Source organism: Erythrolamprus reginae, chromosome 1, assembly GCF_031021105.1.
Source record: "Erythrolamprus reginae isolate rEryReg1 chromosome 1, rEryReg1.hap1, whole genome shotgun sequence".
Classification (NCBI taxonomy): Eukaryota; Metazoa; Chordata; class Lepidosauria; order Squamata; family Dipsadidae; genus Erythrolamprus; species Erythrolamprus reginae.
In genome coordinates, this window is record NC_091950.1 from 295959540 (window position 1) to 296084977 (window position 125438).

General features: G+C 39.8%; 1 protein-coding gene across 4 annotated transcripts; it reads left to right on the forward strand.

Moving 5' to 3' along the window:
- The first annotated feature begins 15292 nt into the window (after positions 1–15292).
- LIN28B (lin-28 homolog B) lies at positions 15293–112940 on the forward strand. 4 transcript variants are annotated; one of them, XM_070733277.1, is made up of 5 exons: positions 15293–15413; positions 22982–23030; positions 37952–38163; positions 77626–77810; positions 105496–112940. In XM_070733277.1, exons 2-5 carry the CDS (start codon positions 22997–22999, stop codon positions 105860–105862), a joined length of 798 nt encoding a protein of 265 aa, XP_070589378.1. In that variant the 5' UTR covers positions 15293–15413; positions 22982–22996; the 3' UTR covers positions 105863–112940. The 4 variants fall into 4 exon arrangements, with proteins under 4 accessions (XP_070589378.1, XP_070589380.1, XP_070589379.1 ...); XM_070733279.1 differs by lacking the exons at positions 15293–15413; positions 22982–23030 and adding an exon at positions 36156–36208; XM_070733278.1 differs by lacking the exons at positions 15293–15413; positions 22982–23030 and adding an exon at positions 37335–37377.
- The last annotated feature ends 12498 nt before the right edge of the window (positions 112941–125438 follow it).

The window sequence follows — 125438 nt, forward strand, 5'->3', positions numbered from 1 at the left end:
ATAAAGTCATAGCCGAGGCGGCGCAGCAGGTAGAGTGCAGTATTGCAGTTCACTAAAGCTGACTGTAGATCTGAAGGTCAGCAATTCAAATCTCATCACCGGCTCAAGGTTGACTCAGCCTTCCATCCTTCCGAGGTGGGTAAAGTGAGGGCCCAGATTGTGGGGGCAATATGCTGGCTCTGTTAAAACGTGCTATTGCTAACATGTTGTAAGGCGCCCTGAGTCTAAGGAGAAGGGCGGCATAAAAAATTGAATACATAAATAAATAAATAGCATGATTAATTTAGGCAATACCGTACAAGTCATTTAGGGCACTAAAAAACAAACAACTTGTTCAACTGGGTTAAAGGCATAATATAAGGATAGGCATAATATGAGTCACATTTAGATTTAAGATTTAGATTCCGCTTCGCAGTGCTTTACAGCATATTGCTCTCAACAATTTGGGTCCTCATTTTACTGAGCTTGGAGGGATGGAAGGCTGAGTCAACTTTGAGCTACTGAGATTTGATCTGCCAAACTGTTGGGAGCTGGTGATCAGCAAAAGTAGCTTGCAGTACTGCACTCTAACCACTGTGCCACTGAGACTCTTGGCTTTAGGCAAGATCTAGATCTAGAAGATTCTGCAGCATCACCAGAACAAGGGAGATGTCTAGCATTTGATTACTGTTTTTTTATGTCAACAATTTCACTTGCCAAAGAAGAGAATGTTGGAGTTCTTATTGCTAAGATAGACATTGCAGTTTTTCTTTTGGGAATACAGTAGTTCATTATAAGGAATAGGCTAACAGCCCTTTTTGCATGAAGCATCGCCCAAGAAGTGTTACTACAGAAAAGGCACTGTTGAAAGACCTTGTTAGGGTCAGACGGTCATAGAAAAAGTAAATGTATGTTTTTGTTACGAATCAACACCAACTTGATGATACATAATCAAGCATTTTCTCCCACAATATTAGAATAGAATAGGTTAGGATAGGATAGGATATAGGATAGGACAGGACAGAGCAGGATAGGATTGGATAGGATGCAACTCTTTATTGGCCAACTGTGATTGGACACACAAGGAATTTGTCTTTGGTGCCTAAGCTCCCAGTGTAAATAAAAGAAAAGATACATTTGACAAGAATCATGAGGTACAACACTTAATGATTGTCATAGGGTACAAATAAGCAATCAGGAAACAACATTAATATAAATCATAAGGATACAAGCAACAAGTTACAGCCCTGCAGTCATAAGTGGGAGGAGATGGGTGATAGGAAAGATGAGAAGATTAACAGTAATAGTAATGCAGCCTTGGTGAATAGTTTGACAGTGGTGATGGAATTATTTGTTTAGCAGAGTGATGGCATTTGGGGGGGGGAAACCTGTTCTTGTGTCTAGTTGTCTTGGTGTGCAATGCTCTATAGCGTCGTTTTAAAGGTGGGAATTGAAACAATTTATGTCCAGGATGCAAAAGGTCAGTAAATTTTTTCATAGCCCTCTTTTTGACTTGTGCATTATACAGATCCTCAATAGAAGGAAGGTTAGCAGTAACTTTCTTTGTTTGTTTGTTTGTTTGTTTGTTTGTTTGTTTGTTTGTTTGTTTGTTTGTTTTGCAGTTCTAATTATCCCCTGAAGTCTGTGTCTGTCTTGTTGGGTTGCAGAACTGAACCAGACAGTTATAGAGGTGCAGATGATAGACTCCATAATCAGTGATAATCCAACCTTACCATTCTGTATGAACTTAACCATGTCTTAGCACCATGTGTGAACCCAATCAATATATTTTACTAGTAACATCAAATGCTGGGAAACCTGAAGAAAACAGTATCTTTGTAGCCTCGTTTTGTTCCTGATGAGTTTCTAATAGTCATCTGTGGCCACTTTGGGGACAAAATGGACTAGAGCTGCTTTTGATCTGATCTAGTAGATTTTTTATTTTCTTATCTGTAAAACAAGTTCAAGCATTATTTCTTTCTTGACATTATTTTCCTCATCATTTTAAGCAAACTGTACAGTAGGATTACTTGTTGAATTCAATCACTGATGCTTTTTTTAAAGGTTATTTAATTATCTGCATTGTGACATATACATATGAGAATCCACATACCTATACAAATGCTATCCTTTTATTACTAAACATTCAATACATATAACTGAAGACAAATTCATTAAAGGTTGTATACACATTACTTTTATATATACATATATATATATTTAAAAATTCTCAGAAAATGTGAAATGCCATACTAATTAATTCTTAGGATAAAACAGTAAATATGGCAGCATGAACTACAGTACATGAAAAGAGAAGTGGCAATTCTCACTGTAATTGAGTCCATCCATTTTGCTGCTGGTCGTCCGTTGTTGTTTTTTCCTTCCAATTTTCCAGCATTAGAGTCTTCTTCAAAGACCTAGATCATCACAAAATGTGCCTGAAGAAAAATACTGTGAATTAAGAACCATGGATTGGTTTATTTGATGATCCATTTATTTATCTATTTACTTACTTATTTTTGACTATTTGTTGTGTTCTCCAACGCCAAAGTTCAAGTAGCAATTCTCTTTCTGTCCTCTTCTTAAAGGCCAAATTTCAGTTCCATAGGAAAAAGTCATCGCTTGTGCAATCTGGTCTTTTATCTGTAGACATCACAGGATCTCATATTTTCCAAGGTCTTTGTTGCTTTCCTACCTACATTAGAAGTAGAAGCTATCCATCATTTCAGTATCTACATTTTAAACATGTCCTCTAATTCCTTTTTTATATAATCCCCAAATACTGTACAACATATTTTATCTAAAAGTTTCTATTTCTATTTTGGCATATTTTCATTCTATACAATATCAAAATTACTTGCAAATTAATTCTAAAATATTATTTCCTTTTGTTGTTTAGCGCTATCTCATCTGGGAGTCAGAAAATACCCTCTTGTTCTGTAACAAAATCACGAACTCTGGTACATTTATTACATAGGTATAATGACAAATTGTAATGTAGCGTTATAGTTTTCTACACAGTGTGTTTAATAGCAGGTAATTTTTCTAGGTACAGTAGAGGCTTATTTCCAAGCACTCAAGGGAATAATGAATCCACTTAATAGCAGACTTTAAGATTAGTCCTAGTTAATAAAAATTAAATATTTCTACTTTCAGCTCATTGCAATTTAATTTTAAAAATCAATGTTTCAAATGCAATGAATAAGTATCTTTCCTATAAGCCTGTTTGGAATCCACACTTCATTAATTGAAAGCCATGTTATTATTCAGTTTTCAGAAGAGCAATTTACCAATACTTAAATGAGATTTCTCTCTTTTTTTATAAAGCACTTGGTTTAAAAAGAATCAGAAGTATACAAACAAAAAAACCTCTCATTTTGTTGAGCAGAAGTATTAAAGGGGTATTAAAATACATTAGAAATGCATATCAGTTTGAAATAAAGAACATATTGGTATGGAATAAAGAAACTTGAGAACTGCACTGCATGTGTTAAGAAGAAGAAAAACACGTTTAAAGGATTAAGATTTTAAAATGTGAGCAGAAGACATCAAAGGAACCATATTGAGAGGACTTGAACTACTGGAGAGATATCAGAATGCGTTGAAACTGTATTAGTGATTCATTTGTGGGGGGGGGGGTTAAAAAAAGGAAAATATATTACTTTTAAAGTCTAAGAGCCTTAAGAGCTTTGGAGAGAAAGACAATCCATGGCTAGGAAATAAGGGCAGTTTGTAAGTATATAGCAAGTGATTAATATTTTCACATTGCCACCAGGTACTAGCATGCTATACATTCAATTGTAAATGGGCATCATATATTCTTTGTGTTATGTACTGGTAGTAATTTTCTAATGCTTAGGAATAGAGTTCTACCTATCTCTCTCTCTCTCTCTCTCTCTCTCTCTCTCTCTCTCTCTCTCTCTCTCTCTCTCTCTCTCTCTCTCTCTTTACCAATTCATTTGCTACCTATCTTGATGCAAACGCTGAGTGGTTTGCATCAAGATAAAACAACATGTAATAACAATTATTTATTTATTTTTATTTATTTATTAGATTTGTATGCCGCCCCTCTCCGTAGACTCGGGGCGGCTAACAACAATAATAAAACAACATATAACAAATCTAATATTTAAAATAACTAAAAACCCTTATTAAAAAACCAAACATACACACAGACATACCATGCATAAATTGTATAGGCCTGGGGGGAAGGACTATCTCAATTCCCCCATGCCTGACGACACAGGTGGGTTTTAAGGAACTTACGAAAGGCAAGGATGGTGGGGGCAATTATGATCTCTGGGGGGAGCTGGTTCCAGAGGATCAGGGCCGCCACAGAGAAGGCTCTTCCCCTGTGTCCCACCAAACAACATTGTTTAGTTGATGGGACCCGGAGAAGGCCTACTCTGTGGTACCTAACTGGTCGCTGGGATTCGTGCGGCAGAAGGCGGTCCCGTAGATATTCTGATCCGATGCCATGAAGGGCTTTATAGGTCATAACCTACATGGAAAAATCCAATACATTCATAGTAGTATTGAACACCTGATATAACCATCACAACACAGATTTCATAAACAGGACAGGTTTTAGTCTTGGCTGGAAAATTTTATATTATAAATATAAAATAGATTAAAATTACAAAAAAATAAATTTAAAACAAGGGTTTGGGAATAGAGGCGGGATACTTTTTCTGTTATTTTACCAACCACATCCAGCCAGCAGCTTCTCCTTCAGGACGCGATGCCAGCCAACATAACCAGGTAGAGCTTTCCTGAAGACAGGAAGGGGTGGTTCTCCCTTCCGGAGGTAAGATGTTTCAAAGCCATCAGCCAAAATTCCTTGAGTGATGAAATCCACAGTAGGCTCCTTCTACCAGCAGAAGTGGGGCAAGCCCAATCCCATTGGGAAAAACGCTTCCACAGATATCCTAAGCCCATGATGGAGAACCTATGGCACACGTGCCATAGCTCAACTCCAGCATGCATGTGCGCACCGGCCAACTGATTTTTGGCTCACATGAAGGCTCTGGGGGAGCATTTTTGGCCTCTGGAGTGAAGGGAAACAGCCCTTCCCTAGTGGGCCGACCTCTAGGAAGGCACAGGATGCCATAATTGCCACATCAAAGGAAGCAACGGAGAAAGTTTTCTCAGTGAGACAACCCCAATTGAATTGAGATCGCTCCTTTTATTGTATTTTACTTTTCTTGACATGTGGTACAGAATAACCAATCCGCGAACGCCACATACATTAAGCCATCCCCCAACTACCATTCAGTCATGCAGTGTATAAGGCAACCTCCTCGTGGGTTATCTATAGATGATTAACGGAAGCTCCATTCATTGCCTTTTCCTGGATTATGTGTTTACTGGCATTTGGCAAAGGAATGAGAATAAGGCATATGTTTCCTTATATGGAAGTTAGCTCTACGTTATCTTCATGCTGTATATCAAGTTAATTATTTTCCACGTGATCATGGATTTTGCAACTTGCCATCCAGCCTGGATTTTTGCTCCCTTTCTATAGAGGAAGAATAAGGTTATATACAGCTCCCATTAGGCTAAAACATCACCCTTCGTTGATATCCTATCCCAGTGTTCAGTGCCTAAGAACCTATGATTACAACACTGGAGGGCCTCAGGGGAAGTGGGGAAGATTCTATATTAATAGACAGTGATACCTTGTCTTACAAACTTAATTGGTTCCAGGACGAGGTTCGTAAGGTGAAACGTTCGTAAGACGAAACAATGTTTCCTATAGGAATCAATGGGAAAGCGATTAATGCGTGCAAGCCCAAAATTCACTCCTTTTGCCAGCCAAAGCACCCGTTTTCGCGCTAGTGGGATTATTATTATTATTATTATTATTATTATTATTACTATTATTATTATTATTATTATTTATTAGATTTGTATGCCACCCCTCTCCAAAGACTCCGAAGGATTCCCCTGAGATTCCCCTCCATTGGAAACCCCACCTCCGGACTTCCACGTTTTTGCGATGCTGCAGGGGAATCCCAGCAGGGGAATCCCGGCATCGCAAAAACGGGCACTTCGCTGGCAATGGAAGTCTGGAGGTGGGGTTTCCCAGCAAGGGAAGCCTCAGCGAAATTGCAGCATCGATTGATTCTTATCTAGAAAAGTTCTTAAGTAGAGGCGTTCTTAAGTAGAGGTACCACTATATATTATTTGTGTCATTAAATAAGCTAAATAAATTATGAACTAGGCAATAACAAGGATTAAGAAAAAAAGAAAGGATTACTGTTACCTTCCACAGTATTCTGCAGTGTTTCTCAAAATCCTCCTAGCTGGAAAATAAAAATCAGATATTCCTAGCAGAAACTTTATATTTGTGGCTAAACTTGATTGTCACAATGACAGTGGGGCAAATGTTCAGATTATCGCTTCTTTCCCCAATAACTACCTAACCCTCCAAAAGAAATTCTTGCATTGATCAGAAATTTAAAAAGAAAGAAAAAAATCTTTCTTATAGCATGTTTTATATTTTATAAAATATTTATAAATATTTCATATATTTATTTATTCATTCATTCATTCATTCAAGTATGTATTTGATAATATACATAAGTATAATGTTATTTGAATACATAGGATGGGTACAAATACAAGATGGGTACAAATACATTTATAGAGAAATATATTTTATATCTTTCTATTCTGGAATCAATTCCCCCTGGAGATTCGCACCGCCCCCACCTTCCCAATCTTTCGCAAAGCCCTGAACAGACATCTCCGTGGACAAGCTTGGGGACACTAAGAACTTTTAATACTCCTGGCTCATGAATGAAGAATAATTAGGATGAATACGGATGTCTGTTTCTTAATGTGTAGGGGTTTTTAGAATTAACTTAAATTAGATTTTTATGTTTTTAGTAGCAAGATGTTTAGTATACAGTGGTACCTCGAGATACGAGTTTAATTCGTTCCGGACCTGGGCTCTTAAGTCGAGCAGCTCTTATCTCGAACGACTTTTCCCCATAGGAATTAATGTAAATAATTTTAATTGGTTCCAGCCCTCAAAAAACTCACAAAGTTAGTCTAAATTATGCAGAAAGACATGTTTTTAATGAAGAAATGTACATGTACATATAAATGAATAATGAAGTTTCTTTCACTTAACTTGTAAACTTTCTTAAACTTTTAAATTTACATATGTTCAACTTCTCTGCCACCCAATCCTGTAGGACAGAGGTCCCCAACCCTTTTTGCACCAGGGACCGGCTTTAAGCGATCAAGAGAGGAATGGGTGAATGAATGGACGGAGGGTGGGAAGGAAGGAAGGAAAGAGGGAAGGGACAGGAACAGAGGAAGGAAGCAAGGAAACTTATGAAAGGGGAGAGTAAGAGAGGAATGAGTGAAGGGAGGGAGGGAGGGAGGGAAGAAGGTGGGAAGGAGAAAGAAAAGAAGAAATAGAAGGGAAGGTAAAAGAGAGAAAGAAAAAGAGCAAGAAAGAAAGCTGCAAGCACCCCCCCGAGCCCCCCAGGCCGGCTGCAACCTTTTAAAACACGCGCGCCGCTTCGCAGCTGTCTCCTGAAGCCGAACGCGGAAGTTAGCGTTTGGCTTCAGGAGACAGCTCCTTGGCGCTTGTATCTCGAATTTGGGCTTGTAAGTAGAACAAAAATATCTCTCCCCTCCCAGCTCTTATCTCGAGTTGCTCTTAAGTAGAGCAGCTCTTATGTCGGGGTTCCACTGTATTTAAATATTTAAATATTAGATTTATTTATGTTGTGAGCCACACTGAGTCCAGGAGAAGAGCGGGATAGAAATCTGATCAAACAAACAAACAAACAAACAAACAAATAAATAAATAAATATTCTTCATTGCCACATTGGGAAGATGTTTTATAAAGGAATATTGCCTAAAAATTGAAAAAGTGAGGAGAGAAACATAAAGGACTCAGAATATATGAAGAGAGAAAGATTACTTTTTCACTCCTCAGCTGTGTCCTTCTTTGTAGAACTATGTACCTTATAGGGAAAATGCTTCACTTAATATCAGTAGAGCCCCTTTTCGTTGCTAGGTCCTATTTCATAGAAATGAGAGAAAAGGTATGTGGGAAAAGGGGTTATTTTAAGGAGTTTTTTTTTTCCTGGAGGGGGAAAAAAAGTAATCTTGGGAAGAAAGTCCTTTTCCAAAAATTGTGCTTTTTGCTTGTTTTAGTTCATGTGCTGGGCTAAGCTCAAATAGGAAGTCATTGTTGATGTGTTAATGTGTCAATGTGCAAGATGAATCACTATGACATGATGGAGTTTTAGATACAAACATTTAGTTGTTTCGACGTTGTGACTAAACCGTAGCCTTCTTTAGCCCCCCTCCCCCCATTTTCCAGCCAAGCCTAAAGTCTGTCCTGTTTATGAAATCTGTGTTGTGATGGCTACATCAGGTGTTCAATACTACTATGAATGTATTGGATTTATCCACGTCTGGAGAGTAGATGAACTGGAGATTGTGGAAATAATTCCTTGAGACTATTATTTGCCAGCAGTGTTGCCATGGACACAAGGAGAATGTCTATCAGGGTTGCTTGATTGTTCCTTTGTTGTTTGAAGCAATCATTTTCATTTTCTGCTGGAAAACTCATACTTATGTTTGCACTGATTTAAGATGACTGTCATAAAGTGCTTTCTGTATAAGCTTCCTGATTACATTAGTTCTTGACAAGTACATAATTTGCATTTTGTTCATAATTAAGTTTTTTTCCCCTAAAGACAAATAAAGCAAATACTTCAGACTCCATGAAGGCAAGCATTCTCCTGGTACCTATTTGCAAAAATGAAGATGTAGTCTTTATAGTAGAAATTAATTTCAGATTATATAGAGGAGAGGGAATATCACTGAGGCTTTTTCCACCCACTTACCACCAGAGGTCAGTCGTGCTACGGTTTCCATTTAAAAAAAAATCTATACAGATTAATTTTAGAAATTAGGTTTCTTGTTTTGTATTAGTATTCTAGAAGTGCTGGATGATGATGATGATGATGATGCCAATAGAGTATTTTTTTAACTTCAGTTTGAAATGAATAATAAGCAGGAGAACCAAATTCAACCCCATTAAGTTATAAAGGTAGTCCTGTTACTAACTTAACAACTGCAGTAATTCACTTAACAACTGTGGCAAGAAAAGTCATAAAATGGGCCAAAATTCAATTAACAATTGTCTCACTTAGCCACAGAAATAATGGGCTCAATTATGGTCATAAGTTGAGGACTACCTTTGTCTGGGTAAATACACTTACATTTCTTCTTATGGATTCCATAATTTATTGTTTAGACATGTATACCTTTAAAGTTTAGATGTTCGTAACAGAATTCTGTCAATTCTGCCCTTCCTGATGATCCAAAATTTTGTTAATGCTGGAAATTGGTTCTTCCGATAAGATTCCCAAAAATTGTACTGCCTAGCTGGAATATAGAAACACATATAATTGTAGAATTAAATGCTGTGTTCTCTGAGTATCTCTATGGACCTCATCCAATCTTTCTCGGCTCAGAAGAGGATGAGACCTTGTTATAGATCTAAGATATTGTATATTATTTATTATATGTTGTAAGCCGCCCTGAGTCCTCAAAGAGGGGCGGCATAAAAGTCCAATAAATAAATAAATAAATATAGATCATTTCTTAATTGTTAGAATGAGAGCTGGAATGCTGCTGCAAACTAGACCAGTAAAAACCATGTAAAAGGGGAACATTTAAACAAGTGTTTCCCAACCTTGGCAACTTGAAGATATCTGGACTTCAACTCCCAGAATTCCCCAGCCAGCATTTGCACCGGCACATCACTTCCACTGCTTCGCTGACTGGACATGGGGTGGAAATGTATAACTGGGTATCATCAGCATACTGATGATACCTCGCCCCATACCCTTGGATGATCTCACCCAGCGGTTTCATGTAGATATTAAATAGCAGGGCGAGAGGACCGACTCCTGAGGCACCCACAAGGGAGAGACCTAGAGGTCAACCTCTGCCCCCCCACTAACACTGACTGCAACCGACCGGAGAGGTAGGAGGAGAACCACTGTAGAACAGTGCCTCCCACTCCCAACCCTTCCAGCCAGCGCAGAAGGATACCATGGTCAATGGTATCAAAAGCCACTGAGAAGTCAAGAAGCATCAGGACAGAGGACAAGTCCCTGTCCCGGGCCTACCAGAGATCATCCATCAGCGTGACCAAAGCAGTTTCCGTGCTGTAGCCGGGCCTGAATCCTGACTGTTGAGGCCTAGACATGTGCACTAGAAGGTTGGGAAACACTGATTTAAACGAGTAAAAATGTAACTAGTAACAATTCAAAAGGAGGCACTGGCAAACTCTTTTCATGTTGCTAACAAAGGCTGCACATCACCAGGAATCAAATAATATTAGATTGACTTCATGCAATTCCTCCTGAGGTGGCACATACAACATTATCCTCTCCAATTTTTCTCTACAACAGACCTGGTGGGTAGGCTTGCTCAAAGTGACCTGGCTAAAGATGGGCTTAAACTTGGATCTCTACAGGTTCTAATCCAACTTCATTTTATTAATTCCTCACATTTATGTGGCAACTCACCTCTTAAAAGTGACTCTGGGTGGTGTAAAACAATCAAACCATGAACCGCTAGTCATCACTAACTTGAAAAAGAATTTATGCTTCACGCCTCATTATTAGTTATCCTACCTTCTCCTACCAAGGTATATTTATTTTATTTATTTATTTATTTGATTTTTATGCCGCCCTTCTCCTTAAACTCAGGGGGCTTACAACATGTTAGCAATAGCACTTTTTAACAGAGCCAGCCCATTGCCCCCACAATCCAGGTCTTCATTTTACCCACCTTGGAAGGATGGAAGGCTGAGTCAACCTTGAGCCGGTGATGAGATTTGAACCGCTGACCTTCAGATCTACAGACAGCTTCAGTGGCCTGCAGTACAGCACTCTACCTGCTGCGCCACCCCGGCTCATTGGATTTCATTCTTATCATTTTCAGATAGAATAGCAACTATTACAACAGGATGGGTGGAAATTGGCTGAATTATATTTTAACACATTAGAGCAGGGTTTCTCTCCTTGGCAGTTTTCAGATGGGTGGACTTCAACCTCCAGAGTTCCCCAGCCAGTTAACTGGGGAATTCTGGGAGTTGAAGTCCATCCATCTGAAAGCTTCCAAGAGTGGCAAATACTACGTTAGAGGGAACAAAGCTAAGAGTCAAAGATACTGTAAAAATATCGGCGAACAGGGCAATGCTATCTTAGGGTATGCAACTGGATTCTTTTGCTGTCTATTTGGTTCTTAAGTTTCTCCTTTTCCCCCCAATATTTTTTATTTATTTGTTTGTTTGTTTGTTTGTTTTGTCCAATACACAATAATACACAATGAGGGTTATAGAGGATATAATCAGGTAGAATGTATTAAAGGGGGAATAGAGGAGAAAATAAAGGAGTGAAATATAACTGAGAGAATAGCAGAAAAATATATAGGTATAGAAAAGAAGATACAGTATATGATATATAGGAGAGACAATAGAACAACAGACAGAAGGCACTCTGGTGCACTTAGTATGCCCCTTACTGACCTCTTAGGAACTTGGTGAGGTCAACTGCGGATAGTCTAAGGGTAACGTGTTGGGGGTTAGGGGATGATACTACAGAGTCCGGTAGTGAATTCCATTCTTCGACAACTTTTATTCTTTCTTTTTTGCAGGGGAAGTGGATGAGCAATTATTTCACAGGAGCAATACATGAATTGGTCAGCAGTAAGAGAAAAAATTCTGCATGCGAATATAGCTACTGACTTTAATTTCTCTTTACACAAGAAGAAAGTGCTTTATGACTGCACTCCTAAGCATGAGCAGTGAAGTTTATGTACAAAGGAGCAAGTAATAATTATTCAATTATACGGTGAAATGATATAGACCAGTGATGGCGAACCTTTTTTGGTTCACGTGCCCAAAGTGGGTGTGGGTGTGGGTATCCAGGCACACATGCACATGTCCACACCCATTCCTTCACCCCCATGCATACACACACACATACCTGCGCTACCCCTGCGCATGTGCGCAAACCACCCATCTCTGAACATGCACACAGGCCTCACTAAAGCCTGGGACAGTTTTAAAAATGGGCAAACCAAAGGTTTGGAAAAAATGGACTTCTGGCTTGCTCATTGTTCGGTTTTTCACACTGGAGGCTTCAGGGAAGCTTTCTGAAGCCCCAGAGTGCAAAAAACAGCACAATGGGCAAACTGGAAGTCCGTTTTCCAAATATCCAGTTTGCCTATTGGGTGGTTTTTTGCACTGAAGTCTCCAAAGAGAGAAACAGCCTTCCCCGAAGGCCAAAAATCAGCTGGCTATTGCACACATGCGCCCTGGAGCTGCTGACATAGGGCAATGCCTCGTGTGCCCTCTGATATTTATTCATTCAATTCAATGCCATAGGTTCGGCATCACGTATAAACTCTATACAGGTTTATGACCTGAATAAGGACAAACTATTTCTGACTGTGGAAAATATGTACTGTCATAGATTTTTCTCCTTATCTGACTGTACCTATACATTCTGTTAGAAGCGTAGCATGAATATTCCAGTGTATTAGCAACAGAAGCATTTATGCATGAATAGCTTTAGTGCTTCAAATTAAGGAAAGATACCATAGATGCATCAGTTGGTGGGGCTGGATTAAAACTGTACAGTCCACAAAAGTGTTGATTGCTTTGGACACATCCTGAGAACCAGTTTAATCTGCTTTCTTCCTGTCTGGGAGGTGATCCAAAAGTTTGTCAGCATTATTTTCTCTGTCTGCATAGCCAGCCTCTACTGTACTCTGCCTCATTAATGAGGGCAGTGAGTGATGCTGCTCTAGCAGTTTATTGCAGGACAAACCAAGGCACAATGCTTGGTGGATTTCCTGCTAGTAGGAATTCTTCAATAAAAGTGTTGGTTATGACCTATAAAGCCCTTCATGGCATTGGGCCAGAATATCTCCGAGACCGCCTTCTGCCGCACGAATCCCAGTGACCGGTTAGGTCCCACAGAGTTGGCCTTCTCTGGGTCTCGTCGACTAAACAATGTCGTCTGGCGGGACCCAGGGGAAGAGTCTTCTCTGTGGCGGCCCTGACCCTCTGGAACCCAGCTCCCCCCACAGATTAGAACTGCCCCCCACCCTCCTTGCCTTTCGTAAACTTCTTAAAACCCACCTCTGCCGCCAGGCGTGGGGGAACTGAGACATCTCCCCCCGGGCCTATACAGTTTATGCATGGTATGTTTTCTTTTTAATAAGGGGTTTTTAGTGACTTTTAATTATTAGAATTGTTATATATTGTACCATTACTGTTGTGAGCCGCCCCGAGTCTACGGAGAGAGGCGGCATACAAATCTAATAAATAATAATAATAATAATAATAATAATAATAATAATAATAATAATAAATCTTTCACAAATCTGGAGGAAAAAGCAAATTTCAACTGAAAGCCTCATTCCATGATACACTTCTATTTTCTGCCATAGCTGTACTGTAGAGGTCAAAGCTCATATAGGTATCCTCCAGTTACAACCACAATTGAGCCCAAAATTTCTGTCCTAAACAAAATGGTTGTTGAATGAGTTTTGTCTCTTTTTATGACTTTCCTCCACTCGGTCTTGCCAGGGTTGACCTTGAGCCTGTTTACTCCCATCCAGACCCTTATAGCTTCCAGGCACTGGCACGTTGCATCAAGCGCTTCACTGAATTGGCATGCAGTGGAGATGTATAATTGGGGTATCATCAGCATTATTATTTATTAGATTTGTATGCCACTTCTCTCCGAAGACTCGGAGCAGTTCAGCATACTGATGATACCAGCGCCTTTGGATGATCTCACCTAGCAGTTTCATGTAAATGTTAAAAAGAGAGGAGAGGACAGACCCCTGGATGTGGATGGCAAAAATGGACCCAATGGCCCAACCAGAACTTCGGAAACTAACTTCCCGTTGGGCCATTGGCCTGTTTTTTTGCCCTTCCTAAGCTTCAGGAAAGCCTCCTGGAACCCTGGGAAGGATGAAAAACTGTCCAATGGCCCAACCAGAATTTTGTTCCAGAACTTCCAGTCAGCTTTTTGCCATCCACAGGCTCTGAAACCTTTCCTGAAGCCTGGGGAGGGCGAAAATGGCCTCCCCACCTAACAGACCCAACGTAAGTCTGGAGGCTTCATTGAGGTCTGCACACCTACATGGGGGAGGGCATTGCATTATGGGTGTAGACACATGCATACATCCTATCACATGCATAAATGCCCTTTTGGCAACTGAGCAAAAAAAGGTTTGCCATCGATGTCCTACAGCAGTAGGCAAAGTTGGCTCTTGTATGACCTGGTGGACTTCAACTCCCAGAATTCCTGAGCTAGCATGATTGGCTCAGGACTTCTGGGAGTTGAAGTCCACAAGTCATACGTGAAAGACCGACGCCAACTTTGCCTACCACTGTGACCTACCCCATTTCTGATAAATGGCAGCACAGTCTCTTTTTGAAAGTTTCCAGTGATGAAATTCAACACAACAACGTCTGAAGGCAAACTGTTCCACTGGTGGGACTGTTCTCACATATCGTTGTACAATTTTCTCCCTGAAGCATGGTTTTAAAGGATGGAAGATTTCAAGCTAAGAATCATCACCTTTAACGTAGGGAGTATATAAGTGCCTTCCCTCCCCTGTCCTATAGTCTCTCCTATATCTCATATATCTTCTCTACTATATCCTCTATAAAGTTCATTGTATATTAATGTGTATTGGTCTGACTGACTGACTGACTGACTGACTGAATAAATAAATAAATACCCATCCCTAGTCTAAAGATAATTCTCAACGGATGCGAATTGGCGGGTCCAACCGCAACAGGCTCAACAGTGTTGCCGCAACCAGAAAGAGGGGCGAAGGCGGCGACGGGTGGTGGGGTGCGCGTGAATATCCAAACTCCACTGGCGTTCATTCCATCCCATTCACCCTTCCTGGCTTCCCGCCTGTCAGACCGACGTGGGTTTGCGCCCCGCGCTATCGAGAGCTCGCGCCTTCGGTTACCCGCCGGGCGAAACCCAAGCCCGGCGGCAGGGGTTAAAAAAAAAGCAGCCTTCGAGGGAAGGCGTGGTCTGGGAGAAGAAGACGAGAAGATGCGCGGAGAATCCTGGCCAAGCAGCCGGCATAGGAGGAGGTCTCTTCGCCCGCCGGGGCTAATGAGGCAAGAGAGACGACCTTTATTAAGCAGGTGTTAAACTGACCCGGGTTGGCTGGGTTGCGGCTAGAGCGCGCCCGCCTCACCCCCCCCCCCCCCCCCACCCGGCTCTACTCAAGCCAGAAAAGCCTTCTCCCCCTCCCCCTTCTATCCGCCCCCTTTCTCTCGTCTACAGTATTTATTCCCTTTCTGCCAAGCCCGGCCCTTCGGAGGGACCATGGCACGCGCGAGGTAAGCAAAAAAAAAAGCCCTTTCCTGCGGCCAAAGGGAGGGGCGCGCGGCGGCGGGAGGGAGGGTGTTTATGAGTGGGTGGGTCAAAGCGTGCTGCAGAGGGGCCGAAAGGCGTGTGCGCTGTTTTTCTATCAAAAGGAGGAGAGAGAGAGAGAGGGAAAAAAATTGCCGGTGGTCTACTTCCGGCTGTGCACCTTTATTTCCCTCCCTCCCGCCACCCTTCCAGTGGTCGTTCTCTCTGTGTGTGTGCTCCTTTTTGACAGCGGGCGCAATTTTCCTTCCCCTGCTTTTTTTTAAAAAAACCGAGCTAATTAGGGGTGTTTAAAAAAAAAAAAAGACGTTCCGCCAAGGTTTGGAACCCGATCAGCCCTGCCTTCGTTTCGCAGTGCTGCCGCCAGGGGGCGCCGCGCGGCCCCCTGGTTCCTTTCTCCCCGCCCCCCTTCGCCGGCTTTTGATCCGCGTGTGCGGTTTCTGCTGACCGCGTGAAGAAAGCCGGCGAAGGAATAAAGGCTACGGGGATGGAAAGAAGGGGGGGGCACGGGAGACGGAGGGTGGGAAGGGTGTTCAGGAAAAGGCCCACCTGAAACTTTGAGGAGAAGAATGCGAGGAGCTGAAAGGGGGAAGCCCGAGGCGAGAAGTGAAGGGACGCCTAGTTTTTACAGTATGGGCTATGCCAGTGTTTCCCAACCTTGGCAACTTGATATCTGGACTTCAACTCCCAGAATTCCCCAGCCAGCATTCGCTGGCTGGGGAATTCTGGGAGTTGAAGTCCAGATATCTTCAAGTTGCCAAGGTTGGGAAACACTGGGCTATGCGATGGCGAGTGCAAAGTATGGAGTCAGTCTTTCGTTAAAGAGACTGTTATTATTATTTTTTTAAATGCACCCCCTTTGGGTTTCTTGAGGGGGGGAGAATTGGGGAGGAGAAGCCTACGATCGTTTATGATCTTGTGTATAAATCGGGGTCCTCTGAATGGGATTTTAAAACGGGACGCCATCTTGGACTATTTCATGGATTTAGAAAATGAATTCCGAGCTCTTGCTTGCTTTTTTTAAAAAAAAATTGCTCTTCCCCTCGCCGACACGTTATTATTATTTTTTAAATTGCTCCAAAAGTTGCTGTGCATACCGTTTCATGCAGGTTATTTTATAAGAATACGTATGTAGCGGGGAGTAAATTCTTTGTGAAACAATGTATCCCGGATGTTTTGGAAAGAAAGGGAAAAATAAAAGTACCTTAAAGCATATATTGTAAACTCTGTCGTCCCTTTTGTAATAGTGGCGGAAATCTAGTTAGATTGATTTGAACGAAGGTTCTAAACATAAGACTACGGTGGGATTCTGTGTATGATTTTCCCAGTTTAATTAGAGAAAAAAAATCCTAGTTTAATTCAAATTTATCCTGGAACACATTGTAGTGCATTAAGTTGGCTTGGTGTCTTTCTCAGTTGTGAACTTCCCAAAAAGATTACTATTTTTTATTTAGAATAATAAATTATTCTAGGCAACAACTATATTATATAACATCAGAAAACCGAATGAAAGAAGATGTGAATTATTATCTTAAAGATAGTTTGGCAAGATATTTGTCATAGAACATCCAGTATAGAGATATATTCCAAGGATCAATATACTGTATTCAGTTAAAATAATGGGCACATGAGGGCACATGCTGCCTTCCAACAATTTTAACTATAGCTGAAAGGCAAAAAAGAAATACAGTACTGTATTGGCACTCTGATAACTATCAAATATCATTTTCGCCAAACATATTATTTACTATAAATACTATTAGAAAAATTGTACATACATGAAAATAAGTTCCATTGTCTAATCATCCTAAATGCTTTAAAAAATTTCTTACCTCTAGAATATCAAATTATGGCTTTAACATAGGGCAGAATTTATTTAATAAAATATTTAATAAAAAGGAAGTTTTTTCCTACAAAATTTAATTAATAAATATAATAAAAATTGTCATAATTCAACCAAGGCTATATACAAAAACTTTATCTGGTCATTTATAAACTCAATGTTCATAATCCTTTTTTATAAAAATGATATTTTGAAATATATCTAAGTATAAACTGGAGGAATATGGAACAGTGATAATCCTTGTCAAAATCTAAATTTCATTCTTTAGATACTAATAAAAATTACAATGCTGCCTCCCAATTTCTTGAACAGAAAAATGATTTGTAAATATTAACAGCAATATTTTTCCTGTTATTTTATTCTAAATAATGTTATATTCCTTACTTTTAATATTGCCCTAAAATAAATTATTTTGATGGCTTGGGTGTATACCAGAGGAACTTGTTGCTTACATTATTTATTTAAGATTAGAATACAGCTTCTGATTTATAATACTCATTTCAAAGCTCACTGTCACAAACACTTGATGGAAGAAGTGACAGCTATTTTATAAGTTATCAAATAAATTCGGAGTTATAGTTTAGCTTTGCTTTATTTATAATACAGAGATATAGAAGCATATATATTTGCATAATTACACCTCATGACAGGATGCTGTATCTATGAAGTCGCTGGCCAAAGTGCTGAAGCAAGACAGCCATCTTGATCATTATGTCCAATTGAAAGCATTCTAAACTTCAGAAATGTTATTTTCCACTTAATTCCCTTTTTTATTTTTCAACATTGTTTCAGTTTTGTAAAAGGCAGATTTAGTATTATGCCACATCATATCTTGTACCTTGATGCTGAACAAAATGCTCCAATCTCTTCTGATTTTATATTAACTAGTTGAAATGGAAAGATTTAATTTATTTTGATACATCCAACCTAAATCCTCCTGTGAACACCTTTAGGCATGAACGATAACTTTTTGGATGCTGAGGTTTTGAAAGGCATCATGAAAGTTGATGTTGAGACTTCTAACCAAGGATAAAAGAGTTTGCATAACACCTATATTAAAGTTTCAGGCAAATACCATATTAAATAATATTGAAGAAGATAAAATACAGATGAGTAATTTTGTTTATCTGCTAATTAAATTTTAATAGTTTTAACAAAAATGTTATTTGGAAGCAGCTCTGTGCTAGTTCACTTTAATTTCCTACTTTGAACATAGGATGGCTTGACATCTGTTTCTAAAAATAGAATAAATTGGATTTTTGGATTTTCAGTTTAAAAGCAAAATGTGACAAACTGGGATGTAATCATACAGTTTATCAAAGAGCAATTTTATTTTTTGCCAAAACAAATTTGCAAAACAGTAATCTATAAGTTTTAATGAAGTAGTATGTTATATAATTTATAAAGTAGCTCAATAAATGTATGTATATTTTTCTAATAATTAATATGTGATATAAAATTCAATTTATCATTTAAAGGAAATAATACTCAGATATATACTTTTTTTAAAAAAAAGGTTATTAGCTATTTTTACAATTTTTTTATATTATTAACATGGAATCTCCTAATTTATAAAACCAAAGGTGGGAATTCAATTCACTGAAAATGATCTAGATTCAAAATCACACAAATGTAAGCTGCATATTTTGTTTTGCTATAGTAGATCAAAACTTGCATGCTTCTGAAAGCTGATATTTTTCTTCAGTCTCCCCCTCCCCCCAAAAAATATGTTGCAAACATTAATGGTTTTTAATCTGTCATTCTGTGTCATACATTAGTTTTTAAGTTAATTACATCTTAAAAAGTGCTAACATTTAATTTCCAGAGAGGAACATTTTACCAACAATTTCTTTATAGATTTCTGTGAACACATTTTTAATTCTGCAACTGCTTCATTAACTCAGAAAAAAAATCATTATATGAGATATGATCTTTTAAACTAACATTTTGGGAAGTCCATTGATTAAAACCCATAAATTTTAGCTTTCTAAAAGCAAAATTTTACTTGCTTGCAGAAAATGAATAATTTAACATTGTGGACTTAATTTTAATCTTTCATTTTATATGAGAGTAGATAGAATGAAAGCTAAGAATCCTGTATTTATATACAGTATTACCTTTACATAAGTGTCATCACTATAACTAAAATAATACTAATTTATGACTAATTTTTTCTTCAATAAAATATTAATGCTTGAAACACTAATTGAATACAATATACTGTGGGATCCTACAGTGAAAATGTAGGTTAAATAAACTTCATATAATTTAACAACTTTGTGTTTAAAGTCTTTATTTTATACTTTTATTTACTTTATATTTCATATCTGTCAGAGAGGTGCTTAGTAAGAAATGGTATAACAAGTGGGAATGAATCATTTACTTTAAAATATAATTCGTATCAAAAATGAAATGTACTCTTTCTGATAAAATATTATTTTAATTTTTACATCATGTAATTAACCTTTTTGTGATTCTACTATGATTTATATATTCAGATTAGTGCCTCTGAACTCAGTAGGGCTTACTATAAATATTTCAGCATTGCTTTAGGTTCTTTTAGGAGGCAAATTGAAAAGTCTATCTGCAGTTTAAAAAAATTTAATGTTCATACATATTGCATTTTGGTAGAAAATAGAAAGTCTCAAAGACATTAATATTTTAGACATGGGTAATGAAGGACAATGTTTTAGATGTTAGTATAAAATATACTAATATTAAAATCTAGTCTTAAACTTGGTCATTTTTTCTCTGAATTAAAAGAAAATTACATTTCTTTTAGAAGCAATGAGATAAAAATTTAAATTCAATTAATAGAACATGTTATGGTAAACAATCTATTCTAAACAATAAACAATGTGTGTGTGTTTGTGTATTATGTTACATTACATTTAATTATGAGGAATTGTAGATAGTGGAATTAAATTTTTCCCGTTTAAATAATGGGAAAATTGGAAATAAAGTTTTTTATTATTATATGTTCAGGTTAAAAGTATGAACTGCATTTTTAACATTGGAAATAAAGCCTCTCAACTGAACAGTAGTACTTTGTTAAGGGAATATTCAATGCTTACATTAACTGAAAATAGAACTATACATAGAATAACAAATATGAATGTTTTTAGAAAAACAGTATCAATATCTGACAGTTGAGTATAATTTTAGATTACCGGTAGTTCAGTTAGTTTAGGTTTTTGTTTTGTTTAAAATATATAGAAAATATTAGACTGGATTTACTTGCTTGGGAAATATATTTCAAACACTCTTAATATTTCACTATCTTATAAGAATTATATTAATTCTAACAAAAATAATTTCTATAATGAAATGTTTTTAAGAAGGTGATCATTTTACAAAGAAGTGGGGGGAGAACTAGACAAACAGAACATTGCTACAATATTTTATTTATACAAAGTTTTTATACAAAGTTTTCAAATATTAGTGAACTTATATTTCTTATATGTCTTATATTTTCCCACAATTCTGTTATTTATGTATCATCTCAGTTTAATCTGTATGTGGTGTATGGCAATTTCACCATGTAATTTCAGTAAAGTTGATTTTTATTTAATTGAACAGCAATTTTCCATTTGTAATTGATATTTCAGGTAGCTAACAAATTTAAAATAATTAAGACAGATTAAGAAAATTATAATTGGAAATGTAATAGTATTTAAAATATCATATATTTTATATTGCTGAATGAAATGTTAGGACTGGACCCTACAAACACCTTCAAAACAACTCAAGAATCTTCTAATTTTACAACTGATCCTGATTTATAATCAGGATCATTATTTACATTACATATGCCAGCCAGTGCAATTTGAATTAGCAAAGTCTTTAAACATAACCCCTCTGCCTGACTGTTTGATATTATTCTTTGATGAAATAACCAATTGAATAATGCTGTGCTAAACACAGTGTACACTTAATAGTGGAATAAAGCAGGTCATATACAGCGGCAGCTACATATGACAACTGCTTTACTTTGTGGAGCAGATAGACAAACATGCACATAGCAATGAAGTACATAGAGAAAAAGAGGGACAAAATGCAAAGAATATTTAATAAATGCCTTCTGAAAACTTTCTTATTTTACTCCCTTTGCTATTTACATTCTGCCATAGTTCAGCAAAATGATTAATATGTAGGCAGAACATGCTACATAGTTTGCATTGCCCAATAATGCAATCAGACTTTTGACTTCATTTATTCTTCCTAGCCTGATCATGCCTATGAGAAAGGGTCAGTGGATTGTGTTGCAGTTCATGTTCTCACAAGTCCTGCAGACTCATCTTTTTCTTCTTCCCCTTCTTTTGCTAGCAATGGTATCAAGGCAGGCTAGTGTAATGCCACTTAAACACCAAATAAAACAAAATGCTAGAAAGTTTCAAATGTTGTTTTTTAATCTTTTTTTTCTAGAAACCTTGGTAGTATCTGATCTAGGCCAAATGTTATAAATATCTGCTACTATTTGGGCAGTTTTGCCTCTTGATGTTTGGCTTCCTTTTATGTATCAAAAGGTGAACTTTAACCTGCCAAATGAAACTGAGCTGTTTTGTGGGAAATAGGACCTAGTTTTGAATTATTCAGAACAGACTCCGAGTACTGCATATTTGCATTGTCAATCATATACAGGGAAGAGCTACTGACCCTTTCAACTGCAATTTAATTATATTTTTCTTTGTATGTTCTTTCTTTAAAAACAAAGGAAATACTGATGCCTTGAAGAAATTCATTTTGTAACATTTTCCTTATTGAAATAAAGGAATTCTGTTTCCCTATAACTATTACACACTTGAAACATAGCCCAGTATCATTGCCTGTCTTCCTAATGATTATTTTTTTCTCTTTTGTTTGTACTATTCAAGTTCAGTTTTGTTAAGTTTGGATGAAAAAAATATGTAGCTTTAATTCAAGACAGAAGTGTTGATTTACAAATTCAATCTATAATTTATAGAATGTAAAGTCTAGTGAAAATATTTACAAAATAAATAATTTAATTTCAACACCATCTTCCATTTGCAAAGTAACTGAAATGGAAGCAGGTAACTGGGAGACGCTTACCAGTATCTCTACTTAGTGGTTTATGTATGTCAAAATGTATTTGCTCCATTATTGATATATTGACATTTCTTAAATATGCAGGGCACAATAGGCAAATAATCACCATTAAGTAATGGAATAATAGAACTAGCACATTAACGTCACCCAACTTCTTATAAATTTAAAAACACAGTTTGAATAAAGATATGTGGAAAAATTTATTTATTACCTATGTCACCTGTCTAAAAATCCTGTTGCATTTTTGACCAAAGTGAATGCCACCCATTTCATGTGCTGTATTTGTTGATCTGATTGAAATATTTGTTGCATGGTATGATTAGTAAATGATAAATTCAACAATCCAAAAAAGACTTTCAGGTACCTCTGCAGTTATTCAGTTATTTTCATTAAAGGCAAATGCCTTCTCTGATGTTGCTTTGATGAGAGCCTCACCTATTATTAAATTTGTTGGTTGTAATGCGTTATGTAAGCCTCAGCCTGTTAAAATGTTTATAGGTCACTTCATAGACTCAAGGGCTGGCATTTTACAGCTCTCTAATGAGTTGTTAAACTAGAGAAGGGGGAATTAAACAGAGTGCTCTGCTCGAATTAACATGGTAGTGACTGCAGCTCTCTGATTCCTAGGTCCTTCAGAAGACTATGAAATCCTTCTGGAAAGTTTCTACAGATCCAGGTTAGTTCTTATTTCAACCCACCCCTTATCCATTCTGACCGTGTGCTTGTCTTAACTGTTCGTTACGAAGTTGAAATAGATACAGTAGATCAGGGGTCAGCAACCTTAAACATACAAAGAGCCACAAAGGTCCTAACCGGAAGCCCACCATTCAGTTCTGGAGCCAACCAGAAGTCTAGTTCCCCCACCATAGAGTCTCCTCCTAGAATGACATCCTTTTTCCTCTACCAGTCCAAACCAAAAGCCCTATCAATTGTGGAGCTGCCCCTTGCCATAGAGTCTCCTCCTGCCATGCCCTGCTCCCCCACCGTCCAAACCAGAAGCTCCTCTCAAAATTGTGGTCCCAAAAGGAGCCACAGCAGAGGGATGAAAGTGGGATGAAAAAGCCACATGAACAATAGCTTCCCTAAGGAAGAAAGAATGCAAAAATACGATGCCTTAAGATTATATTGTATCCTTGAATTCTGAAGATCTAGGAAGCTGAAGAACCTTTCTGTATAAGTGAAGGCTGTAAATTATGTAGCCTGGAATAATAATGATCTGGAAGCTAATCATTTTTCCTGTTTGAGATGATTCCCATTTCTGCAAATCTCACTTTCCCCATCATCATTGATGGACTCCTACAGGTATGGTCAAGTACGCATAACCACTAGAAAAACTTTAGTCAGGCACGCATAACCGGTAGGGGGGGGAAATGATTTTTTTTCTTTTTTTCCCCTTCTGGGCTCTGCGTATGTTTCTCCTATCGCAGTAAATGAGGTTGAATGTGTATAATTTTAGAAGAGCTCTGTCTCTGTGTGTGTGCATATACATACAGTTTATATAGTAGATAGTGTATATTTTTGTGTGCCTGTGTGTAATATGTATGTACACATATGGTATATGTACATATTAATTAAATATTTTGGATGTTCAGTAATAGTAAATAGATAGGGAAATTGTATCTCTTTGAGGCGAGAAGAGGCCAGGCACCCTAACCCTAACCCGTGATGTGAGTCACATCAAGTTGGCCACCTTTAAGCCAGTCACATGACCTTTAAGCCACCCCCTCCTGGTCACATGATCATTAAGCCACTGCCACCTGGTTACATGGCCAGCAAGTCACACCCTCAAAATAAGGCATGACCACAGTGTGGTAGTAAAGATTTTTGTGGCTCTTCACTGCCCATCATGCACATTAATTCTCTTCTAGGGCACTAGAGATCTTGCTAGAACACCAGAGCAGTTGATTTTCCAAACAAGTCAAATGTTATGAGCACTTTATTTTTCTATTTTGAGACAGGAACTTTGACAGATTTCCCTGTTAAGACATTTGACATATGTAATGCAACATTAAATGAAACCTCCAGGGTTTTGTTGATCTAAATACCTAAAAGGAATAGGTTTTTTTTTTTTAAAAAAAAAATCTAGATAGTGTGCCCTATTCTTTTAAACTATTTAAATGTATTTGGAATAGCCATTAAGAGCCAGGGTGGCACAGTGTTTAGAGTGCAGCACTGCAGGCTACTCCAGCTAGCTGTAGTTCAGCAGTTCAAATCTCACCACTGGCTCAAGGTTGACTCAGCCTTCCATCCTTTCGTGGTGGGTAAAATGAGGACCCAGATTGTTGGAGGCAATACACTGATTTTGTAAACCGCTTAGAGAGGATTGTAAAAGCATTATGAAACTGTATATAAGTCTAAATGCTATTGTTATTGCTAAATGCTATACCCAAATTCCTATATTTACTCAGAAGGATGTTTATGTCCAACAGACTATCTCCCTTATTGGTCTTCTCTCCCCTGCCCCCACCATTGATCTGAGCATTTTGATCCAAAGTTGAGCTATCAACTCTGTTGATGGTCTTGGCTGAAAAAGAACCCATCTTTAGAGTTTGAATTCATTCTATTCTCTCTTCTCAGCTGACTTGCCAGCTTCAGGCTCCTCCTTGGTTTAACAATGGCTGCAGATGGACTTTCCTGCTCCCCTGAAAGATGCCCCCTCCCGGACATGGGAGGAGGGCGGGCGAAGTTTCAGTAGCGCATGCGCCCTGAATCTCTGCGGATGTTATAAGGCAGGGGTAGGCAACGTTGGCACTTCTATGACCTGTGGGTTTCAACTCCCAGAATTTCTGAGCTAGCATGATTGGCTCAAGAATTCTGGGAGTCCACAAGTCATAGAAGAGCCAACTTTACCTACCGCGTTATAAGAAAAAATGAGCCACAATTAACAAGACGCGTTCAGGTAGCGCGAAATTTAAACACCGTAAAGCTAGCTCCTTCCTTTCCATCAATCTGGCTGCTTTTCCAGGCAAAGAAGTTTCCGATTCTTTTTGCTCCTTTTTCCTGTTTTCGCACGGAAAGGAACCGGAGCAACGGGGGGGGGGGGAAGACTCACAGCACAGAGCTTGGAGCAAGAATTAAAGGTAGAAAGAGTTGTAAGCCCCATCTTCTTACCCGAGGCAACTCCGCCTGCTGCTGCCTCTATGGGGAGGCGCCAGTTACTGTGCCCAGATCTTTTTCGGTCCTTTTATTGCCGTCGCCTGCATATCGGTTCGCAGAATCCGACTTGGGTCTCGCACGCCTCTCCGTTCGCTACCGATCGGCTACTAATAGCTGAGCCTTTCTACGCCTGGGCTGCCAATTCTTTTCAAGGAGACGGTGCCCGAGGAGAACCTTCGGAGGGGTTTCCAAGGTGTCTCTCCCCCCCCCCCCACGCCCTCCTCGGAAAGGACTATGAAACGAGGCTCCAACATTTCGCTGAGCAAGCGCCCCACCAAATCGGTCTGGGACTGCAAGCCGCTCCCGAAGCAGCTTTTTGCCCTCTTTGTCGCAAAGCCACCGGTAGGAAGTGGCCGCGGGACACGAGCCCTCTCCAATCGCCTTCCCTCTTAGGCTCCCCAGGGTCCAAACGCCCAGGAGTTTCTCGCCCACTCACCCACCCACCCACACCCCGCAGCCTTTGGGAAGCCTCTTCGCAAAACACTCCTCGAACTGGGCCAATTTTCTGGACAATGGAAGGTTTTATGATTGTGTTTTTTTTTAAAGAAAAAATAAATTTAAAAACTTAACGTTTGCATGAAATATAGGGTTGGGCAGCACGATCTTTAATTCGCTCTCTATACCCCTTTAAAACTACGAGATCCCGGATACATTATATTGCATCTTTATTTTGCCGCCCCGAGTCCATTGGAGAAGGGCGGTCTAGAAATTCAAATCATAAATAAATAATAAATAAATATTTGCTGGGAAGCGAGTTGCAGGGAATTCGGAGCGAAGCAGTTGTGTCCGACTGAAGATTTCTGTTTGCAGAATCCATTGATTGTCTTTTTTTTCCATTGAAGGTTACAAGGCTTCTAAAATGAAGCGTTTTTTCCAGATCCTCTCCTTAGAGAATGAATGAAAATATGGTTTCCATTGAAAATTTGCACGATGACCGTACTCTATGGGTTTTTTTTCTTTCTCTTTAAATTGTCTAGCGAGTAAACATGATTCGTAAATGAATCCTGTTTTCTTACCTGGATACATACATTTAGGCAGTTTTGCACCTTTCTTTAGCAACAATAACAAAAGAACGTCAGTGGGCGGGGGTGAAAGCATCAGCTGATTTTACAAAGCGGCCTCTCTCCCCCGCCCTTTCCTGTTCCTTCTCCGTCTCCTCCTCCCGATGCTGAAATTCGTCTTGGACGCGCGAAGGTTCCCAGGCTCGAAGGACGGCGGTGGATTCTTGCATAATTGGGAGTTCCAAGTTTCCATACCGCTGGAACATTCTTTTCACTTACATTCATCCGTGGGCTCTTGCCTACCCAAAATGTTTTTGCCTGCCCTTCAGTTTGCCCCGCACCAACCGATTAGGGCTTCTTATTTCGATTCCCTCCCTCCCCACCCCACTCCTCTCCCCCGTAATCACAACTAGGGTATCGCAAAAAAAAAAATTCGAGATAAGGTATTAATACCGGCAGTAGCGAAAGAAAAGAGCAAGAGTCCACGCGTGTCATTTTTCAATCTTGGCTGAAAAGGTCTCGCGGTTTAAATGAACAGAAATAGGAGTTGCGGGGAACATAATAGGAATAGAATAGAGTGGGATGGAATGGAATGGAATGGAATTCTTTATTGGCCAAGTGTGATTGGACACACAAGGAATTTGTCTTTGGTGCACATGCTCTCAGCGTACATAAAAGAAAAAGATACATTTGTCAAGAAACATGTGGTACAACACTTAATGATTGTCATAGGGGTCAAGTAAGCAGTCATGAAACAATATTAATAAAAGTCTTAAAGATGCAAGCAACAAGTTACAGTCATACAGGCATAAGTGGGAGGAGATGGGTGATAGGAATGATGGGAAAAAACTAGTATTAACAGTAATAGTAGTGCAGACTTAGTAAATAGTTTGACTGTTGAGGGAATTATTTGTTTAGCAGAGCCTCGTGTCTTTAGAACAGTGTTTCCCAACCTTGGCCACTTGAAGATATCTGGACTTCAACTCCCAGAATTCCACAGCCAGTATTCGCTGGCTGGGGAATTATGGGAGTTGAAGTCCAAATACCTTCAAGTCGCCAAGGTTGGGAAACACTGCTTTAGAAGACTGGTCCTGGAGGTCTTAACTGGTTATTATCTAACCGCACGAAATTCGGTGCTACTTGCTCTCTTCTTTGGATTGTGTGAAGGGACCAGTTGCACCCAACATTTCAGCGCAGTTCCTCGCTATTTGATTCCGAAGTGGGTGGGAGGAGAACATGGTTAGAGGGAGAGAAGAAATGTTTTCGTATCTGCCACATCCGATCCAACAAACGGGGTGGTTTATATTTGCGGTATAAGAAGTTGTTGCAAACTATGGAAGAGTTATATAGTGCTTTAGTTTAAAAACAACAACAACGAATGAGCCCTGCCTCTCAATTCACTTCGGTAAGGTTTCAAGCAACTTAGAGCTAAGGAGAAATTTCCTGACAGTTTAAACAATTAATCCGTGGAACAATTTGCCTCCAGAAGTTGTGAATGCTCCAACACCGGAAGTTTTAAAGAAGATGTTGGGTAACCATTTGCCTGAAGTAGTGTAGGGTTTCCTGCCTAAGCAGGAGGTTGGACTAGAAGACCTCCAAGATCCCTTCCCACTCTGTTATTCTCTTCTGTTCTGCTCTATTCTAGGTGGGTAGGTAGGTAGGTAGGTAAAAGATGGGTGGATGGGTAGATGTGAGAGAGAGAGGAAGGGAGAGGGAGGGGGCAGAGAGAGAGTGAGATGGTGGATGGATGGATGGAAAGAGATGGAATATTGGAAGCCGCCGGCCCCCCGCTATGTGATTGGTGCCCAAAATAAAGACTCCACACGGAAGCTGCAGAAGATTCCAACGAGGGGTGGGGGTGGGGGATCAGAGTAGAGAAGATAGTTAAGACTATTAACAAATAGTGGAAAGGGTTATTTATCTAGGTGAAAAAAATGCAGACCCGAAGCAGGAATGGAAGGTTTCTCTGAGAGTCTAAGATTCTCTAACGATCCCCAGCCCCAGCCAATAGTTTGCAGCTTTCTGTATTTCTTCGCGTCACTTTTAAATGTCCTTCCATCTACCGACTTATGTATTCCTACTTTCCCCAAAAGTAGTCCCCCACCCCCCTGACTTTTTCGTAACAGCAGGTGCGGCCGTCGCCGTCGGGTTAAAAAAATATCACAATAGCTCGAGAGGCATGAGTTGCAGCTAGAGATCTTGAATCGTAGGGGTGGCTTCTCCCATCCCCGACTTTTCCCTGCTCATCTTTTGCGCCCTCGCGGTCGCAACCACAAGACCCGGGTTTTTTGGGGGGCAAGTCGCGTTTCTCGGGCGTTCGGAGTGTGCGCTTTGCCTAGGAAGCAGAACGCGGGGGTCATCGGAAACCTAAACCTTCATGCCTGGATCACCGACTTTTTGCAGGAAGAGAGAACTTCCCTCCTCGCGTCGTTCGTTCAGGATCCGCAAGTCGGGGCAGCGCTTTTGAGGTATTTATTGATATAGCCGCCGCTTTCCTGCACCCACGTGCTGAATTTGCGGCGAGGCGAAGGGACGCGATGCGCGGAAAGCATAACGCATCTAATTGCATCTCGGAACGCAATTCAAGGCGTTGGTTATGACCTATAAAGCCCTATATGGCTTAGGACCAGATTAGCTACAGGACTGTCTTCTGCCTCATATGTCCCAGTGATCGGGACATCAGACACTAAGACCTGCGGGACTGTTTGGGAGAGCCTTTCCTGTCGCGCCCCCCTCCTCTGGAATCAACGCCCCTAGGGATTCATACTGCCCCCACTCTCCTCGCCTTCAGAAAAGCACTTAAAACACATCTATGTCGGCAGGCCTGGGGTCGTTTAAGCCGGCTGGGGAATTCTGGGAGTTGAAGTCCAGATATCTTCAAGTTGCCAAGGTTGGGAAACACTGGTTTAAACTACGGTCCTCCGCCCCGGCCACCGGTATGTATGAGTGATGACTGTGTGTGGCTTTACTGGGTTCAACTTTTTGTTGTTATTATGTATTGGAGTATTTTTACATTTTTACTATGTTTTGTTGTAAGCCGCCCTGAGTCCGCAAGGAGAAATTGAATGAATGAGTGAATGAGTGAGTGAGTGAGTGAATGAATGAATGAATGAATGCATGCATGCTCTGGATCGGACCGTTGGCCCGACTTTAAATTCCTGCTAATACTGGAAGGCTTTCAAGTTTCAAGGCTGGTGGGCGGTCATTTTTAAAACCCACCTTTAAAAAGAAAATACTGTACAACCGCCTGCAGCTTGTTCTTTCCTGAGACTTTCAAAAAAAGAAACGCCTTCAGTACTGTAATTGCTTTATGGCACTCCTCCACTTCAAAAACAAAACAAAAAGGGGGGGGGAGAGAACGGTCATTTAAGTCAATGAGCCTCTGCAAAACCCAATAATGTGCTCTGAACCAAAGGTCACGTGCCTTTGGAACCGGAGGGAGTAGGTAACAGGTCCTTTATGCTTTCTTAAGACTTTCCACCTACCCCGTTTGACGGAGCCTTTGCGTTTCTAATTTCCTCCCCTCCGTATAAATCCTTATGGACGGGAGTGTTCTTTGAGACTTGTGCCAGCAACACTAGGCGAAATGCAAATTGACATTTTATAAACTTCAGTGGGTAAGGAATATTGTACTTTGTGTTATAAAAAGGATACTTTTCATCACGTTGTCTCTCGGAAAAAAACGCACGAAGTCGCTTGCAGAACATTACCGCAACTAGGTGACTAGGATAGGGCAGAACTTCAAAGAGGGACCCAGGCATGCAGCCTCCCCCAATGAGAGGTGTCAAACTTTACAGGGGAGTGGAGGAGCTTTAAGACAAAATGTCTCTTCGTTCTGAAAAGATGGAAGCCAAAGTACTGTACTTTCTTCTGTTGCGGAAAGTTAGGCAGCCATGGTTTCTTAAACCGAAAAGAAGCCAAATCTGTCCGAACTGCAGCGAAAAACAGTCCTGCAAAGTTATGTTCCATCAGACAGTTATTTTTCTTTAGTTCTCCCAAATCCTTTGAAGGCTCTTTAATGTCATTGGCGAAGAAAAATACAAACGTTCTTCTTATCTAGTTTCACCCATCCAGCCCCTGGTAATAGGAAGACTATCTATCTATCTATCTATCTATCTATCTATCTATCTATCTATCTATCTATCTATCTATCTATCTACCTATCTACCTATCTATCTACCTACCTAGTTTATATATCGCTGAACTTCTCAAGGACTCTGGGAGGCTTACAACAAATGAACAATATTTAAAAGAACAATTTAAAAAATAATTTAAAAACCTTATTAAAAGCCATACGTATGTCTCCACATCTCTCAAGGCTGGATCTAGACAGTATTTCATTCAGTCAGCTGTCCCAGGCCTGTCAGAAAAGCCAGGTCTTTACAGCTTTGCGGAAGGCCAGGAGGGTGGGGAGGGATCTCCGGGGGCAGCTGGTTCCAGATAGTCAGAGCCGCCACAGAGAAGGCCCTTCCCCATCTCGGTCCTCTGTTTCTGGATAAGGAAAAGCGTTGTAGGTTTTGGGTCTCTCCGTCTCGTCTTTTTTTAAGGAAAATCTCTTGCTGCCCTCCAGCCTCAATAAACCTTGAAACTCTCGGAAGAGCCGCTCTCTTTCTTCCTTCGAACGAAAGATTCAACAGGACGGACTGATTTGGATGGAAGTCGGGTTGAATCCCGAGAGCATTTATTTCTAAGCAAACGTTCCCGAAGGCGGGCTGAGACCCGAGTCCCAATCCTCGGTAGGAGGCGCCGGGGATTCTGCGACGTTTAGCTCTTTCCGCTCCCACTTTCCTGCGCGCTACTTGGTTGCGTGAAAAGCTGCGCCAGAGGAAGCGAGGTAGGCGGGAGGAGGAGGAGGGACGAGAATTGAGCAAGGCGACCTCCGGCACCGATGGTTTGAAGCTGCCGGAGGAATGCCCCCTTAAAGGACTCCAGCCCTCTTTCCGCACCTGGCGTCGCTACGGATTAACGCGTAGGGATGTTTTCGTGGCAGGAAGGTACCCTCGTCCGCTTAAAACGGGACCTTTGGAAAAGACTTCGCACCTTTCCTCCTCCCTTCAACAAACTCTTACGCAGTAACAACCCGCGAGTAAATAGGCCCCTTTGGTTAGTCTGTAGGGCCTTTCACTGTTTGTTCAGACTGTCTGTCGCCTGGTTTAAACCGACAACCTTGTGATTTCATTAGTGGGGGGGGGAAGCCCCCAGACCCCGAGCATTCAGGGCAAATTCAGAGCACGGCGGGAGGCGGGTGGCGGAACTCGACTAGACCTTGCAAATGTCGATCTGGCTTGAGAAATGGTGCAGTGGGTATTTTTAAGGAACTGGTATTTCGGGATGAATCCTATTCGTTATCTTACTCCAACGGAATACCGTGTGTGTGCTTTAATAAGTGCACATGCAGCTGGGCTATTGTTTTTTTAACTGTTGGTTTTAAATTGTTCATTAAATTGGTTTTTTTTAAAGAGATTTTAATATTACGCTGTATGTTTACTTTTGGTTGTGAGCCGCCTAGAGTCCTTAGGGAGTTGGGCGGCATACAAATTTAAGCAGAGAGAGAGAGAAAGAAAAAAGTAAGAAAGAAAGAGAAAGAAAGAAAGAAAGAAAAGACGGGAGCGAACCCGCAACAATCAACTGAAGGAAGCTGTCTTCAAAGGAGTGGGGGTGTCTTCAAAGGATCGGGGTGGGGAGTTGGACATTTCAGTGCAGCGGCAGAGAAAACTCGTCTAGAAAAGTAAAGACTCGCTGGGCTGCTTTGGACGCAAACACGCACCCAAAGACTGGGTTTGCTAAGCATTCCCGGGAGCGCCCGACCGTCAGAGTGCCATTCATTCATTCATTCATTCATTCATTCATTCATTCATTCATTCATTCATTCATTCATTCATTCTGCTTATATGTCGCCCAACTCCCGAAGGACTTTGGACGGCTTCCAATACAGGTATATTATCCCGATCCCTCCACCCTTTCTTTGCCCGCGTGTTATCCTGAGGATCCCTTGGATGAATTTGTGGCAAGAGAAGACGGTTACTCGCCATTGAATGCGTGCACCGGGTCTATTAAAATGTCAGTTCCACCGTAGGGAGACGGGGGAACTCGCAGGTAAAACCTTCCATCCTTCCGAGGTGGGTAAAATGAGGACCCGGATTGTGGGGGCAATATGCTGGCTCTGTTAAAAAGTGCCATTGCTAACATGTTGCAAGCCATAAAAAACTGAATGAATGAATGAATGAACGAACGAACAAAACACTCCGAACGGCTTTCTAGGAGTCCGTTTCAAACAGCGATTTCTGACTCAGCTTCGGCCCTTCAAGGCTTTTCGTTTTCCACCACTCCGGCGTTTCCTCTTTCCTTGGCAAAAATTCTCCTTTCGCCTTTTCAGTCTTCCCCCCCTCTCTCTCTCCAGTCTCTTGGAGAACGATCGGTTGCCGAGGGAGGTTCGTTGGACGCTGAGCTTGCAAAAAACTGACCTCTTTAGTTAGGAAGTCGTTAATCACATCCCCCCCCCCCACGAGACGGCGACGGAACCTGCGAAGCGCCACCCCGCTCCCTCCACCACCGCTTCCCTAAAATGCTTTGAAACGCTTGACTGCCTCGCATCCTGAACCGAATTGAGATGACACCGCGTTTCCGGTGGGGCTTTCCCTTAAGGCAGCGTTTCCCAGCCTTGGCAACTTGAAGATATCTGGACTTCAACTCCTAGAATTCCCCAGCCTAATTGAAGTCTTCAATGAAAAACAGGGCAGCGGGCTTTCTTGTAAAAATATATTTTACTTTTCTTCTTAGCAAACTGCTTCTCTAAATAAACTATCACTTTTGCATTTAACCACTATAACAAACTATCCACAATACTTTTTATATAACTCTTACTATATCCAACACTGCAACCACTAGGCACTAACCACTAACTACAAACCACCCAGCACAAGCCACTTTATAACAAATCACATCCATGCAAGCCTATTACTCCTTATATCGGTTACAGCCAATCCGGTTGCAGCATAATTAGCAAACCCAGGATTACCGGTACATACTGAATATGGCTTACATCAGCCTTCCCTATGGTTACAAACCATTTACTTGCATTGTAATATTACCTCCAGAAATAAACTTATTTCTGACAGAAGGGAAGAAAATGGTAACACTTGCAATGGGAAGTGAAAGCGGGACCCCAAATAATTGATCTATATTTCTCAGGAAAGCAAATTCCGAATTAAAGTGGAAGGGAGGAGGGAATCCTAATAATTAACTGAGAGCGTGCGCACCAAGGCAGATTCCTTGTGTATCCAATCACACTTGACCAATAAAATTCTATTCTAAATAGTGTTCTTAATCACGGGATGTATCGCCAACAAGCCTCGCCAATCGTTCGTCTAAGATTATTTAATTTGGATTCCTGCACCGAGCAAGTGGACTTGATGTTAGTGGTGGGTTCATTACTACTTCTGTTTAAGATCACAGTTACACGGTATATACACTTACATGGCAGTAAGATCCATGAAGTTCAGGTGGGTTTATTTGGAGCGGTGTGGGGTGAGCGCAGGCCTCCGCAGCCCAAATTCTGCGGGTGGTCAGTGGATAGGAAAGCTGCTTGCTTTCAGGTAAGCGCAAGGAAGAAGCCAGACTGCGCCCCCTATTTCTCCCCGTCATCAGATTCCAACGGGAACCCAAAGATCCAAAGCCCCACCTCCCAAGCCAATCAATTTAAACGCAGAAACGATCGATCCCCAAATTAAAACAAAACCACCCATTGACATTTAGGTGGTGGCGTGGGGTGGAGGGAAGTTTTTATCGCCCGATTTGTAGATCAGTTTCGGCAGCGCTTCCCATCTTCCTTGGTTCCGCAGCCGTTACGAAAAGTGCGCGGAGCGAAGGGCGATTTCTTTGCACGCGTGTCCTCAAAAACACACAGAGACAGAGAGAAAGAGAGGTTTCGCTAAGGAGAGCGCGCTACGCGATTTCTTTGCACGCGTATTCTCAAAACACACATATATACACAGAAAAAGAGAGAGAGAGATTTCGCTTCGGAGAGCGCCTACGCGATTTCTTTGCACGGGTGACCTTAAATACACACACACACAGAGAGAGAGAACTTTCGCTGAGAGAGAGAACTTTCGCTGTGGAGAGCGCCTACGCGATTTCTTTGCCCGCGTGTCCTTAAACACACATACACAGAGAGTGCTTTTGCTCCAGAGAGCCCGCTATGCTAATTCTTTGCACGCGTGTCCTCAAAAACACACACGTACACACAGAGAGAGCTATCACTCCGGAGAGCGCCTATGCGATTTCATTCCACCCGTGTCTTTAAAAACACACAGAGAGATAGAGAGCTTTCGCTCCGGTAGAGCGCCTACGCGATTTCTTTGCACGCGTGTCCTCAAAAACACACGTACACACAGAGAGAACTATCACTCCGGAGAGCGCCTACGCGATTTCTTTGCACGCGTGTCCTCAAAAACACACGTACACAGAGAGAGAACTATCACTGCGGAGAGCGCCTACGCGATTTCTTTGCACGCGTGTCCTCAAAAACACACACGTACACACAGAGAGAACTATCACTCCGGAGAGCGCCTACGCGATTTCTTTGCACGCGTGTCCTTAAATGCACACACAGAGAGCTTTCGCTCCAGAGAGCGCCTACGCGATTTCTTTGCACGCGTGTCCTCAAAAACACACACGTACACACACGCATAGAGAGAGAGCTATCACTGGAGAGAGCCCTACGCGATTTCTTTGCCCGCGTACCCTCACACACACACACAGAGAGAGACCTATCACTCCAGAAAGCGCGCTACGCGATTTTTTTTTTTTTTTTTGCACGCATGTCCTCAAAAACACACACATACACAGAGAGAGAAAGAGAGAGAGCTTTCGTTGCGGAGGGCACGCGAGGCTCGTGCGAGGCAGGCCGGCGGCCTTGGCGTCCCGACAAAGAATTCCCCACCCTCCGCAAGCGTCAGACGGATCTACGTAGAGAAACGTGCCAACTCGTGGCGCGGGGAGCGGATTTTCAAATCTCGTTGTCGGCTTTCATCAATTATTCCGGCCTGTCAGGGCCGTTGGAAGCGCCGATTGGGCTATTATGCCTTCTCTTCCCCCCCTTTTTTTTTGCCGACTCCTCTCCCCCTCCCCTCTCCAAATCTCCTCAAACTCGGAAGAGCCGAGGTGAAATTAGCAGTAAAGAAGGCATGTAATTGAGCGAGTCACGTGCGACCGGAGGGGCCCCTCAGAATCCCCGCTAGAGCGTGAAGGGGCGCTTGGTCCGGGCGGTGGGGGCGGGGCGCCCCCTCCCCCAAAATCCACTCAAGAGAGCCGGGAACCTAAGAGAGCCGAAGCGGGAGAAACCGCTCCAAAATCAAGACGTTAAAAAGCTGGTTCCAGAGAGCGCTTCTCCCGACCAGTGGGGGTGGAGGGAGGGGATACGTTTCCGCCTCGCTACTTTGGAACAGAAGGCCTGTAAAAAGCAACATGGCCGAAGGTTATTTCCCTCACCCCCTTCTTTTCCCGGGTTGCTTTTTTTCCCCTTCTCCTTTGAAAAGTCGCCTCGCTTTCCTTCTCTCTCCCGGCCTCCTTTTTTTTTTTTTTTTTTTAAGAAGAGCCCTTTAACTTTCGTTTTGAAAGGAAAGGGCGATTTAAAGGAGAGGCTAGTTTTGAGAGGAAGAGCACCAGCGCGACAAAAACAACGGCCGCGAAATGGGAGGTTTGTTGCGTAGAGGGGGGAGGGAAGAAACCCGCCCACCGCCGATTTCACCCCGAGTTGAAAAGCCTTTTCGGAGGGACCATTGTTCCGCTGTGGGGTTGAGCAAGCAAGCCGCTGAAGGCAGAAGGGGAAAGTTGTATACACCTGCCCCCCCCCCAATACATACACAGAGAGCGAGCCCCCATACACATATACAGATGGCCCATGCACACACATACACACACAACCCCCATATACATATACACACACAACCCCCATATACATATACACACACAGCCCCATACACATAGACACACAAACATACATTTATTTTATTTATTTATTGGATTTGTATGGCGCCCCTCTCCGTGGACTCAGTTGTATGCACACAGCCCCCATACACACAGAGCCCCCAGACACATATACGTATACACACAGCCCCTACACACACACAACCCCCTACACATATATACACACAGCCCCTATACACACACAACCCCCATACACACATATACACACACAGCCCAATACACAGAGCCCCCATACACACATACACAGCCCCTATACACACAACCCCCATACACATATACACACAGCCCCTATACACACACAACCCCCATATACATACATACACAGAGCCCCCATACACATACACACGCGCACCCATACACACACAAACTCCCCCACACAGAGCCCCATACACACACACACAGGGAAAGTTTTATACACCTGCCCCCCATAGAGAGAGCCGCCACACAACCAGAGCCCCCGTACACATATACACAGACAGCTTACACACACACCCATACACACAGGGCCCGTACACACAAACACACAGAGAGATACAAGTAAAGTTTTATACACCTGCCCCCCCCCCCCCTTCACACACACAGAGCCGCTCTGACTAACGGCTGTAGTAAGAGCCGTTCCAGCGTACAAGCCAGGGGCGGGGGAGGTTGCCGGAGGAAGAGCGCGAGAGGAACGAGCCCAGTTGGAAAATCACACCCGGCGCTCGCGGCCGCTTTGGATGGGCTGTTCCAAAGCGGTTGCGCAATCGCCTTCTCCCTCGGCTCGGTCGCCCCCCTCCCTCCCCGCCCCTCCTCCCTCCCTCCCTCGCTCAGCCGAGACTCATTCGCCCTGCGAATTCCTCTGGGGAGGGATGGGATCGGTGCTCAACCAGCAGTATCCAAGTAAAGTATCGTTTTCTGGGGTGGTTTATGTGGCTGAAAGATGGAGTTAAAGGGCAGGATCGCACGTATGTACAGAACAACGTGGGGTGGGCTGGACTGCCGCTGCCGCCGCCGCCGCTGCTAGTTGCTACTACTGTGTGTGCGAGTGGCGGGGAGTGTATGAAAAATAAGAGCCTGAGTCACAGCAGATGCTGCTTGTTCCTTCCGAGATGCCCTTCAGCGTTGAATTATTATCATTTTTCTTGCGAAACCCAGTTGATTTTCCTTCCTACCAGATCCCGGGCGTGGGTAGTGCTTTGAGATGTTGGTGCGCTTTAAAAACAAAAAACAAAATTGTGAGTGAGAAAAGGGAAGAGGGGGGGAAATAGCTCGATTTCGTAACGTGGAACGTGCGTGTATGTGTGCTTTCCGTCCCTTTTCTGTAGCAATCGCTCTTGTGCGGCCGCCAAGGAGATGTTATTAGAAATTAAAATTCTCTCTGCCTGTGTGTGTAAGGGAGAGGGTGTGTGTATGCGCGCGCGCGTATATTTACGTAGTTTTCTCGGTGTGTTTTTTTTTCCGCCATCCAAATCAGCGGGGGCGCGTAAAAGTGGAGATGAACCCGGGAAATTGCCGGAACAAGAAGAGGAAGAAGAAGAGGAGGAGGAGGAAGAGGAGGAATCCCAGGTTTTGCACGGAACAGGCCATTGCAAGTGGTTTAATGTGAGAATGGGATTCGGATTTATTTCCATGCTCAGCCGCGAGGGAAGCCCTTTGGAGTCTCCGGTTGATGTCTTTGTACACCAAGTAAGCATTTTTTGTTACTTCAATTATCATCTCGATCCCAGGTCCCTTTTAAGATCGCTTCTGTTTCATATGACCTGAACAGTGTGTGTGTGTGTTTTTGTTTGTGTATTGTGCCTGTTCTGTTAGGAACTAATTTCAGATGGCAACAGCAACACTGAAATCAGTATATTTAGAATAATAATAATAATTTATTAGATTTGTATGCCGCCCCTCTCCAGAGACTCAGGGCAGCTCACAACAATAATAATAACAATATGACAATGTAACAAATCTAATATTTAAAAAAAAGCATCTAAAAACCTAATTAGAAAATACCTCATTAGTTAATAAAAGCTAATAAAGTACTTTCTGAATGCAAAATTGAGAAGTACAATGCAAAATTGAGAAAGTATTGTTCTGTTAGGAACTAATTTCAGATGGCAATAGCAACATTGAAATCAGTGTATTGAGAAAATACCTCATTAGTTAATAAAAGCTAATAAAGTACCTTCTCAATGCAAAATTGAGAAAATACAATGCAAAACTGAGAAAATACTGTTCTGTTAGCAACTAATTTCAGATGGTGGATTTTTTTGTTTGTGTAAATGTTTCCTGTGTAATTCTAGAATAATTTTTTAATCTATTAGTCATTACTCTTTACTAAAATTGGAACAAGAAAAAATCAGGTGTAAACCCTGCAATTTTGTACATGTTGATTTGAACTTAAAAAAGAATCCTCACCAAATTACTTAGAAAGAAAATACTAAAACAGTTATTTTTTATTATAATACAGTGAAGTATAAATAGTACTTGTGTTAGTCTGCTATTTGGAAACAAATGGATCTCATTGTAAATTATGACATATCAAAGCCTAATTTATGTTCAGGTATGTGATAACCTGTGAGAGGAAAATATATTTTATAGAGCAACAAGACTGCTCAGTCTTTAAGACCTCAATGTTTAGAAGTGCAAATGTAAAAGGTGATATTATACATATTTATGCACAAATAAAGGCATGATTCCTTTAGCATGTTAAAGTCCATTATGACTGTAAAAACAAATAACAGCAGACAACCGTTAATTTCGTTAACTATATGTGACACATGTGTGCCTTTCACTTTGTCTTCTGTCCTTGCCCTAAATTCTACAAATCAGGAATTAAATTTTGAATTGTACTATCTCATAGTTAGCTCAGGAGTGGAATGAAATGCATTCAAATTCCTGAAATTCCTGTGCACTGTGTTAAATTCCTTTTTAAAAAAAATCCTTCATTGAGTGTAGGAAGACCAGGGGTTTTATATTGGTTATATCTGCAAAACTTCAATAATGTTTCATTTGAATACTTATGTTATAACAACAAGTAATAACATGTGGGGATCTCCTAGCAAACTGAGATTATGTATGTATGTATGTATGTATGTATGTATGTATGTATGTATGTATGTATGTATATTTCTGTGTCAAGTTTGCTTTCTTTTTATTTTTCTGATTTGAGCAAAATTTTACAATGATCTGTTGTGTGGGATATTTTATCATTAAGTTGGGTGATGGGGATGGAATTTGTTTGTAATAGAACAAGGTAATAAAAACAGTAATTTCAGATTTAAAAGTATCTTCTGGGGTAATACTTTCACTGAATTGAGTGGAAATGTTCTGGAAAAACTGGTGAAAGAATTGCTGTTGCGGCTTCTCAGAATATTTATTTTGATTTTCCCATCTTGTAAACAAAATTAATATCACTTTAATGAATTGTAAGCATGTCACCTTGAAACAAAATTAATATTTATTTAGCCATAAATAGAATAACTGTGAAATGAAATATCTTATTTTCCATCTACATAAATTTGTTTTTTTGATTCAATCTACAATCCTCATAGATTTTTCAGTGCTGATTTCCAGTGGCACCTGGCTCTTCCAAATTTTTCTCCCCTCTCTTTTTAAGTCCTCCATATACATTTGTATATAGAGAGGAGCTGAATGTGGAGTCATATTATATCTGGAAATCAAATCCCCCAAATCTGTTAAAATACAATTTATGTAACAGACACCTGTAATTTGATTACTCAGACATTGTCATGTTGTATGGTACTGTGTATCTTGCTGGGATTTTGGCTTCTGTGTTTATATATTCACAGATTTTTAAAAAGTAAAACCTAAATATTGGGGATGGGGTAAATTGCAGTGGTAAAGTCTGGAGAACAAACTTTCTCAGTCTGTTCTGTACCACTTGCAGCGATCAGTGTGGTTATTGATAGACATAGATTTTATTTTTTTTACAAAAAGCTTGAGTTCTATATTTTCCTTTCATCTACAAGTCTCGGAGCAATTACCATATTTTAATCCGAAATAAATATGAAGCCATGATCAAACCCATTTCACAGATTTGGACTGTAGAACTGTAGCAGGCTAGATAGGTTCCTGTAATGTATTTTTGCCACTTTCAAGTCTTGACTTTATAGGCAAAAGATAACTGGGCTTTTTAAACATTCTAGTCAGAATTCTTCAGAGAAGGTAATTTGGATTTACACTTACACACACACACACACACACACACACACACTGCTGCATATCAATAGTAGATTCTCAAATATTGTTAAGTGCATAGCTGAACCATTTCATATGGTACAATTTCTAACAATTCCTTGGGAAAAGAGGTGTATTTGTTGTACCTCCATATGTCAGATTGAAATTTAATGTTCTGTCTACTAAATTGTTGTAGCTAGGTATAAAGAGTAAAGAAAGTGAATAATTCTGTAAGACACAAAATTAATGACTTTAACACATGTTTCTAGAATTCAGTAAGCAAGAAAAATAATCTATATAGAAGAAAATTGAAATGTGTATGGATGTTACCAAAATACTGTATTTACATACTGTAATTTGAAAAAAGTATTCCAGGAATATATATGCATTTGTGAATAAGCATAATGAATTTTTTTTCTAGTAAAACATTCAGTGAAAGGGTTTTTTATGATAAAATATGGAGTTTTTTCATTATTGGGTTTTAAATAACTTGAAAGATTTATGATCTTATAATAATGTAGGTGAACTTAGAGGCTTTTGTCCCATGGGGCAAAATTATTGGTTAAACTTTTTATCCCATGGGGCAAAATTTTTCCTCCAGCATTTATAGTAACATTGATTAAATCTTGACTTGTGGAAAGAGTGTAACTTATATTGTAGTCCAGTGATGACAACCTTTTTTGGTTCGGGTGCCAAAAGGGTGTGCATGTGCCTCCCCTATGCATGCAGTCAACACCTGTGCTGCCCCCCCCCACATAACCACAACCCCTCACGTTGCCACACACACATGCATGTGCATAGGCATCACTGAAGCTTCTGATAGGCCTGTTTTTCACCATCTCCAGGCTTCAGGAGGATTTCTTGAAGCCTGGGGACAGCAGAAAAGAGCCCAAAGGCCCAACCAGAAGTTCGTTTCCAAACGTCTGATTTGGCTATTCCACCCCCACCCACCCCAGGTTTCAGGAGGCTTTCCTAAAGCTTGGAAAGAGTTAAAACAGCCAAAAGGAGGCCAAAAATCAATTGGCCAGCACGCACATGCCTGCTGTAACTGACATAGGGCAACACCTTGCATGCGCTCAGATATGGCTCCGCGTGTCTGCCATAGGTTCGCTATCACTATTGTCAGTTCCAGCTAGCCCACAATTTAACTGCATTGCAGAAATTCCTCTGAAAGAGTAATATTATTGTTTTTAGCAATACAGGCTGATTTCACTTCCATTGCTGCAGTGGCCCCCAACTTTTTGGCTACTGGTTCCGTGAAGAGGTCTTTCTACAGATCAGAGGAGGCACATTTTCTCACGGTGCCTATATCCCACGGATTGGTCTTTGCTTGTTTGCATGGACTGGTTGCTGGCATGCTCCATGGACCTCGGGTCGGGGACCCCTTCATTACTACACAAATGATAGAGGAAAAGGGGGATCCTAAAGCATCAGAGGGGCGAGAGAAGAGCACAAAGAACTTAGGAAGAAGCCACAAGCAGCCTGTAGACATCTGTAGGAGTAAAGGAAGGCCATTATCTGCCTACAGAGAAACTGAAACTCTATAAGCAAGTAAACTTGCCCCTTGTCTGCTTAGGTCACTATTTGAGGCCCCCTTTTTCCTGAAACAGACTACAGCTATCCTTGTTGCAAACTTTTTGGCATCTCTGCCTGGCTCCCTGTTCCCTCTGTGTATTACTGGTGTGGAGTTTTGATGGCAAACTGCATTCAGTGCTGCATGTCATCAAAGAGGAAACCTCAAGAGTTAAGGGCGCCACACTGCAGTCTGTATGTGTGCAGGGAAAGGCTGCCTTTTTACTGACAAACTGCTTGTGTGGCTGATTTTACTGGAGCCACTGTTGAGGAATGTGTCTGAGTTGAGCAGGACAGAAAATGGTTCAGCAGCAAATATTAGAAGAGCAAAACAAAAAAATTGGACATATGGGAGTGTTTTCAACATGGCCATTGCAGGAAAATAAAGGCAGGCTGCTGGTTGGCCTCCTTTCCTAAAAATCTAACCAAGGAAGTAACATTCTTTTGAAAGTTGAACATCTAGGTTATATAGATCTCTCCTTTGAATGCCAAGACAATTGCTGCTAATTATTTACCAATCACCATTTAATGGTAACTCCATCGCTTGATATGGGAACTGGGAATTGATTGACTGACCTCAGATCTATCAAGAATTATCTCAGGAGATCTGGACTTATTTCAGTATGTTTCCGGCTGAGTTTTTGTCATCTTAGTAAATGATCTCTGCCTGAAAATGGATGGAGAGAAATCGGCATTAATTGACATAAAGGTTATAGTGGATTTCATTAGCACTGCATATGATTTACCGGTAAGAACTTACTGTTTTCAATGATTGCAGTGCAGGGGTCCTCAAACGTTTTAAACAGAGGAGTGGCTGGGTGGTCATGTGACTGGGTGGTCAATTTAGCAGTTAAACAATAAACCTTCCCAGGGCCTCCCTGTGACAGCCTCCACTAGGAAAAATGCTGGCCTTATCTTCCAGTTCCAACCTTCCGGGCTTGCAAAGGTAATTCCTGTGCTTGGCCAAAGGGTGGGAGCCCATTGGTGGGCAGGTCGATGTAGGCAGGGCAGCCTTATGGCCCTGTAGGCCCAGATTGATGGCTTCAGCAGTCCAAACTATAGTTTGAGGGCCCCTCCTAGTTCTTTTTATTGGATATGTTTAGGGGGTACTGCCAGGAACTACTGTTTACATATGAGGTGTTGATCTGTGCTATCTCATGGAATTATGCCTTGTTGTCTTAGTTGCCGGACATCTGTAAATAACCTCTGGAAATAGTGAAGTGTATGCCATTGATGTGCTGATGACGGACAGTTTTATGTTGTTGTCTTCCAGCTCCAGAAAACAATTGACATCTTTTGATTCCTTCCTGAGTTCAGTTGTAGAGTGAACAAACTGCAGTTAAAGCCAGATAAGGCAGAGGTGCTATTGGTCAGCTAATCTTAGGAATTTGGGTTCAGATTTTTCTGGAATCATGTACTATATGGATCTTGGATTTTCTATTATTTTTTCCCATTGTAAATGCTGAGACTATTTTAATCTTTAATTGACAAGGACTAAAAAGTAGAAAGGTCAGAGGCTGAAATCTGTCTATTCCAGACAGTTTAAGTAGAAATCAAATTGAGTACTACTTATTTTAGGGTTGTTTTTTTTTAAAAAAATTATGAATGTATAAACTGCCACAGTGAGGGTGATACTTAAGTAGCATAGGAAAGCAACACCTAATGCTACAATAACAATAAAAAACCAATATAGGAAACAAAAGCAATACAAAATTCAGTTCCAGTTAAAAGTAACAATTCATGCTATAACATTCCTGGAACCAAGCTTTAGAATAATTTCAGTTATTCCAAATAGCTGGTGAAAAACAGAAAAGACAAGAAACACATGAAGAGGAACCTGTGGAAGGAACTTACATCTACCGTTTGTGGTGTTTTTCTTTCATTGTCTTTTAAAATAATATACTGGGTGTGAGGCAAGAGACGAAGGCAATTTATCTGAGCTTCTTGTTTCTCAACTGTTTGTAATAGGTAAATGTTCCCAATATAATTTCACACATAAATTAAATCTCAAAATTAATGATCAAAATTCTAATTTATTTCCTCTTGATAAGGAGGAAAGGTAAGTCCTATGTTGTACCAACCGAGTTGGTTGAGAAGGGCGACATAGGAGTCAGATAGACAGACAGACAGACAGACAGACAGACAGACAGGAGTCTATCCCAGACGCCTAAAACTAGGTGCCTGCCTGCCTGCCTGCCTGCCTGCCTCTCTCTCTCTCTCTCTTCCTCTCTCTCTCTCCCCGTGTGTGTGTGTGTGTGTGTGTGTGTGTGTGTGTGTGCGTGTGTGTACACATCTCCTTCCACTTATGACTATAATCTTGTTGCCTGTATCTATACAGGCAACAGGATTTATACAGGGATATACAGGATTTATATTGCTTTATTTACTTTCCTAGTATGATTTGATTGCTTATTTAGTATCCTATGACTATCACTATTTATTTATTTATTTATTTATTTATTGGATTTGTATGCCGCCCCTCTCCGTAGACTCCTTGTAAGTATTGTATCTTATGATTCTTGATGAATGTATCTTTTCTTTTATGTATACTGAGAGCATATGCACCAAAGACAAATTCCTTGTGTGTCCAATTACACTTGGGAAGTGTGGCCAATAAATATTTTTTTGCCACACACATAAATATAGTGTGTGTGTGTCTATATTTACTCTGTGTGTGTGTGTGCATGAGCACGTGTGTGTGTGTGTGTGTGTGTGTGGTGTTTTTCTAATTGATTTTAATTTTATGTTAGCTGCCCAGAATTGCCATTGTGAGATGGGTGGTCATATAAATTAATATAAACAAATTCAATAATCAAAACCCACTTTACACAAACCTATAACACTGTACAATTTAGACTCAATTGCAGCATTCTCTCTTTAATTTTACTTTCTGGGCCTGCAGGGTGGGGTGGGGTGGGGGCCCAGCTATTGTTTTTCAGTTTAGTTCAGTAAATTATGGGTTATGTAATGTATTAACAAATTGCTATGTCAAGATGTGGTTTGCTTTGCAAAGTTATGCATTTCCATTTCTCAGAAATTCATCCCGTGGCAATTGTCTTTCCATAGGTCCATGCTTTCCATCTGCAGTTTTGCTATGACTCTTTATTAAACGCATGTACAAAAGACCAGTTTATTCAGTAACCTCCTGGAATCAAACAAAACTCAGGGCAACTTTCTAATAACGTTTAATAGGTCATCTCTTTTTACAGTTTCCTTTTGTTGCAACTCTTTCCAATTTGCTAACACTATAATCATTGCATGTTCTTTATATCCCACAAAGTTATGTTTTAGGCAGTGTTCCTAACTAAGCTGAGGTGATAAATATTAATGTGATCAAAACATAAAATTTTCTCAGACTGAAATTCTAAACTTCACTCTTGTATGTTGCAATAAAAGCAATTTGCTTACCCCTTAATTAGATGATCAAATAACAGAAGTCTCTCTAGAGAAACAAATTCCCTCTAATAATCTGGTGTGGTGTTCTTAAAACAAGCGGTTGTATACAGTTGGCCATCCTGAATCTAATGATGGAGTGGGCCATTTACAGCCCACACATTTTATTTTTGTGACCTACAAGCCACCTACAATCATGATATCTAAAAACAGATCAGAGATTCCTGCTTATCTGAGATGGAAAGCAGATTAAAAACTGTACTGTAAATTTCTAGCGTTTTTAAGTTTTCAAATTTCCAACAATAAGCAGCCTTGCTGACATTTATGATGTGGCCCTTTCTTTAGCATCAGGATCTGCCCTCTGAAAAGTTAAGTGTGACTTTTGTTCCTCAAAGCATAAAGTAAAATTGGAGAAAATTCAAAACCAGACTTGTTTGTTTTGCTCTAGTTTATTGTATTAATGTTTTTCTAAGTTTTAATGCAGTTTCAAATAGTAACACTGGTATTTTGGTTACATATTGAATGATTGGTTACAAGTTTTGATGTTCAAAATTTAGGAAATGTGTGTTAAGTAAAGGATAAAGTTTTGTTTAAATTATTTGTTTTGTAAAAAGGAAGTTGCATATTGATGTTTATTGCTTCACCAATGATGTCTATAGGAAGGGCAATGAGGTTTCATTGCAACAACTTGTCTTACCACAATAAGAGAATTGTGGTTGCCTTAATTATTCACAAATAATAATTGTTTTTGGTTATTTAAGTGGTTTTATGATATGTATTAATTGTTTATTATATGATGTCCACAGTCATTTTATGTGAGATGGACAACCATATAAATTTAATTAATAAATAAAACGTGTATCCAGATTGTTGTGGGATATTTAACTTCATATTTAAATACAATAAGTTACGAAGGAGAGAAATATTTCTTGCTTGCAGCGTGCATGGTTTGCAACCAAAAGGTTCCTTGTTGTGGTCCTGTGTTTTACATGCACTCTTCCACCCCCACACACCCAAAAGGTTTGCTCGCTGGCTACTGCTTGGTGGGGATGGCAGAAGCCCTGTGGGTGTTGCTGCTGCCTTTGCCCCTACCCAGGTCCCGGCCAGTTCCCTGCAGGCCAAGCTCAGCTGCAGGCAGGGAGCACTGGTTGTGGCTGGCTGGCTGAACTGCATCTGTTGGGGCTGCCCTTGGTATGGCTGCCTGGTGTCTCACTGCTGGGTGTCTAGAAAGAGTAATTGGACCTGCAGGAGGAAGGGAGTGCAAGCAAGGCTTCTGCAAGACTCTCCTCCCCAGGACCCATTAAGGACTATTCGTTGAGTACAGTTTGTCAGCCCATTGTAGATCCATCTGGTGGTGAGGTTGTCTATCCCACTTTTCTCTAGCTTACAAAGAAGTAGGTTATAGTCTATTTTGTCGAATGCCTTGCTGAAGACTAAGTATATTATGTCCACAGTATTTTGCTGGTCATTTAGTCATAGTTTTGAAGAATGAAATGAGACTGGTTTGGCATCATCTGTTTTTAACAAACCTGTGCTGGCTGCTAGTTATTACTTTACTCATTTCCAGGTGTTGACAGATCTGTTTTTTATTATCTTTTCCAGTGTGTTTCCAGGTATTGATATTAGGCTGATTGGTCTGTAGTTTCCTGGGTCTGTTTCCCTCTCCCTCTTTTTTTGAAGTTGGGAACCACATCAGTTCTTTTCCAGTCCTCTCGTAGTTCCCTGGTGTCCCGTGATTTTTGAAAGATGTGGTGCAGTGGTTCTGAAATGACATCTGCCAGCTCCTTTAGTACCCTGAGATGTAGTCTGTCCGATCCTGGTGATTTGTATTCATCAAGTTCAGACAGGTGTTCTCTTATCGTTTACTGGACATAGAACATATCTCCTATGTTCACCTTCCTCTTCCTATTTTCCCACAATAACAACCCTTTGAGGTGGGTTGGGGGTGAGGAAGTGAGTCAGCTGGCAGGACTTGAACTCAGAGGCCATTGCTTTCAAGTGCCTTAATCACTAGACCAAACTTCTCCCTCTTTCCCTCCCCCCTCCTTTCATTTTTAGTCCTTTCTTCTCAACATATTTTGGAAAGGGACCATAGATATATCTTACATTTATCTACAAGTTCATTTATGCTTACAAGTGGGTTATCTGCCCACAAGTTCTCCCAATTATTGAAAAAACAAGTATGGAAAGCAAATCCTTGTCTTATGCTTCTGGGATTTGTTTGTTTTATTTTGTTTCATTTGTCTTCCTTTATATATTGTGTTGGGTTTTGTTGCCTTAGTATTAATGTTGGCTCCTGGTGGTTATCTGGATGAGTCCTTGCAGTTATGTTGACAAGATTTTGCAGAAGTGGTTTGCCACTGCCTCTTTCTTAGGGCTGAGAGAGAGTGACTTCTCTATGGTCACTTGGCTGGCTTCATGCTTAAGATGGGGACTAGAACTCAGTTTCCTGGTTTCTGTGATGGATGGATGGATGGATAGATGATAGAGATAGATATATAGGTAGGTAGGTAGACAGACAGACAGACAGACAGACAGACAGACAGATAGACAGACAGACAGCTCCATCCATCTATTCATCCATTTATCTATCCATCATCTATCCATTTATCAATTATCTATCCATCCATCCATCCATCCATCCATCCATCTATCTATCTATCTATCTATCCATCATCTATCTATCCATCTATTCATTTATCCATCTATCAATCATCTATCCATCCATCCATCCATCCATCTATCTATCTAAAGGGGACGGAGCTACGGTGGCGGCATGTCGGCTTTGGGGTTTCTGAGGGGAGGCTCAGAGAAGCAGGGAGCCGCTGACTCGGCTTGGGGGCACCAAAGGGAGGCGATTCCAGACCCTGAGCCAGACATCCCCCAAGTGCTTTGTCACCCACCGGGCAAGAGGAGGGGGAGGCAGGTGCAGCCAGGCCGGCTTCGGAGGGTCCTGGCGGGCAGCAGTTGCAGTTCAACGGGCCAATGGACAGGAGGAGCGAGGCGGACTCAGAGCGATTTCTCCCATATGGAGAAGCCACGCAGGCTCACCGGAGAGAGGGAGGCGAAGCGGCAGCTGGATTAGGACTCCGGGCCGCAACTTCAACTGGCCACCGCTTCTTTGGCTGGGGAGACAAAGAGGAGTGTATGGCTGTCCCCGTGGACTCTGGAGGAGGGGGAGGGGGAGGAAGGGGGCATCTTACCCAGCCTCTCCATCCTCGCTTTGGCGTCTTCCGCCAGCTGGCATATGACCGGATTCCCAACTCTCCTTGGCCGAAAGTGGGTGGACAAGCCGGGCTCTCCCTGCTCACTCAGAGGGATCTGCGGACGAGCGACATGGCTTCCCAAAATACAGGTGAGCGAGAGCCAAAGGGGTCCCAGACATCTTTTGCCCACCCTTAACAGAAGGGGCTGCCTTGGCTTCCCTAGTGAGAAAGCAGCTGAGATGCTGCCAAAAGTTTAAAAGAAAGGTTTCGTGGACTTTTAGGAACTGGTATGGATGGATACTGACACCCATCATTCCCAACCGGGAGGAGGAGGCTCTGCCTTCCCGCTTAGCATCCCGAGCCCCCTCCTCAAATACCCCCACCGCTTTCCAGCTGCTAGAAAGCAAAGGGAAAATACCAGGCGCTTTGGCCGGCAACAGTCAATGTTGGCAGTCTGGAGGCAGGGAATCCTGGCGGGGGCAGCAAGCAAATGGGAAATCCTGGCGGGGGCAGTCACAAGGCAGGGGAATCTCTGCAGCAGTAAGAGAGCGCATGCACCCAGGCTCGGGTTTGTAAGGTGAAAATGGTTCTTAAGAAAGGCAAACAAATCTTAAACACCGGGTTCGTATCTCGAAAAGTTCGTTAGTAGAGGCATTTGTAAGTAGAGGTACCACTGTATCCTCTGAAGTCTGTGTCTACCTTGTGTTGCAGAACAAGATTGAGTAATTTGATCAATCTTTAAAATCCATTATAATTGGTGGAAATTATATTAAATTATTTAGGGTGAAAAATGGTGTACTTCATGTTATGTCTTTGGTTATTGCTGTCATTTGTTTTATCTGCAATCCTAACTGATTCGTATTGAATTTGTGGATAAAGTTTTTGTTTGAATATAGATTAAAGAATTTGTTTGGGAATGTGATAGGTTGGTTTGTGTAAAACTCTTTTCCAAGTTTGTTTGGACCTGCACTTTTGATCCAGGTCAAATATTGTGCTATGCCATGGAATCTATTAAATAAGCCATATTAAGCAGGGTTTACATGACATTTATATTCAGATAATAGTGGCTAGTTTAACTTGCCCTCTTTTTGTTGTTTTCATTGCAAATGTGCAATAAGGCTCCTTGCCATGTTTACTACTTATCCATTTACAGGAACAGTAATGGAAAACAACAATTTAGGCTGGTTGAAGTGGTTTCCCCATTTACATAAAACCTTTGGTGCCAAAGGCACTTCCTCATAGTTCTTTTTCCACTCCCTGCCCCCTTCAAAGCAATTTGAAATGAATCTGCTGATTGGCTTATTGTATTTTCCACATTCTAAGCAACCTTCAACTGACCAACCAGAGGCTGCAAAAAACCAACCAGAGGCTGCAGCTTAACCCGTGCCCTACCCAAGCAGTTGCAAGCTACTGCAGATCCTGCGGCAATAAAAATTCCCCCATGTCCATCCTAGACAAAAAAAAATTTGAAACAAAATAATAATGTGTCCTGACCACTGCTTTTTGCACAAGAAGCAGTTCCACGCCATTTCCACCTATGCTCTACTAAATTAATCATGCTTCCCCACTCCCTGAAAAAGTCTTCACTTGCATACAAAAGAGCAAGACATGACATAAAGCCAGGCTAGCATAGCAATTTATCTGTCCCCTTGTTTATCCCCTGCCCGACAAGGAGAAGGAAGAAACAGGCAGAACACCTCTCAATTTCACACTTAAGACCCACCAACATTTGGCAAGGCAATTGAAACTTGGGAACCAGGAAGAGGGCTGAGGCAAAAAATGTGTTCTGTGAGGAAATGAGCAATTCCTCACCTCTGCTAAGCTTCAGTACAAAAAATGGGGGGGGGGATTAGCTGGGGAGGAATAGGCAATTTTAGTTACACCTCAGCTGAGTCAGACATAAATTAGCTCATCTGCCAAACTGTCATCCTACAGATGCTGCCAAAGAAAGGTGGAGTCCTTTTCCCGAACACATCCTGAGGTTTTCCTTCAGCTAATATCTTTTTCCCCCTTGTTGCAATGAATTGCAGTTCTCTGTACTGCTTCTAAGAGTGTATCCTCTCTGGTTGCACAGAGAGATTTATGCAGAACTGAAGCTACCATGTGTCCAGTGGAAGTACACATTTAAAAAATAGTAAAGAGGGTCCATTATAAAACCTGTTCTTCTGTAGTTTTTCATTTATCTTTATTGATTTGCTGCAAAAACTTCAAATCTGGAGGGGGAAAACCCCAATCAAACATTCCTAAATAAGGGTTTCGAGCACTAAAATGAACTTTGTCCATTTATCATTTTTGTTTCATTCACATTTTGGGCTCCAACTGCAAATTTTCTTGATCAAAACCAGGGAAGTGATATTTTATAACTCATTGCTTGCCTACATATTAAAACTCTGCTGGCAATTACTGTTTGTGAAAAAATAATGTGATTATTTTTTATGAAGCCACAATTTATTAAGTTATTTTTGTGAAGCCCTAATTTATTATGTGATTTCTTCTAAAATAAGTAGTATACTTTAAAAAAAAAATAGTTCAGCTTAATGTGTCTTAATGCAGGTAATTATGAAAAAATTATTTTTAAGTTTTTTGTTGGGTCATAATGAATAGCATTTGAAACAGCCTTTTCCCATCAGCTCTTGAAAAAATTAATTCCAAGATAGAGTATCTTGTGAGGCACTGTCTTTGCAGTGAATGTATTTTGCCTGGAATTTATTTATTTTTATTTATTTGTTTGTTTGTTTGTTTATTTGTTTATTTATTTATTAGATTTGTATGCTGCCCCTCTCCGGAAACTCAGAACGGCTTACAGCAAGAAAACAATACAAATCCAAAAATTAAAACAGATTTAAGATCCTTAATATAAAAAACAATCATACATCACATACAGACCATACATAAAGCGGAAACGGCCCAGGGGAATCAATTTCCCCATGCCTGATGACAGAAGTGGGTTTTGAGAAGTTTGCGAAAGGCAAGGAGGGTGGGAGCAGTCCTAATCTTCAGGGGGAGTTGATTCCAGAGGATCGGGGCCACCACAGAGAAGGCTCTTCCCCTGGGTCCCGCCAGACGACATTGTTTCGTCGAAGGGACCTGGAGAAGGCCAACTCTGTGGGACCTAACCAGTTGTGGGATTTGTGTGGCAGAAGGCGATCTCGGAGATATTCTGGCACAATGCCATGAAGGGCACTTTGAATTGTGACCGGAAACTGATCGGCAACCAATGCAGTCTGCAGAGTGTTGGTATAACATGGGCATACCTAGGGAAGCCCATGATTGCTCTCACAGCTGTATTCTGCATGATCTGAAGTTTCCGAACACTCTTCAAAGGTAGCCCCATGTAGAGAGCATTACAGTAGTCAAACCTCGAGGTGATGAGGGCATGAGTGACTGTGAGCATTGACTCCCGGTCCAGGTAGGGCCGCAACTGGTGCACCAGGCAAATCTGGGCAAACGCCCCCCTTGCCACAGCTGAAAGATGTTCTCTAATGTAAGCTGTGGATCGAGGAGGACGCCCAAGTTGCGGCCCCTCTCTGAGGGGGGTCAATAATTCCCCCCCCCCCAGGATAATGGATGGACAGATGGAATTGTCCTTGGGAGGCAAGACCCACAGCCACTCCATCTTATCAGGGTTGCGTTTGAGTCTGTTGACACCCATCCAGACCCTAACAGCCTCCAGGCACCGGCACATCACTTCCACTGCTTCGTTGACTGGACTATGAATTTGATTTACTATGAATAATGTGGGAATAATTGTCTATCAAGTAACTGTATAGTATGGCCGGAAGTTTATATAACGCTGGGATGGTGAAGCACAGAGCTATTGTTAGCTATTTCTGCCAACTACTGTAAAAGATTTTGCAAATTAAAGGGTTGAATCCAATACTGTCATGCTTAGAATAAATGCACTGGAATTAGTGGGATTTACGTTAATCACGAGTCTGCTCTGTGTTTGTTTAAATCTAAATTCAACTTATATTGTATGAAGTGTAAGTAATCACAGAAATTTAGGATTGCCCTTTATTTAGGGATTATTAAATTTATCAGCACCAGCATAATACAGCAAAGTTAAATTATCTTTTGAAATCCCTTTTAGTTTCAGCATAAATGTTTTTAATTGTATTGAAATCAAAAGATATTTGACAGGAAGACTTTGTTGGTGAACATTAATGCTGCCTCTCTCCTTCTCAATATTTATTTTGTCACATAACTTCAAATAAAACATGCTCTGCGAAACCCACAAAACAGTTTTAACCAAACCGCTGATGAAAACAAATGCTTATCTCTGCATCCCGAAAACACAGCCTTGGAGAAAAGTCTTTTGGGTCACATGTCCTTCTGGTTATCTGAACTATCAGATACTACTATTTATTCAAAAAGCCTTTGAAGCATACACGAGCTGAGAGGGGGAAGAGAGGTGGTTGTGGTGTATATGTCTCTCTCTCTCTCTCTGTATGTGTTCTCTCTTTTTTTAATAACAACACAAGTTGAGGTTATTCAAAAGCAAAGAAGCTGTTTTGTTTGGAAATGATGAATTGATGTTCCAACTGAAGTCTGTAGTGACTGTAGTGCTGGGGTTAGATAAAATGCCTGAATAATTACTCTGGCGATGGCCTGGAGAAGATGTAGTTTCATATGTTTAAAAGATGGATGCATTTGAAAGATTGAAGGGGGCCTCTTGCTCAGATTAATTTGCAGCCCTATTATACCAGCCCAAGTCACAAATAGCCCAGAGCTGTGCTAATACCAGGCCTTTGTTTCTTTTTCTGGCCAGAAGTTTATGAAATGCCCTCTCCCTTCTCTCCCCTACTCCACCCCCACCCCAAAAAGAAGGAAAGAAAACCTGCTCTTTTCAGGACTTTGGATCACATGACTTCCCCCCTTCCCCCCCCCCAAGTCATGGTGAAGGGTTGAATCAGAGGCTGATTCAGGGATCAGAAATCCTATTTTGACATTCCGAACAAATCTGGCTGAAATGGCTGGTAATTGAATTCATAACACAGGATGCAAGACACTCGCCTACCTTAATGGATGTTTATCTTGAAATCCTACCACATTCTCTCCGAGGCGGAGAAGAAAAGAATATCTTGCCTTCTTTTTCAGGCAAGGCTTAAGCTGCAGAACTCAATAAGATAGTTCAAAGGAGGGGGAAGGGCAGGGGGGAGAGTGAAACTCCGGCCAAATCACTGCCCTTCTTTCAAGTATGTGCATTTAGGGTGGGGGATGGTGGAGGGAGGCAGATGGAGAAATGTTTCCTGCTCTGGTACCTTTGTGATTAGTGAATTTTGTTCAGAATGTGCCTGACTGTGCTTGCATGGAGAAGGGGGGGGAGGGGGAGTGACATTCCCACTCAGATGTCGCTTTTGTGCAGAAAATTGACATTGCCTTTTCTATCAGACCGAAATCTGATGATACAGGTAAACACATTTGAACAATAACCTTTTGGGTCCCGTCATTTGCATTTTTTTAATGAAACCCAAACATTGGCTGGTGTATTTTTTTTTTAAGATCAATCCTCAAACCTAGTTATTTGCCTGCATAATTAGAAACATAGAAGACTGACGGCAGAAAAAGACCTCATGGTCCATCTAGTCTGCCCTTATACTATTTTTTGTATTTTATTTTAGGATGGATATATGTTTATCCCAGGCATGTTTAAATTCAGTTACTGTGGATTTACCAACCACATCTGCTGGAAGTTTGTTCCAAAGATCTACTACTCTTTCAGTAAAATAATATTTTCTCATGTTGCTTTTGATCTTCCCCCCAACTAACTTCAGATTGTGTCCCCTTGTTCTTGTGTTCACTTTCCTATTAAAAACACTTCCCTCCTGAACCTTATTTAACCCTTTAACATATTTAAATGTTTGATCATGTCCCCTCTTTCTCTTCTGTCCTCCAGACTATACAGATTGAGTTCATTGTCTTTCCTGATACGTTTTATACTTAAGACCTTCCACCATTCTTGTAGCCCGTCTTTGGACCCATTCAATTTTGTCAATATCTTTTTGTAGGTGAGGTCTCCAGAACTGAACACAGTATTCCAAATGTGGTCTCACCAGCGCTCTATATAAGGGGATCGCAATCTCCCTCTTCCTGCTTGTTATACCTCTAGCTATGCAGCCAAGCATCCTACTTGCTTTTCCTACTGCCTGACCACACTGCTCACCCATTTTGAGACTGTCAGAAATCATTATACTTTTTTTAAAAAGATGCTTTGTAACCATTTGCAACCCTAGTTAGTCTTTTGCCTTCAGTGATTTGGCTCATATTTCGCTCAGAAAGGTCTTTGACAATGTCCTGTTATTTTTGTTTGTCCTTTCTGTTGATGTTTGTTTTCTGAAGGTCATAGATAGTAAAGTTAATTAGGTTGCTAAATGATTTGGCAGCACATTTCATTCGCTTTGATTTAGGGTTTTGGCATAGAATACATTTTGAGGAAAGTCTGCTATAGGTTATCTAGCAAAGATTAATTATCCATATAACACATGTTTCATCTCTGGATTTTGTGTGCATCGCAGCACACAGGTGGTTGGTGCTATCAGTTCATATTTGAGATAGGTTAGAGCCAAAGACCATTAGTAGCAGGTACTATAGATCTAGTGTTGCTTTTCTAGCTGCTGAGAATAAAGATCTTTGCATGCTCTCTTCTGACTGGGTTCTGCATTCAAGAGAGTATGAAGCAAAGCAACTTAGCTCACTACAATAACAATAATTGTGGTCTTTGTAATTAATTCCAAATAATAGTTGCTTTTTTATTTATGGTTATTTATCTAAGTGGTTTTACAATATGCTGTTGTTTGTTTTATTCTATACCACCCAAAGCCTGTGAGTTAATCGGCCATATAAGTTTAATTTTTTTTTTTTAAACCCACTTTGTTTGGAACAAACTAACCCCATTTTGAATGTTCTGCCAGCTGTTTAACATTCGGATGAGAGAAAACAGAAAGCAACTTATACATTTTTTAAAAATGCTTCAATTATTTTGTCATCGTGGAGTCGTGGACAGTGGGAAGTTGAAAGACTCTCACTAATTTATCACCACCACAAAAGAATGTGGGGTGGCAACCTGAACAAAATACTATCTTCTTCTTAGCCTACAGACAAAGTGGTGAAGGAGATGGGTTGTTGTTGTTTTTTAAAGGATTAAACCATGTCTAAACTAGCCTCAGCAAACAATGGTAGAAGCTGTTATGCATGTTTTTTTGTATCCTGATTTGCCTAAATAAACAACAAGCCTGACAATGAAACAATCAGTCGCAATGAATGAACACATGCCAAACCCATGAACAATATAACAACAACAACAGAGAGATACATTACTCTGGCAGAAATGTATTTTGCAGAGCAAGCAAAACATCATCTTTTTAAAAATTTGCAGACTTACACTATACTGTAGTGGCACACCAGTATTCCTAATGTATATTCCAAATGTACATTTGAATTGGCAGAATTCCACAATGCAACATAGTTTTTGTATTTGCAATCCTAATACACAGCTCATACTGGACCCATCAGAACACGGTACTTATAATCCATTTATAAACCCACCATTTGATTTAAACAAAAAACAAAAAAATTAAATCAGTAAATTTTCTTATTAGCCAGGCAGAAATATTTTCTTGTTCTCAGTCTCTGAACATTTGCTTACCTCTCTGACTCCTCTGTAATTTCCATCTTCCCCCAACTAGTTCCAGCCAGGAATTAGACGTTCGCCTTTTAAAAAAATTAGCTAATGTGTGATTAGAGAATCTGAAGGATTTTTGAAAGAAAACATACCAATTTCAGAATATCAGGTCAAAACAATGTAGAATGAAAGGGTACCATTTTATCCTGAACTTGGGATGGGTGTTAAAAATCTTAAGTACAATATTTTATTATTTTAGTAACAGTGTAAAAGCACTGTCAGTATCATTTTTGGATTTGGTGTTTATGCTAGCCTATCTACATGGAAGATTAGAAGCTTTAGGTTTACAATAATGGTTTCTATATTTTATAATAATTACAATATATAGGAGCATTTTTTTAATGTATTAATTGGATTGCTATTATTGTTTCTTGTTTTTCTATACATGCTGTGAGCTGCCCCGAGTCCTCAGAGAGGGGCGTCATACAAATCCAATTAAATATAAATATAAAATAAAATAAATAAATATAATAGTGAATGATTCAAGCCTACACTTTCTAAAATTGAAGCTGTCTTTTAGGGAGATAAAATGTTTTCTCAGTTTATAAATCAGGCATTTGTTTGTTTGTTTGTTTGTTTGTTTGTTTATTAGATTTGTATGCCGCCCCTCTCCGAGGACTCAGAGCGGCTCACGGCATAGAAATCAAATAAACAAACAAATAAATAAATAATACAAATGAAAATAAAGATAGTAAGGAAAGAGGAAAGGAATAGAAAGGGATGGAGAAAGGTAGTTCTCTGTTTTAATCAGAGAAAATAATACATTTGTTTCTACTTTGAAACAGCTTCTTCACTTTGCTTGAGAAAAAGAAATACTAAGGGGGATTTGCTGATTAAATCAGTTTATTGTTACAGAAATGGTTAGTATTTATATTTAAAAATAAAAAGTTGAGGTTGTAATTTTACTTTGCATTCTACTGTGCTAAAAGTAGTTGTAAGTCATAGCTGCCTTAAGCTGTTTATGGAAAGGAAACATTTGAATCTGTTTCCCCAAAAATAAGACATCCCCTGATAATAAGCCCAATCAGGATTTTGAGCGCATGGCAATAAGGCCAAGCGCTTATTTCAGGGTTCAAAAAAATATATAAGATGGGGTCTTATTTTTCCAGAAAACACAGTAATACACTGACAAAGACATCTCAAGATGATAAATAGATGTGATAAATAAATAAATGAGTGCCATTTAGATATTAATGCCAGACCAAGGAACCATAAACAAGATAATCAAATTAATGGTAATATTCATCTGGCTACAAGATAAGATAAATGTTTATATTAAAGTAAGGAAGAAATGGTAGTTATTCACAGAGTTCAAGTGATATCAGTAGAAAAGTTTGAGTTTTTTAATTAAGACGGGGAAAAGCTAAACTATTTTCTTGATTTTAGAAAAGAATAAAGATATGATCTAAGGTTTGCAAAGTCATTCTTACCTTATATTTTTTTTTTATTCCAAGCTGGGGAGGACATTAATGGGATTTAAAAAAACACTTATAACTAGTTATTTAATAATATTTTCAGAAAATACTGAATATTTTTTTGTTTTAAGAGCAAACAGGAGTTTTTAAAATCAGGGTAGAAACCCCAGTGAACTCATCAGAATGTCTTTTCAATTCTGTCTGAATTGGTCTGCACTGGTGTTTGATGAAACATTGATTAAACATGTTCATTACTGTTTGACATCAATTTGTGTTGTGGAAATTGCCAGTATGAGCTCTGGCAGTATGGCAGAAATGAGCTGTATAGTACTGCTTTCCAGCCCTCTCTAAGCAGTGAAAGAGTCAGCATATTACCCTGAACAATCTGGCTCCTCATTTTACCAACCTCGGAATGATGAAAGGCTCAGTCAACACCTTGAGCTTGGTGAGATTACAGGCAGCCGGTAGGCAGCAGAAGTAACCTGCAGTACTGCATTTTAACCACTGCACCACCATGGCTCTTGGTGGAAAGGAAGATGAGATTCATCTTCCACTTTTGTTTTTTCTTGTTGACTAGTTGATCTGCTGACCAGCATAAAGTGGCTAGAAAAGTAATTAAAGTTTTAGGTCTCAATGACGAATGTAAACAACAGTCCTGAAGATCAGAAACCCATGAATTACTGCATTTTTTATTTTTTAGAATAGCCTTTTTATTTACCTTTCTGACTTAGTAAAGGTTTTGTTTCAGATGATTTTTCTCCCATTTATGGTCAATGTCAGGGTTTTCATTGAGATGGAAATTTTAGAGCATTGTTTTGAGATGTAAACAATTTCAAGTCAGGTTGAAGAACTTGCTCTATTTACTGTGTTGATAAACTATTTAAAAATCAGATTGAAAATAAGGTTTTGTTTTGGTTTTGCATAGTCTGAATCTGGGTTTTTTTAAAGAGAATAACTTTTTTTCCTTTTTGTATGAGTATTTGCAAACCTAAGATATGAAAAGTTTCACCAATCTGTAAAACTCTACTGCTAATATCTGCTTGAGAGGAAAGCATAATAACATTAAACCTAGTTTTAAAATGGCAACCTCAGTTCTTCATTTGCTACCATGTTGCTTCTCTGGTACAGCAAAGCAACAAATGTCTGCTTAATTCAATCAACAATTTATGGAGTCCTTTGCTAGTGAGTAACTTAGAAAGTAACCAACCATTGCTCCTTCTAGTCTTTACGAAAGAGGTTTGAAGGTCAGTGGTTCAAATCTGGTTTATGTCAGGAAATGTATACATGTGTTATTCATTCTTTCAACTTTGCCTGTGGAAGAAAAAATCCTGGATTTTTCGAAGTTCGGCTGTGATAGGTTTTTTTTTTAATGCATATTGATTGCGTGTGTGCATGTGCAACTGAAATATGTAATCTTTGATTTTCACATGAGTTGTGAAATATGTTGACATGTCAGTAGTGTGTTAAATGTACAGTTATGAATGTGAGGATTGAGGCCCCTATAGAAAAATCAGGGAAGTATCTGGAATCGGTTCCTCATATGCAATTAAAATACATATAAGTTGAAAATGGGATGTACTGAAAACCTTTTGCTGAGTATATACACATTTTGTTTATTTGTGGGGGGTTTTGTTAATAATTTTACTGACAGTTTATAAAACTGATTATTTTTACTGTTTAGTTGGAATATTGCAGGTGGGATGAAATGAGGGAGGCTGAGATTGTGGTATACATTTACTAAAATGTTTTAGGAAATTACGTATGGATTCTATTTTTTTCTGATTGTATTTATCTTTTTGTTTTATTGCATTCTTGGTTTACTTGGTTAAATATACTGATAATAGTCATCCCAAAACATTTGAGGATTGATCAGGATAACATCACTTAATAATAATAGTGTTCCTAGTGGCCGCATGTACAGGTACAATCTAGATATTATAAAGATGCTAAAATGTGGTTTTTATAAAGAACTACGGTAATAGAATTGGATAAAATCTTAACAGGACCAGAGGAGAAATTAATTTTAAAATTCTATAATTATCTAGTGACTATTAGAATGGAAGAGGAGCAAGTAAAATAAACCAAGATAGCATGGGCAAAAAAATTTGGGTCTTCTATAGAATTGGACAAATGGCAGAAGTTGTGATAGAAACTATAAATTGACAACATCCACTGCATATAAACAAAACCTATATAAAATGTTTTATAGATGGCACTTTCTTCCAGCAAGATTAGCTAGGATGTTTAAGAATATGTCTGCCAAGTGTTAGAAGTGCAACCAAACCCCAGGCTCATACTGCCACATGTGGTGGACATGCTGGAAATATTCATGTAGGGCATTATATCAGAAAAATACAATAAAAGGAATGTACCATAGTATTCAAAGTATAAGACATACCGGAGTGTAATATAGTTTTTGGGGATGAAAACAAGGCCTCTGCCTCCCAGCAATTTGCCAAACAGCACAGATTATAGCAAATTGCATCAGATGGGAAATAAACACTCGGACACTGAGCTGGGAATAACGGGTCACTTTATTAAATATTAAAAGAAAGACCTGCAGGGGTCGCTAAATTTCCTGAACACAACATACTTGGGCAACCAATGGGCGTACCTCCATGCCTGGTCAGGGTGAGGCATGCCCCGCCTACACCCAGCCCGTAAAGCCACGCCCTGCGTGTGGGAGGGCTCACCCTGCATGACCCGGAACCGGAAATGACATAGGTGAGCCCCAAGGGCACCCCTTCACACCGCTCCGTCCAGTGAGGAAGCATGAGTTGTGCAGCGGGGGTGCCAATCATCTTACAAAAAATGCCCAAAGGAGAACACACAGTTGCTACTGATACTCTTTCCGCCCCGTTTCTGCCATATAGTGACCAATATAAGCATCAAATTGTTAAATCAAAACCTATTTACCAACAGATGCACCCCCTAACCACGATTCCATCTCGTTCGCCCAGAATGGAGTAGGCGAAAAAAACAATCTGAATAAATGTTCAGAGATTGCCAAAAATTCCTACTCGGCCCCCAATTGGGCGACCCATTAAACACCCTGGATTGAGCGGAGGGTGGGTGGGTGTCTGCAGGGCAGCACGCTGGCAAGGAGGCATGGGTGGCGCAACAGACCCTGAAATAGGGCGATAGCCACGCCCACGCCTCCCGACAGTCCATGCGGCCCACAAAGGATGCTGGGAGCTCTTGCGCTATTGCGCGAGAGCTCCCCTGCAGCGATTGATGCCGAGCTAATTCCCACCTATGCAGATGTGGAGGCCAGGTGTTTAATCACCCGGCCTTTCAAGACTTGGAGAAATGTACATTATGGCCGTACAGTGGGGGTAGTATTTAATCAGACACCAATTTTGTAAGTTCCCTTAAAAAGATGAGAAACGCCTGTAATTGACATCATAGGTAGACCTCAACTATGAGAGACAACATGAGAAAACACATTCAGAAAATCACATTGTCTGATTTTTAATGGATTTATTTGCAAATAAGGTGGGAAATAAGTATTTGGTCAATAACAAAAGTTCATCTCAAATTTTGTTATATATTCTTTGTTGGCAATGACAGAGGTCAAACATTTTCTGTAAGTCATTGCAAGGTTGGCACGCACTGTTGCTGGTATGTTGGCCCATTCCTCCATGCAGATCTCCTCAAGAGCAGTGATGTTTTTGGGCTGTCACTGTGCAACACGGACTTTCAACTCCCTCCAAAGGTTTTCAATAGGGTTGAGATCTGGAGATAGGCTAGGCCACTCCAAGACCTTGAAATGCTTCTTACGAAGCCACTCCTTTGTTGCCCTGGCGATGTGCTTGGGATCATTGTCAACCTGAAAGACCCAGCCACATTTCATCTTCAGTGCCCTTGCTGATGGAAGGAGGTTTGCACTCAAAATCTCATGATACATGGGCCCATTTATTTTTTCATGTACACGGAGCAGTCATCCTGGTCCCTTTGCAGAGAAACAATCACAAAGCATGATGTTGCCACCCCCATGTTTCACAGTAGGGATGGGGTTCTTTAGATGCAACTCAGCATTCTTTCTCCTCCAAACACAACGAGTTGTGTTTCTACCAAACAGTTCTACTTTGGTTTCATCTGACCATATGACTTTTTCCCAATACTCTTCTGGATCATCCAAATTCTCTCTAGAAAACTTCAGACGGGCCCAGACATGTACTGGCTTAAGCAGGGGGACACGTCTGGCACTGCAGGATCTGGTCCTTGGTGGCGTAGTGTGTTACTGATGGTAACCTTTGTTACGTTGGTCCCAGCTCTCTGCAGTTCATTCACTGGGTCCGCACGTATGGTTCTGTGATTTTTGCTCACTGTTCTTGTGATCATTTTGACCTCATGGGATGAAATCTTGCATGGAGCCCCAGATTGAGGGAGATCAGTGGTCTTGTATGTCTTCCATTTTCTAATTATTGCTCCCACAATTGATTTCTTCACACCAAGCTACTTGCCTATTGCAGGTTCAGTCTTGGTGTCCTTTGACAGCTTTTTGGTCTTCACCATAGTGGTGTTTGGAGTGTGACTGTTTGAGGTTTTGGACAGGTGTCTTTTATACTGATCATAAGTTCAAACAGGTGCAATTACTACAGGTAATGAGTGGAGGACAGATGAGCCTCTTAAAGAAGAAGTTACGGGTCTATGGGACCCAGAAATCTTGGTTGTTTGTAGGTGACCAAATACTTATTTTCTACCATAATTTGCAAATAAATTTGTTAAAACTCAGACAATGTGATTTTCTGTATGTGTTTTATCATGTTGTCTCTCGTAGTTGAGGTCTACCTTGTATGTCAATTACAGGACTCTCTCATCTTTTTAAGTGGGAGAATTTGCACAATTGATGTCTGACTAAATACTATCTCCCCCCCCCCCGCCCCCACTGTATATTAATGCCAGAAAGTTTTCTTAAATGTAAGAAATTATTACATAGCTCCCAATGGTTTAAATAGATGTACTCCAAACATGACTAAGTGTGGGACCTGTCTGGATATACGTGCCCACTCTTTGGAACATCATCCACCACCACCTCATTCCAGGAGACCCCAGCTCTTTCTTTGACATTCTTCAACCCTTAAAATTTAGTAATAACAACAGGCTTGGGGATCTTGTGTAAATAGGGATTTAATGAGTTGGGCTGCCTTGTGTGCAACATCTATGCTGCCCCTACCCATGTGATAAGAATGGAGCATGAGATGAGCCAAGCAACTCCTTTCATCACCAACTCCTTGAGGTGCACGCAGGTGTAGAAGGATGCTAAATTCAAAAATGGCATGTAAAATCAGGTTCAGTACGTTGTGCAGATGATATAAAAGAGTAGATGTTTATTCTTTTATAATGGCAAGGGTCCAGGTTGATCTATGTATTGGTGCCATTTCACTATAAAATATTTATGCATTATGCAAAAAATATATATAAAGCAAGAAGCAAATGGCAAATTTGGTAGAGCATAGTTTTGTGAGACCAAATAAATGCCTTACAAAATGAGAAAGAGCAAAGCACGGTAATTCCCAACAAAGTAAACAGTCTTAATTGAAATGAGTCAGATGATGTCTCAATGGAAATAGTTCTCTGTTGACCTGCAACTGCCCCCCCCCCTTCCCAAAAAGCATGAAGGTCCACCTTGGAACATTTTCATAACACTCTATATGTAATAGGATATTACTAAAGCTGGAAAGGAAGAACTATAATTCTGCCCATACGTCTCTCCCTTGTACTGTGTGGTCTTTTGGCATGGGAAAAAGAACAGTCACTTCTCCAGAATTTCCTAGAAATTATGTTACAAGCTGTACCATCTAACCTCATGCCCTATAGCCTTTCCTCCCTCTTCATTTCCTGACTATGCTTTGTGCTGCCTGAACTGACCCTTCTAACTACGGTAGTTCTGCATCCCCTTTGCCATTAAGCACACTTATTTTACCATGCTGCAACAAATATGGGACTTTTTTTAAAGTCATGGTTTAGTTTTGTTCATGCTTCTGACTAGATATTTTAGAGAAGAGTATTTAAGGGGATTTCCGTGCAAAATATTGATTTTGCTTATGGAACATTCATAGCTCCATAGCAGTATTTTTAATTCTGGCTGCTACACATTCTCTCCAGATAGCCGGGGGAGGTGGGGGGGGGGTCATGGGTGTCAGGCTCCTAGCTAATGTTTTCCACTCCCCTGTTTTCATTGCTGTGTATTACCATATTTTGGGGTATAAGACACACATTTTTACTCCCCAAAAGAGGGTGAAAACCTGGGTGCATCTTATACACCAAATGTAGCCCCATCCAGCCACCTCCACTCTTTTGTCTCTGGCTACCAGCAATTTACCTCCTTGCAGCAAACAAGCGCAGAGACTGATCAGTGCAAACTCCTGATTATCTGCCTCCCGAAATTCAGCTGATTGTTTGAAGCTGACGGCAAGCCCATGTGCTAAAAGAAAGTGAAACTAAAGCTGCACAGAGGCAAATTTCTGCAAGGACAGGCAAAGGCTGAAACTGGCTGTTTGTTTTTTTATTGCAAGGAGATAAGTCAATAACTACAAATGTCTGTAGAATGCTCAAATTATTAAACTTATTTTTTAAAGACTGCTTTATTATTGTTCTAGACAACTTAACAAAACGAAGAAGCTTTTTAAAATAAATGATTGATCTGAAAAAGCCTAGTGCTATTTATCTTCTTTTAAATAGCAGAGAATACTTCCAGAAAGCCACATCAATTTATCTATAAAAGTATAATCTGAAATATCTTCTTTTAGTATTAAGTACAGTGGTACCTCAAGATACGAACCCCTCGTCTTACGAACAACTCAAGATACGAACCCGGGGTTCAGAAAAAATTTGCCTCTTCTTACGAACTTTTTTCGTGTTACGAACGCCAAACCCGAACTTCCGGGTTTGGCATTCGGAGGCTGCTGGGAAGCCGCGCGGCTGTTTTAAAAGGTGACAGCTGGGCTGGGGGGCTTCCCAGCAGCCTCCGAACACCGAGCGTGGAAGTTTGGGTTTGGCGTTCGGCTTCGGGAGACGGTTGGGAAGCCGCGCGGCTGTTTTAAAAGGTCACAGCCAGGCTGGGGGGGTTGCTGGGAAGCCCCCCAGCCCATCTGTCACCTTTTAAAACAGCCGCACGGCTTCCCAGCTGTCTCCCGAAGCCGAACGCCAAACCCAAACTTCCACGTTTGGCGTTCGGAGGCTGCTGGGAAGCCGCGCGGCTGTTTGAAAAGGTGACAGCCGGGCTGGGGGGCTTCCCAGCAACCCCCCCAGCTCGGCTGTGACCTTTTAAAACAGCCGCGCGGCTTCCCAGCCGTCTCCCGAAGCCGAACGCCAAACTTCCGCGTTCGGCGTTCGGAGGCTGCTGGGAAGCCCCGCCGCCCGGCTGTCACCTTTTAAAACAGCCTGGGGACTTCTCGGCAGCCTCCCGAACGCCGAACCCGGAAGTTCGGGTTTGGCGTTCGGGAGGTTGCTGAGAAGCCCCCAGGCTGTTTTAAAAGGTGACAGCCGGGCGGCAGCGTTTTTTTTGCGGGGGTTTTTTTTGGTTGCACGGATTAATTGAGTTTACATTGTTTCCTATGGAAAACAATGTTTCGTCTTACGAACCTTTCGTCTTACGAACCTCCCCCTGGAACCAATTAGGTTCGTAAGACGAGGTATGACTGTATTAGTATTAAGTACCATATTTTTCGGAGGATAAGATGCACCAGAGTATAAGACACACCTTAGTTTTTGGGAAGGAAAATAGGGAAAGGAATCTGTTTACCAGGTTTTCATCTGGCTAGCATCCTTAGTGTAGCCAGCTTCAGCACATTATTTTATCCCCTGGTTAGAGCTTTAAAAAAACCTTATTCAGAGAGAGTAACAATGAAAGAGCTTGCAAACCAGTAGGAGCTGGGAAAATCATTAGCACCTTGTTAGGGCTGGAAAGAAACATTCAGAGCAAGTAGAGCAATGAAAAAAAAACCTGCAAAGACTTAGGGCTTGGAAAACATTCTTTGCAAAGAGCAACAACAAAAGAACCTGAAAGCTAACAGCTGGGAAGATCATTAGCACTTATTTAGGACTGGGGGGGAGGCTTGAAAAAAATCTACATTCAGAATATAAGACGCACCTGAATTTTCAGCCTCTTTTAGGGAGGAAAAATATGGCATTAGTATTAAGATAAGAAAGCTGAGTTAAACCTTGACTCAGTCATGAGTGGAGTAAATCTATTTAAATAATTGGGATGCATATAATGATTTATTTATTTATTTCATTCAATCAAATTTCTAGGCTGCCTTTCTCCAGGGCAGCTTACAAGATAAAAGTCAATACAAAAATATAAACATTACCCCAAATCCTAAAAAACCCATATTAAATACATTCATCGTAAATCGTCCAGTCACAATCATACTATTGGCTGGAGCAGAATGTTCACGCTCAATGGTCCCAAGCCCCCACGGCAAAGGTATGTTTTTAAAACCTTTTGAAAAGCCAGAACCATGGGGGCAGTGTGAATCTCCAGAGGGAGTTGGTTCCAAAGGACCGAAGCTGCCACAGAAGAAGAAGGCACTTCTCCTAGGCCCCACCAGGCAACATTGCTTGGCTGACAGGACACAGAGAAGGCTGTCTCTGTGGGATCTAACCAGTCGCTGGGATACGTGTGGCAAGAGACGGTTCTGTAAGTAATCTGGTCCTAAACTGTTAGTACAGGAGTACATGTTCTACGTGTTGTGAGCCGCCCCGAGTCTTCGGAGAGGGGCGGCATACAAATCTAATAAATAAATAAAATAATAAACATGTGTGTTAGGGTTTGCCACTGTAAACTTGTACTGTCACTTTAAATGTTACAGTTGCTACTGTAAAACTGTACTGTCACTTAAACAGTTAAATATTTCTAAGCTGGTACGTCATTAGAGGGCGCCAGTAATCCATCCCTCAAATGAGGCTGTGAGGCACATTTCTGCTCAGTCATTCTCTTACTTTGCCTGAGAAGGGGGAGTTGTGTTTATGCTTCGTGCGTATCTTCTTGTATAAGCTTTGTGCTTATTATCTATATTGTATTTTGCTTTGTGCTTCTAATCTTGTAATTGCTCAGTGCTTATTATCCTGTATTTGCTTCGTGCTTATTCTGGATTGTTTCTATATTTTGTTTATATGTAAATAATACTTATTTAACTAAGTCTGTGTCTTGGCTTTATCACACATCCACGCTCTGTTTAAATTCTCTGCTCAGTGATTTCGAAGGTTTCATAGCCTAGCTATACCGAGACAAACCAACATAAACCATGTAGGGCTTTATAGGTGATAACCAACACTTTAACTTGCATTCAGAGACCTATCGGTAGCCAATGCAGCTCACTGAGTGATGGTGATATATGGGTATACCTTTCTTAAATTTAAGAAAACTTTCTGAGATAATATACTGCCATAATGTACATTTCTCCAATTCTTTGCTATTTCTATGGGTCAGGCACACATGAACAGAAAGACACAGCAAGCAATGTATATCATCTGTGCTTTTTGCTGTTTGCTATTTGGCAAATTGCTGGGAGGCAGAAGCCTTTTTTCCTTGTTTTCCTCCCCAAAAACTAAGGGGCATCCTATACTTTGGAAAATATAGTATATTGAATTAAGCTGAGGCTTTGTGGTGTATTCTGTGAAAGGTACATGAGGTCTAAGGTCTAAGGAGAAAGGCGGCATAAAAATTGAATGAATGAATGAATGAATGAATGAATGAATGAATGAATGAATGAATGAATGATGGTCTTCAGAAAAAAAGCAAGGTGACTGAAATGTTAATATATGAACGCAGGCCATTTCCCTGCATAAGTTAATTGAAAGTGAATAGCTTCACCATGCAAATGTAATCTAACTACTAAAATAGTAGTTGAGTCACTGGCTGAGTCATTACAAAAAAATGCACACTGCCACTCAGATTTCTTACGTTACAATTTTCATAACATTTTTATTAATTCCAGTTCAACTATTCATGTCCTGTTATGTAGAATTACTCTTTACGGTAATCACTATTGTGAGTTCTCTTTGTTCAGGTATCTGTTATATGTTTAAGCAATGTCATTTTAAAGAAGCCAAAATACAAATTAGATTATTCCTATTACCTCTGGCAAACTTTCAAAGGAATAATTTTGGCATTTTTTGTCATGACACTGCTTGTAATCAGTTTCTGAAATTTTGTTGTGACCATTGATCAAATGGTCAATGTTTTCCTCCTTTTCACTACAACTGAGGCAACACTTAACTATTGTTTATTGATATGATGAATTTTCACTTATCACACAGTTAGTCTGTGAAACCTATTTCTTGAACCTATTTCTTTCTTTAATTTCTTTCTTCCTTTTGTTAACCAGATCCATGTGGGGTTTTATTTATTTATTTATTTATTATTTAGATTTGTATGCCGCCCCTCTCCGAGGACTCGGGGCGGCTCACAGCAGAGAAAAACAAATCATAAATAATCTGAATACATTTAAAACATTTAAGATTTAAAAAGAAAACCCCATATAGTACATACACGCTCACAAGCATACCATACACAATTTAAACATGCCCAGGGGGACATGTCTTAGTTTCCCCATGCCTGACGGCAAAGGTGGGTTTTAAGGAGTTTACGGAAGGCAGGTAGAGTAGGGGCAGTTCTAATCTCCGGGGGGAGTTGGTTCCAGAGAACTGGTGCCGCCACAGAGAAGGCTCTTTCCCTGGGGCCCGCCAACCGACACTGTTTAGTTGACGGGACCCGGAGAAGGCCCACTTTGTGGGACCTAATCGGTCGCTGGGATTCGTGCGGCAGGAGGCGGTCTCGGAGGTATTCTGGTCCGATGCCATGAAGGGCTTTAAAGGTCATAACCAACACTTTGAATTGTGACCTGAAATTGATCGGCAGCCAATGCAGACTGCGGAGTGATGGTGAAACATGGGTATACCTAGGTAAGCCCATGACTGCTCTCGCAGCTGCATTCTGCACGATCTGAAGTTTCCGAACACTTTTCAGAGGTAGCCCCACATAGAGAGCATTACAGTAGTCGAACCTCGAGGTGATGAGGGCATGAGTGACTGTGAGCAATGAGTCCCGGTCCAGATAGGGCCGCAACTGGTGCACCAGGCGGACCTGGGCAAATGCCCCCCTCGCCACAGCTGAGAGATGGTTTTCTAATGTGAGCTGTGGATCGAGGAGGACGCCCAAGTTGTGGACCCTCTCTTAGGGGGGCAATGATTCCCCCCCAGGGTGATGGACGGACAGATGGGATTGTCCTTGGGGGGCAGAACCCACAGCCACTCCGTCTTATCCGGGTTGAGTTTGAGTCTGTTGACACCTATCCAGGCCCCAACAGCCTCCAGGCACCGGCACATCACTTCCACCGCTTCGTTGACTGGGCATGCGGTGGAGATGTAAAGCTGGGTATCATTGGCATATTGATGATACCTCACCCCATGTCCTTGGATGATCTCACCCAGTGGTTTCATGTAGATGTTGAATAGCAGGGGGGAGAGGACCGACCCCTGAGGTACCCCACAAGGGAGCGACCTCGGAGCCGACCTCTGACCCCCCACTAACACCGACTGCGACTGGCCAGAGAGGTAGGAGGAGAACCACTGAAGAACAGTGCCTCCCACTCCCAACCCCTCCAGCCGGTGCAGAAGGATACCATGGTCGATGGTATCGAAAGCCGCTGAGAGGTCAAGAAGCACCAGGACAGAGGATAAACCCCTGTCCCGGGCCCGCCAGAGATCATCCATCAACGCGACCAAAGCGGTTTCCGTGCTGTAACCGGGCCTGAAGCCTGACTGCTGGGGACCTAGATAATCGGCTTCTTCCAAGGACCGCTGGAGCTGGAGTGCCACCACCTTCTCGACAACCTTCCCCATAAAGGGAAGGTTGGAGACTGGATGATAGTTATTAAGTACGGCTGGGTCCAGGGAGGGCTTCTTGAGGAGGGGGTGCACAAGCGCTTCTTTATAGAGAGTTGGAAAGACTCCCCTCCCCAAGGAAGCGTTGGTAATCTCCTGGGCCCAGCTCCGTGTCACCTCCCTGCTGGCCGAGACCAACCAGGAGGGACACGGATCCAGTAAACAGGTGGCGGAACTCACAGCTCCAATGGCCTTGTCCACTTCATCAGGTGTCACCAGATCAAACTCTTCCCAGACAGGTGGACAAGTACGTGCCCCAGTCACCTCGACTGACTCGTTGTCAGTCGACTCTGTATTACAATTGGAGTCGAGATCAGCCCGGATCTGAGCGACTTTATCAACGAAAAACGTGTTAAAATCCTTTTATTGCCCTTTCCTTCTGTATTGTCCAATTATTAACCAGACATTGGTTTGTTCTTCCAATTAACAAACTAGTTTTCAGCTTTATTTCTATGCTTCTGTTCTTTTACTTTTGTTTCCCAAAGCTTTCCTTGATAGATTTCCTTCAATAAAGATACTTTACTTCTGTTAATGAAGTCATTCAAACCCGTCCCGAGTCTACGGAGAGGGGCGGCATACAAATCTAATAAATAAATAAATAAATGTCCCAAAAGTCTTCCCCCCTCCCACCCACCCACCCACCCCTTTCAGGACCCAACTGGATTTTCTTGTTTTTTCCTTTGAAGATGTTTTGCTTCTCACCCAAGAAACGTCTTAAGCTCTGACAGAATAGTGGGGAATGGAAGGATTTACACTGGCATCTGTTCGTTTGCATCCTTTTAGACTTTTAGAGGATCATTGAAGCATTTGGAGGTTTATCTTGTCTTCAGGGTCACCTGAGTAGTGCTCCTGGTTCCTGTAGTCTGCAATTCCCCCCCCTCTTTGGGAAATCCATTTCTACTCCCACAACATTCAAAGGGTGTTCATCCCCAATTGTTTAGCTAAAAGTCTGTAAAGATTCTCAGTCATTGAGGTCATGGTTGACTCAAAGGTGCTTTATTTATTTTTTTCCTTTCAGGAGGCAACTGGACTTTCTTGAGTGGGGAATGGAAGAATAAATCCTTCCATTCCCCATCATCCAGTCAGAGCTGAAGAAACCTCTTGGATGAGAGCCAAAACATCTTTTTAAAAAAACTCCCAAGAAAGTCCAGTTGTCTCCTTGCCCACAGCTTGCGCGGCCTGGTTCCCAACAGGCTGCAGCCCAGTACCGGTCCATGGCCTGGGGATTGGGGACCTCTGGTATACAGAATACAGATGATGATGAGTCACATTGGAAAAATTCCATGTTTAATTTTGATTTCTTCTAATTCTTCCCAATTAGCCATCAGCTTTGTTTGCCAAAGTGCCATTGAAATACTGTATTCATAAACTGTCAAATGTTTCTGCTGATTCCAAAAGTTTTGAATCATTTCCCAATCTAGCTACGTAGAATAGAATCAAATGCCTATCCAAGCTATAAACAAATGTGCTATCTTTAAAAAAAATATTTTAAAAAACAACCTTAACTAATCAATAAATGGTCTTCCATTCCCTTCCAATCTTTGTAGCATCCTTTTTTGTTCTACTATTGTTATTTGCCAATACTTCCTTTGAGTTGCAGTTGCAAGCTTTGCATGTTCCTTTAATAGTTGAGTTTAATGAGTTGAGTTGAGTTTATTTATTTTATTTATTGGATTTGTATGCCGTCCCTCTCCGAAGACTCGGAGCGGCTAACAGCAATAATAAGACAGCATATAATAATAATAAAGTTGTAAGCTTTGTAGGTTTCTTTAATATTAATAAAGTGTAAGATAGACAATGATAATAATCAGACATCCTAAATGAATGCAGTGCAAATGATGCTTGATTCACTGTATTATACTCCAGTATTTATTATGATAATTTCACTCTCTTTAAAGCAGCACTAACTGAAGCACATCCCAGTTACCAATTACCTTTATTTACACTTAAAAAAAAAAAAACCGAGGAGAATTTCATTCAACAGTATCATTTGGTAACCCTGTCAACAATTTTTTTGGGCTTTATGCAAATCTGGACTAAGAGGGCTTTAATTACAAGAATCTTGTCAAGGGGATTTTAAAGCCGAATGGCAGCTGCTGCATGGAAGCCGGCAGATGTGGCCATATGCAGAAGTGCTTTCTCTTGTTAAGGTCATGAAAAGACTTGGACTACAGAAGAAAGCAAAGGAGAGTTTGCAACAGAAGCATTTCTTCCCACCCCAGCTCCAGACTTTATTCCACACAACGTTTGCCATTCTTTTCATATAACAGTTCAGATCTGAAGCCTCGGCTGTATTATGGTCAAAGTGACTGACATGTTGCTTTCAAACACAACCCAGAATGCTTCCGTAAGTTGTGTGTGGTAAATTGAGCTGTACTCTTAGGAGCTTGATTCAGAAATGTAATCTATGCCTTGTGATGCAAATGGTTTGGTGGTTCATTATGTTTGTATTAAGAGGGTTCTCATATGTTGGCTGGAGAAACATTTCCACAGTTAAGCTTTGTGGAATCATAAGTTCACTCACCCGGCTGTCGACTACAGTATTTGCTTTCTTGTTTGAAAACACTAAATCCTCGGGGATGTGTGTGGCAACAGGCAGGCCATGCTAATCTGCATCCATCCAAGTATTGAGTTAGTAAACAGGAACCTGGCAGACTAAGACTATTAACAAGTCCATACCATCTGAAGATGGTGGATTGCTTGCGGCGACAGAAAAGGTCTCCTTAGATTTAAATCATGGAACAGCATAAATCAGAATATATTTTTGCAGAGCTTGTATATTCAAAATGTGCATTAACAATATTGTGAAATTAACAAGCAGGCTTACTTAATAATATGATTTAGCTTAAGGTCAGTGGAATAAGAAACTGAGAGACCTGTACAAAGACATTTCACATAAAAAAAACCCACTTTCCTTTCCATGATAAACTAGCAGGTGCTTAGGTTTTGACTGTAAGCCCACAAAAGAAAGGAAAGTCCGAATTAAGCCTCATTATTGGAGCCTTTTCTCTCTTCTGTGGGCACCTGCTAATAAGAGTGAAACACAAATACCAAGTGGAGAATAGACTACAAGTGTGAGCCCCAATGTGGTGTTTCTATGAATTTCAGTCAGATTCTGAAGAATCCCCTGACAGAAATTCTCCTAAGCAAACATTCAAGATTCTTTTGATAGAAGATGCTAGATAGATTTGCAGGAAAGAAGGAGATTTGGAGAGAGTTAGAGCTGAAGAAGCTTTGACGTTGTTGAGACACAAAATGTTTTCAAAGGAAAAAAAGCCAAAATAGTCCAGTTGCCTTTAAGAAAAAATAACTTGGGGACATCCATTTTAAATCATGGCTGGCTGGCAAATGTTGATAATGAAAGAAAGTGAGTGTTACCACCACATTGTGAACTCTTTATATAAAACCCCTCTTGGAACTACAATCAGACATCTTGTCCGTTTAAGAAGAGCTTAATCATCATTGTGCTTTTATACAAATACAATGTTCCCTCGGTTTTCGCGGGTTCAAACTTTGCGAAAAGTCTATACCACGTTTTTTCAAAAATATTAATTAAAAAATGTTTCTTGGTTTTTTCCCCTATACCACGTTTTTCCCCGCCCAATAACGTCATATATCATCACCAAACTTTCATCCACCTTTAATAAATATTTTTTTTAAAATAAACTTTAATAAATAAACATGGTGAGTAATAATCTAAATGGTTGCTAAGGGAATGGGAAATTGTAATTTAGGGGTTTAAAGTGTTAAGGGAAGGCTTGTGATACTGTTCATAGCCAAAAATAGTGTATTTACTTCTGCATCTCTACTTCGCGGAAATTCGACTTTCGCAGGCGGTCTCGGAACACATCCCCCGTGAAAATCAAGGGAACACTGTAGTGCTTTTTTGTTTGATCATCCTTGCATATAATGATGTATTGTATGTATGATTTTGTAATCACTCAAGTCAATTTTTGAATTCCACAGAGATAAATGTAAAGTAAATTTAGTCCTTTTGCAGAAGAAAAAGTTTTCTCTGACTCCGATAGCATGTGCAGAAATTAAATTCAGGTGACCCTCAATTTCTGCCCAAATTTTAAATCCAGAGAAATAAGAAATGTAAACACACATTGAACTTTTTTTATAGGAAGCAAGTGTCAATAGTCAATAGTCTCGCCATACTGCATTGTCCCATTCTTTACTCTGTAACCTGCTAGTTTTCATCACTAGCAAATCTAATATCAGAAATTATATCTAATGTTTTTGGCTTGCTGCAATCAAGCTATTTTAATTCTTTCTAGTTCACCTATTTATAACTTTCTCTTTCCTCATTTCAATAGTTTACCTTCTCAGAAAGCTATTCTGCCGAATGTGACTATTTCAATAATTTTGCTTCATTTTTTTCACATGTTCATTTGTCAAAATGACTTTATCCTACTTCTAAGACCACCGTTCACCTCATAATAAGGGAAGGCAGTTTGTGAGAGTGTCTGCTTCTTTACCTGATATTTTAGGGTTCAAAGTTTGCAAAGGGGAAGGATATGATTTTTCAAATCTAAGGAGCTAAGGAACTATGTTATAGGTTCCTGAAATGTCTGAATTCAAATTGAAAGTAAATCCTAGAATTTCATTGCTGATTCTCTTTGAATATCATAATTCTAGTAAGAATATTCACTGTGAAAGTAATTCTCGATTTACAACATTGAGTGACAGCTCAAAGTTACAAAGTTGCACTGAAAAAAGTGACATGACTTTTTCAGTTATGATCATTTCAGCCTCCTCACAGTCACATGAGAAATAAGAAATTTAAACACACATTGAACTTTTTTTATATAGGAAGCAAGTGAGTGAGTTTTCTGAAGTCTCTTTGTACTGTATTGTCCAATTTTTTACCCTGTTTGGAAACTGAGGGTTGTAGTGTCCTCGGATCATGTGAACATCTTTTGTGACCTTCTGACTAAGTCAATCAGGAAGCCAGATTTAACAATAGCAAACTTAAGCACCGGGTTATTTACTTAACAGTTGTGATGATTCACTTAAGAACTATGGCATGAAAGGTTATAAAATGGGACAAAACTCATTTAACAAATGTCTCATTTAACAACTTACATTTTGGGCTCAATTGTGGTCATAAATTGAGGATTATCTGTATAGCTCCAATGCGGGGACAGGAATGTAGAAACAAAAAATGTTACATGAAATGATTTTATTTTATTTTCTGTCTTTATTTTTTTTAATTATCACTTTTTTTGGCCTTCATTCAAACATAGATATTCTGCAAGATTTTTGATGATAGTGGAGATATTAATTACCTTCTTGTATGATTTCCCCTCCCCCCCAAATTTACAGATTGGCCCAGATTTCTGGAATGCCCAGGTGTTTTGCCCTACAGGTCCACCCCATAGCTGAACCTGTTTAACTTCTGAGATCAGTCAGATGGAGAGGTGCCACCAACTGTGAAGGGGAAAAAGGAAGGACATTCAGGGAGAAGATTCTTGATCTCTTTCATTTTTGAAAGCCTCTTGAATAAATGTATCCCACTTAACAGATTAACAGAGTTGGAAGGGACCTTGCAGGTCATCTAATCCAGTGATTTTCAACCTTTTTTGAGCCACGGCACATTTTTTACATTTACGAAACCCTGGGGCACATTGATCGGGGGGAGGGTGGGGGCTAAAAAAAGTTTGGACAAAAAAATTATATATCTCTCTTCCTCCCTTTCGCTCTATTTCTCTCTTTCTCTGCCTTCCTTCTTTCTCTCTCCATCCCTCTTTCTTTCTCTTCCGTCCTTCCTCTCTTTTTTGTCTCTCCTTCACTACTTCCCTCTATGTCTTTCTCTCTCTCTCCTTCCCTCCCTCTCTTTCTCTCTCTAAATTGCTTTCTTTCTCTCTCTCTCTCTCTCTTGCTTTCTCTCTCTTGTTCTCTTTCTCTCTCTCGCTCTTTCTCTCTCTTGGTTTCTTTCTCTCTCTGAGCTTCGCGGCACACCTGACCATGTCTCATGGCACACTAGTGTACCGCGGCACACTGGTTGAAAAACACTGATCTAATCAACCCCTTTCCCCCAAGCAAGAGACCCTACATCTGCCTCTACCTAGGATCGAACTCACAAGCTCCTGATTGTGACACAAGAGCATTTACATGAAGAAGAAAAACAAAAAACCCACCTCTGTCGTCAGGCATGGGGGAATTGAAATTTTCCCTTCCCCCTAGGCTTATAGAAGTTATACATGGTATGTTTGTATGTATGATTGGTTCTTTAAATTGGGGTTTTTTAGAGTATTTTTAATATTAGATTTGTTTACATTGTCTTTTTTATTGTTGTTAGCCGCCCTGAGTCTGCAGAGAGAGGTGGCATACAAATTTAATAAATAAATAAATAAACAAACAAACAAACAAATAAATAAATAAATAAATAAATAATAGGCACCTGAATATATTTACAAAAAAGGCATTTTTTTACTCAGAATAATGAGAACTGGTGTGATACTATGTTTAGAGGGTAGGGCAAAAATCAGGGAGACCAAACTGTAAAAGTTTGGGTGATTTAGTGTCAGTTAAGTATCCCTCCACCAAATCTTTTTATAGTTGTTCAAAAGATTAGGCATAGTGATGACAGAATGACGGCAAAAAATCATCCTTGTGCTTTTCTTCCTGGAAAGGGAGAAGGAAAAATAAGTAATGTATGTCAGTTGTGTGAATGGGAGTGATTGATTTGTAATAAGTTTGGGTTTTAGCTTAATTAATTTTATAGTTAATTGGATTGAAGATGTTTTCATTGTTTTTTACATGTTGCAAGCCACCCTGAGTCCTCGGAGAGGGGCAGCATATAAACCAATCAATCAAACAAACAAATAATGCTTTCACCTTAGTATCTAATCAGTTATTTGATATCTGGTATCATCTAGATATACTGGATGATACCAAATATCAAATAATTGGATTACATAATGGGAGGAATAGTCACATACTGAGAGCATTCCTCCCAGAGTTTTTCAGTTGACACAAGCATCAGTTTTGGAAGTGATAATCCCGGATTTTTAGATTGTGGAAGACTGCCCTAATCTGAGGCTTTGGAGGTTTTCTTCTCCCTTTGGCTCTCTTATTTATTTATTTGTTTGTTTGTTTGTTTATTTATTTACTTACTTACTTACTTACTTACTTACTTACTTACTTACTTACTTACTTACTTACTTACTTATTTGATTTGTATGCCGCCCCTCTCCGTAGACTCGGGGCGGCTCACAACACGATAAAACAATATCTAATAATTCACAATTTAAAAATTTTTTAAAAAACCATTTTTAAGCAGACATACATACAAACATACCATACATAAATTGTATAGGCCCGGGGGAGATATCTCAATTCCCCCATGCCTGACGACAAAGGTGGGTTTTGAGGAGTTTACGAAAGGCAAGGAGGGTAGGGGCAGTTCTAATCTCTGGGGGGAGCTGGTTCCAGAGAGTCGGGGCCGCCACAGAGAAGGCTCTTCCCCTGGGGCCTGCCAACCGACATTGTTTAGTTGACAGGACCCGGAGAAGGCCCACTCTGTGGGACCTAATCGGTCGCTGGGATTCGTGCAGCAGAAGGCGGTCTCGGAGATATTTGAGGAGAAAGAAACTTGATGTTGCATAGCTGCAGAGATTTAGAATGCCTATGCAAGATTTAAATTACAATTGTATAACAGGGCTTTATTTAGGAAGTCTCACATTCAAAGTATAACAGGTTTGGTAATATAATCCTGTTTTGATTTTGACAGCCTTTAGTGTTTTGTTCTTCTAAGTCTATTGGTAACTAAGAATATTTTTCCTATTCACAGAGCAAGCTTTACATGGAAGGATTTAGAAGCCTAAAAGAAGGAGAACCAGTGGAATTTACTTTTAAGAAGTCTTCCAAAGGCCTTGAATCAATACGGGTAACAGGTCCAGGTGGGAGTCCCTGTTTAGGAAGTGAGAGACGACCCAAAGGAAAAACAGTACAGAAAAGAAAGCCAAAGGGAGATAGGTAATGGATTTACTAACTTTTTCTATATATGCACCTTTTCTGAACGTGTTTATTTGTATTTCTTAATTATTTGTGAATAAACGTGTGTATAAGATCCAGTTGATAGTAATGTCAATCTAGATATGTGAATTTCTTAATTTTGGAATTGACATACTTCTGAATTTTTGATTCATCCCAGTGATGCAAGTTTTATCTGCTTTAGATGAACAAAATGAGTTTTTCATATGTTCAGAAGCATACTCTCCATGATTATGATTTGCCCAGTGTCAGAGTTGAGTCCTTACAGTGCAAATGGTATATGAATGCGCTATATGTGTTTAAAAATTGAATGCTGCCCTTCAAAGTCAGCTTTCCCATGGTGGCTGTATGCATGTACTATATAAAATGTCTCATAGCTTGTTTAAATGTTTGCAGTAAATAGGTTCTGTACTCAGAAAAAGAAGAACTCAGAATATATATGTATATAAACACACACACATACATACATATATATACATATACTGTATATACACATATACATATATACGTGTGTATGCGTGTGTGTGCAGGTTTTGGCATGTATACACACACGCACACACCAAATACAAGCTGAATACACAAGCCCTTGCAGATGACCTTCACTCTGTCAAAGATCTTGGAATACTCATATGACATGATCTAAGTGCCAAAGGCTTCAAGAGTTGTTAACCTAATCTTAAGTAGCGTCTTATCCGGTAATATCACACTACAAACCAGAGTATACAAAACATTTGCCAGACCAATCCATGAAAACAGCCCATCTATCTGGAACCGACACCACATATCAGACATAAATACATTAGAAAGTGTCCAGAGATACTTGACTAGAAGAACCCTCCACTCCTCTACTCGCAACAGAAAACCAGACTTGAAATCCTGAGCTTAGAAAGCTTAGAACTATGTTGCCTTCAGCACGACCTAAGCATAGCTCATAAAATTATATGCTGCAATGTCCTTCCTGTCAACAACTACTTCAGCTGCAACCACAACAATACACAAGCTACAGATACAAACTCAAAGTGAACCGCACTAAACTTGACGATATAAAATATGACTTAGCAACAGGATCATACCTGATCCTGTGATTTCTTCCCCAAACCCCAGAAACTTTAACCTTAGACTGTCCACTGTTGACCTCACCCAATTTCTAAGAGGTCAGTAAGTAGTATGCATAAGCGTATATAAACAATGTTATATCTATGTATATTACAAATACATACTTGACAATATATGTATGTATGTATGTATGTATGCATGTATGTATGTATGTTTATATATAATGTGTGTATCTGAACATTTAATTGAAATTTGGTAATGATTTATACTCTGTATTTGTGATCCTCTAGTAATATCATAGGGACTTACATGATGCCATTGTGCTACAGAAATTGGAAGTCAACAACCTGCATATTATGACAAATATTTATTTATTTATTTATTTGTTTGTTTGTTTGTTTGTTTATTTATTTATTAAGTTTGTATGCCACCCCTTTCCATAGACTCAGGGCGGCTCACAACAGTAATAGAAAAACAATGTACAATACAAATCTAATAATTAAAACTAAAAACCCATAATTTAAAAAACATGCACACAACATACCATACATAAACAATATAGGCCTGGGGAAATTATCTCAGTTCTCCCATGCCTGATGGCAGAGGTGGGTTTTAAGGAGTTTACAAAAGACAGGGGGGGGCAGTTCTAATCTCAGGGGAAAGCTGGTTCCAGAGGGTTGGGGCTGCCACAGAGAAGGCTCTTCCCCTGGGACCCGCCAAACGACATTGTTTAGTCGATGGGACCTGGAGAAGGCCAACTCTGTGGGACCTAATCGGTCGCTGTGATTCGTATGTAGTCACTGATCATTCTGCTTTCTTGTTGCAATTTAAAATTTTCTTTTAATGTTATGCAGCAGGGTAATAACAAATCTTGTGAGTGAAAGTTAGGAACAGAGTTCTGCTGCCCTGGGCTTGCATGAATAAACAAGACTTACAGAGAAGGCTAAAAATTAGAAGATGTTGAAGACTGAACTGTAAATGTAGAAACACAATGGTATTATAAATTAAACATTTTTAAAAAATAAGATCCAGTAGTGATACTAAACGTATTTGCTTGAGATCTCATGGAGATATTTACTAAACCCTTTAATGATTGTCTTTACCACTTTCCTTTACAACACAATAACACTATGGTCTCTTGCAATAAGGAATTGTTCCTATATCTAAGACCAAAAAACATTTTGATTTAAGGAAAGGATATTTTCCAGGCTTTCTATCATGCAAAAAACACGACTGCAGTTAAACTTTTAAATGCTTTTATATTTTTAATTTATTTTTCACATTTATGAACTGTCCATCTCTCTCAAAGAGGGACATTTAAATACTTAGTTCCAATCATTACACTTTCGCACATTTGTTCTTGAGCTGCAGAGCATAACCCTGTGTTTAACCAAAAATTGTACAGCTACAGTATTCAGAATTCAGGGGCCTCCTGAGTCAATGTGTGATCAGATATGTCTTGTCTCAACTGAATAAAAGAAAATCTGTTTTGAATTATTATGCTTTACCCAGAAATTGGGCCAATCCAGCAAATGCTTCTAATCCATATTCAAAAATAAATTTATTTTATTTTTCTCAAAGCCAATTGATGCAGTGATTGATTGGTTGGAATAGGTTAGAAGACATTCACTTCTAGGTCCACCATCAGCCATGGAAACTCAATGGGTAATTTTCAGCCAGTGAATCTCACCAGGCTGTCCTACTTTGAAAAGGTGGGATATAAATTTAACAAGCAAAATAAATACATTTGCTGCTGAGCACATTTGCTTCCCATTTTTTCTATGAATCTATCTTCTTTTTATCCTGGTGGTCCAGAACTGTTTGCTGTGCTCAGCACCACTCAAAATGTGTATCACAAAACAGAATTAATGGCTGTTGAAATAGCACCTCAGCTTTAGATGAGAAGGGATTGAGAGCACTGTACTGTATTAGATTTCTGTCTGGATGAGGTATGAGAAATTTTAGGAAAGCATTATAACTAGTAGAGATGCTTAGTTTATATGACTTCCTCAATGCCACCCATGCATAAGTGCACTAGCGTGCCTTCCGTCTCCTGTTCTAATATTTATTTTTTAATTTTTTTTACTAGTATCATCTATATGAATATTATTATATCTTTACATATCCCCAATATGTACTTAACAAAACAAACAAACATACAAATAAATAAATAAAATAAAATAAAATGTTCATTGTTGTGACATTTAACTCAGCAAAATGGTGCAACATATAACAACAGTTTTTGAACCAAAGTATATTATGGGTTAATTTCTAGAATATAAATAAATAAAATAAAATAAAATAAATACTACATGGCATCATGTATCAGCCAGGGATAGTGTCCTATATCATCCTGGTTATGTCAACTGGGTGAGGCTTGCTTGAGTAGGCAATTTGCTGCACACAACCTCTGCATGACTGTATCTCTACATCTCACTCTTTTTTGTTTTGTTAGACAATACATCATCATAAGAGGGGTTAGTAAAAGGGTAACAATCTGGAGAAGAAATCCTTGCAATCCTTGAGGCAACGTGGGAGGGGGTTTGGGGCAAAAACCTGTGATACTTATGTTGAAAAGGGAAGGAAGACCGCCCAATCAAAATAACAAAAATAATGACTAAAAAACATAGGGCATTTCCCAATAAGCTGTGGGCAACCAAGTCAAAGGCCTTCCCACCAAGATCCTAAAGTATCAATTTTCAAATCAGAGGCCAAATTATTTAAAATATTGAGCTGGTCATTCCTGGGCTTTGGCCCATGACTCTGCACATGCACAGAAAATGAGGGGTGGGCAGGTATGCGCGTGCCCCTGCAACCCCCTCCTGAGCATTTCAGTAGGGCCGCAAATGGCTCCCCTTTACTGACCTAGGAGTATGTTCCAGATGATGGTATGCATGTTGGCTGTTGCTCCACCTGGGCGCCAGATGATGGAATTATCGACAAGTCATTGCGGGATGCTAAGATATCTGACTGCCTTTCCAGTGTTTATTGCTATTTGCACAGTTTTCCAAGCAGCAAAAAGTATAAAAGAGCAACAGCATATTACTGGTGAATTCTCCTCACCAATCCTTAAGAACATCCTGTTGATGCAAACTAGATGAGATCCTGTACCAGCCAGGAATAGTGTCTTACTTCATCTTGGCAATGTGAACAGGGTGAGATCATATAGGTATGCGAGACCTGCTTATAAGGTAGGCAGATTGCTGCATGCGACCTCTGCATAACTTCTATGCCTGCTCATTATAGAGAGAAAAGATGTTAGAAAAAATGGATTGGGAGGAAGAAGAGTCTTTTTTCTATTCAGCATTATACCAATTAGGAGCAGCTACACACACCATATTGTATTGTTGGGGGGGAGGTGTTGGTTTTAATTTATATGCAAACTTTCAATCTTAGTTTATTTTCTCCTCACATGCCAGAATAAAAATCTCTAGTTTATAACTGACTTTTTATAGATTGAGTTTCTGATATGTATTTAGCATTAAATAATCAATCTCTTAAGCAGGCTGAGGAGCAATTATTATGCATCATTATATAGATACTAATTATACATATTAGTGCATGTGCTTATTGACTGTTAATCAGTATTCTTGGTAAACAAGAATTAATATTATCATTTAATATTAATTTTAATAGTTCTGCAAAGTTGATTTTGACACTAAAAATAATGGATGATTTATGGCTTATAGGTAATACAGTGGTACCTCATGATATGAACCCCTCATCTTACGAACAACCCGAGATATGAACCCAGGGTTCAGAAAATTTTTGCTTCTTCTTACGAACTTTTTTCTTCTTACAAACCCGCCGCCACCGCCGAGAAGCCCCGCCGCCCAGCTGTCACTTTTTGAAACAGCCGGGGGGCTTCCCAGCAGCCTCCTGAACCTGAACGCCAAACCCGAACTTCCAGGTACGGCATTCGGGAGGCCGCCGAGAAGCCCCCCAACTGTTTTAAAAGGTGACAGCCAGGCAGCGGGGCTTCCCAGTGGCCTCCTGAATGCCGAACCCGGAAGTTCGACAAAAGTTCGGGTTCAGGAGGCTGCTGGGAAGCCCCACCGCCCGGCTGTCACCTTCTAAAACAGCCGGGTGGGCTTCCCAGCAGCCTCCCGAACGCCGAACGCCAAACCCAAACTTTCGGGTTCGGCTTTCGGGAGGCCACCGAGAAGCCCCCCCCCCGGTCTGTTTTAGAAGGTGACAGCCAGGCGGCGGGGCTTCCCAGCGGCCTCCCGAACCCAAACTTTTGCCGAACTTCCGGGTTCGGCGTTTTTTTGCGGGTTTTTTTTTTGTTGTTGTTGCATGGATTAATTGACTTTACATTGTTTCCTATGGGAAACAATGTTTCGTCTTACGAACCTCCCCCGGGAACCAATTAGGTTCGTAAGACGAGGTATTACTGTATTTATAGATTGCATTAATACAAAGTGGCACACGGAGCCATATCTACTGGCACATAAATCATTGCCCTAGCTCAGCTCCAACATGCATGTGTGTGTCGACCAGCTGATTTTTGGCTTGCACAGAGGCTCTTGGAGGGTATTATTGGCTTCCAGAGAGCCTCCGAGGAGTTTGGGGGAGGGTGTTTTGACTCTCTTCCAGCTCCAGGGAGCCTTTGGAGCCTGGAGACAGCAAAACACAAGCTGACTGGGCCCAGCAGAATTTGGGAAACAGGCCGTTTCCAGTCTCCAGAAGGCCTCGGGGGGGGGGGGCAGGGGAAGCTATTTTCGCCCTCCCCAGGCATTGAATTATGGGGGTAGCACTTGTGCATGCACAATAGCACTCATGCATGTTCTTTCGGTATCCGAGAAAAAAAAGGTTTGCATCACTGCCTTATACTGTAGTTGGTCTTCATTAATTTGTGTTTTTAAATTTGTTTTGGTTCTCAGTGAATTCTCCCTTTTTTCAAATATCATACTTATGAAAAAGTTATTTAAATTGAGTTATTCTTAAAAGGGACTCACTTAATGTAGCAGAATTGACTAGATCTAGCTTTAGTTTTGGTCATTTTAAAGCCAGTTAATTTCCTTCAAGTTCAGAGAGTTGGAACTGTAACAAATCCACATATGCTTTCATTTCCTTGCTGTCAATTAATGCCCAAGCTGCTTTGCTTTTTAGTGTGATGAATTGCTGCTTAATTGATATGAGAGGGTTAAATTGGTTTGTGCCTTGAACGCTTGATTTCATTCTTAAGGAACTTATCTTTTCCCCTTGGTATTAAGAGTTTAAGGAAAGGCATTTTATTAGCATGTGCACCAGACAGGCCACCATTCATCTCTCCTTAGCAGCTGCAAAATGTATGTTAATACAGATAATTCAGTATTTGGAATTTTTATTTTTCTGCCTGCATGTGCGTTAAAACAGGCATCTTGCTCTAGAATCCAAGGAGCAAGAAGGGAATTTTTCATTGGGTAGAAGGAGTCTTTAGAAGACTGCAAGCTGTATTTTCTCCTTTGGAGAAAAGAATAGTAGAATAAAACAAATAATCATAATTTTTGGAAGCAGATCCCCAAATCCTGCATAATCAATCACTCATGTCTGCAACTTAAGGATCATTAAAGGCTGCCTGGGTATTGCCAAGCCCCACCCCCAATTCACCAATAGAGCTCAGTGGGTGGCCTAGATGCCAGTTCCCTATTTATCAAGCTGCTGACTTACTTCAAAATGTTACACTCGCTTTAGCTCCAAAGGAGATAAACTTAAGAGCAAATGCATTATTTCTGCACTTTAAAGTCACTAAGTTAATTTTTTTAGATGATCCTTGGGCTTTTTTAAAAAAATAAAAGTTTAAAAAATCTGGAAGTCCTTATTACTTTTTCTGAGTCATTTTGGGATTGCGGTCACTGTGTTTTGAAGCTATGCTTGTTTTTATGCCCATAACCCTTAGGAAAGAGGTTGGATATTATTAAAGATTTTCCTCTTTTTAGCAAGTTAGGTAGGAATCTTATTGGATTGGTGCACATTTTTTAACAAAAGAAACAAATGTTTGGAAATTTACTGTATGGAAGTAACCCAATTTATAGCTGAATACTTTAATTAACCTTAATGGGTAAAAGAAAACTAATACAGTATATTGTACTCTGGAAGTAGTTTTAAAGGTTCATTTATGTACATATATGTCACCATTGTATCCTTCTAATGCTGGTATCCACTCAGAAAAACTAACGAGAATTCATTTATGTACATATATGTGACCATTGTATCCTTCTAATGCTGGTATCCACTCAGAAAAACTAATGAGAATTGAAACTAATGTATCGTTTAAAAATGAAAAAGTAGCTTACAAAGTAACTGAAATAATATAAACTAATGTTTCCAATTTCTGTTCCTCTCCAAAGGAGTTATTTGAGTTTACTTTTAATGAACAAATTATAATACTATGCAAGTCATTTAAAACACATTTAAAACTATGAATGATTCGTCACATTTATGTAAATATAATGGCTTTGTTCTATCTTAAGACTTGTTTGGTCAGATTTATGAATTTGCTGTTTAGTAGCTTCTATTGTAGAAGAGAAATCTTTCAGGCATTAATTGGTAGTCCAGATATTCTGCAGCCTGTCTCTTCTAACCCCTGACCTCTGTTCCTACAAGGTCAACATCTTAGGGCAGGAGATTAAGATAGTTTCAAGACTGGAATATAGCCGCAGAGGGAGGGGGGAATAGCACATTTTGTTTGGAAATAGTCTCCAAACAAAATTTTAAGAAATAATTTCAGACTAATAAACTAATTATCAGAATAAATTTTCAAAAATTCCATACAAATTGAGATAGTTTTAGATTATTAGCAGCAGCATAAAGAGGATTTTCTGTGTGAGAGATAGTGTGTGGGGAGGTGAGAGAGAGAGAGAGAGAGAGAGAGAGAGAGATGGGCAATATAGTTAGGAATCTGGTCTTGCAACTTCTTGTTAACTAATTATTTTCCCTGTCATTAGCTGTAGCAGTAACACTAGTCCCTACATTTCCAGGGGTTCTCAAGATTGTGGGCTGTAATTGCTTAAATGTCTAATAATTAAACTCCAGGTTCCTTAACCTTCTTGCTGCCATACAAATGCTTTTTGTGTAATCCTGGTATTTTTAAGAAACATTTTTCATGAGCAACATGGGGAAAAACAATGCCCGCTTTTCTGTAGAAATTAAAAATTAAAAATAATTGTTCACCCAGCAGTGTAATTATGTTTAAGACATTTTCAGCAATTGTGTGTGTATGAATACACATCAGCATGTCAGATGAGGTTGTAAAAATCTGATGCAAACAATCAAGCTCCTTTTTACATATCTTAAGCATGAATAAAATATATTCTAGTTTTTGATAACTAAATAGGCAAATTATATGCAAAAATGTATCTTTTTTTCTATCTCTCGAAATTTGAATGATATAATTATAGTGTACAATGGCTTGCCTGCTGAAATGTTTGGAAATTATTATAAGTTACATAAATTAAAGCTGATCTCTTGTGCACATTAAATATATCTGTCATAATGTTGCTAAATAGCCCTTGGGAAGCTGCTGTTTCCCTACAGACTTCCTGTTTCCCTCTGATTTGCAATATAGTGTGATGAAGACAGTTGGAAGCCTTTCAAGAGAATTACAAGGATTAATGCAATAAGATACATAAAGTGATCTGAATTCTTGGAATGTTCCTTACATTTCCTCTTTTGCTGTAAGTAGAAATATTTGTGTTAGTCTCACCATGTGGTGAAAAGCCAATTAAATAGAGCAGAATTACATGGTATAATGGAATACGTCAAGTCTTACAAAATAAATACATTTTATAAATAACTGTAAACAGCGACCTTTTAAAAATTCCTAATTAAATCAAGCTTCAGTTTTTGTATGCACCTTTCCTGAGCTAACAGATATTACAGTATTAGTTTCTGCAACAACAAATGTCCATGGGTTTGATAGTGGTCATAATCTGATAAAAATATAAGCAGCAGAGCTTCCATTATTAAAAGGAATAAAAAAAGCACCAGAGAATTCTGAAAATATACAAATTTATATCATAGAACCTAATGCCAATATGCCATTCCTGGAGTCTAGAAAAAAGTTTGCAGTAGGTGTAATAAAACATTGGGTGATTTTTCCAGCATAGTTAGATTATATTTTTAAAGTAGCCACTTCCCTTCTTGTTAATTCTTCTTCTTCTTTTTTAAGAAAAAGTCTCTTAAAAGTTGCTATTCATAAATAGGTCATGGGTTTTGTTTAAAAGAATTTAATATGTTTGTGTTACATTTGGATTTAACTTTAAATCAAGGTATTTTTTAAAAGAAATCATTATGATAATTGAAGTACTGTTTTTCTTAACAAACTTTCCACTGTATGGTCCTCATTAGTTTATCCTAAATCTCTTTTTCAAGGTGTCTTTAAAGAAGCTGATTCAGTCAAGTTATCAAAATGAGGTTACATGTTCTTCAAATATTTGGGGGGTTTTCCCCCAATAATCTGGGGTGACTTGTTTTTGTTATGAGAGATGTATGGAAAGTAAGAGATTAGCTAGATTTGACCATTTCTACTTTGCGTAATGTTAATATCTTTCCACTGAGGTTTATAAAATGTTAAACTCTTAAAAATTGTTTCAGAAAGATTTTTAAAGGGGCTTAGGGCTTAAAACTAAAACCTAAGCATGACAAAAATTTGAAGATTATTTGTGAAATTGCAGAATGGCTTAAATATATATTTTTTACAATATATACTGTAAATTTCAGCTTTTGTTCACATAATTTTGTACTATTTTTGAAATGTCAATTTGCCTTTCTTATGCCACTTACTTGGGCATTTTAATTTAGGAAAGGGGGCAAGTAAAACCATTTTGCTTGATTTTGATGAATTGGCCCTTTTTTTTGCTTGATTTTGGTGATACAGTTCTATTCTTAGTATAACTTTAAAACACAGGGAAGTATGATTTGTTAATAAAGAATTCATTCTTGAAAAATGATTTTTTTTACAATGACATACATTTCCAAGCTAAATATAGCTGAGGTTTGTGAAAGCATGAAGTGGTTCACACTCACAATAGAAGCATATTGTGAAGATCTATAGAAAAAAGACGTAATAAGCCATTCTGAATCAAGAGTTTAAATAAATCCTCTTTACCCATGTGCCCAACAGTACCTCCAATTAAAGGTACTGACACAGCAGAGGATTAATTAAAACTAGTGACTAAATGTAAAATGTGTTTTTAAAAATATTTCTAAGAAATATTGCCAGCATGGGAACAAATTTGGTTAAAATCAGAGTAACATTTTGGTATGCCCCATTTTATTTGTGTAATCTGTATCAATGAAACTAAAACTTACTTCTGCTGTATGCAAGCATAAGACAAATAAACATAAGGAGGGAAATACTGTGATATATGGCATGCTAGTGATGTACTTGCACTGTTCATTCCACATACTAATATATTTTCCACATTGACATCTCTGCAATTGTACAAAAGAAAAGCCTACTGAAATAAACACATTTAGAGTTGAAAAACTGGTGATATAAAACTATGTGAAAAGTAAATATAAATAAATAAATGGAAAATAGGAGCTTCTTTGGAGTCCCCCCTCCCCCATCATATAAACTGCTTAAAATATCAATCTACCATTTTCATGTATTTCACAAAACAATGAGCACATGACAGGCAAATGTGATGCTGGATCAACATTTTTGGATTGCCTTCTCAAATTATTAAATACAGAGTTTTGCCTTTTGATATCTTCACAACTGAACCAATTTTGTATTTATTTATTTGTTTGTTTGTTTATTTGTTTACTTGTTTGTTTGTTTGTTTGACTGTTTGACTTCTATGCCGCCCAATCCTGAAGGACTCAGGAATATTCTTGTGTTGAGTGTATATAATTCATTGCTTAAAGACATAGAAACATAGAAGATTGACGGCAGAAAAAGACCTCATGGTCCATCTAATCTGCCCTTATACTATTTCTTGTATTTTATCTTAGGATGGATATATGTTTATCCCAGGCATGTTTAAATTCAGTTACTGTAGATTTACCAACCATGTCTGCTGAAAATTTGTTCCAAGCATCTACTATTCTTTCAGTAAAGTAATATTTTATCACGTTACTTCTAATCTTTCCCCCAACTAACCTCAAAAACAAATAAACAAATTAAAAAGTCTGTTGAAAGTCTTTGAAATCTTTCATTAAAATCACTTGAGATGCTGTTTGGTTTCAGTATGGAGGGCTATTCTTGATCTACTAGAACAGTGATGGCAAAAACCTTTTTGGGTTCGCATACCAAAACGATGTGTGTGTTTGTGCTGGCACGCATGCATATTCCCATACCCATTTGCTCCCCGCAATGCATGCACATCCCCCCACTGCCCCCCCTGTGCATGCACACACTGTTCTTGCCCATGCGCACAGGTCACACTGAAACCGGGGATGGTGAAAAAAGGCCAAACTAGAAGTTTAGAAAAATGGACTTCCGGTTTGGCTGTTTTTCACACTCCGGAGCCTTCAGGGTAGCTTCCTGAAGCCCCAGAGTGCAAAAAACAGCACAATGGGCAAACCAGAAGTCTTTTTTTCTGAACTTCCAGTTTGCCCGTTTGCCAGTTTTTTGCAGTCCAAAGGTTCAGGGAAGCTTCCCTGAAGCCTCCATAGGGCGAAACCCCTTTCCCCAAGGCCGAAAATTAGCTGGCTGGAGCTGACCAAGGGCAACGCCTCGCATGCCTTCCGATATGGTTCTGCCATCACAGTATTAGAACATAATTTCCCAGGAAATTTAGTATTTGCTACATTGTAAATACAAAGATTCTTTGAACTTTTAAGCATTCTCAGTTCATGACTTTCAAATACAGTGGTACCTCAAGATACGAACCCCTCGTCTTACGAACAACTCGTGATACGAACCTGGGGTTCAGAAAAATTTTGCCTCTTCTTACGAACTTTTTTCGAGTTACGAACCGGCGTTCGGAGACTGCTGGGAAGCCGCACGGCTGTTTTAAAAGGTGACAGCCGGGCGGTGGGGCTTCCCAGAAGCCTCCCGAACGCCGGTTCATAACTCAAACAAAGTTCGTAAGAAGAGGCAAAATTTTTCTGAACCCCGGGTTCGGTTCAGGAGGTTGCTGGGAAGCTCCCCAGGCGGGCTGCGACCTTTTAAAACAGCTGTGCGGCTTCCCAGCTGTTTCCCGAAGCCGAACACCAAAGCCGAACTTCCGCGTTCGGCTTCGGGAGACATCTGGGAAGCCGCGCGGCTGTTTTAAAAGGTCACAGCCGACCTGGGGGGCTTCCCAGCACCCCCCCGAACCCGGCCGGCTGTCACCTTTTAAAACAGCCGCGCGGCTTCCCAGCAGTCGCCGAAAGCCGTTTTTTTGCGGGGGGGGGTTTTGGTTGCACGGATTAATTGACTTTACATTGTTTCCTATGGGAAACAATGTTTCGTCTTACGAACCTTTCGTCTTACGAACCTCCTCCTTGCACCAATTAAGTTCGTATCGTGAGGTATTACTGTATGATGAAGTGAGAAAAAGATAGCGGAAGTTGCATATAAGGGTTTCAATTTGGGTTTTAGTATGTGCATATTTATTTACTGCTATTACTTGCTGTCTAGGTTTTGTTGGTTGTGAACGTCATTTATGAAAAGAAAAATAATAATTAAGATCAGGAAACAATTTTCTCAGCAAGATTGAAGACCTAAGCATGAGGAGATGTAGATAAGGCATCATATAGATTTATAGGAGATGCTTAAAGGCAGCACAGCCTGATAAGAGCTTTGTTGTTGTGGTTGAATGTGGCTACAACACGAACTTCTGGTCACAGGCAAATATGTAGTCTGGAAACATTATAATGTAAATTTTAAGCTTCTTTTGGGCGAGGGGATACATGTTTCTCAAAAACAGCAAGTCTGTTTATCCCAATCCATACTTTGTGAATTGTTTCAGTTTAGAATATCTTCATTCTTATTATCTGTCTTTCATTCATATTTTAGTCTTGGAGGAAAGTTAAAACTCAGACATTTAATATTATTAAGCTTCTGATTGTACATTAAAAACCAAAATCTCCAGGATTTTCCATTCTCTGAAGGTATCTGTACCTGCCCATTGCACCAGATTAAATAGATTTGGCATGCTCGTATCCCTTCCTTTAAAAATCAGCAGGATCTAGGAAGTATGCTTTTTCCATGGAAGCCCCTGCCCTATGGAACATCCTTCCCCTTGAGTTCTGACAGTCCTCCACTTTCCCGAACTTTTGGAAGGCAGAGTTTGGTCTAGTGGTTAAAGACACCAGACTAGATGCTGGGAGATTATGAGTTCGAGTGTTGCTTTAGGCATGAAAGTTGGCTGGGTGACTTTGGGTCAGTCTCTCTTAGCCCAACCTAGCTCCAAAGATTGTTGTTGTGGCGAAGATAGGAGCATTAGACATGCTTATCGTTTTGAGTTATTTATAAAAATAATAAAGGCGGAAGATGTGTATGTATGTGATGGGATACAGTATACAGTAATCCCTCATTTTTCGCGAGGGATGCGTTCGAAAAATGAATTTCCGTGAAGTAGAGGAAAGATATTTTTTTATGTATTTAACGAGTATTTGGATTTTTAAAATCCACCCTTTGCATTAAACAGTCATGCTATAATGTTTCTCAGCTGGAACTACATGTGATATCCTACCGCATTACTACCTCTATTAGTTCTTTAATAGAGTACAGTAATACTGTAGAAGAATTTTATGAATTTTTAATGGATTTAAAATTTTCAATGGATTTAATGGATTTAAGACCCCTTTGAAAACCCGTGAAGTAGCAAATCCGCAAAAGATGAACTGCGAAATAGCGAGGGATTACTGTATTGGAATTTGAAGATTATAAGATAGAAGTATTGCTTGCAGGAAAGGTTATATTCATTATACTGCAGGTTTAATAGCCTTTTCTAAAATGATGCTTGGTTTTATACAACTGCTGTGAGCCACTGAAATTGTGTTTCCTAAGACAAGAGGTTACAGAAGTCTTATAAGTAAGTAAGTAAGTAAGTAAGTAAGTAAGTAAGTAAGTAAGTAAGTAAGTAAGTAAGTAAGTTAAGGTAAGGTAAGGTAAGGTAAGGTAAGGTAAGGTAAAGTAAAGTAAAGTAAAGTAAAGTAAAGTAATGTCAGTAAGTTCTGATGGCCTTAAGATATATCTACAACTATTTACTTAAGTTGCCATATACAGATCAATAAGATTTAATTGCATTTTTCATAAAAAGCTAGTCGTTGACTTGCAAAGCTGATTACTTATTCTATTTTTACTGGAAGTCTTTTTTTAATTTAAAAAAAAAGCCTTTAAAAAGGGGACAGATATCAGTAGCCTTTGGTCTAAAGTAGAACCAAAACCACAGCTATCAACTATAGGCAGTTATTTCAAATAAGAGACTACTAGCCCAGATTACCGATAAACAGAAAATAAGGTAGGAAAATATATACTAAATGAACATTTGTCATTAAAGTTTTTAACAAAACCACAGTCACTCTAGGAAGGGAAGTTAGGCAGCTTTTTGGCATCAAGCTTAACCTCTGAAGGCAAAATTGAAAACAAGGACAATACTTCATGGAAAGCAGTGCTATTAGTAATAAATAAGGAGACAAGGCTGTGCCTTGTTCAGATCCAGGGGTATTAAAAATGCAAGCAGCATGTCCATGCAGGAGGTTGCTTTGAATAATTTTAAAAAAATAGATTGCAAGATTGCAGAGGTCTATGATGAACAGCAGTAGAACTCAATGTTAATAAAAGGGAAGGAATTCAGCCGTGTAAAAATGCCACCAATTTCCTGTTACATCCAGCACCCTTCACTTGGAGGGATCAGGATTTTGAAACAATGCAATTTCCATAATAGTTTTTCAGTTAGTAAGTACTACAATGTCCTTGCAGTATGCTGGGCCAAGGACAGAAAGCTTAAAAATTAGTGTGCAGATCCTGATTAGGAAATCGTTGCTTCTTTTGCGGGAAGATTCTCATCTCTTTTTTTGCCTTAGAGAACAACACTGTTTGCTTTATCAGGAAGGAAATTTCTGCTCACGGGTCTCTTTGACATAATAGATGGCAGACCTAATAACTTGAGCTTGGGTGTATTTCTTTACTTATTTATGAAAAATGTAAAACAAAAACAAAAACCTGGTTTTCAATGCCATCTTTTTATGACCTATTGTTTGAAAATGTTGTGTGGCAGTTGTCAAGGTCAGTGGTAACTGCAAAAACACCCAGAATGATTTTTAAAGTAAAATATCAGTGCATATTTTCTATAGATGATTAGACTGTTTTTATTTCTTCCCAAAAAAACAACCACCACCATATTTTGCACTATTTGAAGAGTAACTGCTGGCTGGGTCAGCTGAAACAGATGTTGTACAGTTGGGTAACCCACCATCAAACCTGTTAAAAGAAACAGCAGAAGACAGTCTGTCACAGATGTGAATATTTTTTTTAAAAAAAAATAACATGAATTTCTTGAAGTGGGGAGGGGAGAGAGACAATGTGAAATGTTTAAATGGAAATGTTTAAATAGGGGAGACATGATAGCAGTGTTCCAATATCTCAGTTGTTGCCACAAAGAAGAGAGAGTCAAACTATTCTCCAAAGCTCCTGAGGGTAGAACAAGAAGCAGTGGGTGGAAACTACTCAAGGAGAGAAGCAATTTAGAACTAAGGATAAATTTTCTGTTAGTTAGAACAATTAATCAGTGGAACAATTTGTCTCCAGAAGTTGTGAATGCTCCAACACTGGAAGTTTTAAAGATGTTGGATAACCATTTTTCTAAAGTGGTGTAGAGTTTCCTGCCTAAGCAGGGGGTTGGACTAGAAGACCTCCAAGGTCCCTTCCAACTCTGTTATTGTTGTTGCTGCTGCTGCTATCAATATAATAACTATTATAATAACTATTATTATTAATAATAATAATTATTAATTATTATTATTATTAATTATTACTTTTTAATTATTATTATTATTATTGTTGTTGTTGTTGTTATTATTATTATTATTATTATTATTATTATTATTATTATTATAGAATGTAACAATTACAGAATCAGTTCCTGCTACTAGATGCTGCAGTAGCACATAGATTCTAACATGTGAAAAATAAGTATAGATACAGATGTTGAGTTGTGCCCCATTTTATGATCTTTATCTCACAGCTGATAATCAAGTCACTGCAATTGTTAAATAAACATGAAGGAAATCTGGCTTTGTTTGTTGGAAGCTTGCTGGCAAGGTCCCAAATGGTGATTGCCCAACTTCAGTATACTGCAACCATTGTAAATACATCTCAGTTTCCAAGTGCCCAAATTTTGATCATGTGACTGTGGAGATGCTGCAGTGTCATGAGTGTGAAAACCAGTCATATTTCACTTTTTTCAGTGCTGTTGTAACTTCAGTCACTAAACAAATCAGTTTAGTGCGATCAGCCAGTGGAACGGTTTGCCAGCAGAGATCGTGAAAGCCTCAACACTTGACACTTTCAAAAAGAGATTGGATTGCCATCTGGCTGGGGTGGTGTAGGGTCTTCTTCTTTACGGGGTTGGACTAGATGACCTGCATGGTCTCTTTCAACTCTAATAATAGAATTAAAAATAAAATAAAAAATGGTTGTAACTTGTAAGTCAAGGACTTCCTATAGTAGAGGACTAACAATAGACATGGCACAAATAGGAACTATGGCTTTTTACTTCTTGTCCATTTTATTTGTTTATTTATTCATTCATTCATTCATTTGTCCAACACACAATACATATGAAAGAGAATAGACATGAAGTAATATATATAAAGATAATATGTAAAAATAGAGGAGAAGATATACGAAAGGAAGAAAATATATAATATATGAGATAAAGGAAAGACAATTGGACGGGGACAAAAGGCACACTAGTGCACTTATGCACGCCCCTTAATTTTAATCTTGGTTTTCTTTTTTTCTAAATTCCACAATTATAATAACAATGCCCATGGACTTTTAAAAATACTTTTTTTCCTAATAAGGGCAGGATAAATATTTAATAAATAAACAAACTCTATACAGCTGTATTTCTAGCAGCAAACCAAAGAAACGCACATTATTAAAGTTTTGTTCTTCCACATTTCCCAAAAAAGTCATTTAGTAAGAAGCAGTATTTTGGTAGACCTATTTTTCATTTTGTATGGCAATTTCTCTTAAGTATTTGATAATTTCCAAATTTGCAAATATTTGTTTCCTTATATCTGCTGAAATATGTTTTTGATCACAGTAGTTTGTATGAAGTCCGGTGGACATATCTATAGAGAATCTTTGTTTGAAGGAGAATGAGGAGACAGTAATCCATTGTTTAAGGCAAGCTATCATTTTGTCTATGATGGCATAGTATCTATCCATAGGGTAACAAGGTTATTTCTCTCTCCCTCCCTCCTTCCCCCCCCCCTCTCTCTCTGTGTATTCATTCATTTGTCCCTTCATTCATCATGCCCTATGGACCTGTGTGTGCATGTATATTTAAGTACTGAATATATACCTGCCTGACAAAAAATAGTGTGCAAAAAAAGAAAGAAAAAGTGGACAATTAAATTTAACCCTTGCTGAGTGCTGAAAGAAAATAAAAATTCTCCCTCCCCATTTACAAACACAAATGCATTACAAAAGAAAAAGAAAAAGCAATCAACCGCCTTTAAGTCTTAATTCAGATAAGACTGTACACAACTATTTGCCTGCATATTTTGACAGATTTGGTCACTTATATGTTAGATTTGAATAATTCTATATAAGATAGATGAAAGGAATAGATTAATTGTAAAGCACATATTAATTGTTCTGTTATATTTTTCAACACACACACATAATAGAACTATTAATATAAGGTAAGTATATGGAAGAAAATATTAGAACGTAACATGAATTTAATCTCACAGAGAGGAAAAACAAAAAGTTAAAAGATTCTGTTTTGTAAAGCACACCTAGATTAATCCTTATTGGGTTCAGGGATTGACTGAACCATGAAAACGATTTATCTATCATTTAATACAGGTTTAAAATGGTGCAAATTGTATTTACTGAAGGAAAAGTGGGGGGGGGAATGTGATAGTTATTTGACTTTTACCACTATAATTCTTAAAACGGGCAGTTTGTTATTAAAAAGTACAGCTGTTATTTTAATCCCCAGCAGTGTGTTGCCAGGTTCTTGTTTTTGAAACTATGAATTCTTTAAAAAAAACAAAAACAGAATGGTGTCTATTAATAAAACATATTTATCTCCTTCATCTTTTTTTAAAGCTTTCCCTTATTCCATAAACATTTAAAATGGCTTTATAAAAAGGTGGAAAACCAGTAAAATCTACATGCCCATCAGTTTGTGTTTTGTCTTCCATCTTCCTTTTTCAACTCTGAGAACTCTGGTGTTTTAAAACTCCAATTTGAATGCGTATTTAAGATGGAACATTGATTTTGAATAGGGGAAAGCATTTCAGTAACATATTTTGAGATTTTACCCGAGATGTCTGAATTTAAGAAGGACTAGTGTGAAAAATTAATAGCCAGCCTTGAGTGACAGAAAAACTATAAGATCATTTTAAAGGCAGAAGGAAATATCAGATTAGGTGTGGTCAGGCAGTAAAATCTCTTTAATGTTCATTTGACACTCACTTACCTCACTAGAGTATTTTTTTAGAAACTACTTGCATGATGTAAAATATTTTTTTTTATTTACTTAGTGCTTTATTTACTTACTTTGTTGCTCCCTAATCTTTTTAGAACATTTGAATTAGTTAGATTCCTCTTAGAATCTCCTTCCTCAGAACTTTTACAATCCATTTATCAGTAACAGAAACTGAGGAAATTTTTACTGGCGATTTTTCTAGTATTCATACTATTTAGGAACTGTTTGCTTTTCAAAAGAAGAGGAAAAACATATCTGAGAAGATATACATTTGATTCAAAGCTTTCTACATATTTGTCAGAGGAAGGCGGTTTCCAAAATATTTTCCAGAAACACAAAACTGCAAATAGGGCTTGCCATGTACAGAGAATAATATAGGTGGTCCTTGATTTACAACAGTTCATTTAATGACCATTTAAAATTACGGCAACACTGAAAAAGTGATTTATAAGCAGTTTTCACACTTATGACTGCCAGGGTATGTGATCTACCTTTTGTGACCTTCTGAAAAGCGAAGTCAATGAGGAAGCCAGGTTCACTTAACTATTACTAAATTAACAACTGCAGTGATGCATTTAATAACTGTGTCAAGAAAAGTCGTAAAATAAAGCAAAATTCACTTAATTGTCTCACTTAACAATAGAAATTAGGGGCTTAATTGTGATCACAAGTCAAGGACTATCTGTACTGAATATTATATCTTACTATCTATTCTATAACATTTTTGGTGGGGAAGGCAATAACACAAAAGATCTTCACCTGTTTTATCAATCATAAAATACCTATTTTAGTGCTCTGCTACAACATTAAGGATTTTTTATAAGCAGAAATAACTTTGTCATGTCTGGAGCATATTTTGTAAAGTACTGTATATCAAAAGTCCTACTTAGGATTTTCTATGTAAAATAAACTAACTCAGTTAAACAGACTGAGAACTCTGGTGTTTTAAAACTCCAATTTGAATACATATCTTCACTTTCATGAATGGTGCTTTGTTATTTGTAATACATTTGTGATGCTGTGTGCCTGCAATTAGTTCTCTGCTTTTTATGAGCCTTAGGTTCATGGGGAGGGTGTGATTGGATAAGAAGTGCACAATTGATAAGACTTTTATAAACAAGGGCATGCAGAGTGTAATGGAATGCACCCACTACAAACTTGCTTCATGGTAATAAACTATAGGCTCCAAATCTTAATCACAATATTCTTCATGTAAAAGTTCAAAGGAGAATTAGACTCTCAAATGAGTTTAGAAAATGTGTTTCTTTCCAAGCAGTGCATAAGTAGATGATGGATAACTAATACATATCCATCTATATGTACAAAACGAGGAGGCCCCCTGGTCTAGCTGGCTTTTGATCAATTGGAAAGGTAAAAAAATTAAATTGAGTAACATCGTGCCTATCCTAGTGACTTATTAAATAGATTTGTCTATGGCTTCTAACTCTTCTGCTGATGAAGCCCTTTAGCCTACTTTTCAACACATTTAAAGGAAAATGTGTGGAGCAATACATGTGCTTATGTCTATATGTGGGCCTAAAAAAAATGAGCTGGCCTCATTTAAATTCATTGCTAAGACTTTGTTTTGTTGAACCTTGTATATTTCTTCCTCCTCCTGAATAGAATTAATTTTTAAGAAGGTTATTTTTATATTTTTCCATCAAGAAGCCCAGCAAAACAGAATTCTTTACTTAAATTGTCTTAACTCAGTGTCATTAATCCACGGCTCCTGAGCTGCATGTGGCTCTTTGGGCCCTCTGCTGTAGCTCCCTGTCCCATCCCTAGCTGGCCTCACCCTCCCCTCCCAGTCATTCCTTGCCTGGCCTGAGAAGGTAATGGTGACAGTGGGGGATGCAGAAGCAGCCAGGGCTTCTTCCATCCCTTGTTGTGGTGCTTGGCAAGCCTCAGTTGCTTGGGGAGATGCGCGATCTGTTTTCCGCCCCAAGACATTGGCCGATCACATTGTGACCGACACCTGCCTCAGTAACATGAGGGCTGGCAGGGTGGGAATGGGATCCTGAAGGAGGGGATGAAGATGGAAAGGAGGATGGGCAGGCAACGCTCAGCCACAGCTTTAAGAACCTCTGGGCAGTGGTAAAGGGTGCTGGCCCCATCAAACTGAGTCCACGGAGAGAGGCGGCATACAAATCCAATAAATGAATGAATGAATGAATGAATGAATGTACACACCCTAGAGGTCAGGCTCAGAAAAAGCCACAGTACCTTCGCTAAAGACATTCACCCATCAGCTGGTATCCTTGCCCTGTCTGTCTGTCTGTCTGTCTGTCTGTCTGTCTGTCTGTCTGTCTGTCTGTCTGTCTGTGTGTATTTGAGTGTATCTGTCTTCTCACTCTCTCAGAAAGCCCAGTGAGCTCTCCTTGGGGCTCTTCACTATTTCTTTTCTTTCTTCTTGGCAGCTTTTTGGAAATCCAGGGTGGCTGAGGAATGAGTGTGTACAGTTCTGGTCACCGCACCTCAAGAAGGATATAATGTAACTGGAAAAGGTGCAAAAAAGGGCAACAAGAATGATCAAGGGAATGGAGCATCTCCCTTATGAAACCAGGTTGCAATGCCTTGGTCTCTTCAGCCTTGAAAGACGGTGCTTAAGGGGTGACTTGATCGCAGTGTATAAAATCATACATGGGATAGAAAAGGTAGATAGAGAAAAATTCTTTTCTCTGTCACACAATACTAGGACAAGTGGGCACTCCCTAAAGCTCATAGGTAAAAAAGCGAGAACAAATCAAGGAAAATATTTCTTCATCCACAGGGTCGTTGGTTTATGAAATTCCCTTCCAGAAGAGGTCGTGACAGCTGTCAGCCTTGATAGCTTCAAGGCAGGATTAGACAGGTTCATGGATGCCAAGGATATCAGTGGTTATTGAAACAGATGTCCATGTGCTGCTTCTATGTTGGTTGAGGCAGGCAGGATTCCCTTGAGTATCATTGTTGGGGGGCTTTGCCTTCTCTTTCTGCTCAAGATCTCCATGTACAATTGGTGGGCCACTGTGTGACACAGAAGGCTTGACTCGATGGGCTTTGGCCTGATTCAGCATGACTCTTCTTATGTCCTTATGAATGCGAGCTGTGGCAGAGGTTTTCCTCCTCCTCCCCCTCCTTGTCTCACAACTCCATGACTAGCTGTGACAGGGCGTACACGAGTGGGGAGACTCACAAGTGAGCAGCCGGCCACCCTGTGCATGCCTTTGCTGCGCTTTGGCTGAGCCCGGCCACTCGCTTGAGAAGGGTCTCCCCCTTGTGTGCACACTCTTGGTCCTGCCATTGCTGGCCAGGGGGTTATCAAAGGAGGTGGAGGTGGAAGAGGAGGAGGGAAACCTCCACTGTGGCTCATTCTTGTTCTTCAGCCAGCCTGGATTTCCAAAAAGTTGCCAAAAGGCTCACTGGGCTTTCTGAAAAAGTGACTAAATCAGAAAGAGATGGAATGGGGGGAGAGAGAGAGAGTCAGAGAGAGGGGGAGAGAGAAGAGAGCAGTGAAGAGAGGGGGTAGAGAGAGAGAGAGGGAGGGAGAGAGGAAGGAAGGAAGGAAGGAAGGAAGAGGAGGGAGGGAGGGAAGTTGATTGGTTTTGTTGTTCCTGGTGTTTTTAAATAACTGGTTCTCTGCCTAATGACCACATGGGTAGGCATGAGTTGGGGTCATGTGACTGGTGGGAGTGAGTGATGTGGAGTTGGCCATGTCCATCCAGATTTTGTGGATCCCAGTGGTTTTTTTCCCTGTGGAAAATGGGTCCAAATGGTTCTTTGAGCATTTAAAGTTGCAGATCTTTGTCTCAACTGAACATACCTCATCTTGTTTTAATCAACATAATCAGATGAATGGCAGGGATGTGTTTAGGTGAACAGAGATGTAGAAAGCCAAAGTGATAAAGGTCTGATGCTGACTTTTATATAGAAGGAACCCTATAGAGATTGATAAATATCCTGACTTTATTCTCCCCACTCCCCTACAGGGAAAATACCCAAAAGTCATTTTCCTTAAATGGGATGGAACCAAGCATCAAGCTTGGCTGTTTGGCTATCAGTTTTTGCTCTGTTTGACACAAAGGTTTTCATGAACATCATAGTCTCCTTTTGGGCAAAGCATTATACAATTGTGGAGTTGCACAGTTCCAGATTAGCAGTGCTTTTGGAATAGCGCTAAGCCTGTGTTCACAGTTAGCTCACAATCAGCTGCTAGCCAGGCTTCCTTTGAAGAGGATTGCAAAAAAATTGCTGATTCAGACATGATCATCAAGCTTCATTTAAACTCATGAGGTGCTTCTGTGTTATAGAAATGTTTCATAGATAGATAGATAGATAGATAGATAGATAGATAGATAGATAGATAGATAGATAGATAGATAGATGATGGATGGACAGATGATAGATAGATAGATAGATAGATAGATAGATAGATAGATAGATAGATAGATAGACATGATCATCAAGCTTCATTTAAACTCATGAGGTGCTTCTGTGTTATAGAAATGTTTCCTATTTCTGTAATTAACTTTATATTACATACTTATATATGGTCCAATAGTCATCAGTCATAATAAAAATGGCACGTGGTATACCTCACTAGGTAGGGAAGTCTAAGAGGATCCCCACCCCAAAACCTTTTGGGGAAGCTGCTCACCACACCTCAGATGGGGTAGGGCACCCACTAGACAAGAGCATTTAGGGTCCTTGCAAGGAGGTGTAATTATATTCTACATCCATCATTGTAACTTGCATTTATAGGGAATACCCTACTCTCTGAATTCACAGCTGGGCTTAGGGAGAACTTCCTGATTTCCAAAGGAGGCATGTTTTCATCCATTCAAATCTTTCTGCAAAAATGGGTCTGAAAAAGAAATAAGCTAAACTGAATGGCCTAACCCAAAACATTCTGGGGTGAAAATTATATCCCAGAAAAGATTGGGGAGGAACTTCAGGCTTCAACAAATCTATGAAAGGAATTCTTTCTTGTAACCGTAAAACACAACTAAACCAAATAGTCCATCTAAAAACGTGAATAGACTATTCCCAGACCAAGTTTGTGTGACAAATAAGATTATTTTAATCTCTTGTTTCTTTTTCGTGTTCATGCAAAAATTCACCTAGTCATAGCTATATTGTGACATCATTTCTTCCTACCGCATTGGTTTTGTAACTTTTAGTTCTTTCATTATAAAATACAGTGGTACCTCTACTTACGAACTTAATTTGTTCTGTGACCAGGTTCTTAAGTAGAAAAGTTTGTAAGAAGAAGCAATTTTTCCCATAGGAATCAATGTAAAAGCAAATAATGTGTGTGATTGGGGAAACCACAGGGAGGGTGGAGGCCCTGTTTCCTCCCAGGAGATTCCTAGAGAGGCCCCACAGAGGCTTCTCCCTGCCTTTACTGGCCCTGTTTCCTCCCAGGAGATTCCTAGAGAGGCCCCATGGAGGCTTCTCCCTGCCTTTTCCAGTTACAGATTTGGAGGCTCGGGTTTGTAAGTGGAAAGTGGTTCTTGAGAAGAGGCAACAAAATCTTGAACACCCGGTTCTTATCTAGAAAAGTTTGTAGGCAGAGGTACCACTGTACAAGAGTAATTTGCAAGCTCCCTTGAAATGAATGGGGAAAAGCTGCTTTTTTGGAAAGCTCCTATGGCTTCAAAAACATTTGCTCAGCAATATTTGAAAACTTACAGCTCTTACAGGAGCATAAACAATATGAGGCTGGTGCTATCTGAGCTTGATTTTCTTACAGATACTTTATTACCCAGACTAGATAACATCATTGGTGCTACTAAGGCCTGGTGTTTGTACTTGGTTTACTGTATATTCCTAGTGTCAGTATTGGTGGGAGTAGTCTTGAAGATTCTTTGGTTGGGCTGTTTACTGTTGGCTTTTTTTTTTTTTGGCAATTCCTTGATTTGGGGTATTGTTTACTTCTTGGTGGTTAGTTGGATGTTGATCTTGGAGTTAAGCTTACTGCTGGTGATTCCCTCTTTTCAACCCTGAGTTGCAAATAATTCTCCTTTAGAGGCTGACATTTTTTATTTAAATTTTCATAGATAGATAGATAGATAGATAGATAGATAGATAGATAGATAGATAGATAGATAGATAGACAGACAGACAGACAGACAGACAGACAGACAGACAGACAGACAGACAGACAGGGCGGGAGAGAGAGAGAGGTTAACGTATATGGTAATAAGCATATTTCTTGAAAATATGATCTTGATCATATCTTTCTTCATCTTTAAAACTTGTTAAAACATTTTTAAAATGACCTCTCTTTTCCTCTCTGACAATAATTTTTGAAATAACAGTTTAAAGCACTTCAAGGTTGAGGGGAATGATCAGATGGCTGCTGCCCTCTAGTGGGTTATCGTGAAACAGATAAAAATAAAATAACACAAAATAATAATTTTTGGAAGTATGTTTCTTTTATCTTTTTTTTCCCTACGTGACTTTTTGTTTCTGCCTTGCATACATGGGTTTTACTTAGCACAGAAAATCTTATCATGATAGCTGAGGTGTAGTACACAAAGTCCCCGACTTACGATCAGTCGTTTAGTGACTGTTCAACAGTTACAAAGGACCTTGAAAAAGCTTCCTACAATCTAGATTTGATGGGCTGACAACCATGTTCTTCCCCCCAAGTTTGCAGTGCCCCACGGCCATATGGAAATGCAGAGAGGAGCAGGGGTCTTCTTGCCAACATTTTTAGCTCTGATGAGCTCTGATGAGGGATTCTGCACAGATGCAAATCCATATCTGTGAATGTACCGATAATTGATAAATGAATCACAGCAAGCTGTCCTTCCTATTGCCATTATCTTGGTACACTCATTCACAAGAAAATCATTTCCTTTATCTTGGTTTAGACATTTTCAAAACATCCACAACCCACACAGATTTGTCTTGAACTCTGTAATATTCTCACAGTAATACTTTTCCTGTGACTAATTTGCTAAAAAAATTACTTTTTTTAATTACTCAAAGCATTTGAAATACCAAATGCATTTCACAGGAGGTTCTTAAAACTTTTCTTCCCCCCCCCCTTTGGAAAAACCCTTTCTGTGAGATCTCAATCACTCCCCCCCCCCGAAATGCAAGATATGATGATGTATTGGTGGTTCCAGCAAAGAGGAAAGGAATAAAAAGCCTGAGAATGAGAGCCAGTTTGGTCTACTGGTTAAGGCACCAGGATAGAAAGCAGGAGGCTGTGAGTTCAAGTCCTGCTTTAGCCGTGAAAGCCAACTGCTAGGTGACATTGGGCCAGGCACTCTCTCAGCCCAACCTACTGCACAAGATTGTTGTGGTGAACTACCGTAAGAGGAGAAAGGGATGTATGTTGGATATGGTGTGGCCTTGAGTTATTGGTAAAAATAATAAAGGCAGGATACAAATACATTTAAATAAATAAATAACTTATCTTAAAATCCAAGAAATGGCAACTGCAGACTATTGAACTTTTTAACTTTTGCTTATAGGCTGTTCTTATTCTTAAGATTTTTTTAAAAAAACATTCTGTGAAACAGAAATTGGCAGTGACAACAAATTGATGCATCTCTTTTAATTGATTTCCCTCCCTCTCTTACTATAGTTATCCTTCATGACTCTCTTTTGAGAAGCTATGCAATTCATAATAGTCTCCAATAAACATTCCAATATTTCTCAATATCAGTACTATTATGCAGCCTATCTAGGACGACGACTACTACTACTATTACCTTTTTGCATATTTTACACCTCACAATTTTATTGAGTATTCTAAGTAGAATCCAGCATAAATTGACTATTATTGATGTTTTAATAAAGCTTCTGTCATTTTAGACTATTATCTTGTTACTCATGGACTAAAGGGGACTGAATAGACTGTGCAAATCTCCCAATAATGTACTGCTGTATATTATTATTATTATTATTATTATTATTATTATTATTATTAATTAGATTTGTATGCCGCCCCTCTCCGGAGACTCGTATAGATCTATGATGGTGAACCTATGGAACACATGCCCAAAGTGGCACATGAAACCATGTTGCCCAGCATGCACAGTCTTGCCTGTTTGTCTTCCAGGTTTCTGGCTTGCATGACATGTGACAATCGACTGTCTTTTGGGCGCATGGCAGTGCCAAAACAATGGTGTGTGCATGTGCGCCGGCCAGCTGATCGATGGGTGACCATACACGCCAGAATCCGGAAGTTCGGCTTTTCTGGAGCACAATCCCTTCGCATTCATAGCAGTGTCTAAAACTGGCTGGTGCATGCATGCGTGCCAGCTGATTGTCGGGCAAACATGAGTGCTAGAAGCCAGAAGTTCAGTTTTTCTGGAGCATGGCCCCAATGGTTCTGCGCGTAGTTTCGCCATCACTGGTATAGACTTAAGCCTACCTTGATGGATGTTTGCCATGCTGATGCAGTCAGTTTCTTAGGTATTAAATCCAATTCCTTGTGATGGTCATTTAGAAACAACAAAGAAGTTCCATTACACTGCTTCTTTTCCTTTCATTTATACTTCCAAAAAATGACATGCTTCCTGGTTCTTATTCCAATGTATTTAGTCTTGTCAACTTCTTTGAAATACCTTGGAATATTAGAAAGCAGCTTTCCAAAATAGTATCCCAAAAGCAGTATATATTATAACAATTCCAAATTTGCACTGATGAAGTTACCTAATTGATTGTTTGATTGCTTATTTGCTTATTTGTATCCTATGACTATCATTACGTGTTGTGCCTTATGATTCTTCATGAATGTATTTTTTTCTTTTTACACACACTGAGAGCATATGCAGCAAAGACAAATTCCTTATGTGGCCACTTGGCCAATAAAGAATTCTAATTCTAATTGGGTAATGAAACTTCTGCAAGCAAACAATCAAACTCAGACAGCATCAGGGATCTTTAAGTTTTCAAATTTGGTGGTATTGGTCTCTTTGGCACCAGCCCCTTTGCTATTGATTTTAAAGTTTAGGATCAAACATTTCTCTTGTGAGCTGCCTATTCAATTAAGGATATATTCCCCTGTTTGTGTTTTGCAGATGCTACAATTGTGGTGGCTTCGATCATCATGCTAAGGAATGTATTCTACCTCCACAGCCAAAGAAGTGCCATTACTGTCAGAGCATCATGCACATGGTGGCAAACTGTCCACTTAAAACTGTTCCACAGCAGCCCACAAGTTACCAGGGAAGATATGAAGCTGACACCCAGCCCTCTACATCAACCTTCCTAAGGGAAGGAGGAGCCTATGGCTACACTTCTCCATCCTATTCCCTGGAAGGAAGGCCAGATATCTTACAGCCTTCAGGAAAGTCACCTCAAGAAGCTACTTCAAGTAAGTTTTCTCCATCACCTGAAGAGCAAAGCCGGAAGGGACCGTCAGTTCAAAAAAGGAAAAAGACTTAAAAAGCTTTGTCACTGCCTTTCATTACCTCTTGGGACGTCTACCTCATTCAAGCACAAGGAGAATTAATCTCATGTATTATCCTGCAACAAACCTCACATTTTAACTACTGTTGTGGACCGGAGGTCTTTTGAAAACAAAAAAACCAAAGCACACCAGTCACTCCAAGTATATTTCAGATGATTTTAATGGCTAATGGGTTTCTAAACAGTTTGGGCATCAGGATCTCATATGATTTTTAAACTTAGCCTAAATTATTGTTGGGCATATTTTCTTGGCTTCTTCCCCTCTTTTCCAGAGCAGCCCTATAGAATTATGGAAGATTATGCTTCTTTAGCTGCTTGACTTCTCTGTGGTTTATCTTCACCATGTCTTGTTTGGGGGGGAAATAGTTCTAGTATTGGTTAATTCTAAACAGCAATTAATAAGAAATGGAAGTGTAGTGGGGTTTTTTTAAAAAAAAATTCTTCATGGCCATCCAAGATCTGGGAAGCAGCATATACAGTATACCCACTGCACAGAAACACATTTCTGTCACAATAAACCATCTGATATTTTGATGTACAGACTAACCCATTGCCTGAATGTATACGTTAAATACTATGTTTCTCGAATTCATGGAAAGTAATGGTTTTGAGTTTTGAATGAATTTTTTTTCTTTAATGTTGCCTTTTTTAATTATAAAAGAGAAAGAAGGGGAGGCAAAGAATTGTAACCATACTTCCCTGAGTATAGAGTCACCATGACCACGGTACTAAATGAATCAATACATCATTGTAGAATTCAGGGAAATTGTAATTACCTCTGTGGAAAAGATGGGGGATGGAAGTTTTTAGTCTTTAGCTTGAAAGGGTAACGCCTTGGTTTATAGATGCCTCAGAATTGCCACAAAGTTTTCAAGAATTAAAGGCGCTTCCCCCTTTCTTTCTTTCTTTCTTTCTTTCTTTCTTTCTTTCTTTCTTTCTTTCTTTCTTTCTTTCTTTCTTTCTTTCTTTCTTTCTTTCTTTCTTTCTTTCTTTCTTTCTCCCTGCCCTCCCCTTAGACAATGAATGTGTTATCTGAAATATACTGTATCAACTCAAAATGACATATACAGGTTAAGTGATTGTATGGGGGAATGTAGATGTTAAAATAATGGTTTGAAGTTATATTGAAATGCCATTTGGACTCCCCTTTTACAAAACTTGATTGGACTCATCTTGTGCAAATCTTGAGGATTACGAAAGCGATGGTGGTGGTGGCAGCAGTAGCATCTTCCAATTCAGTGTCCATTTCACTAGATAGATTTCTATAGGTCTTTCCAAGAAATGGGTCTTGGCCTTTTGACTTCCCAAAGATCAATATTCACAGTGCAATCCTGTGTAAGATCTCACTGGCCTCAAGCTCATGAAAAAGTTAGTGTATAGGATTGCAGTCTTACACTTATTTAATTGCTATATAATGTAGCAGTAATTTCAGTCTGTCTACATACTGAATTATTTAAAAGCCTAAAGAGTTGCCCAGATGCTTGGAGTTTGGGGGATTGGTTTTAGAAATGGAGATTAGAAAGCCAGTTAACTGACCATACAGTTGACCTGTCCCGCTCTTAGGCGCATATACCACAAGGGTTTGAAATCTTTATTGAGGCTTTGTCATGCCTGAATAGTATTGCCCAGGATTCACCTCACACAGGAACCAGCGCAAAACCCAGTGAGTTCAAGTCTCAGCTGCTTGTCCAGTCACTCCTCCAATTTTCTTGGCCTCTCCTCCTGCTCTTGCTGACTCATAGTCCCATTGGTCTTCAGACTTTCCTCAGAACCCCAATCGGAAGTTTGTGATGCCAGCTCTTCCTTGTCATCTGACCTAGCTTCCGAGGCATCCATTATACTACCCCACCCAGCCTGGCCTGCCTCCCCCACCCCAACCCCCATCTCCATGGACCAGTTTCCATGGGTCCTGGAAGTGGAACTAGCAGACCAGATAAGGGGCGTACATGGCCTCAGCATCTTCCCAGGGTATGTCCTACAGCCGTACCCCTTCCAGTTGATCAGGTACTACAACGAGTCTTCGGAGATGGGCGGCATACAAATCTAAGTAATAAATAAATAATAAGCCAGTTCTGATAACATCTAGACTCTATGATATGGGGCACCATCTGGTTTTCTCTGAAGTTCCTGAAATCGGATCTTGTTGTCCAAGATGGCTTCTGTGCCATCCATTACAACATTCTTTGATTGGGATCAAACTCTCACAATTTTTTCACTCTCCCAGGAATGAGCTAAAATTAGTTTCTTATCCATTTCACCAGTTTTGAAGCAGCTGCTGACACCTTCAAAGGAAACACGAGCCAGATGTTTACTCCTATGGACCATTGCTTCTTTCTTTTAAAATTAATCTTGAAGAAACACTTTATTTATTTGGCAAATTAATGTAAAAGCAACTATAAGTAAAGAAGATCTGATTTCATAACCTAGTTTGAACCAAATCTTCAGATTTTCTTCATTTAAGTCATGGATGTCCAACAGTTTGGCTGGGCCTGGGTTGCATTGAGTAAAGAGGAATTGTCTTTGGTTCCAAATAAAATAGATAGCTTAGTTAATGTATATAAATCACATAATCATGTTAAAAGTTTACCATTTTGTGGGGACACATTACTTGCTTTCCAGGGTTGCACGTGGCCTGTGGTCCATGGATTGGACATGCCTAGGTTAAGTCATTGAGAATCTCAGGGCTTGTTTTAGGTAGACTCTGAGAGGACATTATTAGCTGCAGGGAAAACCCTCTCTAAATATTGACCATACTGCTGTCGCCACTATCCTACTTTCCTTCAGGAAAATGACTCCATGGCCTAAAGGTAGGGCCAACTCTGATTATGGAAATTTGTTTGGAATCCATGGCAATGCTGAAGGGAAAGGAGAATTTTGCTTGTCTATACTGAAGTTTTCAATGAACCTCAGTGCAAAATGGGGTGATTTGGGTGGATTTTTGGATTTTGTTTTGTTTTTGTTTTGACGATACTGAATGTGATGTATGTATAGAGAACTACTTCCTTGCCTTATGCAAGGATTGTAAACCTATTTAAGTTATGTAGACAAATCAAAGTGGCATTGCCTAATCTTTTAGTAGGTATAATAACTGGGTTATGAAACAGCAACAATGGCAAGGGTAAGGTCACTTTGAAAATATAAACCAAAGTTTATTGACCTTTTGTTGGAGAGTAATATGGAAATGTTGGGTTTGAAAACTGGCCATTCTCTGTTTAGCTACTTTAAAATTCCAGAACTACTTTTCTTTTCTCTCTTTCTTTTTTTTTTGAGTGAAATTAATTCCAGCAGCCACAGACCGAATTGCTAAGAGAGCATAGCAGACCTATCTTGTTAAAAGTTTACATTTTATTTTTATATGATCACTATTGCAAAATATCCTTCTCAGGACAAAGAACCTTGCTCAGGGAAAATGACATGTAATTATTATTTTTCTTTTACAGATTGTTTGCTTGTTCAGACCAAACAAAAATGCTTTGATACTGCTATGTACCGTGCTATTATATACATATTATGTGCTAATGATAATAACTACCTCTGTTTAATAATGAGTCTCTTATGACGCAAATATCAATTTTTTGCATAATATTTTCCATATACTGAAATTAATGCATTATAAGCATGGCTGATCTTCAGGGTTGTAGGCAGGGCAATCTCTCCCCATTCCTGAATTTCTAATATATGGAAGAATATAGTTATTTCTGTTTACAGCAAACAACTACCTCATACTTACCACCGAAGCAATAAATGTGGCTTTTGGTTCTATGGTACATACCTCTACTTTAAAAGAAAAACTTGCTTATGCAATGTATACATATTACAGTGATATTTAGTTTTGAAAATGATGCATCTGTTTGAAATGATTTTAGAGTCTATCTTGAAATTTAACTTTTTCTACCTGGCTGACAGAGAAATAGGTGCTGTTGATATACCAGTAGGAATTTGTTTTCCCTCTAAGAAAGGACCAAGATGTGGGAATTAACTAATTATCTCATTATTCCTAGATGGCAAGAAAATAGTTAGTTTTTTCCTTGCTCTCTGTTTATAAGATATAATTATCTACTGAAACTAAATAAGCAGTTATGTAACAACCTAGCAGACTGCTAGTGAGAGCAATACTATATTTATCCCATTTCAGTATGTTTGCCAGTTTAGAAGGAACATAGAACAACCATATTGTTCCAAAATAATGCACTCCTCATTGCTTTTGATAATAGGCAGACTCTAGCAAGAATTGGCTGCTCAGCCCTAGGTTTTTGTCTGGCCTAAATAATCCCGTGGCCCAAATTAGACACCCTCAGAGCAAAAAAAAAAAGATTTGGGTTTCAGTATGCCTCCTTCATTCCCTTCCTTGCCGCTGTCTGCAGACCCAGACACAAGGGAAGATGAGTGTTATTTGTTAAATCATGCTTCCCATTGACATCTGAACCAGGTTTAAACATAGCTTGTAAAACAAAATCCATTTCTAACTAGTGAACAGCAATTTGACTGCAATTAAACTCGTATGGTGTCCAAATAAGGAGACTGAGTTAATAAATCACAGTCACCGTTCCATTGACTGCAAGAGTGGCCTGATGTCCCAACTGCAACCATTCCTGGATACCCTGTATGTGATGTGAACAGGCAAGCATGATCTTTGCACAAAGGCCTCCCATCAAGGTAGAGAAAGGTGGGCATTGAGAGAGCTCAAGAACAGTGCCTGGAGAAACCTCTCTTCCCACCTCTTAGCCCTCAGAGTCATGGTGAAGGCTACAGCCAAAGGCCAAAATCCCCAAGATGCTGGGAGTATAACTCTACTTTCTCCCCTCAGGTATAACTGCACAAGGTATAACTTCAGTCAGTTTTACCAAGCTTTTGGTTTAAAGACCTGCAAGCTTTTAAGGCATTTGCTTTGCTCTTTAACTTGCCCACTCTCAAAGCACAAACACAAAATCCTAAATATTTGGCCCCACTCACTTTGAGCATCACTAAACAAATGCTGCCTGATGGCGTATGTTCAAACCTAGTTTACACTTTTTAGCCTCCAAGTATAAAGACATAATAGTCGAGTAGACCAACACTTGACTCTGTGAAAGTTTATTAAGTGGATAAGAAAATGAAAATAAAAATAGATGAGCACAATTCATGCTTGAATGATAGATGCCAATACCTTTAAAGTTTTTAAAGTTTACAATTTAACTGCAAAATTAAAATATTTTATTTAAACCACCTCATTTAGGAGTCACTGTCATTTTCAACAGCATCCTGAACTCTCATTGGCATCGAGCTTTATGAAACCTTTTTTTGAACTTATCTAATGTGACTTCGCCAAAACTTGAAACAGCAAGTCTGTCATATGAATTGCAAAGGGACCCTCACTTGCACAAATGTTTTCTTTGTCTCCTTGCCCTAGAATTGAGGCCCTTGTGCTCCAGAACTGGTCTCATATAGTGAAAACAGTAGGAGCTGTGCACATTTGACTAGCAACTTTTTAAAAAATCTCAGAGGGAAAAGATAAGAGGACAATTACTTAGGTATTGTTTGATTGTACAATTAGCTCTGTAAGGATGTGATTCTTTAGCTAAATGCAGGCTACTCGGTAAAAAAGATCTTAATTTGTTTTAGTATTACCCTAAAGTTACCTCCTTTATGTAATTTTGTGGATAGAGACCATTAGTGGGTTTTAAAACCCTTTGCTACTGGTTTGCGCCCTCGCACACAATGCTTCTGTGCATGTGCAGAAATTTCTGCACATGTGCAGAAGCATCCCGGGTGGATGGGCGGAGCCTTCCACCACCGGCGCTACTGCTTCACAGAACCGGGAGCAACCCACCGCTGATAGAGACCCATAAAAATGTTGTAGACCTGGTGACTTGTATGAAAAAATATAAAGGGGAAAGATCTCATTAAGTCTTAAACTAATTTAAATTAATTTATCTGTGAGAAATGTTTATCAAAAAGAATATATGTGTGTTTTTCCTCCCCTTTTGTTATGATGGAAATGAATGTCATTGGGAAAATGTGTGCAGGATTTAATTTTGCTAGATGTCTTTAATGAGATTTGATGACTTTGCCTATGGTTGCTTTTAAAGACTTGTTAAATGTATCTTGTTCTGTTTTATATCATCAGCCTTTTGAAGATAGGCTAATAGTGTTATTCTCCATCATGACCTGTTGGCGACAAGATGCTGACAAAGGGAGCTTCAAAAACTGTTCACAATGCCCTGCATCAGGCCAAAGATGTTGAAAATAAGCAAAGTGTGAATATAAATTCAGCCCTCTGATGCAGATGAATCAGACCCCTCACTCTGCTATACCTGTGTACTGTGGTTGAGCAAATTTGGGGTTTTAAGGGTTTGATGATCTAAGCTCCATTTTCAGCATCAATAGTTCTTGACCAAATATTTGTATCTCAGAAAGGAAGCATCAAGCTTTTTCCCCAAGCACGCGGGCTTGCTCACGTAAAGGTCCAATGTGATGTCCATTCTAAGAAACTGAGAATGAAGTTGAATATAAGACGAGTTAGGACATTTGCTCTAAACTATTGCTAACCTACAGTGGCAAACTAAGAGAAATCATTATAATAGCAACTACCTCTTTCAGTTTCCTACTTCTTAAGAATATGGCTGACAAGTATTATCAGATTGACTTGAATTTGTATATTACTCTAGTGAATGAATTAAATAACCAGAGACCAAAGTGAACACAATATCTGTGTGTCTTGAATATTGTCTTTTTATCTAGTGTTTTTAAACCTGTCCTCCATAGGATATAGATTACCTCATGGTCCATTTTTAATTCATTATGTTGTTTACATATAATAAAAACAAGTCACTTGAATTTTGGGGTATTTTTAAAAAAAGAAGACAGTGGTGAGAGGGTTGGGAAAGATCATGTTTCTACCTGTTTACTGTCTTCGTCTTGTTGGAACAAAGCACTGATTGTCTTTCTATATATCCTGTATTTTATACTTTCATTTAATGCCTGTTGCTGAGTGTTTATTTCTATCAATCATCCATTTCTGACTGAGGTTTAAAAGGATTATGTGATGAAAAATAAAAGATAACATTGGCATTTACCAAGAGTTTCTGAGAGTCTTAAGTTTATGCTGGATGGAAAAACATTGGGCACAGCCCTAAATTGGTTCTGTCTCATTTACTAATCATTCATTCTTTGAAATTGAATACGATGCTCAACCTTTTAATGTTTTCTATAAATGTACATTACTCACAATCCTATTTTATTCAACTTTTATTGTAATATTTTTTCCTCATTTTATACATTGCACAGATAACATTGTTAAGCAAAAGAGAAATCCAATGAGAGTATAGTCCCAATTCCAACAAGGATGGCCCTAAGGAAAATTGGCCTTATTTCTTTATATATATGCCTGCTCCTTTAAAACGTTTGTTGTTAGAATACAACAAATTACAAGGTGGATGGGTGGTTTTTATGGCATCCAGATTACTCCAGTAAATCACCACCAGTTGGATTTGTAGCTGACTGACAAAACAATCAAGGAGTAGTCCTTAATGGTACTACATTCACATGGAGAGAAGTAAGCAGTGGGGTACCACAAGGCTCCATTTTAGTATTCTTCAATATCTTCATTAATGGCTTTGATGAGAGAATTGAAAGATAATTCATCAAATTTGAAGATGACACTATACTGGCAGGAATAGCCAACACCCCAGAAAACAAGCTCCGGATCCAAAAAGATCTTGACAATCTTAAACATTGGGCCCTGTCAAACAAAATGAATTTTAATGTGGAGAAAAGCTAAGTTTTACATTTAGGCAGGAAAATATCAAAGGTATAAGTACAGATTAAGCAAGACGTGGTTCAAAAACAGTAATTGTGAGAGGGACCTTGGAGTCCTAGTGGGCTTGTATCACAGTTTCTTGGCTATCTTATTGAGGTTTCCTGGGTAAGGAATCCACCAAAAAATTCTTCCCTCCCAGTATATATTTCAGTCTAAAATTAAACCATTTAAGATAGAGGGCCCAACGGACCTATTTTGGTGATGGTCTTGGGGTTTAAAGAGCTGCCAAGTTCTTGTGGTCAGACCAAACCTCAAAATGCAGACACCCCTCTTCCAACAGATGTCTCCAGGTCGTGAGAGCCTACCAAACCTCAAAAGCCTCTTTTCCCCACATGGCCTAATTTTGTTCAGTCTCTGATAACTACCGTGAGGTAAAAACACATGGCTGCAACAACGTCTCTTCATTTTTTTGTAATAATACTGTGGCCACACCCACATCACTGGCATCTGCCTGCACTATAAATGGTTGGGACAGAGTCTGGATGTTTCAGCATGGGTTCTTTGGTGAATAGAGAGTAGATTTTCAAATGACTATTGGAACTTTGCCAGCCATTGAATTGGACAGCTTGGTCATGACTTCTTGTTCAGTTGTTTTATCTTAAATAAGTCAGTAAGTGGCAATGACACCTTAGCAAAAGATGGGATAAACTGCCTATAAAAAATGACAAACCGTAAAAAGCTTTGGAACTGTTTTCTCGTCTTCTATGTTTCTTGGTACCTGCCAGTCCAACACAGCTTTGACCTTAATTGAGTCAATCTCCACTCCTTGATGTGATATTCAAAATCCCAAATAGTCCAAGTGTTCCCAATGGAATTTGCACTTGGACAATTTCACATACAAATATGCTGCTAATAATTTTTTAAGGAACTGAAGTAGTAAGACAACGTGTTCTTCCATCGTGCAAGTATATATCAGTATATTATCCAAATATACAGGCAACCCATTGTATAGATGTTCATACAATACAGTGATATCTCTACTTATGAATTTAATTCATTCCATGAGCAGGTTCGTAGGTAAAAAAGTTCATAAGAAGAAGCAATTTTTCCCCTAGGAATCAATGTAAAAGGAAATAATGCATGCAAACCCATCCCAAAACTCACTGTTTGCTTCTCCCCACTTGCCGGTGCCGCTGGGATTCTCCGCCTCCGGACTTCCATTGCTGGCCGAAACGCCTGTCGTTCTGCTGCAGGGATCCCCCTTTGCTTTCCCCCACTGGGAAGCCTGGCATTTCATGCCCGCCATCCATCTGAAGTACCTGTCATTCTGTTGCAGGAATCCCCCTTTGCTTCCCCCTTCGCTTGCTGGCGCCACTGGGATGCTCCACCTCCAATCTTCAATTGCTTGCCGAAACGCCTGTCATTCTGCTGCAGGGATCCCCCTTTATTTATTTATTATTTATTTATTTATTATTTAGATTTGTATGCCGCCCCTCTCCGAAGACTCTTTGCTCCCCCCTGCTGGGAATTCCTGCATTTCATTCTTGCCGTCCGTCCAAAGCACCTGTCATTCTGCTGCAGGGATCCCCTTTGCTTCCCCCCACTGGGAATCCCTGAATTTCATGCTTTCTGTCCGTCCGAAGCACCTATCATTCTGCTGAAGGGATCCCCTTTTGCTTTCCACCGCTGGGAATCCCTGCCGTCCGTCCGAAGCACCTATCATTCAGCTGCAAGTATCCCAGCAGCAGAATGACAGGTGCTTCGGTCAGCAACGGAAGTCCGGAGGCAGAGCATCCCAGAGGCACCGGCAAGCAGGGGGAAGAAAAGGGGAATCCCTGCAGCAGAATGACAGGCGCTTCAGACAGATGGCAGGCACGAAATGCAGGTGTTCCCAGAGGAGGGAAGCAAAGGGGTATCCCTGCCGAATGACAGGCACTTCAGCCAGCAACGGAAATTCGGAGGCGGAACTTCCCAGCAGTGCCGGCTCGGGTTTATAAGTGGAAAATGGTTCGTGAGAAGAGGTAAAAAAATCTTAAATACCCGGTTCGTATCTCAAAATGTTCATAAGTAGAGGCGTTCATAAGTAGAGGTACCACTGTACTTTGTTAATAAACTGCATGAACAAGGCTGGAGCTCCCTATAAACCAAAGCACATGATACAGAACTGATAGCTTTCTAGGGCACAATTAAAAACTATTTTCCACTCATCACCCACTTTCACCCTCACCCTGTAATGCACTTCCCTGAGGTCCAGCTTAGTAAACACCTGACTTTCCGCTAACCAAGCTAACAAAAGACATCAAGGGTAAGGGGTACAAATGTTCCACACAGACAGTGTTAATTCCCCAGAAATCCACTCACAGACACTATCCACTATTCTTTTTCTCCTGGAAGAGAATGGGCACTGCTACTTTCAATATAATTGCAAAGTGCAATTTTTGTCAGAGCATCCTCCTTGGTGCTCCTCTTCACCTTTACATTACCTGCACCACAACCTAGTGGTTAATATTTATCCAATTGCTTTGCTGGGCTTATAGTCAATAGGGGCTTGCGAATAGCTGTTTCTCAGCTGTCCCAGAAAGTTGGAGGGCTGTCTGACCTCATCGGTATGCATCCATAGGTTTCTGGAATACCATTCCAGAAAAATGGGGAAAATACAGCAAAGGAAGGAGGAACGGAGGAGAGGAGTAAGAAGAAAGGAAGAGGAAGATGAAAGAAGAGAAGAGGGGAGAAGAGAGTTAGGAGAGAGGGCAAGAGGGGAAGTAGGGAAGAGGAGAGGGAGACAGGGAAGGGGAAGTAGGTTTAGGATGAGAAGGAGGAAGGGAAGGGAAGAAGAAAGAGAAGGAAGGGCTGTATGAGATAGGAAGAGAGGATGGTTGAATGGCAACCTTGAACTAATAAAGCAATAAGATAAATATAAGATTTTGTAAAAGAATGAAAAGAGGAACGAGATGATAAATATGTGTAATGTCTGTATGGAAATTTAAAAAAACTTTTTCAAGAACTTGGCAAGGTTCATTCTTAACACACACACACACAAAAAAAAAAAAACCACAACCCCTACACTAATTGTTGGGATCATGTAGCTCGCTAAATCAAATCCGATCCAATTCAATCCCATTTGTTTTAGGGTTAGGATTAGGCAATTGGTGGATTTTATACAACAAAAGATGACAAAAATGTGAGCAATACTGTAATGCTAACTGTAGCTGTAAATGCTACTTAAGGTATTAAGAGCAGAGAAAGACAAAAGGTGGGGGAACTTTTCTTTTTGTCTCTTTGAAAGATTTGCATTTTTGGATTTGAATGGCAACCAAGGAAAAAACCTAGCAAAAAATGGAATGATTGCTACAGCAACCCACAGAGGAAAGAATTATGCCATATTTGCATTAGCAAATTTTGGAGCAACTGGCCAGGGAGTGAGCTGTTTTACTTGATATTAAATTGAGAATTTTGGAAAAAGCAATGGATGAAAAATATAAATATGAAAGAGTAAATAAAAGAAGTTAAGAAGATGAAAAGCTCTGTAAAAGATATGTCTGTACACGTAAACCAAATTCATGATGAAGTGGAAATTTTGGAGACTAAGGCAGAAATTATAGACAGTTGGAAAGAAAACTAGATAATCTGAGTATTGAATTGAGAGAGAAGTAGTTTTGTTTTAGATTTAGAATAATCTCAGATGATTCTGGTGAAGATATTAGAAGAAAGATTATTGAAGTTTTAGCCTTTTTTTTGGATTGGAACAAGATGGATACAGAGGCAAAAATATTAAAATATATAGAATGAATAGATTTGTAAGAATAACAAATGTTTCAAAGGATATTTTGGTGTGCTTTAACAGAGCTTAGAGAAAGGATAGTGTTTTGCAGCAGCATTTTAATACAAGACTAAAGATTGATATTTTGGATTAACATAGTTGGAAGGGACCTTGTAGGTCATCTAGTCCAGAGGTCCCCAACCTTTTTTGCACCAGGGACCGGCTTTAAGCTAGACCAGTTTTCCATGGCCCGGTGGGGGGGGGGGAGCTAGCTGTCAGCGGCGCCGTAAAAGGGGCGATCAAGAGAGGAATGGGTGAATGAATGGACGGAGGGTGGGAAGGAAGGAAGGAAAGAGGGAAGGGACAGGAACAGAAGAAGGGTGCAAAGGAAGCAAGGAAAGGTGTGAAAGGGGAGAGTAAGAGAGGAAGGAGTGAAAGAAGGGAATGAGGGAGGAAAGAAGGGAGGAAGGAAAAGGAAAGCAAGAAATGGAGGGAGGAAAGGAAGGAAGGAAAGAAAGAAAGAAAGAAGGGGGGAAGGGACAGGAACAGAGGAAGGAAGCAAGGAAACTTATGAAAGGGGAGAGTAAGGGAAGAAGGTAGGAAGGAGAAAGAAAAGAAGAAATAGAGGAAGGGAAGGTAAAAGAGAGAAAGAAAAAGAGCAAGAAAGAAAGAAAGCAAGAGAAAGAAAGAAAGAAAGAAAGAAAGGCAACTTCAAAGAAAGGCTCACTGAGCATCTATCACTCTCTCTCTCTTTCTATCCCTCTTTCTTTCTTTCTCTAAGTTTCTCTCTCTCCTCTTCCTTTATCTCCTCTCTCTCTCCCTCTCTCTTTCTCTCCCCCCTCTCTCCCCTTTCCCTCTCTCTTTCTCTCTCTCCCTCTCTTGCTATCTCTCCCCCCTTTCCCTCTCTCTTTCTCTCTCTCCCTCTCTTGCTATCTCTCCCCCCTCTCCCTCTCTCTTTCTCCCTCTCCCTCTCTTTCTCTCTCTCCCCCTCTTTCTCTCTCTTCTTCTCACTTTCTCTCTCTTGTTTTCTTTCTGTCTCTTTTGCTTTCTCTCTCTCTCACTCTTTCTTGTTTTCTTTCTCACGCTCTTTCTCTCTCTTGTTCTCTCTCTTGCTATCTCTTTCTCCCCCCCTTTCTCTCACTCTCTCTTTCTCACTTTCTCTCTATCTTGCTGTCTGTTGCTATCACTCACTCTCGTTCTCCGTTCTTCTCAACGGTGACGCGCGCACGCCCTGCCCGCCTCACCTTTGCGAGAGCACTTTCGCCCCGGGCTCTCAGCAAGGGGGTTTGCAGGAGAGGTGGGGCCGGCGAAGGTGATATTCAATGTCGGGGGCGCACAGGCGGTTGCACGCGCTCCCTATCTCCCTGCTAGCCCACTCGGAATATTCAAAATAAGAAAAGCCTTCGCCGGCAAAGGTTTTTCTTATTTTGAATACTCCGAGTAGGCTAGCAGGGAGATAGGGAGCGCGTGCAACCGCCCGTGCGCCCCCGACATTGAAGACCTCCGCTGAGAAAAGCCTTTGCCGGCATTTCCTCTCGGCGTCAAGCAGGCGCAGCGGCGGGCGGAGAGAGGGAAGGGGGGGCAGCGGCGTCCCTCCTGGCCTTGGCGGGCCGCCCGACCCTCCCCACCTCCTGCAAACGTGGCGGGCGGCGGGGGGAGAGCGAGGAGCCGGTTCCGGCGGGCGCGGGGCTTGGCTGGCTGGCGGGGGGAGCGCCGCTGGTGGTGCGGAAAGGCCGAGGGGGCCCTGGCGCCGCGGACCGGCTGAAAACCCCCAACGGCCCGGTGCCGGTCCGCGGACCGGCGGTTGGGGACCTCTGATCTAGTCCATATCTCTCTCTCTCTCTCTCTCTCTCTCTCTCTCTCTCTCTCTCTCTCTCTCTCTCTCTCTCTTACTAAATTGTTATATTTTGACTGAGATATAAAAGCAGAAAAACATTTCATTTCAATGAGGCAAATTAGGAGGTGTGATATTTGCTTTCAAACAGCAGGGGTTCTGATTTAATTGTGTTCAGAAAGGGAAGACATTTTGAGAAAAAATTTAAAGAGGAATTAGAAGAGATTCGAATGCAGGTGTCAAGAGGAATAAACAGAAAACTACAACTATAAATGAAATTGTGTTTTGCAGCATGCTGCTTCATTTGGATGTAAGAGAAAATGCTGCTGAGAAATACAATTTCCAGTTTGAAGGATATCAACTCAATTTTGGGTGACATGGATATTTGAAGCATAGCAAAGTCAAGGTTAACACGGCTATTAAAAACTATTATGTTAGATGTGCCGTTTTGACAATATGGAATCGATAAAATCAAACTTGTTTTCAAAAACACTTTTGTTGCTCTCAGCACAAGAAGAATTTTATATTGGAGAAATAATAGTAAATGAACTCAATATTTTTTAGACTACATATACTTACATGCTTGTGTTGAGGATAATGTAGTAAGGGGAATACTTAATTCTGAATCATGATTGAAACATGCGGCTCTATAAAACAGACCATCTGAATAGCCATTAGCTTTAGAAGATATTGGTCTGGATATATGTGTGTTATAAATATGCACATCCTGTTAATGATCTTGCAAACGGAATGAAGATCTTATGACCCAGAAATGTTTCGCCTGCTCCAAAGGGTCATTCAGTGGGCATTTCTGCAGCTCTGAAACAAGCAAATGCATGTATTTGTTGTACATTTTTGTTGAACGGGTTGAAAGAGAAAAGCTGGATGGACAGCCAACCCTGACACAGCTCTTTTGTGCCGAAGGTGGCTGGATTAATCATCGTTTTTCTTAAATCAATATGTAGCTGAACTGTCCATTCAGCATCCGCTTTTACTACAGAGGATGAAGGGGAATTCATATCACAAGAGTGCTTTGAACAGGAAATAAAGATGCAGCCTAAGTATATGATTAATCTCTAAGGGGGAAATGAAGGAGAAACATTAGAACCTGAAGGGCAGTCAATCACTACTACCGGATGACATTCAATTCAACATGATCACAAGCCTCTGTGGAGTCATGCTGTTATCTTGTCTGTTGGACTTTATTTCAGAGAGACCACAAGTCCTAACACTATATGTGCCACTTTTTTAGAGGCATCTTTCATTGCTCTAGTTATAAATGGAACAACAAAAAAAGGATTCCCTGCCCCGCAATACTGTGCAAATATAATACTGGGAAAATGAAGCTGTACCGTGAGATGACGAGATAGTCAGGAAGATACTAGATTGTGCAGAAATGGATAGATTGACATTGAAAATTAAACAGAAAGAAAATGTAGAATATTAGAAAACACGGAATTTATTCTACCAATGGTCGGAGAAAAAAGGGTGGAGATGAAGAACATAAATGTGTATTGTTAAGTAAATTAAATACCCAGACAACCCAATATTTATTAAACACTAAGGACTTTATTTAATAGAAAATCATTTTTTTAAAAAAATAAGGATTTTTTAAAAAAATACTTATTGATTTAATTCACTTTTAACTGAAAATATTATCTTTGTTTTCAGAATAGAATAGACTATGAGAAACTAGGATAGGACCAGACTAAGACCAAAGTATCTCTGGAACTGTCTGCTACCGCACGAATCCCAGCGACCGATAAGGTCCCACAGAGTTGGCCTTCTCCGGGTCCCGTCGACTAAACAATGTCGTTTGGCAGGCCCCAGGGGAAGAGCCTTCTCTGTGGTGGCCCCGGCCCTCTGGAACCAACTCCCCCCGGAGATTAGAACTGCCCCCACCCACCCCTGTCTTTGGTAAACTACTCAAGACTCACTTATACTGCCAGGCATGGGGGAGTTGAGACACCTTTCCCCCAGGCTTTTTAATACTTTGTTTTATGTTTGGTATGAATGTGCTGTTTGTATTTTTTAAAATAATGATAGGGTTTTATATGTTTTTTAATATTATATTTGTTCCACTACTATATTGTTTTTATTACTGTTGTGAGCCGCCTCGAGTCTTCGGAGAGGGGCGGCATACAAATCTAATAAATAATAATAATAATAAATAATAATAATAGGACAGGACAGAACAGAATAGAATTCTTTATTGTCCAAGTGTGATTGGACCCACAAGGATTTTGTCTTTGGTGCATAAGCTCCAGAAGAAATCAAGGAAGCAAAACATTCTACAAGATATAATATACACTGTGTAAAAGTATGGAATGCCTTCACTCCTAAGAGGGGAGATTGGAAATCTTGTATAATCCCATGTACAGTATCAGGATATTAAATAATGTAATATAAGACCCTCTTCTGCTAGGGTAAGGAATGCTGGGTGGTATATACCCAGGGGTGGGCTGCTGCAGCGGAGTAGCGAAAATGGAGCTCCATCCCAGAGCACCCAATTTGCACTGAAAGATGTTGAAAGAAAATGCATAAGCCACACCCACAGTGTGGTAGTAAAAAAAATGGTAGCCCATCACTGTATATACCCCATACTGTTGGAGTCTATATAGCTTTCGTACAATTCGTAAACTGCAGGAGCTGGATAACTAATGCATTCTACATAATCATCTCAAATGCAGACTCACAAGTTAAATTCTTAGTGGAAAGTATGAACCCCATAAAACGGGTTAAAATTAAGCCATCTGAGGAATTCTGGAAGTTGAAGTCCACAAGTCTTAAAGTTGCCAAGGTTGGAGACTCCTGCCATAAAATAATAGTGGCTATTCTGACTCAGGCCAAATGAGATAAAACTAATATAAAGTAAAATAAGATAAGATAAAACAGCCTTTGTGGTGCTTGCTTTCTGCTGGTCAATTTATTAACCTGACAGAAAACAATAAAATTTACAACTGTACTTAAGCCCAAAATTTTCATTGCTAAGTAAGACAGTTGCTAAGTGAAATTGTGTCCCGTTTTACGTTTTTTAAAATCCTGTTTGTTAAGCATAGTTGATAAGTGAATCATGAAATCATTAAGCAAAGCCCAATGACTTTTCTCCTCAGAAGCTCCCTAAGATGGTTTCAAATGACAACCCTGGGGAAGCTGCAATTATCATAAATACATGCAGGTTGCCAAGCAACCCAAGTTTGTTTACATGGTGATGGGGATGCCACAATAGCCATAACTTTGAAAACGGGTCATAGGCCATCCCCCCCAATGTTATTGTAACTTTGAATGGTCATTAAACAAAAGGTTGTAAATCGAGGACAGCCTGTAATCTGTAAATTTTCACTTTGTCAGTTCGTTGACACAGGACTGGATGGAGCTCAGATACTGATCTTATGTTACAGACTTCAGTAAAGCAAAAAAAAAGAAGAAGTCTTAATTGATTGGAGAATTTGATGAGAACATCCAAACAAAAAGATATAAAATTGTTAAAAATGAAAGATTTAATCAAGGTATATATCTGAAGATACCCAGAAATGTGAAAAATGCTCTAATTCTATATGTGCTCTAAAAGTTCTTCTAAATTATATTAATAAAATATGTATTTCAGGATTTTGTGATAATCCAATAGAGAAAGCTGTGGGCATTATATTACCTAAAATAAAAACAACTGTATGGCAGGTCAAAACCTCCAAGCATTCTGGCTGTCATAGCTATGTGTTATAGCTATATACCAGTGGTGGCGGACCTATGGCACATGAGCAATATCTGAGGGCATGCAAGTCATTGCCCCATGTCAGCTCTAGCATGTGTGCACTGCCCAGCTGATTTTCACTGTCATAGGTCTTCAGGAACTTCTTTGGCTTTGGACAGCAGCAGCCATGCCTCCCACACCTCGGCCCATTTTTTCTACAGTAGCAACGCTTTTCTGGAGACCTCTGTAGATGATAACAAAGCTCCCAATCAATCCAGAACTCTGTTATCGGCTACAGAGGCCTTAAGGAAAGCTTTGCCAGCTGTGGAAGAAGTGGGCTGGGGTGTGTGATGCATGATTCTGAGATGCCTATCTGAAGGTAAGTAGTACAGTGTTCCCTTGACTTTCACGGGTCCGACATTCGCGAAAAGTCTATACCACGGTTTTTAAAAACATATTAATTAAAAAATACTTTGCATTTTTTCTACACCATGTTTTTATCTGACCGTGATGTCATAATTATTGTTAATAAATAATTATGTTAATAATTATCAGGATCATTAAGTATCTTCTTCAATGGTGAGTACCAGTAATAATGGTAATAATCTGAAGGTTGTTAAGGGAATGGGGAATTGTAATTTACGGGTTTAAAGTATTAGGGGATGTCCTGCGATACTGTTCATAGCCAAAAATAGTGTAATTACTTCCGCATCTTTACTTCGCGGAAATTTGACTTTCACGGGCGGTCTTGGAACCCATCCCCCACAAAAGTCAAGGGAACACTGTAGGGCAGCTACACTTTCATTCTGAACTTCTGGTTGGCCCATTGGGCCATTTTTCGCACCCCCAGGCTTAAGGAGACTTTCCTGAACCTTGTGGAGAGCGAAAAACAGCCAAAAACCATCAGACCAGAATACCTCCGGGACCGCCTACTGCCGCACGAATCCCAGCAACCGATTAGGTCCCACAGAGTTGGCCTTCTCCGGGTCCCATCAATGAAACAATGATGTCTGGCGGGATCCAGGGGAAGAGCCTTCTCTGTGGCGGCCCCAGCCTCTAGAATCAGCTCTCCCTGGAGATTAGGACTGCCCCCACCCTCCTTGCCTTTCGCAAACTTTTGAATACTTATTTATGTCGCCAGGCATGGAGGAATTGATATATCCTTAGCTGCCTTTGAGTTTATGGATGGTGTGTTTGGGTTGTATGACTGTTTTAATAGGGGTGTTTTTAAAGACTGTTTTAACATTGGATTTGTATATGATGTTTTATTTGTTGTGAGCCGCTCTGAGTCCTCAGAGAGGGGCGGCATACAAATCTAATAAATAATAATAATAATAATAATTATTATTATTATTATTATTATTAAAAAGGGGTTGCCATCACTGCTATATACTCTATGTTAAAGCTGTTTTTAAACAAAGTGGCCCCAATTTTGATTGAACAAACTAATGCTGGCCATGTCTTTCATTGCATATCTTCCATCCACATAGCTGCTAGGTAATGCTACTGTTCACAGAAATTAGAAAGACTAGGAAAAATTTAAAATGGTCATTAAGACATTTGCAAGAAATAAAGATTTAACACATGATCTTACAATCATTAGATTGGAGGCTGGCATAGGTGTTCACTATTCTTTTTTAAAAAGAAACAAAAAACAGCTGAAATGATACTGTTGTCGTCAAGAAATGCAGATAAATCATTTCTTTTGGAATCTGTAACTGAACTAACATTAAACCAAGACTGATTTTACTATTTATGACTGATTTTTGATTCAATGGTTGTGTGATTTCAGCTCATGTGATTGGGCATGGTGTGTGGATTAAGAAAATAAAAAAATCTTACCCATGGTTATATGTGTTATGCAAAACTACACAGCAGCTGCTTACAAAAGAGAAATTTCATATTCCATGATATAAAGCTGGGAGAAGTTGTCCTGATTTATATAGGTATATGGCAAATAACTTTGGAAAAGAAAACTATTGTTTGAAAAGCCAGTTACCATTAGAAAAAACTTTCCAAGGGGCTTGTACCAAAACAGAAACAATGCTGCCAGCATGTATGAAGAAGATCTGAAGACCATAGAAATTCAGTCTGAAGCAAACTTGAACAGTGGTAATGTAATGGTTAGAATGCAGTACTACAAGCTAACTTTCTGCTCACTCCAGGAGTTCGATTCTGAGCAACTCAAGGTTAACTCAGCCTTCCACCCTTCAGAGGTTGATAAAATGAGGACCCAGATTGTTGGGGGCAATATGCAGATTCTGTAACCTGCTTAGAGGGGGGCTGAAAAGCACTGCGAAGCAGTATTTAAATGCTATTGCTATAGGGAAGCTGCTAGCACTATTTCTGCTGTGAGTGATTGGTTAGGATGAAGCCTGAGAAAATGTGGAATGCCTCTTATGGATTGTAACTAAGTAAGCTAACTAAGCTGGTATGATTAAGAGATATATGAAACAGAGAGGATCTATCTGTATTGTGCGATTAAACATAAGTGTAATTTGTAAACCAGCTTGTATGGTTTAGTGTCTT

What these genes read in the sequence shown, in the direction of transcription:
- LIN28B (XM_070733276.1), top strand. Translation starts at nt 37,831, where the DNA reads ATGTTATTAGAAATTAAAATTCTCTCTGCCTGTGTGTGTAAGGGAGAG. An exon ending in TTGATGTCTTTGTACACCAA is followed by an intron (nt 38,164 to 77,625) that starts GTAAGCATTTTT and finishes TCCTATTCACAG; the next exon opens with AGCAAGCTTTACATGGAAGG. An exon ending in AGAAAGCCAAAGGGAGATAG is followed by an intron (nt 77,811 to 105,495) that starts GTAATGGATTTA and finishes TGTGTTTTGCAG; the next exon opens with ATGCTACAATTGTGGTGGCT.